Here is a 144,179-nt window from a genome sequence, read left to right as displayed (position 1 = left end):
GAATTCCAAAAACCACACAGCTTCAGCCATCTACATCTCTGCCAATCGATTCTAATTTTACTTAAAGACGGCAAGTTCTTTAGCTATGTAATTGCATAAGTTTACCAATGCATATATTAAGGGTTTGTGAGTCCCTTGCATCATTCTTGCCCATACATTTTTTAGACAATCTTCGTAATCGATATTCACAAATTGCATCAATAGTTTTGTTCTGATGGTATTAAAGTGAGGACAGAATAAAATTAAATGTTTCATTGTTTCATTTGTTTCTGTACATAATGGAAACCGACAATTATTAGAGAGACTTTTGGTCTCTTTCTCCTTCCACAAGGCAGTTCTTTCTTTGGTATGGTACAGATTAAATGTGTACCATAAATATGCTGTTCTTGTTCGGTTACATGGGAAAAGGGTAATATGATCAAATCTAGGAATGCGTTTCTTGATAAATGCATAATATTCTTTGTGCAATTTGTATTTAGAAATTTGGTCTATAGTGACGCACCACTCTGCTTCAAATAGTTTTTTTTTTTCGCATAACCTGGGCAAAAGTATACGTCATCAACTGTAATGTTGATTTTGTTCAGGATGGACCGCATTCTAGATTGGTAAACAACAAAAGAAGCACAGTTGGCCACATCTAAAGTTTTTTTCATATCAATGTACAACAAATTCTTTTTTGGAAAATATATTTTTGCATAATTGGTAACCAATCTCCATTTCCAACAACTAGATAGAGCCACCAAACCTAACTTGTGACGCAATATGGCATTAAGTAGAGACATTGACAAATGCATGGCAGCCTTCAGTAACGTGCCTTGTAATTGATCTAACATCACACTCGCATCACTCAAGCATACATCCAGCGCATGCAGAATTACACTCTCAATGGTAAGAGTTAGAAAATCAATGAGAGGAGTGTGCAATATTTTGCAAATATCATTTTCAGTTGCAATAGCAATGGTCTACTCTTGGATTTTATTAGATTTGACCATGCCTTAATTGAGTTCTCTTCCGACAGGTGATATCCCAAATAGATAGTATTTGTAATAGACGGAATCGTTGTTTCCAAGATTTTCCATTGGTATCTTCTCTGTTTTTGGTTCAGGCCGAATTTCATTATGGCCGCTTTTGCAGGATTCGGTGTCAAGTTGTGTTCCAGCGCGAAGGCTTAGAAGAGTTGCAGTTTCTTTTGTAATCCTGCCGTCGTTGGATCTAAGATTATAATACCATCGGCAAATGCAATCCATTTTAAGTGGATGGCGCCCACCTTCACCGAGAATACATTTTCTCCGTGCCAATTTTTATTGAGATCCGAAAGATATAAATTGAAGAAAGTTGCTGCCAGGTTACATCCTTGTTTTAAGCCCAGGAATGTGCGAATGGGCTTCGTAATACTTCCTTCCAATGTTATTTTTATTTTATAGGAGGTATTGGAGTGGAGTTTGATGAACCAGTACAGTAATTCCTTTGGGATACCCATGTCGCATAATTTTCTCCACAGCAAATTACGTACCACAGTATCAAATGCTGATGTCATATCGACCAAGGCGATGTAAACAGGGTTTGTTTTCTTTCTTGCTCCTGCAATCACATGGGCCATGATTGTGCCATTCAGTGTGGTACTCATCCCTTTCCAAAAGCCGGTTTGATATTTAGAATATAGATCTTGTTTTTCAATGTGTTTTTCTAGATCGTGTAGCAACAAAATTGCAAAGATCTTTGCCTCGGTGTCTATCAGGGAGATTGGACAATAATTCTGTGGAAGAGCAGGGTCCCCCTTTTTAAATATTGGTACAATATTTGATGTTACCGAAGATGGCGGGATAGTACCCGACTTGATGATATATTGAAATTTAGTTTTTAGTAGGAGAGCCCAAAGGTCAGGATCTGTTTTGTATAGGCATGGTGGATAGCCATCGGGGCCTGCAGCCTTCGAATAGGTGAGTCTGAAGATGGCCCACTTATAGTCATCAGTTGACCAGTGTAACCGGCCAATATCGTTATAATTGAGAGTTGTAGGTGGGACATCGTTGAATTTCTATGGAAGTTGAAATTTCGTGCTAATGTACACTTGCCATACTTGTTCGGAAATGCAATTTGGCATGGCTGACATAGTTATCTTTTTGTTACTTTTTAGTGTACGCCATATCATGCGCGTATCGTGAGAGGTTATGGCTCTTATTAGAGCACAATTCTCCTCATTATATTTTGCAATCTTTGCCTGTTTAAGGTCATGTTTGTATGCACCTAATATCCGATTCCTTTGTAACTGGTGATTTTGTGCAGTTTGCTTCTTTGTTCTCAGCTGCCTCAGTGCTTTATTTTTTTCCTGCTTCAGTATTTTGCAGTTAGGATTGTATGGATTCAGATGTTGATTCTGTGTTTGGTTTTTACTCAAATACTCCAAGGGAATTTTCATTGCTTCAGAGAGAAGGTCCGGCATCTCTGTTAGCGGTTTTCCATGGATAGCGGATTTTACTACTTCGATTTGTTTTGTTACATGATTAACAAATCGTTTGCATATGCCCTGACTCCATCTAATAGATGTTAAAGGTCGGTCGATTTCGACCAGAGCAAGTGATGGATCAATTTTCAGCATCTGGTGTTTTCATTTCAAATTAATATAGATTTGAGCATGGTCACCATAGACAATTTCATTTATGATAGAGTAGAAGATGTCATTAGAAGATTGTGAGTGGTGAATATGAAGTCGATCGTTGATTTTTTTGACCCTCGTGCCCATGTACCCCTAGAATTGCCAGGTGCAATTTCGACCAGAACCATATCCCAGTCCTCTAAAAGATCTCTCCATTTTTTTCCTCTGTTCTTTGACAATATATTGGCCATTCTGCCTTCTCTGAAGACGGGCTTGCTGCAGTCCGAGTTCAAGTCCCCGCCTTGTATAATTTCTGCTGCTTGATATTTTTTAGTCAACGTTTCAAAGCAATTGTCTAACTCGTCAAGTGCTATTTCAATCAATAAGTTCACTGGGTTCCAATATATGGTAATTACAATTACCAAAGGATATTTGGCGATATTTGTTTTCAAAAAGATCCCCATTAAGCTGGTAGATTCCCATGCAGCCTTTGAATTAAACTTTGGTGAATTGTCCACTGCGATTGCAAGACCTCCCGAGGGGCGGCCTTGATTATTTCTGCGGGCAGGAGAACAAAATAAGGTGTATCCAGAGAGGATCAACTGATCTTGTTTCATCGATTCTTGCAGTAAAATAATGGCTGGTCGATCATTGTTTGACAGGGATTCATGCCATTTCATAAGGTTGAAATATCCACATGAATTCCATGACAGTACTTTTAATTGATCGTTGCAAAATGGCTATGGTATTGTCAGCGAATTCTTGCTTTTAAAAATTGAATTCAACATTGGTTCCAGCCATGGTACGCTTTTTGCGCTGGCTGCAATCTTTAGTAGTTCCTGTATTGCAATATCTGCGCCACCTAATGGATTCAATGCACATCCTTTAAACTCTCTGGACTCTATTATCGATGGAATTGAGTATGCCACAAATTCTTTCGTATCCCCCTCAAATTCAAAGGTGCTTAGCGTGAGTCCTTCATCTTTTATTGCGTCTCTACTGAACCACAGAAATGTCATGACTGCTTCAGAGCTAAGGTAGCATATCGTGCAATAGTTATTTTCTATTGCTAATGAGAATCTGAGAATGTCCTCCGATTTGAGCATCCTTAATTGCGGTATACGCATGAGTAGTGTGAGAAGAAACGTACGATTAATACGGTGGTTTCCTAGCGATGCTTGGGAACCTTCCAAACCTATAACGTATGATTTTTTTATTTTGAACTAAGTTCTCCTTGGTTGAGACCGGTTCCCCAGCAATTCCATCAGCTGGTGGTGCTTTCGTAGATTCCCTTTCTTGAACATTCCCATGGGAGATGGAAGAACCTTTAAAATCATTGCAGCATTAATCGCTCCATCATATAACGCTTTCCGCAAAAGTTCAAGTGTTTCATGTTGTATAGTTGGAGATTCGATTTTGGTTTGAGCCATTACAATGGCCTCAAATGGTGCTGGTGAATGCGTTGATGTCTTGATGTTTTCTAGGAGAGGCAGTGAGGTTATTGGATCCTTAACACATTTACTCAATGCGGGACCATGGATTGATATACGCATTTCTTCAACATCAGATTTGGGGGGAATGATGTTGTTACTTGTTGTTGTCAGTTTCCTGTCGCTATAAAGCGTCGAGGGTACATAGGCAAGATTTCTTATTTTTCCACCACCATTCACTATAATTGAGCTGTTATGGTCAACAGACTCATTAGTCTTCTGAATGTCATTTTTTTCCTTTGGTGCATTAAGACACAGTTCACCGTAGGATTTCCTGCTGCTTATGTTTGTTATGGAGCTTTGCTCAGAGATATTAGCTGCCATATCCATTCTAGTGGTACAGCTTCTGCCACTAATAGGAAAGTAATTGTCAAGATAAATTTTCTGTTTATTCTGTAGTGATATTGCTTGTATGTTGAGAGTCTGGCTTTTTGGGTATTCTTGTTGGATCTCAATGGGCTTTCCCAGGATTTTTAAAGTTGGATTCACATCAAGATTTGCTGTGTTGATTGTAGCTAGATCCGTATTTGGGTGCATTTTAATTTTTATTGACGACTTGTCTTTAGATTCAGTGTTAAGTGAAGGTGTTGTTAACAGCTTCTCTTTAGATTCAGTGTTAGGTGGAGGTGTTTTAGCAGCTTTACTTTATATTTAATGCTAGGTGGAAGTCATTTTGGCAACTTCTCTTTCAGTTCGATATTAGATGGAGGTATTAGGGCCTCCTGACTCTCCTTGGTAAGTTGATGTAGGTCTATATGGTCATCATCCGTTATTTCTATTACTTCATTACTATTCCGTCCATCAATGCGCAATTCTTGCGTATTTGTGGATACTACATTGGTTTTCATTACTTTTTTTGAAGGACGTCCTTCCGCCTTTTTGCATATCTCTTTACGGCTCTGAGATGTAGTTTTTTTGCACGCCGTGACGTGAAGAAGGGGTTCACCTCATTGGGAGGGAATTCTTTTTCCTTTTCACCTTGGTTCATCTTGTCTAGTTCTTTCAATAGGACTGTTGGGCTATCTGGATGTTCGTTGGTTTGAACTAATTTTTCAAATTGGTGGATGATGGTTGCGTTTATCTACTTTATTAATCGTTCCAACTCTTTCAGTTCCTTTTTGCAGACACCTGTCTTGGATGGAAGTGAAGTTTTAGGTAAGATATGCTTAGATGGCTGTGGTTCTTCTATACAGCATTGTGACTGTTTGTGTTTGAGAACTGGGGGAATTGTTGATTGCTGGATCAGAGTCGATTCATCTTTAAGGGATTTTAAAGTTTCAGCAGCCATGATAAAGCCTTCTATTCTATCCATCTTCAAACAAGTGTATTGTAACGTTGCCTTTATTTCCCTAAGTTCGAGATGGGTTAAGTCATGTCCTTTGTCAAGGAGATCTAGTATCTTAATTATCACCGGAAATGTTCCAGGAGGTGGCTGATCAATCTCTTCCTCAGTACTAGAACCCGCAAGGAATTCGGTCTGAGAAGCCTTAATATGGGCATCATCCGATTCCGGCGAGTATGACAAAAGAGGGGGCGGAATTTCTTCTTCGATGTTTACAGTTTGTTCTGTATTTGTAGCAAAGTTGCTCTGCAAATTTTTCCAAGCATGCGATGTAAACAGCATTTGCCTTTTCGTAGAGCCGAATACCAGGGGCGTTAACATTCTAATGGTACGGCTCACTTGTTCATCCAAAGCAGCCATTTTCTTCATTGTGATGTCGTGGTCTCAGGTATGTTCTGTTGGTGACTCAGAGCAACTGCAGAAATCTTCTACTGTACTTCGTAGTTCTTGTGAGTTAGACTCTAATGTTAGACTCTAATGCATCGGGCATAGTGGTGGTGCTAGAAGGATCAGTTACATGTACCATGGCTGCATGCAAAACTGTCCTTATGGGATCACTGATTTGGTTGGAATCAATAGTTTGGTTGGAAGGGCCTGAGACGGGTTCCTCTAGCACTACCAACTCAATATATGATGTGCGCCCATGACAAATCAGCGAGTCGATACTTGTTGTAGACAATGGAATTGATACAATCTCATTACATCGCCCTCTGCGCAGGCCGCTTGCCATCACGTTTAAGTTTGAGATCCTGTCTCAAAAAGAGGTAGAAGTATTGGATCGTGTTGGGGAACTTAATTACAGCACAGTATTGACAGAGCAATCACGAGCGGGGGGGCAGCAGCAAAATTAAAAGCAAAATAGGTACTTGATATAGTTGCTAATAATTACCTATCCGCAATAATGCCCCATTCATTGGTTAAAGCTCTTCTGTAGAGTAAGGGGCATGAGAAAGGGAATATAGGGATTAATTCGATTTTGGTCTGCCGGGCACGGCCAGCAAGCCAGCAAACAGCGCTACTTAGAGCGCGTAGTTGATGCGCACGTACTTGATGCGCGCGCTCGCAGAAGCACGCGCAGCTCTCTAGATAAGGGATTCTGGGATTTGTGGGCGGGGTCACCTAAAATAAAAGGTAAATAACATAAATATAAGAGATATATATGCTATATATGACAATATATATCTTGTAGGGATGTGCAGCATAAATACTGTTGCAGTATGGTAAATAGAGTCCAGAGTAAATGCAAAGAAACAATGTCCCACAACGTCCTCTAGCAGGGGCAGCCCTTCTTGCCAGCAAACAGCGCTACTTAGAGTGCTTACTATATGCGCGCACGCAGATGCATGCGCAGCTCTCTAGATAAGGGATTCTGGGAGTTGTGGGCGGGGTCACCGTTGCAGTATGGTAAATAGAGTCCACAGTAAATGCAAAGAAACAATGTCCCACGGCGTCCTCTAGCGGGGGCAGCCCTTCTTGCCAGCATATGCCATTGCATATTCTGTTACCGTTTTGCATATTCTGAAAACCTCCCTGATTATTCTGCCAATTCCCTTGATTACCTTGCCAACCTCTTCCTCGATATCCCCTTCCTTGTCGAGCATATCCACTATTTGTCTGATCAAACTGTCTTTGGTTATTTACTTGTGGCATGTTCACTGTCTGCTGCGAATTTGATCCGCCTACGCTAGTTAACATTGCCCCTTCAATGGCGTACTTGGATAGTTGTTTCGGAACCAATTTTGCTTCCTCATCTTTTCGCGTATCGTCTTTTTTGCGATTCTTTTCCTGCGGGAGTCTGCAGTAATGTGCCATGGTTAACTTGATTTCCGACCACGGTTTGGCTTCTATACCCACTAATTCCTTGAGTTGCTTCTGTACTTGCTCTGGCAGCCCTTGGCATAATATATGATAAAATACAGGTATAGATTTCCCACAAGCCTCACGAGTCTCAAGCGTCCAGGCGTCTTGGAAATTTTGAATATAAACTAACGGATCATCTCCTTCCTTCATCTTTTTTGTCATTATAGCCCCCATATCAGACGTATCCCGATATAGTACCCATATTGCTTTCCAAATTGCTCCTCTGCGGTTATTAAATGGCGCTCCATCATGTGGGGTGTTGACTGTAGTCACACAAGGGTAATCTGTCCGTGTCCATACGTCATCAGCTCTCTCACCAAGTATGGCGATTAAAAGACCTTTAATATCCCCTATAGCTAATGTATTCCCTCCCGTCATTTTTTTAACTCATGTATCCATTTTCCAGTGCCGGAAGTTCAATTTGGGAGTTTGCACTTTAAATTATCTCTGTCCATTTGGGGCCACGGCACATAGTGCGGCCTGGCCCTCCCTTTTCTAACAAGGGGAATTGTGACACTCCAAACTCATTCTCATCTCTCATCATTTGTCTATCTACCGCCGGGGTAATATTCCCACATCGCCGTCTACCTGGCAATGATCTTAACCTGCTTTCATAAGGCGGGCACTCCCCCCTCTGACTGTGGGGTTGCCCCTTATGTCGATCTGATTGTGTCAGTGGCTCTGGTGCCTTAGACATAGGTATTTTTAAATCTGACTACCTTACTCCCTTATCCATAGGTGAATATCCCTCTGGATCACATACATGACTTCTCTCTTCCCTCTGGAAGGTTTCCCTTTCTTTGTCTGATACTTCTCTCTATTTAATGTTAGTCTTTCCAAAGACAGCTCCTTGTGTCTCACTCTACAGCAGGCTTCCTCTGTGTCATACAACTGAGTGCTTTCAAGCCTATCTTTTTTTCCCTTCCCTTGTGATTCTTTCTGGGATTGCATTTCGTGGTATACTTTGTCGATCATTTGCCCAATACGACGCAAGTCAAACTCGTCTTCTAGATTTACTCTAGACGTACCTGGTAATGACTCGGATTCAGGAAAAAAAATCCTCTTTCTTCCCATGCTACCTGTGGATTGGGATATCTTACTTCTGTTTCCAAATACTCAAGATCGCGTGCTCTCTGTCTTCTTTTACGTTCCATGTCATCATCGACTTCTCTGCATTTTCTCGCTTCCTCTCTTACTCGGTCTTCCTCTTTCTTTTTCATATCCCTTCGTTCATATGCCCTTCGTATCCCATCATCACTTTGCCTCTGTATTCTTTTCTCTCTTATCCTTTCCTGTTCATCACCTTCTATTCTTTTTCTTCCTAGTCTTTCCTGTTCATCGGCTGTTCTTTGTCTTCTCTATTACATAAAAAATGTTCTTTCAACTCTGACGTCATCACACCTTTCAATCACATAAAACAAACAGACAAACTTGACCGGCCACATGTACTGTTCATGATCTTCTTCTTAAGACTTGTCTTGCCCTCTAAAATTGCTCCGATTGGAACTTAAACCTATCTCTTTCTGGATTGTCTTTAATCGATCCCGTCTCCTACACCATCCACTTTATGGGACTCTAGATAAGGGTTTCTGCTAGCACTCTTTAAAGTCTAGGAACAGGGCGTATTCTCTTATCGTGGCCTCACTCACGACTGTTCTTCTTTATATATTGCTCGGCCACACTCAAGTCAATATCTCGTTTCCCATATACATATGTTTTAAACTCTTACTCTTGAGTTATATTTGATCCCACCTCTCTCTGCTACTCTCCGTTATTCATTATACATGCATCCCTTTGCCGCACTCTTTGGTCTATTCACTCACTGTTCACATAGTCTTCTTCGGACCCTCTGGATCACTGCCTTCCTTACCGCCTCTTTGAGCCGCTTTTATATCCGCTTCACGTAGATGTGGGAGGGGTTTCTATCTGAAAAAAGGGGTCCCATCAAACCGTCCCTTGCACAGATTTGTCTATTCTATCGACTTCTACAGGGAGAATCACGTCCTGTCAGCCGAATGGCAAAGGTTGTGCGATATTGACGAGACTCTAAAGTTACTTATGTCGACGGCCGATGGTTATCTTATCAAACCATCCTATCTCTGCTACCAAGTGAGCTGGGTGTTCCTCAGGCAGCCCTTTAAGATGAGTAGTAATACCCTGGAGATGGATGGGGATGCAGATTTTATTCATACATCAATAATCAAGACAAAACAAATAGCTTGGAAAGGTTTGTCTGTTTTAATGTCAAGTATCTAAAACAGGGAGTACAACAAACATCAGCAATCGCTCGATACTCTGACTCTACTTACTTCATTAAAAAATTGGGCTTTTGTACCCAAAATTGGTCATCACTGACGTTTTGACCTGCGCCATTACCAACGTCATCCTACGTGGCAAACTTCAAAAACCTAACGGGAGGTGGGATTGTTCTAAGTGAATAACTAAGCATAGGTTCTATATCTGTATAGGGTAACGCAGAGAGGTAATTGGATAGATAACATCAGGTGGGGCAACTAAGCCCTCCACTCAAAATGGCCACTATTAACGTCACTAAATGTACGACGTCCCATTGGCTACACAAGCTATAGGACCCCAACTACATGGTCCCCTACAATTGGTTGGCTTCTAACCCCGGCAGTACTTTTCCACCTATGTTAGCAGCATGCAGACTGAACAACCAGGTGCGGGTGAGCTCGTCTTAGCACCAGCTTCCCACCAATTAGCATATCATCCATCATCAGCTCAATGGTCCAGTGTCAATTAGTGCTTTGAAGTTGGCCTTGAGTTTGTACTGTTCTCTGAGAATTTATAAGGAGCATGGGCACCAGCCGGCCTCCGTTCGTAGGTGTGATCATCTTGTTCGTCCAACTTCCTTCTATGACGTGACTGGACACCATGAAATTAAGCCTTTTCGTGTATTTGATTTTATTCTTCAATAGTTCTCTGACATCTTTTGTTTTTGCTTGACCTCTATGACCAGGAGCTTCTGTTCTTTCACGTTAATTGTATCCAATGTCAGCCAATTCCAGTTTGATAAGACCTTGGTTTTCTTGGCTCAGTGAACTCCTTAGCTGAACTTTTATTCAGTTTAATTCAATTGCTTTTCTTAACTACAACACTGAAATGAGGCCTTCTTGCTTTGTTCAGTACTGCTTATATGCGTAGTGGAAACACCCATCCTTTATTTATCCATATGTTTCTATAGAGGTATATGTATGTATATATTTTGGCGCTTGCCGCGGTCTAATCTATTTAAAAGCATGTGGTTAGATTCATGATTGCTTTGCTGCTTGCGTTTCATCGCATCTGTACGCGTTTAAACTAAGTATCTTCATCAGGTTTGTAGCATAAGTTTCTGCATCTTGATCCCAAGATGTCACTCATCCATGGTACGTCTTTGTGTTTTATAAATCGTCTGCCTTTCTGGTCTGGTTATCTTTCTATATGGGTGTCGATCCAACTTTGTATGACGTCGCCATTCATCTTTGCCATTTAGTTTCTCTGCTTCTTCAGGAATCTCGTTCAAATGGCCATCATATTGTCTTGTATACAGGTATGGTTTCCTCAATGGGTACTTTACCTCCCATATTCTCTTAGTTATAGGTATTCCTATGGGTACTGCGCAGAGACCACGCTCTTCTCTTTGCTGGTTTAACTGTTCAGTATATGTCACATACTTTGGTTCATATTTTTCAGGTAATGTATGCGGGCAGTTGGAGTGGGGGTACTTGGCTCCTCCTCTACAAGCCAAATTTAAGCCAGGCATACCAACCTGACATCTCTGTACTGCACTTTGTCAGTGGGAGTTCAGTGGCCATTTTCAAGATAAGCAAATGCTTTTGGGACAATTCTATTTAGAAAACATACTAAGGTCAGACAACGACAAATAGTTCTAATGCAGTTGCTCTAAACCCACTGCTTGAGTAGGAAATATACTAACCTTGCATTTTAAGATGAAAAGGGAAAGCCATGCACCAAGACTTTGGTTGACTCTGTGTGGACCTCACCAAGCAGGAATAAGTAATCTGCCCCAGCAATTTTTTCTTTTACTGGGAATCTCCTGATTAAGAGGGAAGTGTAGAAGGAAGACTTTCAAGGCTATGTACTGGCCATCCATGGTCCCAGTTACAGTGTGAACTGGACGCAAGCGCTCCTCTTGCACAATTTAGGATTTGATGAGTGTAGGGTGCTGACAAGCCTGCCTAAACTAACAATGAATTGTGGGGAGGGGCATGAGTCAGCTGCTAGTGAATCGTTGAACTCTTATGAAATGATATTGTGGAAGATGGATATACATTATGAGAAGAAGTTCATTCCAATATTGGGGAGATATTACTTTGGCATGCATGTACAGTCAAAGCGAAAGTCGAGAGAGGATTTTGTTACAGGCCTGAGCCCGAGAAAGCTCGGCAACCATTGTAACTTTGGTGATTCCTTTAATGAGTACATGATCAATTTGTCACCAATGTGAGAAGACAAAATAACGGAGAAAATTTGGAGCAAAGGGATCCCAGTTTAGATGAAGTTCTAGACATTGCTAAAAACATGGAACACATGATACAGTGTGTAAAGGAACTGGAAGCTAAATGAGTTAATGGAGAAAGATGGGAGTGGGCTGCATCAAAGCTGATGATAGGAAGGAGAGTAGGTTGCTGCTGCTTGGAGCCGCACAGAACTACGAAGCAGCATAGGCTGCTGCCACCAGGAGCTGCACAGAACTACAAAGCATTGGAGGGAAAATGGAAGGGGATGTGGGCAGAAGGCAGAGGTGGAGGTTGAGAGATGAAGAGGTGTTTTCAATGTAGTTGCACCTTTCACTTTGCTAACTCAGGGAATTGTCCTGGGATGATGGCAGAGTGTAGGAAGTGCAGAAAAAGAGGGATCTATGCAAGGTGATGTGAGAACATTTCCAGAGGGGTTGTCAGGGAAATTTCCCAGTGTGAATAGGAGAGTGAAGCATCCTGATGTGTTGACGATGCTGAAGGTGTGAGCTTCTCTGTGAGTCAAGTGGGCGTGAAGACCAAGAAGAGGGAGGGAAGCCACATGCTGAAGTATGAGTAAATGGAGAAGGAATACCCATGCTAATAGATTAGTGGACTGGGAGAAATTGATGACCCATTTAACTGGAAGAATCAAGAAATTGATTAAGACCGAAGTGTGGGCTAATGTATATGGGGGTGTTAGAATACAAATTGTTGGTGAATTCAAAGTGAATTTTGAGTCTAAAGGATGAAAGACCATGGCCAATGTGTTTGTATCAAAGTGTGGTGGGTGCTTGCTTGGTTGATATGAACAACGTGAGATGGGTATCATTTTGGACCAAAGTGTACATAGGTTGGTGTCAGTAGTAGAAGAACGTGCTAACCTAGCTATGTAAGACCAGTTTGATGATGTGTTTGATGAGAGGTTTGGTTGTTTCTAAGACTATCAGCATCACATTCGACTCAAGCAGGTGGTGGTATCCGTAATGGGAAAGGCCAGGCATGTTCTTATTTGTCTGAGGGAGAAAGTAACCATTGAACTTCGCAAAACTCAAAGAGTAAGGGGTTAAAGAGCAGATTAAGCCATTGGAGTGATTTCACCAATAGTGGTAGCGAGGAAGACCAATGGGCAGGTAAGGCTCTGAGTAGGTTTGGGGTGTCACAACAGAAATGTGATAGTGGACAGATTTCCTTTGTCTAACATTGGGGAGATGGTGAGTTTGGTAGGTGGGGCCAAACTCCTCACTACACTTGATTTGCCTTCGGCCTATCATGAGATCAAGCCCCCTCCAGGGAGTTGGCGATGAACATAACACCCCAAGGGACCTACTGCTTTGTGTAGGATGTATTTTGGTCTAGTTTCGGCAGTGGTGTTCTTTCAAAGAGTAATACATGTTCAAGGAAGAGAAAGGAGTGTTCTGCTTTCAAGATGAAATCCTAGTGGTTGACTAGACTTTGAAGGAGCATGATGGGAGGTTGAGAAGAGTACTTAATATCATCGGGAATTTAGGTCTGACCTTGAGGAGGCAAAAGTGCAAGTCGAGGTAGTCATCCATCGCATATCTGGGTTACAATTTGAGTGGCAAGGGAGTGGAACAGAGGAAGAAGCTAGTATCGACTATTCAGAATTTGAGGAGACCAAAGGATAGTCGGGGTGTTCGGTCTTTTCTTGGATTAGTGGAATAGTAAGCTAAGTTTGAGCCCCACTTTGCGGTAAGTTGTAAGGAGATTTGCCAAATGTGTCAAAAGGGTATAGACTTTCAATAGACCGACATGTCAGGAGGAGTTTGATGATGTAAACGTTGTGATAGAAAGTGCACCTGCTTTGGCTAGTTTTGACACATACTGTTCTATTTGGGTAATGCCAGATGTCAGTGACACTGGTTTGGGGGCAATTCTGCTCCAGAAATAGCACGGTGTGGACCACAAAGTTGCTTTTGCGTCAAGGGCCCTAAGACAGGTGAAGTGCAGGAACTATGTAATAGAGAAGGAGGCGCTCATTGTGGTGTCGGCTGTGAGACCGTTCTGTGTGTTTTTGTGGTGAATGGAGCTTAAAGTGAATCCTGACCACAAGCCTCTTGTTGGAGTATTTATGATGAAAGCATTGCTTCGATGGGGTGACGCGGCCACCATGAAGTAGGTTGAATCTTTTTGGTAGAGCATGTGCCAGGGAGAGAGAATGTTGTTGCAGATGTATTATCAAGAGTGGAGAGTACTGATAAAAACACCTGGGAAAGGGAGGAAGGGGAAGGGGAAGAGGATAAGGAAGGGGTGGTTTTTCAGGTATGTGGGCAGGCTCTCAGTAGAGATGACTGTGACAGAGCTGTAGCAGAAGACAATTGTTTAAAGGAGCTAACCAGGAGGGAGCAGAATGGATATCGGGCTCAAAGTGATGATGATGCTTTGAAGCAATACCACAAGGTACATGAGGAATTGAGGATGGGTATTTGTTCAAGGGAGGGAAATTGATTCCTCCATGGGGATGAGGAGAAAGATTTTGGAGTTGCCACACGAAGGGCATTTGGGGACGACAAAGTATAACGGCAGGTTGAGTGGTTATTACTGGTGGCCCAAGGTCGATATGAACGTAGAAGAGATAGTGACAGCATATGTGTTGTGTAGTGAATTGGAAATGTACCAGAGGAACCACACAACCTCTCTAACCACTGTATCTGCCTTCCTTGCCTGTGGAATATGCTGCATTAGATCTTCTGGGTCCACTTGATGGGATGAATGGTAGGAGGAGGTAAGTTTGGGTTTTGTTGGATCTGTATTCCAAGTGGGTGGAGGTGAAGGTGGTAGATGTGGCAGATTTCTGAGCGGTAGCAGATTTCCCCGATTATCTCTTTCAGAGAGAAGGTTTTCGAGTGAATTTACTCAAGGGCAATTGGGTACAGTTTATATCGAGGTTGAATGAAGCATTTTTTCAAGGGGTAGGTGTGTCACATCACAAAACCTTGTTATACCATCCCGAGATGAATGATGCTTTAGAGTGGTTTAATCGCACACTCATGCAGGCAGTGCAGATGGCCAAGAGTGCGGTGGAAATTGGGAGGAAGCTGTGGTGAGGAGAGTGTGTGCTTATTGATTAGCTCCTCCTTTCACTACAGGGTTAATCCCATTTGAAGTGCTTTGGAGGAGGAACCCCTAAACCACTGTGCTTCCCCATGGTTGGGGCAAGCACAAATTGTTGAGTGGGATGAAGAGGAACTCAAAGGGAGAGTTCATGATAAATCTGAATACATGAAGAAGAGGTACGATGTTCTCAAGAGTAACCAGAGAGAGGAGTTCAGAGTGTGAGATGATACCCTCAGAAGGAAGTGATTGTTTTTGATGATGCCGTTGTAACAGAAGATGGGAAGCTGTGGAACAAAGAAAGGTTGGCAAAGAGATGAGGGAAGGGGGAGTTGCTTGTGAATATTATGTACATGGGTGGGCGTGTGTTTGCGTGTGATGTGAAGGGGAGATGTGTGTTATTTAGGAGACTTCATGGATACGGGTGTGTGTGTGTGTGTGTGTGTGATGTTGATGTCTTTGTATGCATGATTGGGCTGTCCAGAGCATCCACTCACTAGGAATATTGGGGTTTGCTTGTTCTAGAAGTGGACCGGGTACTGGGGAGAAGCAGTTACTGAGGAAGGGGGAGGAAAGAGGGGTGCTCAGGGGGGCCATTAACCCATTTGTATCTATGTTTCATTAACTACAGTAAACATGCATAACTTGCCGCTTGTGCCTGTCTTTGTTCACAGAGAGTGACGCACTTTAATACAAGTGTTTACATAAGACTGTAACTCACGGTTTACTGGCGTGCACCATCTTCAAATACAATGTCTTACCTCTAAATTTTGAAACCCAGAATCACCACATAAGTTACCACCAACTAGATGTAGTGTGTCTTCTTTAATTGATATAGCTTAATTCCTTTGCTGATTTCAGACTAATCATCCCACCATAATGTAGTGGCATATTTACTTTCAGAAAACAGCCCCCCCTATTAAAGTAGCCACTTTCTGGACCTCAGGTTGAACTGACTTCCGGTTTTATGGCTAGTTTATCTCTGACTAGTGTAGAACCTCATTTTTGGATTTTCAGAATGTAATCCCACACTCTTGTTTAATGTGTAAGCGTGTCTGGGATTGCTGATGGTACTCTTGTTCAGAGGAAAATTGCCTAGCATTTCAGTGCTGGATTGCCCTTGTGGGTGGGACCAGACTGATATGCAAATGGTTTTATTTTCTCTGTGAGGGTGCAGCGAGCTAAAACGTGGTTGTAGACCCTCCTGAGGAGAGGAAATTTGATAGAACAGGGTATTTGACCCATGTTTGTTCTCATTTAGTGGGGTCCCACACCATTGTTTAGAAAATGAATATAGATTGCTTGCAATTAATCAAAACCCACAATTTTTACATGGTAAACTTTAACTCTTTGAATGATTACAGACAGTAAATCATATTTTCATAATGTAACTAATGCATTATCTAGTATTGGTGGTAAGAGGGACATTCTTTTATTTATTTATTGGATATTTATAATGCACCTATACAGCAAAGGTGTTTCAAGGCACAGCAAGACAGGGGGCGGGGGATAGCAGGAATGAAATAAAAACGATTCTACTAGGTCTTGTGTCATTCGGATCATGCATTTGCAGTAACAAGAAATGTAGAGGAGAGGGGAGGTGGTGGGGAAGTGCCAGGCAAAGCGGAATGCGCTAATGCTAAGGAAATGCAGGTAGGAGTGGAGAGCACGCAAGTGCTGGGGGGAGGACAAAGAGGGGAAGATGCTCCCTGGGCTAGGTGAGTGCTAAGAGGAGGTCAGGTGAACAAGTGCTAGGGGAACACAGAGAGGGCAGGGAATGAAAGTCCACATGCTAAGTGCAAGGAAAGGGCTAGATGAGATCAATAGGGGTGCAGGCCCCGGTCTGGCTAGTGCAGGGGGAGGGAGCCCGGTAGGGCAAGTGCAGGTAGGGGGGGAAAATCATGGGAGACCAAAATGCTGGGGGAGACTGGGTAGGGGGTCCTGGGCCCTGTATGAATCATAAGAAACCAGGCAGCTAGTCAAATGCGGCAGAGGGGAACATTAGCCAGGGAGGGGGAGAGGGAAGGAAGAAGAAAAAAGGAGGGTCTTGAGAACATTCCGGAACTCAATGAGATCCGGCTCAAGTCTTAGAGGGGCACTGAGGCCATTCTAGAGGGAGGCTCCTATAGAAGAGAGGGATCTACCCCCCACTCTCTGCTTGGAAAAGCGTCTGATCTGCAGAGACTTGGAGCTAGAAGACCGAAGGGGTCTCGCAGGGAGGTATTTAGGGAGAGAGAGTTGGATGTAGCGTGGTTCCAGGCCCCGGAAAGCCTTGTGGATGATGGAGAGGGTCTTAAACTTGATCCATGCAACAACCAGGAGCCAGTGGAGAGATTTTAGGGCTGGAGAGATGCAGTCGCTGGGCTTGAGGCCAATGATAAGTCTTGCAGTCCTATTCTGGATTAGTTGAAGGGGGCGAAGGGAGGATTTAGGCAGATTGAGGCAGAGGCTGTTGCTGTAGTCCAGCCTACCGAGGACCAGAGATCTGGAGACATTCAGTTTCATTGAGTTTCAGGGAGAAGGTGATGAAAGTAGATGAAAGAGAGGATGCCTCTGAGGAGGTGCAGCTGAAAGTGGGCCTTCTTCCATTGTAGCACCAGTATTGGGTTATTTATTACTAAGAAAAAATAAATGTATGCTGGTGCTGAGGATATTAGCTGGTGAGATTGTTATTCTAAATGTTCAGCTCCTTTTCAACAAAAGAACACAATTGACCAGAAGAAAGGATTACTTGAGGTCAGTGCTCCCACATTTTTATTATTTTATTAATTTCCTTAAATCTGGACTATATTTCATTATAGACTTGCCTTACATTTTAGGAAAACATAAACATTCTCTCCTGATAGTCGACTAGAGACTAGAAACGTGTTGAGCACTTCTGGTGACTCACTCGGATATTGTTGTAGGTGAATAAACATTGGTCATGATTTGCATTTTGGTCTAAATTTGTTTATGGTGATATATTTTGTTGCAAAGTTATAATGGTACTTTCTCTAAATGTAATAATGTTTATTGATACACAATATTTGTAATCTTATGATTGAAAGTTGATGTATAAACATTCTGAACTTGAAATAAAGATTGTTTTGACTGTGAAATATACACATAGCAACAAAGATATATAAAATCAACTGGGATTGATTGATGAGTGCATCATTGTTCATTCAAGGTGGTACCATTTTTAAGAGTTTACATGAATAGGCCCATAATGAATGTTTACTTAATGTTTACGTATGTCTGGAATATGTTGTAAATATACATTTCCATTGCATTTCTGTCAATTTTTTTATTTTCATTCATTGGATCGGAGCTATATTACAGCAGGCAAGCTCTTTTTTGTTATATGGGAGATATAGGGGTAGGATGTTTTGCAGGTCACAGTAATTGCAGTTTTTAAAAATGTTTAAATGTAAACCGCAGCACCAGCTCCACGACATCACCACTGGAAAAGCGTGCTGGGCCTAGAGACCCAGGCTACTCCTCACTGATGACGCCCAATGAGGCGGAAACATGTCTGGGGATGCTGTGGTCTCCTGCAGAAGGGATGTTACCTAGCAGTTCGGATTTGACTGCCCCTTTTGGGGTGGGACCAAGCCTGATTTCCATGGTACTTCCCCTCATGTCGTGGCCTGGCAATGCTGAAAAACGGTGGTCTGGAGGGTTGACCAGAGCTGTGCCAGTGGTTATGAATTATTTGAAACATCCCCCCTATCACCTTTCTGTTTGGCTTATTTGGTAAATAACCCACATTTCGTTTTTCTGAATGGGAGACAGGGGGGACATGTTGGAAGATGTGTTGCAGGTCACACTAATTTCAGGGTTTTTTGTTATAAAATGTAAACCGCACCTTCACAACATCACCCCTAAAAAAGCCTGCTGAGCCTAGAGACGTTGGCTACTCCTCACTTCTGATGCCGATTGAGGTTCGAACATGTCTGGGGATGCTTGTTGTCTCGTGCAGAAGGGATGTGACCCAGAAGTAGCTGGACTGCCCATTTTGGGGCAGGACCAAGCATGATTTACATATGGTCTTTCCCCTTCTGTAGTGGCCAGGCAGGCTGAGAAACGATGATCTGGAGGGTTGCTCTTAGCTGTTCCTGTGGTCATGAATAATTTGAAACCATCCAGCCATCACCTTTCTGCTTTGCTTATTTGGTAAGTAGCCCACAGTTTTTTTTTTTGTTAGAAGGGAAATAGAGGGGAAGGATGTGTTGCAGGTCACAGTAATTGCAGTTTTATTGTATTTTAAAATGTAAACAACAGCAGCTGCTCCATGACATCAACCCTAGAAAAGACACATTTTCTTAGTTTCTTTGGTCCTTTACATCGTTCTTAATTCCAGCCTCCTCCAGCTTCTAAGCATTGGAACAGGGACTTGAACCCATATTGCACTGCATTCTCTTGTTCCCAAAACAAGTTCATTGCCCCTGAGCTATCCTTCCAAATATATAATTATTTTTGTTTGAGGAAGCAGTAGATGGTTTACTTCAAAGGCGGAAGGCAACTTCATGTACTTGATTTATCTCACCTTGCGTCTATCTACAGTGTGCCTGTGATGCAGGTCTAGCAGATCTGGGTCATGTCACATAGTGCCCAGGCAAAATTGGTGGCAGAAGCCACGGTGACACACCTTTCTCATCACAAGCCCAGTGGCTCACTGGATGTGCAAAGGAGACCATGAGAAACACTGATGGGATTTGCGTTCATGCTGTGCTGTGCTGTGACTGAGTACTGTAGCCTGCTCTTACCCATTCCCAGCTAGCTAGACCTAGCCCCCATACCCTGAACCCAACCATTCAGGCATGCTTCACTAATGGACTGCGAACCTGTTAGTGATGGCAGCTTCATGTTTTTTTCCTCCATCCCTGTTATTTCTAACGAGGTCTAGAATCCATGTGAAAAAATCTGTGTCACATTTAGCTGCATTTACAACCACCTTTTTCAGGTGCAACACAGATATCTGCTCTTGGCACTGCCTCTTTGTCCTGTGGGACAGGGGTCACAAGGTCTGGGGGTTTCAGAGGGGGAGCCAGGGGTATCAGCTGCTACCCCTGGCAACCCTCAAATGACGTCCCTGACTTTTTCTAAAATTGACCCTGTTCAAACAAAATAGCTGACATTTTGTGCTTCACTACTGAAGATGCACCCCACATATTAAATGTATTTTTTTTTTTTAATTATTTTTATTTGGTTTATTCAAACCTTTAAAATAACAACACATTGCAATCTTCCAGTCTCTCCTTTCAATTCCTAGTTTCCTTCATCAATCTGAAACATTTTAATTTCACACACACAAACCAGGTTCCTACTCCGTAACACTTTTCTTAATTACGTAAACCCAGTTTCTCATTCCCCATGTCTAAATTACTTTTCAGCAATCGAAGGAAATTTACTAGAGCAAATAGAACTGCTCTGTTGTTCCCCTCAAACAGTGCCTTCCACCAATCCTCTGTATTCATGAATTGATGCTCGTTGATCAGTTTTCCAAATTGTCTTTCTCTTTGGTGTTCAAAAGCAAGACAACTCATGACTAAATGTTTGATGAATTCATTGCTCTTTTTACAGAATCTGCATACTGGATCAATGTTAGCATACTTTGTCCATGTAGCCAAACGTTCTTTTGTTAAGAACAAATTCATTCTGAATCGCATATACAGAGCTCTTGAGTATTGATCTGGTAAGCAGGTTAGATATGCGTGTCGCTGACCGTAGGCTTTTGCTTCTCCCGGTACCTCGCACATTAGAATTGAATTTGCTCTTAAGTCACAGGTTGATATCCAGTCAGTTCTCCAGATTTTCGTTTTAGCCATGTCTGGATTCTCTATTAGCAGTGAGAAATTAATGCCATACTCCTCTAGTAGAGCCTTGCAGAGGACGTTCCAGTCGAACAAAGTAGTAGTGATTCTGTCTTTATCAGACTTGTGTAGCAATTCAAATTGCGGCACCAGAGTTTTAACCATCATTTTTCTATATGTACTTAGGAGGTTCCATGTAACTCTTGCTTTGATTGATATGAGCCCTAGCTCATACCGTAGACATGTTGTTGATGTACCCTTTGGAAGCTGCAAAACACGGGACCAAAAAATGTTTTCTAGGGATTTCCACAAGTCCTCTGCGCAACCAAATGCGTTTTCTCCGCCGTATATAAGTGCAGGTACCGCTTTTTGCTCATAAAATAAAATGACAGGTTTTAACGAAAATTTGCCAAATTTCTTATTAATTAATTGCACTTGACACGCCAGCTGCCGACACTTGCTTTTTGCAACAATAGACCACGGCTCGTCTCTTCTACTGGCGCTAATTTTCATGCCCAGGTAGGTCGAGCTCTTTACGATTTGTAGGTCCTCATTTGCAATTCGCCAGCAAAATTTTCCTTTTTTACCTTTGTTTCCCTGTAACTTTTCCAAAATCAGAATTTCACTTTTTTCTTTGTTGATTTTAAGGCCGTTTTCTGTTGTATAATGCTCAAGACAATTGAGTTTTCGCTGGAGCCCAATCGGCGTCGAGTCCACCAAGATGAGATCATCAGCATAGACCAAGTATTCTATTGAGGTTCCATAAAGTTTTGGAGGAAAGGTAGCTACACCGTTGAACGCTTGCTTTATATCTGAGATAAAGAGATTGAAGATAATTGCTGCCAATGGGCAGCCTTGCTTCACGCCCTTATATGTAGCAATATCAGCAGACAACGTGCCTTTCTCATCCAAACGAATCTTAATAGAAGTGCCTGTGTGTAACTCGCGGATTGCATCCACTAGACACGAAGGACAGTTCCACCTCTTGAGTTTTTCCCACATCAGTTCCCTGTTTATGCTGTCAAACGCCTGTGACAGGTCTATTAGTGCCGTGTATATCTTTGTGTTTGACTTCAATGCATCCATTTTTAGCAGATTTAGCAGTAGCAAATTCAACCCACATCCTACTCCTTTTACAAAGCCCGCTTGTCTGGGATCTACGTGTTTTGAGGCTATGGCCCATTTGAGGAGTTTTTGTTGTAGAAGGCTGGCATAGACTTTCCCCAAAACATCAAGTAGCGCTATAGGCCTATAATTTCGAGGATTAGTTTGGTCCCCTTTTTTAAAAATAGGTACCACCACTGCGTTTTTCCATGACTTTGGGGTCGAACAGTTCTTAATAACCCTTTCGAACAGCGTTACACAGAAGTCTGTCCATAGTTCTGGATTTTTCTTGAGTGTGAAATTGCTTAAGCCATCTGGCCCGGGTGCTCTAGAGTCGTGCACGTTTTTAATTACATTAAGTATGTCAAGACGCTGAAACACCATATCCCATTTCTTTAGCGCCGTATATACCCAAACTGTGGAAGATGGATCTTTAGCATATAGATTCAAGTAGAATTCGATCCACTTTTCTTCCGAGACTGCGTTGGCTTGTAGTGCATGTTGAGGAGCCAAGCTGTTGTTTATCAATCTCCAGTACTCAGCCGATTTTTTACCAGACATTTTCTGTAACCTAAGTTCGGAGTCATTTTGCATCAGAATTGCGGCATGCGATTTGTGCCAGTTCCGATATCTTTGTTTAATCATTCGTTTACACTCCTTTTTAGTTAAACTGCTTGTATTTTTTATGGCCCTTAGTTCTTGTCGCATGGCTCTTTTTCGTTGCATAACAGCCATATCAAATTTGTGTTTTGCTCGAAACCCCTTGCGATATGTGTTGCGTTTCTGTTCTTCGTAGTCGCACAGGAGGTCTCGATATTCAAGTGCTTTTGAGCCATGTTGGAAATTGTGTGTAATGGCAATAACTTCTGTATCCAACAAATTTAAACGAATCCTATTGGAACCAGCAGTAACCGCAAAGCCCCAACTTTCCTTAGTACACGGAATAGACAGTTCAAATATGAATTGAACCATATCGTGGTCACTATGCTTCGTTCTGATGACTTCCATTTTTTTTGTCCGTTTGTGGATGTTTTCAGAAACGAATATATAGTCAAGTACTGAGGCCTGATCAAATCTTCTCCAAGTAGGACATGCAGGAATGTCCCCAATAGTATGGCCGTTGAGCATTGATAGACCACGAAACTCCATTTCTAGGCACCACTGCGCTGCTATTCCTTCATGTTTATGCGCCTTCTTATCTTTTAGCTCAGTTCTATCTCCGTTTTGGGCGCAGATAATGTTTAGATCCCCACATACAATTAGGTCCAGTGGCAGCTCCTTTGTTAAGGGATCATCGATCAATGCTGTAATTTGATCAATAAAAAGTGAGTCGTCCTTGGCCAGATGATTCCAATATACGTTAATGATAAACAGACAAGGTGCCTTACATCCATTTTGGTGTGTAGTGATGGTGACAACCTGGATAAAAAGGGATGGATTAAAAGAATTCACAAACTGGAGGCCGGATGCTTATTTTGTGGCCACAAGCAGGCCAGCCATCGGTCTGCCTTTTGCCTGTTTTATGGCTGGATTAAATGCCACCTCAAAGCCTTCCAGCAACGGAGTTTGCGATAGCCAAGTTTCTTGTAAGCATATTATGTCCAATCCACTGGCCCACAATGTTTCAAAGAGGTGCAAAAAACCACGGGTATTCCATGAGCCCAGGGTGCATCCTTTAGGGTTCTCTGGTTCCTGGCGTTACTTCTCTGATTGATTATTTATGGTTGCAGCCAACCATGTCCAGTCGTCATCTCTGTTGCCTGAAGATTCCTGATTCTTTGTGTCAACCCCTGTGCGCTGAGGGCTTGTCATTCCGTTAATCGTTATTCTTATCGGATCCTTTATGTGGGATACCTGATGCAAACCCAACGGCGACTTGCCAGTTTTGGTTTCACCCTGGTTTGTTTCTATTTCTTCAATCAGAGGATGGTTTGTCGCCGCAACTGTTTGCAAATCTGTCTTCTCTTCAGACGAGCCAAACTGTCTGTCTTCTTTGATTTTGGCTATGTCAAACCCCAGCGATATTAATACGGGGCCGGCGTCCAACAGGGCTTCCACTATGAGTTTAGACTGTAGGTGTAAAATCACAGCATCATTTTTCTTCTCATCAAAGAATCCAAAGATTTTTAGATCCGCGGATTCGATTGCTCTTAGACTTGGAATTAAATGGCACAGCCATAACACATTATGTCGATTTAGAATTAAATCGTCAGATGTTTCAATTCGTTCCAAGAGGAGTCGGTGTACCACTTGTGTTGAGTGTGCTTGTGAGTTCCTTCCCTTGTTGTTGACTTTTGGAGTATACACATTTTTGTAACTCTGCCTCACTGTTTGCGTCTTTAGATCAATTCCTGTCTTAAGGCATGAAGTTTGTCTGTTTCTGTGCGGTATCGGGTGACCATTATTCACAGAGAGGATTTCTCTGTTTTGATCTTGCGCGTTAACAGTATCATGCAACACCTCCCGATCAACTTGTGGATTTGGCACCCGGCCTTCGATTTGCGACTTGGCAGCAATTAATCTTCGTTTGGCCTCTAGTGTCGTAAATATAGGTTCCAAATGATCCTTCGCATTTTGTAGCGAGGATAGTGGTTGGAGAAGTTTGCACTTTCTATATGGAAAAGTCGAGGAGGTCGCTGTAATTTGATCCTGTGTTACGGCCAGTGTCACCGTATCACATACTTTTATGTCATCCTGGACCGCCGGCACAATGAGTCCCTCTAGAGCAATTACAGGTTGCATCATAATAGGTGCTTCGAGCACACTCGAGGGGTGTGGCGCGGCAGGCTCCTTCTCTACCAATTCTTCATCATTATATGTTGAAAGGTTTATTAGGAGTTCGGTGCCATCGCTGCTGCTAATTATAGATTCTTCTAAGATGATTGGGCCAGCTGGTACTACGTGTACTCCTTCCTTTATTCCAGCGTTTTCAGCCCCATGTAAGGGCCCGTTAACCGTTACGTTGACTGTTTTAAGATGACGCAGGAATTTTCTTGAGTCAGCATTGCGTTTGGCTTTCCTTTGCGGCTGATTTTTACTTTTTTTAATCAAGCCGCTCTTAGGCTGTGCACTGCTTGCAGTGGTCTTTTGGGTGTCCATTGGGCCTTTGAAGATGTTATATAGTTCGGGCATGGCAATAGCCACCCCATTAAGGGGCGTAGCTGGCGTTTGAGTGCTTGTTGCTTCCCTAATGGCTGGTAGTGTTGAGGTCGATGGCACTTGTGGATTTAAAAGAGCCAAATTCGAGGCCAATTGGGACTCCTTAATAGCGTTTGCGAAACCACTGCTGACCTTGTTTAGTTCTTTTAAAGGGACGTTCACAGGTTGGCAGTCAACTGCAAGTGTGCTATTCGCAGCAACCACAGATACTGATACACCGCCAGGATTCTTCAGTGTTTGTAATGAGCATACCTCGCTGTCAACAGGGCTCTGACGGTTCAGTGCGTTTTCCATTTGTAACGGTGAGCTTAAGGTAGCATCTTGTGCTGGACCGCTAGGGTGCTTTTGAGTGTTCCGTGTAGCATTAACACAGTCTTGTTCAGTGAGGCGTTCCACATTTGTTGGATTAGCTGTTTTAGGTAACAGGCCATTTGCTGGACAACGGGTCACGTCCATTTGCTGGTCGTACTTTTTTTTCTGCTGTTGAAAAATCCCCAATGCCTCTTTAGCGACTTCGGCCAACAATCTTTTGTCCAAATTTGCGTTTTTGGCATGGTCAACAAGGGTTTCTATGGCCCAGTCGGTTTTTCGATGGATTTCATGGAGCACTTCTTTACAGTGGAAGTTTTTGTTTTCCATGCTAAGCAACTTATTGTTTATTGTAGCAACCACTGATGAAAGCTCTTTTACGTTCTCATTAAGATTTTCATACATTTTGATAAATGGAGCAATTGATAATGTCATGGATGAAATTATAGTTGCTTCTAAGTCTTTGGCATGGTAAGCAGTATCCCTCTCTTCTAACACGTTACTAATAATTCGTGGATGTACCCTATCACGATTCACAGGTCTTCTAATCTTTGGGTATGGGCGTACCATTATCGATGAGTCAGTAGAGTCATCATCTGTTGAAGAAACGGTAGCGGCTAAGGGTTTAGTGGGTTCTAGCTGTATTGTGTTAGTTGTTAAGGGCGGTGACGAAAGGTTTAGTGGAATAGTTGACATTTTCAGTTTTTTATTCTGTGAACAGCTGACGCTAGGCGATATGCTCTCAATTAGCCTCCTATGTTTCAATAAGGAGCTTTCTTCTCGTGATTGAGTTATGGGCTGTGGTAACGTTGGTGCTTCATCAACACACGGAGCAATGTTTTCACACTCTGACATGGACACTCCACAATTCGCTAAATTTTTAGAGGCTCTTTCCGCATTAAGGCGTGTGAGGGCGTTTAAGTGTTTGTTAACTACCTCCAAAGAGTTTCTTCTTTCCGATCCAGGTTTCAGGTCAATGAAGGGGGTAGGGCAATCTTGAATAGTTGACTCTTGATTTTGGTCTTGGCTAACCACCCTTCCCACCCGTGGTGGTGTCACACTCTTTATTAACACAACCTCTTCCCCACTTGACTCTGAGCCATTCTTACCCTTGAATACGTCATCGCTGGTATCCTCTGCCGGATGGTTGGTATTGCCAATGAAGGATGCTTTATCTACAGCACTGTAGAACCTAGGCCGTGGGGACATTGGATTTCCAGTGGGGTTGGGCGATTGATTAGTAGACAAGTTCAAGTGTGAAGTCGCGCCATCCATGGATATCTGATGCTTGGCCCTGTCACCAGCAAATACATTGTGTTCACATGGCAGTTTGTCAACATCGTCCGTCAAGACAACTAAAGTTGTCACCGTAGTTGCTTCAGCAGGGGAGCTCGTCTGCTCCATAAGCCTTGGATGGGTCCCTCCACCTACCACGTCCACAGCGGTGGGCCCCCCTGCCCCGGCAACATGATATCTAAGGTAGGATCCTTCTCTATTTACATCTTCAACAAGGGTAGCCCCACCACTGCCGCTCATGTCATTTATTGAATGCCGCTCCTCAGGCAGCCAAATTTCCTGTTCCTGTACGTCCACTGATAACACGGTAGAGGGCAGTGTCTGAGGGCAAATCTCCCGATCCATGACTCGAGCAAGGCAATTAGGTGGTTTCAGCATCGCACTGTGCAAATTACCACTTATTTGTTCCATATGAAGTGAACCTCTAGATAGTGTAGGCGGTGGTACTATAGTATTTTGTGATAGTACCTCAGCTGGGTGGATGACAGTGCTTATAAGCTCAGCAGGCCGCTCCATATTTAACCCTGCTGCACTAGCAGCCTTCTGCTGTTCATTTATGTACTGCGGCGGCTCCATGGTCGACATAGATTCTAATTTGCACTGGGCACGAGTTTCTCGCATTGTGGGAGCCCACTTAAAGTTTACTGTAATGCTCCTTAAGAGCGAATGTTAGCCGTTAAAAGAATAGTTTCTATATTGTCAGTAATGGATTAGACCACATCCACGGCAAGGACATACACACCAGCTCCCGCTTCCACTTACCAGCGTATATATAGAGGTGTGTGACCATATTGTCCGAGTCGGACGTGGCGCGATGTAGCTTCTCACCGCAACCAGCGGGAACCAGCGAGTCCAAGCCTTTTCTCCTCTCAAGATACCTCTAGCCGCACAAAGATAATGGAACTTACTGGCATCCGGCAGCCGCACACGCCGAACAGCCTAACAGCACCAGCCCTTCTGCCACCAGGGCTTACGCTGCGAGGGTGGTTGGGCCGGCAATTAGTACCCTGCTGTGGTCACGTGATCAGTCACGTGAGCGGGATGAGCCCCGCCTCCTCCAGGAAGCAAGGAGCAGCAAGAGCTCCTGCTCGCAGTGCTGCTGGCCACAGAAAACAAAGGCTTTTCTTGTCAATACATTCGCTGCACAAGGCACACCTTCAGCGTCCACAACTACACGCCACTCGGGCGGTTGGGCCGGCAATTATTACCCGGCTGTGGTCACGTGATCAGTCACCAGGAAGCAGGGAGCAGCAAGAGCTCCTGCTCGCAGTGCTGCTGGCCACAGAAAACAAAGGCTTTTCTTGTCAATACGTTCGCTGCACAAGGCACACCTTCAGCGTCCACAACTACACGCCACTCGGGCGGTTGGGCCGGCAATTAGTACCCGGCTGTGGTCACGTGATCAGTCACGTGAGCGGGATGAGCCCCGCCTCCTCCAGGAAGCAGGGAGCAGCAAGAGCTCCTGCTCGCAGTGCTGCTGGCCACAGAAAACAAAGGCTTTTCTTGTCAATACGTTCGCTGCACAAGGCACACCTTCAGCGTCCACTACTATTAAATGTAATAAAAACTAAGGGAGCAAGATCTATCTTTGAAGAAACAGCCGGAGCAGGTTATCAAAACAACTGGAATAATTACTTAAAGGGGAAAACAATTATAAATATCCTGCCTCTACTTTAGCACAATATCATGAAGCCAAAGAATTCAAAAATTTCTCAGAATTTCATTAAAACTATATATAACATTTTGCAAACATATTCCAGATTTTGGGAAACTTTGGCATCAAATTCTAAACAACAATTCTCTTGCTTTTTTACATTGACAACAGAAACATTAGCGAACTCTTTAAACAATCTGCATGAGGAGACTAACATTTTGAAAAGATATTTGGCAAACACATGATGAAAAAATATTAGAAAATAATAATTCTAAACTAGATTCATACAAAAACAAAACAACTTGGAAGTATCTCAGAGATACATTAACTCACTTGAGGTAATCTCCATGACAACAGCTGTAATCCCTCGTAACTTTAAAGAGAAAAAATGGACCGTTGTGGCACACCCTAGTAAAAGGGATATCGATTAATCACGAGGATTTGGTTAAGGAGAGTGATAAGAAGGAAAGTAAGTGATTTTGAGGTGCAGAGGAGAGAGGAACAACCTTGACACCTAGGCTGTATAGAACAATGGGAGAAACAACTAAGTTCCCAACTTGGGAACTCACGTCCCCTGCACACTTTCTAATATCTGGTAAACCAGACCAGTAATTGATTTTTGATTTAGACTGTATTACATGCATTGTTTTTTCTGGGGATTTCAGAATAGCTAGATTTGTAAAAAATACAATTATTCAAAAAATAGGCTTACAATCAAATGCAGTCACAAGGTTCAATCTTCCTTTTATTCACAATGTTGAAGCTGTGGAGGGCCCAACGCGTTTCGAGTGGTTCAACACTCTTCATCAGGGGCAGATCAAAATTCTAGAAAAAGATATGTACAGTCCTATTTATATAGATAATTTGGCATCGTGTTTGCAATCAACAGTTTACCATAAAAGACATTATAGTCATTATGAAGTAGATTCTAGCGGATAAGGCATATCTTAGTCCAACTGGTACTTGCACGTCTGATAAAATTTATAGGCACCCATTGCCCAATAAAGAAAATGTCACAACCATTCAATAATCTTTGAACTTGGTGAGAATTAAGTTCCACTACGAGATATTTTTCGGTGCATAATCTAGTACCCATTAACCCAATTAGGGCAAAAAAGGAACGTTGTATCTATTGCATTACTTATCAGAGCGTAGAACAGTCAATTTCGTGGACTAACCTTGTGTTTATTATATATGATAAAACGGATGTCTGTAACTGTATTCTCCGATGGAACCGGGAATACAAGCTGCACGCTATAAGACCTAGGGCCTATCTGAAAGACAGGGATAAATAAATAGTAAACATCGTGTCATCCACGCTCTAAATAACAACACCCAAAAGGGTGAAAAGGTGACTTACAAATGTCAGCAAAGTTGAAAGGATTTGCCGAATGTTTTTCGTCAGGTTGATGTATTCAAACGGGTCATAATGTCCTGAAAAACCCATCTATGGAGGCACCCCGACTTGCATGATAGCAGGGCTGTGGCCAGATTCTAAAGAGAAAGATAAAGAAGAACGTATTCACCAAATCAATATGGATAATAGTAAGTGTAGGGTAGCCTGGCTGCTGCCTATAAGTAAAAACTTCCGAGCTTACCTTCAGCTAAAAGCGCGACAGAATGGTAACAGGAAGCCCGAAGTACGTCCTGTATCATCCTCATCGCCATTTTGAAATTTATGACAAATAAGTCAGTGACGTCATTATGCGCAAGCGCGTGCAACGTCACTAACATAGTCCTAACAGGATCAGCCGTGTCTGTAAATGTATATTATAATGTCTAAACGACATGGTCTAAAAGAGGTAATGATAATGCCTATTAATGTTATAGGCTATGTTTCCATAAATGGTTTGCGGGAAGATCGCTGGGTCTGTTTACATTCTGACGGTATCACGTATGCGCATGTGTGAGGTCACATGTCAACAAAGGCGAACATATCAAGGTACAAAGCCTTAATGTCCAATGTCGCTTCCATATGTAAAAAATAGCAGCTGACCCGTTCAACAGGCAGCTGTCAGACAGTGTTTTAACATAATAACCCGATGTATGCAGGTACATTATATACCGAAATGTTTGTGAGCATTTCCTTGAACTAATTGAAAGTGCCGTAGTCACGATTGCATGGAGTAGTAATTAACGGATTGAAAAAATGTCTTTAGGCTACAGTATCATGCTAAGAAGGCTTAGAGAACACACCACGAGTAATGTACATTATTGTGACTGGTTAAAAGAAGGTCTTTCATGGTTAGCAAAAAATGTCTATTTCTAGATCCTAAATATATGACGAAATAGACAAAAGTCTACGTCCCCAGAGTGTGAATAAGGGGTAAGGCTGCGTATAGACAACCAATAACTTTAAGGGAGCAGTTCATTAGATAGACAGTGTTAGAATGGAAAGTTCTCAGAGGAGGATTATCAATTAAGAATGCACTCTGACTTAGTCTGGAGTTGTTCAGGCAACAGTGGGTTATTAATATACAGAAAGTCCAAGATTGTGAAGGTTGACAATAAATACATACAAGTCACTCACTATCTTATCGCTGTTTTTAACATTATAACAATTTCTATATCTAGCCGTAGTCTAGTATTAGTTTGTTAATTTTAGTGACAACTGCAGGAGTATTCATAGTGTAGAACACAATTAATTCTCATTAGTTTTTGTTCATAACATGTTTTGCTGCCCATCATGGGTTCACATTCTTAGTAGTTCCAGTGATATTTATCATTGGAATTATGTCCAGGAAGGAACACAAAACAAAGGGAGAGACAACGTGTTATCTGAGGAAAGAAAGTAAAGACAGTGTGACTCGTGGTTTGATGGTTAAAGTTTTAGATAAAATGACCCAAGTAGTAATCCTCATTCAAGCCAAGAGGGGACATTGCATCTAATTTATGTATCCAGTAGAGTTCTTTGTGGGCAAGAATTTTTGGTAGATCACCGCCCCTTGGGAGGGGGTGGACTACATCCAATATTGTGAATCGCATCTGTGAGATGTTATGGTTGTTGTCCCGAAAGTGTCTGAATACAGGAGATTTAAGGTTTTTGGTTCTTATCTGCGATTTGTGCTCCGTCCACCTTTCCTTTACTCTTCTACTTGTTTTTCCCACATAGTATTTCCCACAAGGGCACCTGATAGTGTAGATTACATTTTTAGAGTCACAGGTGGCGTAGTTTCTAAGGGGGATCTTCTTTCCGTTGTTTGGATGCTTGATGTGGTTCCCTTTTATGATATTGGAACAATGTTGACAATTAAGGCAAGGGAAAGTGCCATTCTTTAGTCTCGTTAGTGTTCTTTGGGTCGATTTTCTTGGTCTCTCTGCTTTTATCAGGGTATCTCTAAAATTCCTCCCTCTTTTGCACGCCAGCATCGGGGGAGATGGGAAGAGGCGGTTGAGATTTGGATCTGGTTTAATAAGATCCCAGTTCTTAGTGATGATCTTTTTAACTTGAAAGCTCTGTGCCGAATACTTCAGTGTATAGATGAGATTAGATTTTGTCTGTGTTGGTTGTTTAGTTAATAGAGTATCACGAGGGTGGCTTTTCACTTTACTCATATGTGAGGTTTCCTTCCACAGACACAGAACTTTCAAAGACCAAACCTCCTTTTGTGTCCTGCCCTTGGAGGTCGGGTTGTGAGCATGGTGAGGAGGGATGACAGTTGTTCGAACAGGGATTAACTCAAGTAATCAAGGCAGACATTGTTCCCATCTGCTCATCCCTCATTACCTTCCTTGTATCCGGGGACATACTCAAGACTACAAGAATGGCAGGTCGCTAAAAAACTATAATCACCAGAAGGAGTCCATATAATGCATCACCTTTAATGTAAAGACAACCCCTTGACATTTCCCCTTAGCCTATGTGCACAGAACCCACTCTTGTCTCCTCAGACTTTCTCACCTGGAGATAATACTGGTCCATTAAATCCGATGGTGATGCCCATGTGGTTGCCCTTCAAAGGTTATACAGTTGAAAAGCCATGGCCCCTGCCCATGATGCCAGTGCCAATCTGGTCAATCTCCTCTGAATAATAGGGAGCAGAGGGATAACACTTAATTCATAAGCCCTTACAGTGAATGATCCAATCCACTTGCTAAAAGCGGGCACCGCATGCTTCACCCCTTTCCTATTTTCCGCAAAGGTCACAAAAAGGTTGTCACAGGACCTGAATGACTGTCTCTTCCAGATAAATCATAACTGCTCTATGCACTTCTAGCAGGCTAAGCATCTGATCCCCCCCCCCTTTTGATCTTTCGGGGAGATCCTAAGGCGGACAACACAACATCTTAACCTAAGTGAAATGATGAGCAGTTTTTGGGTATAAACCGTGGCACTGGCCTTGAGCCTAATGCATATGGAAGTACCCTGAGATATGGTGCTCTGCAGGACATGGTCCCAATGACCGTCAGGCTTTTAATAGATGATATGGACACCAAGAATACTGGCACACTAGCTACCTTGTCAAGGGCTACCTCCTCCAATGGCTCAAAACTTCCCCCCACCAAAGACGAAAGTAGCATAGGCAAATCCCAGGGTGGAACTACCTTCTTCCGATGTGAATTAGGATGAATGAACCCCTTCTGAAGTTTCCTGATCAGCCTGTCTGCATTGCTTTTCACAGCTCCTTTCGGTGCAGTGCCGATGTTGACCTCAGCTTCTGTTCTGCCCAGTGGAAAATTCCTTCTGCTTGAAGAGATGGGGATTTTGACCGGCTTACCTTCTGTCGGTTCCCACAGTATTGTCCTTCTGGACCAGGGCTATCTTTCCTTGCAGAAGTGCAAAGAATTGATGCAGAACCTTCGAAATTGTCATTTATTCATTCCCTCCAAATGAAAGAGCCATCCTTTTGCTGCGCTAAGCTTCCACTTCTCCCTAAGTTGGCCGCCCACCCCACATGGCTGGCATCACTGTCACTACTACCAGGTGGACGAAATGGCTGAAATTCACTCTAAAGAGAAATTGGCAAATTGTGGGCAAGGTTCGCCTGCTTTGCTGATTTAGCCCAGATTTTTGGTGTTTTCCAGCCCGTCGATATGTGTTTTATGCACAATTTCAGCTCATTAGGGGGCTGCAAAATGTTTTGGCCTCGATTGTCTAACATTTGAAAGAAACGTCGGGCAAAAAGTGAAATTCCCCTAAAAGCAGCGAATTGAGGGAGGGGTGTAAATCTGCCCTGCCAGCGATGACGAATTGTAGGTGAATTTTGCCAATTTAATTTCTCTGAAGGTAATCTTACCCACCCTATTCACTACTGCAGGCAGAAGAGGGCACATCGAGAGTCCCTTCCAGAGGTTCTCTGGAGCAATCCACTAAGTTAACATTGACCTGACCTCCGCTGTGACTTGAATCGCTTTCTTGCACTGTCCTGAGTGCCGTCCCCAGTGCTCCAGCACATGCTTGGCCCCTTTACCTTTTAAGAGGTATTGAGCCCAGGGAACCAAACATACTGAGGCAGCCATCAGCCCCTGGACTTTCACCTATTCCTGTGCTGGGCCGTGCCCTGCACCAGAAACCTTCGCTTTTGCCACCCTTGTCAGTAGACATGCAACTTCTTTACATTGAACATGATCCCCAGTCACTCCACAAACTGACAGATGCTCCTGGTCTGGTTTACTTACCTGTCGATGACTGGCTCCATAGCAGTTAGTCATCCTGGTCTGAATGGCTATGCACCCTTTACCTGTGAAGGGACGCCACTACTGGAGACACCAATTTGATAGAGACTTGGTTCCAATTTTATAACAAATGGTGGCCCTGCATACAGGAAATGCCACTGTGCTAAGGCATACCAGAGAAAGGCAAGATTGATGCATGGTGGTATGTGCCTGTAAATCCAGGCCCATCATGTAGGGACCTGGCCACAGAAGGGGCATGGCACATTGAAATTATTCAATTTCAAGTAGATATCTGGTACCCACCAATTGAGCCTTTTGAGGTTGAGGACTAAACTCTAGCCTACCCGACCCTTTGGGCACCATGAACACATAAGAGTAAACCCTTCATCTGAATTTGCATTGGTTCTAGGACCCTCTTCTCGATCAATTACTAGATAATCTGAAACATCTCAGCCCGTAGCTGAGGCTTCCTGGGCATTTGTCATCACAGCAATTGTCTTTGTTGGAGGAGATGAAAACAACATTTTGTAGCCTCTTACAACAACCCTTGTTGCACAAGGGTTCTAAATCAGTGACCTCCAGGTGTCTTCAAAAAAGTGCAGTGTCCCACCTACTGGAAAGTGCTCCTGAGTACCTTGGGCCATATAGTCAGGGTCATTGAGACTTCCGAGTTGGAGACGCATGGGGAGCCGTAGGTTTTCCAATTGAAAACCCTAGTTTTGCTTTCGGATACCCTCTGGATATTCACATGATTCTGCTATGCCTATAGTCTTGGAAAACGGTTATTTTTCTTTTCTTGCGGCTTTCCTTGTAGTGGATGTGAATATGAACGGTCCTCGTACAACCTTTTGACTATTGAGTCGAGTTTGGGGTAATAGAATCCCCAGGAAGGGTATGTGCAGCACCACACTCTTCTGCCCAACACCTGCCTTCCAATCTTTACAGTAAATATGGCATCTGCTTATATGATAGCACTTCCTGTCAGGGCAGCTGCCAATATGTAATACACGAGTGTCCAAAACCATCTGCATCTGCTGTTCCGAATTCCACAGCTCTTCCCTACAGTCTTCTTCTTCCATCTTGGCATACATTGCCTGGATGTCTTTTACCATTAACGACCATTGACCTGGTAGATGCCTGTCCTCTGGCCTGTGCTAGAGCCAGCGTATCCCCTTTTCTGGGCTGAGCCTACATTTTGATCCTGAAGAAATAGGTGGTGTTGGTTACCAAGTGTCACTGCGCCAATCAATTTGTCCATGTTAGTTATATTTTTCTTCCAAAAACTAGGCACTGTCAGCATCAGGTGGGGGAAAGACCGTAAACACCTGCCAGTCGGAAAATGTGTACAAGAAATGAAAGGGTGATCCCTGACACTTGTGCGCTCAATGCCTGTGATCAGTCATTGAAAAAATGATTTTGTTTTTTGTTAGTTTTACTAGAAGTGCTTATTTAATCAAGTAACTTGGTATTAAAAGATTTAATCATAATTATCAGATGTGTACTTGTGCAATCATAATCAGCCATTCAATACAATGCAGTAAGAAACAGCCAACAATAACCTCTTGGTGCACGTGCCTGTTGTTTCCCCAAACAATACCTTCCTCTGGGCTAGGTACAAAATATCTGGCTCTAGCCAAGTTAATCCCTGACATTCGGTTGTGGTATCTTTTGGTTGCTTACAGTTTCACTATAACATACAGTAAACATTTTTACATTCAATGATTAGAAATTTAGATTATAGAACAAGCCAAGAGTTTTTGGTTTTATATTGAATGTTTCATCCTGCCAATAAGAGTTCCAGAGCTAGAGCTCAGCGCTGTGCCACTCGTACTGTAAGGAACTCAAGGTGGCACCAGTAAAGACAGAAACAAGTGATCACAGTTCAAGGGTGTTTATTAAACTGTATGCAGGTTGGAAAAACGCCTAATCTAAACCTAAATCTAAGATGGGAGCAAGCTCCGACCATCAAATGAAAATAAGGCAGTGCTTGTGGCGTCTTGTTAAAATAAATGGCCTAGACCAAAAATAAAACTATGGACAATTCCTTACAACTAAATATAGAAAGAATGTAGGATAGGGTTTGCAAGAAAGAAAGAAGTGTTCATAAATAATAAATCAGGATGCAAGTTGCCAGGGGTCTCCCTTCCCCACTTTTTAGCACGGGATAAGGTGGGACTTCTGAGCACAGCACACTTCTCGAGCTTTCCCCAGCATGAGATGACAGTTCCGGTTTCAACTTCTCAGAAGGCTCGACGGCTAAGTCTCTTTAACAGCAAAGTCTCTTGCCTTCGAGGGTCAGTAAAATAACAAACAAATGAAAGTTTTTTTCAACTTGTATTTGGGATGATGATTCTTCACCCTTAGGACCCCCTCTTCCAGACGCAGACCCCTCTTGATTCTCAGCCTCACTCCGCTGGGTTCACTATGGCTTTTCTTGTATACGCAAATCTTAATGTCTTTTAAACAGTTCTCTGTGGATATCCCTCGGCTGCGTTCACTTTTGTCAACACACTGTTTCTTGAGAATTTAGACTTTGCCCCTCTTTACTGGCATCCCTCCGCCGGTTCACTCCTGCCACTTTACAAATTCCTTTCCTGTCAACTATTGTGGGATTTCCTTCCCTAAATTAACAAAGACTTCAGGGTGAGAGGTCACATAGTTCCAACATTATAGCAAATATAACAGTCACTTCTTACTGCATTATTCTTCACAAAATGTATTTAATGACATCTGGATAATGTTGGTGGGGATAGAGCACCCAGAGATGTTTAGAAAAAACAATACATATAGGTATGATCCAGTAAGACAGGCTGGATCTCAATGCAATAACAACAACAGATAACTGCTACTATTGGTTGATCATTTCAATTGTGCAGTCACAAGAATAAACATAAACCCACATCAATGGACATATATACAAAAAGCACATTAACAATGCTTTAAATGTGCACTGTTTAAATGGTGATATCGTCGACACAAAGGTGTTTCCGCCTTGAGGAGCTGTATAGTGCAGCTTTATGGGCAGGCCTTCATCAGGACGTGTGATGGAATGGATGGTAGTCCCGGGGTCTCTATCTATGAACAACAAATGGGAAGGGGTAAGTGGAACAATGACCTCAAATAAAATGATAATTCACAAAGCTCCCATAGGATGCTTCATCAAAAACAGGAGACTCCATGGTAGAGGAGCCTAGATTTTACCGAAAACTTATCCAGTGTAAGGGTAAGTAAGATAAACCATCATGGGTATAGATATCTTTGGGGCATTCAATGCGTCATTGAGGGAACAAATGTTTACCTGTAACGACATATAAAGATCTGTAAGAGTTCTATACAGATCGTGGTATCATATATGAGTGAAGGGAAAATGGGTAAAATCTTACATCAAATGGTAAGATGTGTCTTCTTGGTTCAAAATGGTGGAGACACCCACTGTAAATCGTGGTTCCTATCCCAGATTGTCCAAACGTGACAGTATCTGTGTATGAAAAATGCGCATGAGTAAAGAGAACTTATATGCGAGCAAAATATAGGTCTGCAGATATAGTGAGGGCAAAGTACTGTGTTGGGCCCTGTTTCGTGGCCTGGAATCAGAGCACATGGGATTTGGCTTGCATTCGTACCTTAATGTGTTCGTATGATAGAATAATGCAATAAGAAGTGACTGTTATATTTGCTATAATGTTGGAATTATGTGACCTCTCACCTTGAAGTCTTTGTTAATTTAAGTATACCCACCTGGGTTTTTCAGGGCTCTGCCAGGTGCCCTAATCTTCAATCTAGGATTTCCTTCCCTTGCTTTCTCTTAACAGTTTTGTGCGTCAAAGACTTTCGGTTGCATGGGGATTTTGCTAGACCTCCTGTATGACCACTTTGACCTGCTTTGGTGGCTCTTATGGCATACTGGTATCTGCAGTTTCAGCAAACACAGGATAGACCACAGTCTCTCGAGTGAGCACCCACGTGGTGCTGAATCCCTCTGCGGCTGGTCTCCCCTTTATTCTTAACAGTTCTTTGAATTTTCCTAAGTTGCTACTTTGCGGCTTTCATTCAACACAGTTTGGTTTCTTATCGATTCTCCCCTTGACTCATCGGTTGTGATGAACCGCTTTGTTTCTCTTCTGAATCAAGGTTGGTACCATGGAGACAAGCATCTCTCCATGGCTGGGTTATCAGTGTGGGAGGGTCTCATGTACTTTTGACATCTGCTGCAACACACGCTGGCTATTGTTCTCGGTCTTACGAATCCTTCTGCAGAGGGTTCACGGGCCATGGTCGGAAAGGGCAAGGTTGCTTCTCTCCTTGTCACCCCCTTGGTATGCGCCATCTTTCTCCTCCTCTTGAACTGCCGTGCTGAGTTAGCTCTCACTGTTGTGCAGTCTGCCTTGCTCATTCTGTGCTGTCTTGCTCCACCTTTTATCCTCGTGGCGAAAGGAAAGGGCAGTCAGGTGTGTGTGATTCTGGTCAATTGCCTGACTTTGCCTGACCCTTGTATTGGGACATGTGAGGTAAACGTCTCGGCTATTAGTCCATTCACTTTTGTGTTTTGCGAAAGTGTTTGTGTCGGAAAAGGAGGAGGTGGTGTTTTTGAATGTCCTACGTAGTAGGCTGTGGAAAAGGTGTTGAAAGAAGGGGGATACTGCATCTCACCTGTCGGTCTCCCACTCCCTGAGGACCCCCCATCCAGGTTATCCTCCCCCACTGGTCCATCCCCAGGAACTGGATCGGGATGACATATCCCCGGGGACTAGCCAGGGAGACACCTTCTGGTTTCTCACAGTACCCTGTGTGGGATAAGATTGAGTGTATTCCTATATACACTAACATGATTCATTTATGGTATCTCCTAGGGAGTCATCTGGGTAGCTGTAAGCAAGGTACTCCTGTTCCCTCCCAGGCCCTCTGTACTGCCCTGTCTTCTCACTTTACTACTAAAACTCAGGACATCCTGTCCTCGCTCTCCCCTTCCACTCCCTCTACCTCTCTCAGCCCCCTCTGGCTGCCTCTCTCTCTCCTCTGACTTTCTCCTCTTTCTCTCTGATAACACCTGATGGTGTTTTGAGACAAGTACGATCTATGAAAGTTTGATCCAAACAAATATATGTGATCACTGCACTGCCCGTAACTGCACGATGAAAATGTCAATGCCAATTATGGTGCAGCACAGTGATCAATAGATCACTTTGCCTGCATCACCTGACCTGCATTACCTTTCCTGACCCACCTACCACCACACACCACTTACCCTTATGGCGGCACACTTCTGTGTGGGCTGCCTACACCCTGCTATCCCTGTGGCGTCAGTTCCTCCCACTAACGTGTGTCAGAGCTGGTGCCGCAGGGTGCATTTCTTTTTTTTTCACTTTCTTGTGCCTGCAACCCCTGACTCCCGTTACTGTGCTCAAGGAGTGTGCCCGAAACCCCTGCTCTGCTTGGGCACAGTAGTGGGAGTCAGTATTTTGTGCACCTCCAAAGTCGCAGTGACTGCGGGGCCGAACAGAAAAAGCTGACATTTCGGTACGTTTCCATCCAAACAGGTGCTCCGCTGCTACTCTAGAACCATCAAGGACCACATTGACCCCCTCGCTCCAGACTTGGTTGATTTTTGCAATCACCCCTTCACCACTGGAGCTTTCCCCTCTGTCCTCAAGCACTCCCTTGTGCACCCCCTCCTAAAAAAGCTTTCTGCCGATCCTACCTGTCTGGCTAACTATCGCCTGATCGCCCTCACTCCTTTCCTGGGAAAACATCTGGAAAGACCTGGTCATCTCCCAGCTTACTCTTCACACTGAAACTGTTGGCTGATTCCATGATCATCAGAGGAGCCAAAGGCATGGAAACTGCTCTCCTGAATACCCATGAAAATGTGCTCTCCAATCTCGACTCCAGCATCCCTTCTGTTCTCATCCTCCTTGAACTTTTCTCTGCTTTCGACACAGTCAATCACAGCATACTGATCAATCGTCTCTGTGAGATTCAGGGCAGGCCCAGGAGTGGCTGACCTCTTTCCTCCTGGACCGACCCCCCCAGGTCCAACTTGGGTCCTTTCTCTCCATCTCTCTACATGTGGTGTTTCCCACGGCTCCAACCTCTCACCATGGTTCTTCAATCTCCACATGGCCCCTTTGGTTCGCCTGATCTGTAACTTCTGCTCTAACTTGCAGTGTTATGCGGATGACATACAGCTCTCTTTCAGGCTCCCTACAACATCCTGCCCTCTGTTGCGCATTCCTGACTGTCCATGATTCACGAGTGGTACGCCTCTAATGATCTCTGCCTTATTGCCAGTAGGACAGAGATCCTTCTTATTGGGACCCCTGTTCCCGCTTTCCCTCTCTCACTCTGGCCACCTTCCCTGGGCCTCTGAAATGTTATTGGCCCTATGGGTAGGGCATGTATTTTTGAGCATATATTTATCAATCAGAATTCTTTTTCCAATGCATGTTATCTTCGATTTTTGGATATTTACTCATGCGAAACCCACGGGTCAGAAACCGCCATCTTGTGACAATCATATCTGTTGATCCATCACCCAAGTTCAAGTGACCTCACTGCAGTAAATCAGGTCTCCACCCCTCAAGTTGACTTTGACATGTCAAACCGATATGCTCCACCTCTTCTCATGATGTTGGGGCACAGCGTAGCCAAACGTACTGTGAGGGGTCAGAAATGTGAGACTGACAACTTTGTGAAGATTTTTCAAAAGATGCCATTTTATTAACTCAAAATGTTGGATAAACGCCTCACTATCCCTACCATGACGAGGATTCCCTTGCCTAAAATAAATAAAAGGAAACACTCTAACAAAAGATATCTGTCTCGCACACTTATACATACAACAACTCAACAAGGTAATGTGTGGCAATTTTTATATAACAGATATAATAGTTATGTTCACAACCAGATAAATGTCTCTCCTTATAATCTGGGTAAATTCACCTTCCCCAGTTTCCAGCAGGATTATTTTCAACAGTTCCAAAAGGATAAGGACATCCTGTCTTGTGGCAAAGTTCCACTTCAATATTTTTTGTTTCAATTTGACAACAAAAGTTCCAACATGAATTCCACCAAGGGATCAACAAGGTTTTTTCTCTTTCCACTTGTGACAAATGGCTCAAAATACCTTCTTAAACCAAAAATACTTCTATAGTTCATTAGCATCAAAGAAATGTCCTTATGTCGGGATCATTCTGCAACAGCTCACAAACACTTGTTTTAGCAATGTTAGATGATTCTGCAACAATTCACACAACACTTGGTATTAATTTGTAAGGATGAAACAGCTCACAAGAACATTTTAATGATTCTGCCACTGCTTCTTCAAGACTTTTAACCACACCACAGTACTTCAACCCCTTCCACCTGGTCCACTCACCTGCCAGGCCTACTACTCCAACATTCTCAGCCCGTGTGTACTCTCCTGCCAGGACAGAATAAGAACACTAACAAAAAGTACTTCTGTGGTAAAGGCTAGCTTCAAACTATGTCTTTTGCTCTACAACATCAAATGTAAGTATTTCTTCCGGGGGGGGAGGGGGCAAGAAATACATTGGTGCTGGTTGTTACACACTGGCGATTGCCATATGCAATGCGGCTTGCCCCACTCCTCCTGAATGCCTTCTATCAGAAGGGCAGCCCGCCTGCCACTGTTATTTTCCTACTTTCGCATTCACCAACTTCAGACAATAATTCTTTCCCACTTTTATACTTCTTTGGCTTTGGCAATGTGGGTTTAAGCCAATTCTTCTTATGGACTTGTTTACATATGGCCAATATATTTTACAAACACTTGAGTTCTTAATTGCCCTCTCTTGACTTTGGCCATATTGTTTCTCTATTTCTTGCCTTTTTATGATTCTCTATTGGCTTTGGAATTGGTTGTTTGTCTTGGTTTCATGAGTTATTGCCCCCTCTTGGTACTGGTCTTTGATTTGCTCCACATAGACATAGTCACACCCTTCTGGTCTGATTGTTAGATTTTTATTCTGCCACTTGCTTTGCTTTGTCATCTTGGTTTGTAAAAGGACAATCATTCAGCTTTATGTCAGTTCTTTTCCCACTTCACTTTAATTATATTCATGTTGTGCTTAAGGCACCTGGACTGAACCAGTAGGTGGTTATGGAATGCTCCGGGGTTACAATCTACTTGTGAACTCACTTGGTCTGCTGTGTGCATCCGCTCGCCTCGCTGCCACCAGGTCCTCTGCTTTTGCTTCTCTGCATGGCTCAGCAACTTCTTCTTGGCATTCCGCGGCCTGAGCCTATCAGTAAAGGAGATCTCCTTGCTCCTACAGCTCTCAGGTGCTCGCGTGCCACCGAAGCCCGTCTGACAACTGGAAAGACTTTTAAATTGAGCGGTTCTCGCTGCGTGATCTCTGCAGCTGAGGTCCTAAACTGTTACTCCCAACGCTTCCCAGAGCACAACCTCTGCAATTAAGGGCTTGAGCTCCAGAGACCCTCCCCAAACAGCATCCATTCGGTACACGATGGTGGTCCCAGCATCTCTGCTCTTCTGTAACCTATGCTTCTGCTGCCACATGGACATGTCACAACTACTCTACCTTCTGCTACTACTCTTCTTCTCTATGGCCTGCACCTGAGGGGGCCCTTTATGCCTCCCAGTCTCCCATAGGTGTGAGTCATTAACACTAATAGGCTGCAACTTGCAGTCTCATACCTCTGCAGTCCCCACTTACTTTGGGTATTGTGGGACTTGGAGTACACAAAGTCAAAATCAGTTTTCCTCATGGAAATATTGCTACCAAGTTCCTTTCTCTCCTCACCTATATTCCTTAAAGGAGTATTACAAGGATTAAATAAAGGATTTGGCTTTATAGAGGAATGAGAGTTTCTACAGTCTAAATTGGTAACATTTAAAGACTCATCTCTTTTATTCCCCGGGGAGACGTAGGAGCTTTCTTGCCTATTCATGTCAGTGATTTTAAAGGGAGTTTTCTTACTGCAAATACATAACTGGTTATGATGATTTTTACCCACATTCAGATAGTCATCTTGGAAAAATAACAGCTCTTTCTGACATCAAGCCATTACATATTCTGGTATCAATGATATTTCCTTCCATGGGGAAGACAATTACTGCGTCTCATCCAATGGTGTCCTCCTGTTCCCTTAGGGCCCCAGGTGATCCTCCCAGCTAATACCACCCCCAGGGTCAGGATCAGGAAGCGCCTGCCTTTCACTAGCCACCTGAGATAAGAGTTTAGGTAGGGTCTTTGCGAGGACTCCATAAGATTCATCACAGTACCCTGTCAACAATGTCATCACGTTACTTAATGCAAAACCTGGGAGACACACAGACACACACAGACACACACAGACACACAAACACACACACACAGAAACACACTAAACATTTACTCTCTATTCACAAAAAGAAGAAAACAACTTACACTTTTCAATAAATACTCATAGTCAGGAATTTACCAATTTGTTATATTTCTTAATTCAATGGAAAAAGTGTAATACATCCAATGAAACATTCAAACTGTTGGTGCACACAATCAGAGGAGGAACACAAGGGTTACTACAAGCCATAGTTTACATTTGAAGGTCAACTGTCACATTCCATGCAATCTTTCTGATTCTGCTCATCGATGGCCAGTACTTGAATTGTAAAAGTCAAAGTTCCGTGAAGTGAAATATAATTAAATTGTGTTGCATTATCTGTTTTCTATTGCAGCACATGGCGTTCCAATAAGGAGAAAACCTTTTTTTGTTACACATCGAGAAGAAAACATTGATATCTCAATGTCTTAATTAAGGAAATGCTGGCATGTTTGTTTGGATGATGGGCACCGCAAATGCGCATACTTGGCGGGTTGATCATCCCAGAAGATACTAATCATTGATCCGTTTGTGATGGGGAAGTTCCAATTCTGTTGAAGAACTCATCGACGGACAGATGATTGCCCTACGCACATCTTGATGATGTAACTACATAAATTAGATACATGGAAAATATATTTTAGCACCCATTGGCAAAAATAAGTAACACAGTTCACTACCTTTCAATATAAAATCACTGTTCTGTATGCGTTCAACTTCATTTTTAAAAATTGGCTTGTTTTTGTATCAACTTGAATATCAATGTGGCACATCGTATCTCGTCAAGCACACATTTCCATAACTATTATTGTAATACCATCAGTTTTGCTTCCATGATTTGTAGACTTTCCATTTTAGCAATGTGAAATGAAACTTGTCCTCGTTTAACAGCTCTTTCGTCCGTTCAGTTTCTTTCCATTGCATCTTATCTTTTCTTTGATGTTACTTGCTATATTTTATCCTTGTCATTTTTACTGCAAGGTATTCAGGGACAAATTACAAAGCGACTCTGTATTGTGTACTCACATTTTCAAGGTCAAGTTAGGTTTCGTTTTCAGTTTTAGTGCAGAATAGAAAAATATTATGTTCTTGGTACAAAAGTAAGCTCTACACCAAAAATATGTTTACTCTTCAAAATCACATAGTATTTTGTTTCAACATTTCTATAAATGAATACATTCTTGATCAATCCAAGCTTAATTATGATTATTTTATCAAACAAGACTACATGCCCACGCGGGAGTGTTCTGGTTTTACATCTGGTCAGCTACTTTTACAATCCAAACTTATCAGGACTTATTTTATTTATATATTTATTTATTGTTTGCTTGTTAGGCGCTTATACAATATGAAAATACTTTTTCAAAGCGCTCACAGGGCAGGGAAGGAGCGTGGCTGGATAATACATTACAACACAAATATTTAAGACCAGAGTGGGGAGGGACAAACCTACTATGTCTTGTGAGTATTCAGAACGTGCAAGTGCAGAAAAGATGGGGGATTCATGGGGGAAGTGCTGGGGAGTCCAAGCTTGTGGGTGAGCCATAAACAAAGTGCTAGGAATGTTGAGTGCCACATGGCCTGGGCCACGGAAGGAGTAAGTGCGAGCCTCCAGAGCGGAGGGTGTGAAACGCAAGTGCTCTGGAGAGATAGGAGCTGGGAAGAATTGGTGTGGGAGGTCAAGGCCCCAAGGATGCTTAAGGGCCAAGGACACCAATTCAGCAACTTTGGGATTAGCAGAGGTTAGAAGGAGGGAAGAAGGAGGAAAAGAGGAAAGTCTTAAGGAGCTTCTGGAATTTGAGAAGATCCTGGTCAAGGCGTAGGGGGAGGGGCAGGCTATTCCAAAGGAGGGAGCCCGCAGAGGAAAGTGAGTGACCCCTGCCCTCTGTTTAGCAAAATGCTTTACCCACAAAGAGTTGGTGCCACAGGAACAAAGTGGTTTAGACAGAGAATATTTAGTGAGATAAAGTTGAAGAGAGTGTGGTCCCCGGACCTAGACAGCCTTGTTGATGATGCAGAGGGATTTGAATTTAATCTGTGCAGCAACCGGGAGCCAGTGAAGACTTTTTAGTGCAGGGGAGATGCGGTCCCTGGGCTTAAGGCCAAGGATAAGTCTCACTGCCATATTCTGGATAAGCTGGAGGGGTCACAGCGTGGAAGAAGGAAGATTCAGGAGGAGGCTGCTAGAGTAGTCAAGTCTAGAGATAACCACGGCTTCAGTCACATTGTGCCTCTGAGGGAAAGTGAGAAAGTGTAAAATTACTTTGAGAAGGAAGAGCTGATAGACTTCTTGGCAATGTCCTGATTGTGAGGGAGGAAGGAGAGAGAGGAGTCGAAGATGACGCCAAGGTTTCTGGCTTCAGTTGAGGGCACAGGCAGAGAGCCCAAGGAGGAAGGCCAAAGTGAGGGGAATAAGAATGGAGCAGGGGTCCCAATGGGAAGGATCTCAGTTTTACAGGCATTGAGGCAGAGATCATTGACGGCACACCAGGACTGGATGGCAGATAGGCAGTCAGGGATGATGGAGGGTGCAAGAGGGTCAGCATGGAGTCCGAAGAAGAGCTGTGTGTCGTCTGCATAACACTGGAAGTTGGAGGAGAAAGAGGAGATGTGGCATGCAAGGAGAGCAGGGTAGATGTTAAAAGGCCAGGGGGAGAGTATAGATCCCTGGGGGATATCACAGGTGGAGATGGAAGTAGGAGAGGAGAAAAGGACAAGGATGACTTGGTAAGAGTGGTTAGTGAGGAAAGAGGACAACCAATCCAGTGCCTGTTCTGAGATACCGATTCTATTGTGGAGGCTTTGTATGAGGATGGAATGGTAAACTGTGTCAAATGCCGAGAAGGATGGTTTATAGTCACTTCTTCGATAGTCATAGTGTCTAAATACAACAGTTTAGACACAAAAGCATCGGAAAAAAAATTCAAATGGGTCCCCCCCCAAACCCCTGTTTTTTTTGGGAAAAAACTCTAATTTTAATATATGAAGCAAAAAAAAACATTTACATTAAAAAAATGCATTCAACATTTTTTTCGATGCTTTTGTTTCGAAATTATTGTATTTTGAAACTATTTTTTTGAAACTTTGACAGGACACCAGAAGGATAAGGCCAGCTGGGGAGTTGGAGTCCAGGGATGCAAGCAGTTCTTCACGGGTGTTCAGAAGCGAAGTTTCTGTGACTCTGGATGCTCAGAACCCAGATTGATGGTCATGGAGGCCACCAACAAGTTCAGTGTGAGAGTTGAGTTGGGGCAAGGCCAACTTCTCAAGCAACTTCCCAAGGAAGGGGGTGATGGAGATAGGGTGATAGCTGGCAGGTCAGGCAGGGTCAGAGGATGTTTTTTTCAGGAGTGGGTACACAAGGGAGTGCTTAAGGGGAGGGAAAGATCCAGGTACAAAAGAGTGACTGCAGAAATAAGCAAGAGCAGGGGCAAGAGAGCCAATGCTATCCTTGATGGTCCTGGATGAGCAAGGGGAGACCGGTTTAGAAGAGACCTTCATGGAGCGGACAACTCTGGTAACTTCTTCAGTCATGATGGGAGAGAAGGAGGAGGGAGGGGTGTGTAGTGTGGTAGGGGTGGGATGGGTTGTGTGGGAGTTTTAGAAAGGGTGGTTAGAATGTCCTGAGTTTTGGTGGCAAAGTGTGAGGCCAGTGCATTGCAGAGGGCCTGGGAAGGAGAAGGGGGAGGGGCGGAGACTGCAGAGGGGTAGGCTAGTTCGCTGCAGATTTTGAAAAGTTCATTCCAGTTATTGTATGCACCGGAGACCTGTGCCTGAATATGGTCTCTTTTCTTTGCACAGATGGCGAGTCTGTATCGCCTTTGGAGCAGGCAGCAGATCAGTTTGTCAGAGGATGAGCCCGAGGTTAGCCACTTCTGTTCTGTTGCCCTGCACTTTCATTTCAGGGCTTCAAGTTCAGTGTTGTACCAAGTGTTAGGCTTTGAGGCAGGTTTCAGACGGATCCTCACAACTGGGGCAAGAATGTCAAGAGTGTTGGTGATAGAAAGATGGAGGTTGCTGAGGGCAGAGTCATAGGTAGAGTCAGAGGTGGGGGGATGAGGGTAGGTGTAGGTGGAGGCGAAGACAGCTGCAGTCACTTGTTTCATCGGGTGGATGTTGGTGAACAAGGTTGGAGGGACTTTTGGGGGGACGGCCAGGGGGCCAATGGGACTCAGATGGGAGGAGAGAGTGGTCTGACCAGGAGAGTGGGGTGACTAGTGGGGGTGAGAGAGAGGTCAGTGTTTATGAGGGCATCAAATCAAGAGTGTGTCCAGCTGTCTGGGTTGGCACAGAGGGGAGAATGGAGAGGGAAAGTGAGGTGCAGAGGTCAGTGAATAGAGTGGATGTGCAGAGCCAGGGGAGTCCAGTTGAATGTTGAAATCACCCAGGAGGAGTAGGTTAGAGGTGGATGAAAGTTAAGAAGAGCAGAAGTCAGCCCATTTAGAGAGGAATGGGGAGGTGCACCTGGAGGCCGGTAGCTGGTAGCAATTGTCAGGGTGGAGGTGGAAGAGGTGACCAACTTGCAACCGAGGCTTTCAAAAGAGGAATAGGGCTGGGTAGGTACCTCCGGGCCGGTTGGTTCTTGGCTCGCAGAGGATCTTGTAGCCATCAGGGAAGAGAGTGTCAAAACTTGTGACAGAGCTGGCCGTGAACCATGTCTCGTGAGAGCGAGGGCATCAAGGTCAAGTTCTTCCAGGCGGTGGCAAATGTGGAGTGTTTGACAGCAGAGCGAGAGTTGGTTGCTACATTTGAAAGACTTCCGGGTTGGGGTACAGGCTTGAGGTACACCCAGCGGAAGTGGTAGAGGGGCTCGACAGTGGGCAGAGTAGGTAGCCAGAGGTGGCATAGTAGAGAGCAGGAGGAAGATGCCAGAGAGGCGGCAGAAGAATAAGTTAGCAGAGGAGCCAGAGAGGTGCTAGTATTAGTAGCGGGAGAAGGAAGGAAGGTGATAAGATGCGGAAGACGCCTATCGAAAAGGAGTACATTGGGCCAAGTGGAAGGAGGCCAAAAGAGGACCTCCCACCAAGTGCCACCATTAATGGGAGAGGAAGAGATAGGAGAGAGAGCCGAGACCATATGAGGGGTCCATAGGTCTGGTGAGGGAATGACAAATACGATGTTGTGAGAATCTGCCTGGAGGAAGAACTGATGTAGGTATCAGCGATAGGGAGGCCTGGGTTGGAAACCAGGATGTCCTTCTTAATTCCAGACTTAGTGAGAAGGATAGGATAGGATAGGAGATAGAGTAGCAGTTACAGAAGATGGGAGAAATGGAAAGCACCATAGAGTGTGCGAGGAGGAGTAGGAGGAGGGAGCGAAAGAGAGAAGGAGAGACGCACAGCCCAGCGCCACACAACGCAGGATGCGCAGAGGGTCACACGGTAGGGAACACACAGGAGGAGCAGACAGGTGGCACACAGCAGTAAAGCGGTCCCCTCAGCGGGGTGGGGACCTAGAGAGTGGGAGAGCCTAGTGGGACACAGTTCACAGTACAACAGTAACACCATGGATGGGACCTAGAGAGAGAGAGAGAGCCTAGTGGGACACAGCTCACAGTACAACAGTAACCCCATGGATGGGACCTAGAGAGTGAGAGAGAGCCTAGTGGGACACAGTTCACAGTACAACAGTAACCCCATGGATGGGACCTAGAGAGTGAGAGAGAGCCTAGTGGGACACAGTTCACAGTGCAACAGTAACCACAATTGAGGGGACCTAGAGAAGGGACCCAAAACACAAAGTACGGCTAACCACTAGAGGGGAGACCCTAAGATTGCGCAGAGACAGAGTACATTATGTCAGACGGTTAGGTGGAAGTACGCGCACAGGCTGGGTAGTTTAGTAGGGAGCAGTAGTGGCTACTCCCACTTCCCACACCTTTCTTACCATGATTGTAACACTCTAATCTGATAGTCCAGAATGAGATATAAAACTCCACTAACCTGGTCGGAAAGCCGGAACCGGGACAGCAGCGGCGGAATTGAAAAGCCTCCCTGAGAGTCCTGAGACCCCCACTCTGCTGGAAGGGAAGAAAGAAACTTCAACAGGAAGAGGCAGGACCCCCAGGGAAACCCTCAAGGGGGAAAAAACCCTAGGTGTGTTGTCGGAGATCCTTGCAGACAGGTGGTTTATCCAAGGCGCAGACCTCCCGATTTGATGGCTGTATCACAGGTTCTAACGGGAGAAAACAACAGGTGAATATAGGAGGACAGCGGAATGATAGAATCGATTGGGAGAAGAGAGGGGTTTCTTACGGATGGATTTGGAGGAATCTAGTTGTAGCTGAGAGGTGGTGGGTTCTCGGAGTGAAAGGTAGAGATGGTTGGAAGGAAGCGCTGGAAGGGCACACTATAAGGTAAGAGAGAAAAAGGAATGGTAGATACCATGCAAGATTGAATACACTAGAATAGGGAGAGCCTAGAGTTCGAACTTACGGAGCGTCCTGAAATACAGAAGCGACGCGCGAAGGCGAAAGCCTTCGGTTCTGATATAGCGTCACATGACATGTCGTAATAGTCAGCTGGTTGCGTGGAAGAATCATGTGACCTGTCCTTGACGTGCACTGATGACGTGGAACCACAGTACCGCTAGAACTGGTGGTATTGACAGAAATAGATCGCGCATCTGCACAACAAAGCGCGGAACTGCACATTTTCCACCTATGTAAGTGTACAAAGCAGCGATGACGAAAAGGTGTAACAGTATGCCCTCTCTTCCTGGGGGGCGATCCGGGCTTCCCCGGGTGTAAACGAAAGAAACGTTGAATCAAAAGGGGAGAGTGAACACCAGAAGCAGGTTCCCACGTTCTTTCAGCCGGAGAATACCCCTTCCAGTCAATAAGAAATTGTAGTTGACCCCTGCGGTAGCGGGAGTCACATATACCGGCCACCTCATATTCTGTCCCGGTATCAGTGATCACCGGAGGTGGAATGGTCTTTGTGGAGCGTTGGAAACGATCAGCTACAGTTGGTTTCACTTGAGATAGATGAAAAACAGGATGAATGCGAAACCAGGCCGCCGGGAGAGCCAGTCGAACTGCTGCCGAGCCTACTTTAGATACCAACTTGAAAGGACCAAAGAACCTAGGAGATAATTTAGAAGGGACTAAGTGTTTCGGAAGAAACCGAGAGGCCAACCAAACCTTGTCCCCTACTTGTAGTTCTGGAAATTTGCGTCGATGTTGGTCTGCATACCGCTTGGCTCGATCCTGAGCTTCTTGAAGGGCCAACCGAGCCTTCTTTTGGCCAGACTGGATGATGTCTATCAAACAGTCCACCCCTGGTAATTTAGAGGGGGAGGGAGTAATGGTAGGGACAAAAGAAGGGTGAAACCCGTATGAACAGAAGAAGGGGCTAGTCTTAAGGGCAGTGTGCTTGGCATTGTTGTAAGCAAATTCTGCGATAGACAACAGTTCAGACCAATTATCCTGAGCTGCTGAGACGTAACAGCGGAGGTATCCTTCTAGAGTTTGGTTAAGACGCTCCGTCTGCCCGTTGGTCTGGGGATGGTAACCCGAACTGAGTGCCCTCTTAATGCCTAGGAAGTGACAGACTCCTTTCCAATATTGAGAAGTGTATTGTGGCCCTCTGTCAGAGACTATGACTTCAGGTAGGCCGTGTCTAGAAAACACTTCAGAAATGAAGATCCTAGCCATTTGGGCTGCCCCTGGCAATTTGACTAAGGGAATGAATTGGGCCATCTTGGTCAAGTAGTCAATGGTGACCATTATTGTCGTATAACCTGAGGAAGGGGGAAGATCCACTATAAAATCAGTGGAGATGATTTGCCAAGGTTTCTCGGGAATCGGCATGCGGGAAAGTAAGCCAAAGGGAGGAGCTCGTGAAGCCTTAGACTGGATACATGTTGTACAGGAATTTACATAATCTTGAACATCGACCTGAAGGTTTGGCCACCAGAAATAACGTTGTATCAAATCCAGAGTAGTCTGTATTCCCCGGTGACCTGCAGCTCGGGAGTCATGGCACATCCGAAGAACCTCAGATTGAAGAACACTAGAAGGAATTAGGACCTGTGTTGCGTGGAAATACAATCCTTGATCCTTTGTAAGATGGTGGGTATACAGAAGATTCTCACATTCAGATTGATTCTTAATGGTATCCAGCTTTAGTAGTTGAAGAAAGTCGGAAATGACTGCCACAAATCTTGCTTGAGGAAACATCTTCTCTGAGCTGAATTGCGAAACCTGTGGTTTCTTTCGAGATAAGGCATCGGCTCTGAGATTCTGGCTTCCTGGGAGAAAGGTGAATTCGATTCGGTAAGGCAGAAAGAAATACGCCCACCGTGCTTGTCTACTATTGGTGGTTTGAGCCTGCTGTAGTACTTTCAAGTTCTGATGGTCTGTACGGACCACAATGGTATGGGGAGATCCTAGTAGAAGATGTCTCCATTCTTCGAAAGCCTTCTTTATGGCCAATAACTCTTTTTCAAGAACAGAGTAGTGTAGTTCTGAGGAGGTAAACGTCTTTGACAGATAGGCCACCGGTCTCTCCTCCCCCGAATCAGTTGTTTGTAGAAGGACAGCTCCTAGAGCGTGATGAGAAGCGTCTGTCTCAAGGATGAATTGGCGGGATTGATCCGGGTTGAGTAAGACCCTGGCGGAGATGAATAAACCCTTTAAGGTCTCAAAGGCTTGTTGGGCAGAAGGATTCCAAGAGAAGACGATCCCCTTCTTGAGTAGTCGAGTAATGGGTAGAATCGTCTCAGAATAACAAGGAATGAACTTCCGATAGAAATTTGCGAATCCGAGAAATCGCTGAACCTCCTTGACGGTGGAAGGAGCTGGCCAATCTAGCACGGCAGAAACCTTTCTGGGATCCATAGAGATCCCATTTGCAGAGATGACAAATCCAAGATAGGTTATCTGAGCTTGATGGAACTCACACTTCTCTGCCTTACAATACAAATGGTTCGTCTGCAAACGACTCAGAACTAGATTAACATGTTGGATGTGGTCTTCAAGAGTGTCTGAGAATATCAAAATGTCATCGAGGTAAATGACGACACAATGAAGCAGCAAATCGGCGAAAAGGTGATCCATAAACCGTTGAAACACAGCCGGCGCATTAACCAGGCCAAAGGGCATTACTTGGTACTGGAAGTGTCCAAAAGGGGTTCGAAAGGCCGTTTTCCATTCGTCATTCGGAGCGATTCTGATGAGATGATAGGCTCCCCTGAGATCTAATTTAGTGTAGAGAGTAGCTCCACGGACGGCTTCAAGAATGTCTTTAATCAATGGCATGGGATACTTGTCAGGAATAGTGATCTTATTGAGCCCTCTATAATCTATGCACGGTCTCAATTCTTCTGTATCTTTCTTTGGAATAAAAAATAAAGAAGCTCCAGCGGGAGATTTAGATTCGGTAATGAGACCGTTCTGAATATTAGCATGGAGATACTCTCGAAGGGCACTCTTCTCCCGTTGGGACAAAACATACATTCGTCCAAACGGAACCGGTTGATCTGGAAGCAGGTCTATATGACAATCATCCCTTCGATGAGGCGGAAGTGTTGGAAACTGGGGAGTTGAGAACACCCTGAGAAAGTGTTGATGACATTTGGGAATCATACTCAAATGACCGATGGAAGGCAATTCGGTGGTAGGAGGAGACTCTGATGGAATATATAGGCCTACCGAATTGCGTGAAAGACAATGTGTGACACAGTACTCCGAGCCCAAAAAAAGTGTTCCTGCCTTCCAATTTATGTAGGGGTTGTGTAATCGCAACCAAGGCAGACCAAGAATAATGGGGAAGTGAGCCGCTCTGATTAAATCGAACACCAATGACTCTTTATGAGAGGCGATCAAACAAGTTAGCTGTTTGGTCTGTTCTCGTATAGGTCCCGAGCTTAATGGACTACCATCGACTCCTAAGATAGGTGTAGAAAAGGGTTTAGGAGTTCTGCCTATCCCGTTCTTAGCTGCCCATTTATCATCAATGAAGTTTCCAGCGGCTCCGCAGTCGAGCAGAGCTGGTATGTCCATCAAGTTACGGTCAGGCAACAAGATGGTCAATGAAAGTACAACCATGGAGGGGTTATTAGCCAATGGTTCAAAAGTGGACTCTTCTTCTATCGGGGAACCCTGAAGTTGTACTCCTACCGTGGTTCCCCTTACGGTAGGGGCTTGGCGTTTCCCGACGGCAAAGGTCTGGATCTGCGAGGAGGGACAACAGGACAATCTCGTAACAAATGGGAAGAAGACCCACAATACATACACAGGTTCAAGGCCTTCCGTCGTTCTCTCTCTATGGCTGAAATAGGACCTCTAACAGATCCTATCTGCATGGGTTCCTCAGAAGGAGTGGTCTTATGTTGTAGGGCCAAGATATCAGGGTTGAGACGAGGACCTTTCCCTTTCTTCCTTTCGATAGAACGCTCTTGAAGGCGGTAGTCTATTTGCATAGTCAAAGATATCATCTCCGCCAGATTCGCGGGCCGTGGGATCTTGGACACCTCATCCTTCAAATCCTCCGCAAGTCCTCGTCGAAAGAGAGTGAGTAGTCCGTCATCAGGCCAACCGGTTTCTGAAGATAACTGTTTAAATCGAGTAATATAGGACATAAGGTCCTTCTGACCTTGCCTGAGATCAAGAAGCCTTTCCTGCGTGGCTACCGAAATCTCTTGTCGACCAAACATGGACCTGAGACTGTTGGAGAACGCTGGATAGGAATCCAATACAGCGTTTCCGGAAGTGACTAACGGAGTAGCCCAAGCAAGGGCAGGACCCGTTAGGTGTGAAATGAGAAATCCTACCTTGTCCTTATCCGTGGGAAAGAATCGAGATTTGAACGTAAACTGAATGATGCAACTATCAAGAAATTCTTTCAACTTATGTGGGTCACCATCATACTTGCCCAAGGAGAGAGTAACGGGAGGGGTTTCAGAAAAGGCCCGAGTCAACTGTTGTTTTAATTGTGCATTGTCCTGTTTAAGACTCTGCATTTCAATAGACATAGACTGCATAGCAGCCATTAGCTGCTGCATTTGTTGTTCCATCCCTGCACCGCCGCTCCGACCAAGATAGAGAGTTTCTTTATAGGGCGTCGCTTACTGTAACACTCTAATCTGATAGTCCAGAATGAGATATAAAACTCCACTAACCTGGTCGGAAAGCCGGAACCGGGACAGCAGCGGCGGAATTGAAAAGCCTCCCTGAGAGTCCTGAGACCCCCACTCTGCTGGAAGGGAAGAAAGAAACTTCAACAGGAAGAGGCAGGACCCCCAGGGAAACCCTCAAGGGGGAAAAAACCCTAGGTGTGTTGTCGGAGATCCTTGCAGACAGGTGGTTTATCCAAGGCGCAGACCTCCCGATTTGATGGCTGTATCACAGGTTCTAACGGGAGAAAACAACAGGTGAATATAGGAGGACAGCGGAATGATAGAATCGATTGGGAGAAGAGAGGGGTTTCTTACGGATGGATTTGGAGGAATCTAGTTGTAGCTGAGAGGTGGTGGGTTCTCGGAGTGAAAGGTAGAGATGGTTGGAAGGAAGCGCTGGAAGGGCACACTATAAGGTAAGAGAGAAAAAGGAATGGTAGATACCATGCAAGATTGAATACACTAGAATAGGGAGAGCCTAGAGTTCGAACTTACGGAGCGTCCTGAAATACAGAAGCGACGCGCGAAGGCGAAAGCCTTCGGTTCTGATATAGCGTCACATGACATGTCGTAATAGTCAGCTGGTTGCGTGGAAGAATCATGTGACCTGTCCTTGACGTGCACTGATGACGTGGAACCACAGTACCGCTAGAACTGGTGGTATTGACAGAAATAGATCGCGCATCTGCACAACAAAGCGCGGAACTGCACATTTTCCACCTATGTAAGTGTACAAAGCAGCGATGACGAAAAGGTGTAACAATGATGGTCAACGGGTGCACAGCAAACTCGCACTCTACGCGGCACCCCTTCGTCGCCAAACAGCCGCGTTGCACAACACTGCACCCTTAGCCTACGCAGGCTTTGCCTCGGAGGGACCAGTCCTCGCTGCTTAAAGGATACGCTTCTTCATCAGCGGTATTCTTCCCTCAACCGAAGCAAAGCGCCTGCGTGCGACTGTAAGGATGTATATATTGTCAGATTGATGATTTGTGCAATTTGCAAGAATTCTCCATAATACAGTACTTGTGCAGTTCTTGAAAAGTAAAATATTTATATTTGCACCACCTAGAGTTCAGAAGGCATGTGTTTAAGTGCCTAACGTTTGTAGCGGTTGAAATACCGACTTTACTGCTTAACGAAAGTATGTTATCCTGGGCAGATCATTTAATCTCACTGGGCTACATTTTTTTACAAAGTGTAAATTGCATGCAGGGTTCCCCAGCACTAGCACTTGCATGCGGTTATTAGTGTAAAATGAGGCATAATTGCATTATATGTCACTCTTGCCCTCGCTTTTTCACTCAATGTCGCAAAAGTTCAAATGCCCTCTGGATAACGCTGATTGGTTTTGCAGGCGGGAAATGGAGGAAACATGCTTCCCCTCGCCTCTCCCACTTGCAAACATGTCCCGGATCAGTAAAGTGAGGCATAAAAGGCGTACGCCCTGTGTTTATGCATCGCTTTACCACTCCAGGACATAGAAAATGAGCCCAATGTGCCTTATCAGGGCTGGCGTTGGGAGTCCCTATAAATGATTAAGTTCATGCTATTCATAAAATGTTTCTGTTACAATGGGGCAGACAAGTGTCCTCCTGCTCCTCTGTTATGGTTCCCTCGTGCTGTCTCTTAGAATTGGTTTATTGTAGCACTGACCCCGCCACAGTTACCTGAGGAGTAATCATATATATACATATATATGAATTATACTCACCAGCTCCTCAGGCCACCAGAGATTCTAATGAAGGGGATGGACTGCAGGAGGAAGTACATTCATTTCCTCCCCTGCTACTGTCAGTCACCAGAGTACCTTGGGCCAGGCTGAGCTCTTCCCCACAGTCGAATGAATACAAACATGTGCTATGCCCTGTAGATATGTTGTTATTGGGTATTGTATAGCACAATTTCTGCCAGTTTGAGGTCTTTCAGTGCTTCAGGATCTGCAAGAGGTGGGGTGTGGGACAAATGTAGGTGTAGAAGGAGCAGGGTAAGGTTGGTTTGTTGTAATGCTAATGTGCACAAATTTGTATAGGTAGGCCTCAGTGTGGCTTGTGTTAGATTTTTTTTCAAGTTGTCTGAAGCAGTTGTTAGTGTATGCTCCAGGTTACGCAAAATGTTTATTTGGTTGTCAATGTTGGCTTAATTCATGTTTTTGCAAGGTACGCTATGCTAGGGCACAAAAACAGGGTCCACACTTTGCAGTCAGTTGCTGCAACCCTCCCTTCTAATGGCCCACTGACACCACAAAGACACTTCAACAATAGGGCCATTTAGATGTATATGGGTGTATGGTACAATGCAGCTGGACATGCACGGACTAACAACAGGAAATCCTTAGGCATTGCCTTGATGGGAGTTCTTTTTCTTCTTCTTAAAGGGGAAACAAAGGGCCTGTCAGAGGAGCAGCGGCGGAGCTCGGGGGAAAGAGGGTAGTCACCCATCCAAGCTCCTTCCATGTGTCCTAGTGTTCTCCATACCACCTGCTTAGCTAGTGACTTGCTTTGATATTGAAGTTTGCAATTGCATGCAGGGCAGTCCCGAGCGCTTTTGCCCACTACAATGCATGCAAACCAAGCATGGTCAGTGAAGCTTTGTGACATGCTCCTTACCTTTGCTGATCTCCAGATCCTTTTCTTTCATTGGGGCTGGAGCCTTCAGGACGTTGGGGCTGAATTGCCAAATCTCTACTAGTTTTATCTCCTTTAGTTTTATCAATTTACTTTCTGTAAATGCCCAGTAGCATCTGTACCCGCAACCCTATTTGGACATGACGTAGATAAATTTTTTTAAAAAATAACCTCCACCCCTGTGTTCCCATTTTGCAGCTTCTGCTGCCTGTCTCACAGGTTTGTATTGGCTGGTGCCTCAACCGGAGTTAAGAGGGAAAATGTCTCGCCCCACTCAAAAGGTACATTTTCTTTTTTTTAAAAGGGGAAAAACTGTTTGTGTGTTTGCATGTAGTGGTTGCAATGTGTGTGTGTGTGCAAGAGAGTTTTAATGAGTGTGTGTGTATGTCTGTTTGAACACGTGTGTTGAGCCGGCGGTTCACCGGCACCAAGAATGTGAGGGACCCACACCTTGAATAGGATTTACAGTGGCATACTGGAGTATACTCTAGGTACCACCATCATTCAAGTGTTTTACAGAGGTAATACTGGCAAATATTTTGGCAAAGGCAGCATGAAAAATGTTTTACAGGGTTGTGCTGGCATTATTTATTTATTACATTTATATAGCGCACAGCAGCTCATGGGCATCGAGGCGCTGTTACTTGTGGGGAGCTTAGTTACAGGGTATGTACAGCTGGGAAATCCATTTATACATACGTTTGTACATTGATACATTGGAATACAAAATCGATGTATAAGTACATTTGCATTCAAATAGACATCGGCATTATGAAGATGTGCTTCACAGTAGCAGTGCTAGCACATATTGTGGACTGATCAGCATCATGAGTGTTTTACAATGGCAATATTGGCATATAGTTGGTCACAGGCAACATGGGGAAGTGTTTTACAAGGCAAAGGTGGCATAGATCATAGATATAGGCACAAAAAACACTTGCATCACCGCGGCAATGTCATCATATATTCTGAACCTGGCATCATGAAATGTCATACAATGTTCCTGTGTACTGATTGCCACCTGATATTAATTTCTTAGATTTCTTTCACACAACCAATTGTGAATTGTATGGCTTTTTACCCAGTTTTTAATAAAATGATGGTGTAAAATTCACCATTTCAATTCATTATTTAGAAATGAATTGGAGAACTCCCCTCTAGCCCTCAGACATTGCCTCAGGCTCCCTCGCTACACTTGGGCATTCACACACATTCATGAAACATATTGACTCTCCTCCAATGACAAGATCTACATCCATCACTAACCTTGTATCATTTATAATGGAAGTGCCTCATCAGTATCCCCATTCCCCCAGCACCAAAAGCTGCCTCCATTACTGGGGAGGGCAGCACTTCTCAACAAGTAAGGATTGAAACAAGGATCAATGTGCGTGGGGATAATGACTGCTGCTGCCCATGTTCATTGTAAGGAAACTAGCCTATAAAGGAAAACTCCATTTGAAAACAATAATGGGCCCTGAAACAGATGCGCTTGAAATAAAATAGTAGCAGCTGCAGCAATATAACCTTCCAAGTTCCACTTTCTTCATCTCCTCTTTACTTGTGTTTCATTCTCCTCTCTTGTTTTTCCAATAGTTTAGTTTTTTTTTAATTATTTTTGGAGCACAAAATGTGCTCACATTTGGTTTTAAAGACAATCCCCACATTAACATAAAATGCATGACTTATTTTCCATCGGGGTACTTCTACAAAACCATGATACATATGAGGCACAAACCTTGATCATACAAAAGTCACCAAAGAGGAACCACAGATAACCATTGTTTCTCAATGATCAAATGTATTGAAGAGTCTGCCAGAGTCTCCTGTGTTTAATTAACACTCCCCTACTATAAGTGCCAACTGCAATATCCAGACTGTCTGAAAGTGGGGTCCACTAGGCAGCTATGTACCCCTTTTACCGAATATACCTCCTTTTGGGGTCATTAAATACCTGTAAACATTTCCGGGAGTGTGCACAAGTAAGGTTAAGGGAATGGGTTTTACAAATGTTAGATACAACCTCACACATTCAAGAGGCACTGATGGTTTTCCAATTGTGAGAAATGCAGCATGTGCTTTCCTGTTTCATCACTCACTCGCTCACTCACTCACTCCATCTCTTTGTCACTCTCCCCTCTATGTGCATCTAATACTTATCAGTATGACATTGTTTTGCAGTGGCAATGCTAGCATATATTCGTTGGACAGAAGTTAGCATTCTCTTTGGGCCCACCTGACTTAAAAGGGGGGCAGCATTGGCATATATTGTTAGGGCTACTTCCCTCACATGGAACCTCTCTATGACACTGAGACTACTACTACCTGTGGTTCTAACCACCAGACCTAAAGGCACTAAATGTAAATGAAGACAGATTTAGGAATTGCTGTCTTCTTGCTCGTATGATGGACAAAATCTGTTTTTGAAATTGTATTTGGTGTAAGCCTTAAAATCATGTGTGGGAGTCGAGCCCCACCACCAGCTCTGCCATAAAGAGTTGTAGGACATGTCCCCGATTTCATGAGCCCCCTCCCCCCCAACCTTGGTGTTGCACCTTTTCATATTGCTGAGAGCCGCCAGTGACTGGATATGCATGGTAAGGGCAACACGGCCACTTTTATCCAAGGTCCATTGCCAAGAGCCTGATTTTTAAAAAAAAAATTAAGGTTTGTGTTTCCGAAGTTGACATAGTTCTGTATACGTTTTTCCTCTGTCAGTCCATGACGGTTCAGAAGACTGTAGAGACACTGCTCACATTTTGTACACGTTTAACAAATAATGTACTTGCCCATTTAAAAGCTGTGATGATTTATTTATGCAAGTGCATTTGACTGCATTTCTCTCAATTCAGTTGCTCCGCCATTTTCTTTGTTTGTCAGGGACCCGACGCTAGCAGCACGGATGACAACCAGACTAGACTGACAAATAGCGACAAGGCCGCGTGCAACCGTCTGGCTTGCGTCACCTTGCGTATTCTGCCTGACGTTCTCAGGAGACGGTACGAGTGCAAGGCACAGCGTGGTATTTCTGGGAGCAGTGGAGCGGGTTACGGTGATATCTTATGACGGAGAGCGTTGACTGCAGAGTGGGCCCCAGAGTTTTCTGTGCCAAGTATGGTTAGAGGCACGGTGCTCTTAATTGGATTGGAGCGTAATCCCGAGGAGAAAAGCAGAGAGTGACACCGGATAGTAGGAGCTGGATGTGTGTTTGTTCATTAAAAGGGAATACAATCCTATTAAGGCCTTCCTTTCTTCTCTCATGTCTCTACCCTAGTCAAAATAAAATGCATTTCCTAAGCATTAACGGAGCAGGCAAACTGCTTCCAAAATTCCGTATTTAGGCACTTATTTTGGCCATGCACAGGCATATCCAGTGTACGGGAAATGTATGTTAATTAAACGGTGAGCATTTTATGCTTAAAGAAATACTGAACAGCTTGCAGAAGAGAAAGGCGTATACATCACTGCTTGGGGACTGCTATTTCAACACCCCAACTGCTTGATTAGTGTTTGAGAAATGCTCTTTATCTAGGGTAGGTCTGCAATCATCGCCTGTCTATATGGACCCGAGTCCTGACACGCTCTATTAAAGATTTCCTCTTGTGGGGCACTTCTATAACCAATACAGATAATTTGCGTTCATTTTACCATGCTGTTGTAGTCCAATCAGAAGCACACCAGACGTGGCTTACCATTATAAAGTGAAATATTGATGTGACGTACATTTATGGAAGGGTGCACATTTCTTGAAAGGCCAGCTGGACTAAAGCAAGTGCCTCCGCGAAATTGGCGCTGAATGAAAAAAAAGGGGTAACCTGATAAATGTTCCTGAGTTTAAACAACAGCGCAGATGGGATAGCTACTGTGCACGTTTTGCCAATGGGGGCTCCTGGAGGAGGGGAGCAAGTGGACAGGGGACCTCGGCGCACAATGGGTAATGCAATGGGCGATGAAGAACCAATCCAAAAGATCTATAGCAAATTAAAGTCATTCACGATGAAAAGAGGTGATGGGAGAATGAATGTGCACACGAGAATGACTGCTAATGCAAGGCAATGATTACTGACACCTGGGATGCCGGTCAGAGCTTAGTTTTCATAAAAATGAATTGGCATAATGCAATGTAAGGTGAATGCAAATAATGTATAGTTTGTAAGAATAATATTCATAGCAAGGCAGAATAATAGCAGCTTCCTCTGACATCGGTGCGGTGACAGGAGAGTAGTATTTTCACAGTTCTATGAGGAATCAGGTTGAATGCAGACAGTGCACAAGAATCGGGGAGTATTCTGTATACAGAAGCAACTGAAAATGTCCAAATGAAATACTGTACAATTTCACACAGAAGATAATTCTAAAGACAGGATGCTGTATTTGATCAAAACGGTCACTAGGTGTCACTGTTGACTCTAAACTGCTTCATACAAGTCCAAGGGAAACACAGCTAATGCGTTTATCTATTGTAGCATAGTTATGCTGGGAATCTGATTAACTCCATACACATTTTCCAAAACGAATAGGGAGCGAGGAAACCAGTGCCCAAAAACCTCTTATTATTCACCTGCAACTTGAAAATCGATTATCTGCCGTTGGGCCTTGTTTGAACTATCTTTACTTTTTTACACTCTTTTTTTTAGAGGCATGTGTGGTTTATCTGAACACTACATAAGAGGGAAGTATTGGGTGGGTTAAGAGCTAAGGCAACCTTAGCCAGGTGTTAAATTAAGGGGTGTAAGGCTGGTGGGAGCTGCACTCTTCCTCAGGTCGTTCCACAAGGAGCGGGGAAGGAACTTACCTGGGGCTCCAGCAACCAGGAGACCCCTTCTTTTTTTGCGCTTAGGAAATGCCAGCTGGCAATGTGGGATGAGGGACAGCCATGGCAACCTTCCTTCTCCTTCTAGTCAATGGGGCTGGTGGGCTTCGGTTTACAGGTCCTGCTGCAGACCTTCTCCCTCGCTCCTCTCTGGTTCTCAGGCATTGGAACTGTAACAGCTCTCCTACAGCCTGGTGCGGGCTGTGGCACTACGTTGCCCAAACAGCAACCAAGTCTTGGTGCAGGATAGGACGTGCCAAAAATCCCAACGCAAAGGCTCAACTGGATGCAGGAGCAGGCTTCCTGGAGACAGTCTAGAAAGCAAAGAGTGATGCAGCACCAGCTTCCCAGGCATGGGGCAAGATAGCTGTGCGCAACCAGATTGTTCAGCTTTTCAAGGGTTTAGGAACATGACATGGAGAGCTGCAGAGGAGGCATCAGAAGGATGTACCAAGTGCCAAACCCAGGGTAAGGGTACAATAACTGCACATGTGCCAAAATACAGATGCCCATTGTTAAATATAGAAGTCCTGGTAAACATAACTCTGAATATCGGCCACAAGAAAAACCTGTAGCGACGAATATTGCATCTCAGGGGAAAAATCCAAATCTAAAAGTTGCCAACATTAATGATGAAAAGAATGAAAATCAATGAATCCTTGATGAAATAACAGAAACGATGGATATTGGCAATGGCTTTCCAAAGCCTTTTAGGCACACTTCTCAAAAAAGAGTTGGTAGCAATAGTTTGATCTGTTCCAGGAAGAGCGGGGGCCACAGTCACCTGGCTGCTGAGGGTGGCCTACTGGCTAACATACATCTCTATAGTATTGTGGCCCTGCAAGAGACATGGATGACCTCTGAGTGTGAAATGGATGGTCGCAGCACTCACCAGATTATGGCTATAAAACGACCCACAGGGAGACGTAAGCGAGGACTCTTAGTGGCAGTGCGGCACCTATGGGAGACAATTGCGATCAACAAGCATGGTACAGGCTGTAACTATTAGATGTCAATTGTCAGCGCATCCAAATTTAATATTTATAAACATCTATGACCCACCGAACCTTGTGGTACATACTCAGAACATGAGGACAGTTGAAGACATTTTTTCCCAAAATTCCCATCATAACTGTGGGTGATTTCAATGCTAAAATACCAGGAAAAGTGGAAGATTTGCCTGATCAGAGAGTATCTGTTCCTTGTGAGCCGGGGGAGTGTAACAAGCAAGGTAAAGTGTGTCCAGAAGTGTTATACTCTTATAATATAATCATGCTGAATGGCCACGGTAATGGAGATGCCCTTAAAGCACATACGCGAGTTAGTGGGCAGAGCTCATCTACACTGGACTACATATTTGTGAATGAAGCTGCTCTTGGTCTAGTGGAGGACATGGCAGTGTTAATACGGGAAGACAGCAATCATATGCCGGTGTGTGTGCAACTCACTGCAAAGAGATGCGATGAGTAGTTTGAACAAAATGGGAACATCTTTATAAATAATGGCTCTAACAGAATACAATAGATTCCTAATAAGTTAGAAAAAGCTCAGAGTGTGTGTGAGAGAGCCCTGCCTGTATTCTATGAGAGATGGGTAAATAGAAATGTGGGCAAAGTTGAACTCCTCATAACTGATTTTGAGTCAATGATCTCTAGCATCAAAGAGGTCACACTAAAGAAAGGAAAGTATAAGAGCACCAGTGAGCGATGGCACTATAACAGCGATCATCGACATAGATATGACCACAGAATACAGGCTGCAAAAAAGAAATTAAGAAAAGATAATGCTGAGACACTACAGTCGGGAGGGAATAAAAAGCTAGCATCTGAGATTTCGACATCCATTAAATTACGGAAATCAAAATATCAAGGGTGGTTGAGAGCGCATCATGCAAAGGAAAAGAATGAAGTGTGGATGCAGCTAGCCCATCATGCCAGACCTAACAATAATATGGGTATATGGTCTGTCATGATGGGCACAACAAAGAAACACCTTCCAGTTAATAGTGTGTCAGAAGAGGCTTGGGCAATGCATATCGCAAATACGCTGGGATCTGTTACACCGATAGATGAACCTCATATAAGCAGAGATGCTAAATGGATCAGTAAATCTTCCATTGTTGAAATAAGTATGATGATTGCGAAACTACCCTTGCCTCGGGCCTCAGGACTGGGCGGAACATGCGATGGGCTAGTAAGTATGTCTCCACCTTTGTGGGCACAAGCCCCACACACGCTTGCTTTGGGAACTGGATAACTTGGGCCGATCCCTAGATCATGGAAGGCGAGCACCATCCTCACTGTCAACAAAAAGGGTTGTTGGAAAAACCCCATGCTGGCCATGCTGGATATACCAGGTAAAATATTTGCACGAGTGCTTCTCAAACAGCTTAGTCAATGGATAACCAATAATACGATTCTTCCACCCAACCAGACAGGCTTTAGATGTAAAGCAATTACCACTCATAATCTTCTCACCATGGTTACCACCATTGAATATGCATGGATGCAGCACCAACTCCCTATTTATGGCGCCTTCATAGATTTTAGTGCAGCGTTTGACACGGTCATGAGGAATAGACTTTGGAACAAACTAATCTTATGGAATATTCCTCTGGCCTGTTAACCATGATCAAACAACTACATGTGGACACCAGTGTGAGGGTGAGACTAGATGGAGATGGGAGGGTTACAAGTTTGATGGCCACCTCGCAGGGGTGAAGTAGGGATGCATTTTGGCATCAACCCTGTTTAACCTTTACCTCGCTGATCTGGCTAAGAGTCTACAACCTCCAGTAGCATGTCCAGTGAAGCTTGGCGCACTAAAGGTTGGGTGGATAGGATATGCAGATGACTTGCTCCTACTCGATTATACACAGAGAGGTCTACAAGGTATGCTTGATGCGCTTGGTGAGTATGCCCAACAAAATGGGCAACATATAACATTGAAAAAAACAAAATAGTAGCATTTAGAGGACATCACAATAGCACAACCAAGCTCAATGTCCAATGGAAACTGGATGGTAGGGCCGTTGAGGATCGTGGATTGTTACAAATACCTTGGTGTACTGATCGATGAACTCAAATGGACAGCTCAATGGGAGGAAAACAAAGTAAAATGTATGAAAATCACTGACAAAGAGTGTGTTCATTAGCAGGCAGGGTGGCTGTTCGATTAAGACCATCTACTCCTGTATACAGTCAAAATTAGTACTGTGCTTGCTGTATGGAGTTGAAATTTGGGGAGCCTCCCTGATAAAAGAGGTGGACAAATTTGGAAATAAGATCTTACGAATATTGCTTAGAATGCCAAAATCACTACCTGTTGAATATATCATGCTGGAATTTAACAGTAAACCAATGTCGACGGTGATAGATAGTAAATATGCTCTCGGCTATGACAAGTTGTTAAAGTTGGACAATGGTGCAATAATGGTTGAGGCATTTTTGGCATACAGAGCAACATAGGCGTATGAGCGATTTGGCACTATCAGCAATATGCTTTCTATATATAAGACTTGGCTGCGCCGATATGTACAACAGACCGCAATATTATCATATAAGGGGTTTGTAAATTGGGTTAAGGCAAAAACCTGTGAGTTTAGCAGAGAAGCCGACTTTTGTCTCCTTGGCAACTAAAAGCAATAGAGGTCCTTTTTCTAAACTATTGGATGGAACGCAGGGTAGCACCAGAATATCTTGAAGCCTTCCCTAATAGTGAAATCTTCAGAAAGTATTTAATATTTAAATTCAACAGAACTAAGTTGTTAGAAATAGAAGAAGCTAAAAGAGGAATACCGCGGTCAGAGCGTTTGTGTCGAATGTGTGGGGAAATGACTATTGACTCAGCAGAGTGATAATGTGCTATTGTCTGAGTTTGAATAATATGAGGACACAACATATGAAAGCCTATTGTAGTAAGATTCATTTTGTGATGTTAATCTATTGTGGACACTGTTGATGGAAGGTTACAACGTTAATCTGATTTACCATATGATAAAATGTTATGGTCTAGTGATGCATATTTTAGGGGAACTGTCTGTAGAGATTTTTCAACGTTTTATAATGAAGTGAAATAATGAATGTGTTGAGGCATGTAGATATTTTAAACGTGGTTTTAATGTTGCAAAGGATTTTACTATTGTTGGATAAGAACATAAGGTGTGATTTGGTTTTTGTTCTCTTGTTGTATATACAAAGCCTAACATTGGCTATAATTAAACATCCACACATGACAGGTGTACCTCTAGGACAGTATCAAGTCGGTGGTGGGGAGGGGGGTGGTTACAGGGGCACCCGCTTTCTCTTCCAGGTTCCAGGAAGTCTGAAAAACAACTCAATGTAAAGTATGGGAAGCAGCAGGTGGCAGGAAGAATGGTTTGCAACATGAGGGTCCCATTTGAGGTGACAAGCAAGAAAATGCAGGGCAAAGCTGGCGGACAGGAAGATTAGGCGTCTCTGAGGGGTTTCACAGTTCTGGGCTGAGGAAAGTTGCAGCTCTACTGAATCATTGTCAATTGAAAGACATTTCTGTTGATTCAAAGACATGGCTGTCCATACCATTCAATATATATTTAAAGTACACTATTGTGCATCATTCTTCTAATGCGAAAATAAAACTGCTATTACTGTTCACAAAAATGATTCCTTTGTCACCTGCTCTTTGGGCGTGCCTTGCCTGACTGCAGTTTCAGACTTTCTGTACTGGCACACCATGCTATCCTCATCCTGTCATGGTTCTGGGGCCCACAGAACACTGCGTCTGTGTAGCAGACAAACCGTTCGCACTACCTGTATTTTGCAGGGGGTTCTAAATTAGCACCATCAGGGAGTATGTTTTCTCTGCACATCGAACACACCTTAGAATCAGGGTGTCCATCTAGTGCAAAGAAAATAAAATGTATGCAAAAATATGGGTGCAGCGCACACTTTATTTACTATAGCAGTTTGCTCAATATAGCATGCATTTCTCCCTGTAGAACAAACACCAGGAACGTTAATCAGTGTTATGTTATTTTTTCTAATTGCACTTTACATCCATTTGAATGGTCTTTCGGCACTCTGGAGAAATGAAAGAGAGGAGCACTGGGCTTGGTTAGGAGGGAGAGAGGGGAAATGCAACGTGTGTGGGTGCATGCTGTTTGGAAGTACCCAGGTACCGCATATGGTGTTAAACATTAGTTGTATAGTGCCTCCGTTATATTTATATTGGTCTAAGCCTAGCTGCGCTACATGGAAAACCACGTTGCAAAGTTTAGATTTTGGGTTAACTTCGCTGCCATTTTAAGATTCATCTGCCATTTTGATTTCTACTCGTGTGTTCTTCGTTCTAAAATGGTGGACTATGTTTTCAACTTGAAACCGAGCTTCCCGACCTTTGAGTTCTGTTAATGTTTAGACTGTCTGAGAGCCGACTCTTTAAACTAGGCAATAAGGCCTTGCACTGCATATTAACTGTTGTTTAAGTGTTGTCTGTGCTCACAAGATTCATCCTTGAATACACATTGGGGACAATGTAGGACAAACACGAAGCGTAGACACAGGCTGAACGCAATTGAAAAGGGATATTGAATGATGCTTACTGCGAGATTTGAGAACATACATCACCATTGTGCCTCCATGGAAATGCAAACCTATGTAATCCTTTGTATAATATTGTATGATCCGTATGTGAACTTGGCACGAACTCTAGACCACGAATTATTAACGTGAAGAGAGGCTGGACAATATTTCTCAAAATTGTATAAAAGCACAAATGTTTAGATGTCCAGCACTCTCTCACCTCTCTGTCGGGCTGGTACACATTGCGGGTGTTGGGAGCCAGATAGCTATCTATGTTGCTTTGTAAACTGTACAGTAATAAAAGATCTGTGAATCTTTTTAGCCCGTGATTGGTGTATTTCCTTTGTGGTACTCAACCTTGATATTTCCTTGTTCTTTCAGATGGCGCCCGAATAGGAACCCTCAAGATTGATGCCATCTTGTTGAAGAGTTGACACGACTATGGGACCGGGATCGGACGGTGAGAAAGGGGGCCCCTTCTTGGATGAGACGTGACACCTCAACAGTACTGCACAACCCGAACCCTGGACGGTGAGCTTGCGGTCCGAGACGGCATCTTGACGAGGTCCATATATGTAGGCGGGCAGTTTTGCTAAAATCACCAATCACCAGTGTCCTTTGTTGTCCTTTGTAATCCGATCGGACCTCCCTTAGTCCCTTGAATGAGATGAGTCATGCCCCGATTCCTAAGTATCCTAATATTTGGTTGTAGTATTGTCCTCGCGAACGCAATCGTTGCCAGGTAACACCAGTAATCTGATATGCCTGGGAAATAGTCTGCCTGTTTCAGGGCGTTATTCCGCAGAGACAGAGAATCTTTGGAATTTGGCCGTCCGGCACCACAGGAGGGGTCGCCGGCATGTACTATGTATAAGTACGGCATTGGTAGTATAGTATTCATTGATATTTGGTACAGACAAACTAGACATGCTTCCGAACCTCAGTGGCCAATCAATGGTTGCTTTGAGATTTCCCATATAGAGTATTTAGAATCTATATTGTTAAAGAAAAAAGCTAGACCTGCAGCATTTGTTGTAATACAAAATTGGAAAAAAAGAAGCTATGCAGCAACTTAAAAGTAAAGCGAAACATACACGTCGGCATATGTTAAACGCCGAAAAGACATTATTATATGATCAACAAAAAAAGTCAGAGTCTGTTAGAAACATGGATAGGGCTTCTCAACTTGGTATACAGAAAATATATCCGTCTAAAGATTTTCATGTATCAGATGAACTAATTGATAAACCTTTAAATGAACGTAGGCCTGGTGCCACTGCACCACCTCCTTATGTACCTATTCCTGCTGTCTTACCTCTTCCTGCTGTCGTTCCTCCTCCCATAGCTATTCCTACTCCTCCTATTGCTCCTCCGCTACCAGCTATTGCTCCGTTTCCTGTTGTTGTTCCTCCACCTGTACCTCCACCTTTACCGACTGTTGCGGTTCCAATAGATTTGTCTTTGGCACCAGTAATAGTGTCTTCACAGCCTGTTGTACATGATTTATCTACACTTTCTCTTCCAAGTGGTTCTGCTCTGCTTGTAGTTGATAGAGGAGCGAGTGTCAAATCAAAAATTGTAACTCGAAATACAGTTTCCAAAGAGTGAAAGAGAGACTTGAATGCATGGGCTAGACAATGTATAGAGAAAGGTGAACGATCTGATGTCCTAGCTACACTCTCTAATCTAGAAAGTCTTCCCGAGCAAAATGTCTTTAATGAAGGGATGGGAATACATTTGACTGTAATGTGGAATAGACTGAAGGACACAGATGTCCCACAAGGGTTGAGGGATTTGAATGTTTTAGCTTATTCAAGAGATACTGCAGAGGAAGTATATGAGCACGTCGAGAGGGTATTTGAGTTTAGAAGGGAGTTAGAAAGGTTGCAGAATGATGAAATAGATGGTGATAGTTTGGATGCTTTTTATGTACAGAAACGGTTCCTTCCTCTTTGTAAGTCGATGAGTGTAGAAATGCGAATTTGCACAAGAGATGCACTTAGATGGATTTCAGTATGTCGATATGTCGATATCTCCCGTAGAAGTATATGGCACGTATAGTCAGTATACTCCAGAAACGCAGAGGAAAGTGATACAGGCAATGGTAGAATACCTGCAGGATGAATGTGTAAAGAGAAAGATTTGTTGTCCCGCAGAATTATTGAATATCTTTAAGAGAGCTTTTGCGTCTGATACTGCTTCCACCACTTTAGCGCTCGAGTTAGCTCTGTTGCTTAGTAAGCATTCAGAGTTGCCTACTTCTCAGTTGCCTATGAGAGAGGTTCCTCCGACATTTGTTCCTAAAGTCGAGGTCCCGGCTAATGCTGCGACGGGTGTAGTTGCCTATGATATTGATGCACATTATTTATCACAGTTTGTTCACGTCCCGTTCTCAAAACAGGAAGTGAATACTATTAGACAGTCCATTCCAGACATTAGGAACAATCTGACAGGGTTTTAAAAAGAAATAGAATCTGTCTTGCAATCGTCAGTTTTTACTCTGGGTGATATAGATTTGTTGTTTCCCGTGCTCCTACCTGCTGATTTATGGAAACAGATTAGGACTGTAGATGATGCAGCGGGGTTAGGTGACACATGGGATAGCTTGGTTAGGCAAGATAGAGAAAGGAAAGCTTGTGAAAGACCACCACAGGTGATACTGACTTTGCCAGATAGAATAGCAAAATTGAAGACCTTAATTCCTGAGAGAAGGATTGTGTGGGACAAACTCACTGCTTGTACTCAGGGAAAATCTGAAGGTGCAGTATTCTCAGATTTTAGTGGACAGGATTTAAGCACTGAGTCAGGTAAAAGATTATTTGTGGATAACTGTGTGAATGGATTGTTGCCTGATATCCAGTCACAAATTATGACTTTCGAGAGTGCTTGGCAAGCTAAATCACATTCCGAAGTAATGCATATGGCTCAGTATTATGAGAATAGAGTCAATAATGAGAAAGAAAGGATTGAAAAGAAAAAAGGAGATATGAAAACTAAGGTATTGTTGCAACAGATAGTTAGAGGGCCTAGAGGGGGTAGTACACAGTTTCGAGGACAGTTTGTTCCGCAAGGTAATGTGCCGTTGGGTCCTGTACACGCGAACCAATGTGCTTATTGCAGACAAGAGGGTCATTGGCGAGCACAATGCCCAATCCTCCAGCAAAGGTCGAATGACACATATGGTGTCATGGGTAGACGATCCAGAGGCCGCCCTGGGGCAGGGGGTCCTGGTAGAAGCCAGTTTGCTCAAAATTCCTAGTCTTTTTCGCAAGATAATCAGCAACCTAGTGTGGATAGCAGAAATATTTTTGATAATCCTTCTACTGCTTATCTCTCTGAAGATCTTGCCTTTGATGATATATTGGGCCTCATCATGAGTTGGGCGGTAACGCCGGCGCTATTAGCGCTGGTGCTAATAGCCCTACCGCCAAACCCTCCAGCGCTATTAGTGCCGGATCACGGGTTTGGCTGAAGGGTTATTGCCCATTCCCCATTGGGCCCATTCGGGAATTACTCATTCCCCATTGGGCCCAATGGGAAAAATTCGCACTATTACCGCCAGCGGATTTTCCGCCGGTGGTAATAGTGCTGAAAATCGGCAATTTTGCCACGGATTTCCCCCCAGCTGAAATCCGCCAAGGCCATGATCTGGCGGACCCTTAAATGCGGCGGTAATAGTGCTACTGCCGCATTTAAGGGTTACCACCAGACTCGTGATGGGGCCCATTGTTCCGTTAGGACAGCCCGAAGCATGGTCTGGAACCAACGCCTATTCCCATTAATCAGAGAGGTCTCTACGTTGAGATGATGGTGGGGAATAGGAAGCATCTATTTTTGATAGACACAGGAGCACAGAAGTGTTCCATTGATCATTCACAGGTTTCAGACATTCCACTGTCAGGGCAGACTAACGTTTCTGTAGGGTTTTCTGGTACGGCAGTGGTTAGTTCGGTTTCTTTGCCGGTACCGATTTCACTGTGTCCATTTGCGGATCACTGTCCGTTTCTTTTGACAACAAACTGTGGAGAGAATTTGCTGGGGTTGAATCTGTTGAAGGAATTAAATGCGGTAATTCATTGTTCTTCAGATGGAGTGCGTTTGACGATTTCACCACAGCAATTTTCTGCCTCACAGTTTCTGACTAGACCATTGCTGCCGGAATTTAGTGATGATCCGGAGTGTTTATGGGCGATTGATGACAATGATGTTGGTATTTTGCAAATTGAGCCCGTTAAAATCGTTTTGAAACCAGGAGTTAAGTTGCCACAAATTCCACAATCTAAGATTTCAGTTGATGGTGAGCAAGCTTTGAAATGTATAGTTTCTGATTTTGTACATCGCGGGGTAATTGAATAAATTGCAGGAAGTTTGTGCAATAGTCCGATTTTACCTGTGTATAAGAAAGAATATAATGCAAATCCTTTCTGTTTCATTATCGATTTACGTGCTATCAATAAGATTGCTGCTCCACAATTTCCAATTGTGCCTGATGTAACGAGGATACTAACGATGATTCCAGCTTCTGCTACTCATTTCAGTGTTGTGGATCTTAAGAATGACTTCTTTAGCATTCCCATACACGACGATAGTAGATATTTGTTCGCGTTCACCCTAAGGGGACGCTCGTTTACATTCACCCGTGCACCACAAGGGTACACGGAGAGCCCGAGCATTTATAGTAGGGCTTTGAAAGGGCAGCTCGATACACTTGAGTTGCCTACTACTTGTACATTACTGCAATATGTCGATGATCTTCTTTTAGCTGCAGACTCAGAAAGTGCTTGCAAGGAAGGCACTGTGTTTTTGCTTATTCATCTGGCAAAACACGGGCATAAAGCTTCACTGAAAAGGTTTCAATATTGTTGACAAAAGGTCGCCTATTCAGGCTATCTCCTGCCAAAGGAGGGAAGAAGATTGACACCTGAACAAATTAAAATAATTTCTAGCATGTCTGTCCCAAATACGCAGAAGAAAGTCAGAGCCTTGAGGAATGGCTTCTTACTGTAGACAGTGGATCCCTAATTTTTCGCTAGTGATCAAACCAATGTTGGCATTGAGAAAGAAGGGCATTTCTTTGCCACTACCATGGAACTTGAACACCAGAAAGCTTTTGATCTGCTCAAGACTGCACTGTGTTCAGCACCAGTTTTGGGCACACCAAATTATGAAAAGGCCTTCAAGTTGTATGTGCATGAACGTGATGGATGTGCTTTGGCTGTGTTAATGCAGGAACATGGGGAGAAGAATAGGCCGTGCGGTTACTTTTCCTCCACCCTTGATCCTGTTGCATGCGCTTTGCCGAGATGTTTGAGAGCTGTCGCTTCTGCTGCTGCGTCTGTAAAGCAGAGCGAGGGTAAGGTCCTAGGGCATGCTTTAACCTTGTTGGTACCTCACTCTGAAGACGTTCTATTAAATAGAACGCAAACACAACACCTTACTTCCACACGAGTAACAAGATATGAATTGATCTTGTTTGCGCCGCATATCCAAATTAAAAGGTGTTGCGTATTGGGGTAGTTTTGGTCGACCCTCTGTGCCTTTTGAAGTAATTCACTTCGACTTCATTGAGATGGAGCACTGTAATAATTTCAAGTATGTCCTGGTAGTCATTTGTGCTTTTAGTAAATCGGCTGAAGCCTTCCCTGTGAAAGATGCCACAGCAATGACAACAGCGAAAACCATGCTTAAGGAATATTTTCCTAGGTTTGGTTTGCCAAGGGTTATCTGGTCAGATAATGGTGCACATTTTATCGCTGCTGTTATTCTGCAAGTATGCACGGGGTAACAGATCAATAAACGGTTCCGTTTGGCTAGACATGCTCAAAGTGCTGGACTTGTAGAAAGCCACAATGGTATTTTAAAGAACAAGATTGCTAAGGTCTGTGCCGGCAGCAATTCGAAATGGCCGGACGCCTTACCGATAGCACTCCTGTCGATGCGGACAACCCCACAGACTAGGACTGGGCTCTCCCCGTTCAAAATAGTTATGGGGAGGCCAGCCAACATTTGGAACCTCCCCAAGCCTAGGTATCTAAAAGATGTAGAGCATTTACTTCTCTCTGAATACTGTGATCGGTTAGCTCCAAATTTGTATTTGATTTATCAACAGGTGCGAGAAGCCCTCCCAGTTAAATATGAGGGGCCAGGTCACAGAATTCGACCCGGTGACTGGGTGCTCACAAAGTCATTTGAGAGAGCATCCAGTTTCGCACCGTGCTGTAGAGGGCCTTTCCAGGTCCTATTGGCCACACAGACTGCCATACGAGTAGCTGGGAAATGACATTGTATCCACGCTATGCATGTCAAGAGGATACCTTTCCCCTTGCGACATGACGGAGAAGATAAGAAGAAACCTACTTGCTCTGTTCCCAATGATCAATCAGTCTTGTACAGCATTGAGGGTGTTTTGGAGACACTTCCCGAGCCCGTGGGGTCTGGGGAGACTGCTGCGTTGTCTCTGAACTCTTCTTCGGATCCTTCTGCACCTTTGCATGATTCTGTTGTTATTTCACCACTTCCATCAGGAAGCAACAACATACTGTTCGCAGATCGCACAGTACCAGGAGTCTCAAGGTACAGTCTGCATCCACGTCACTAGATTTGCTGCACAGCACGGCGCTGCCCACGGGAAACGATTGTTGAGCTTGCCCTTTACCACTTTTGCGCTGAAGTATAAGCAAGTGGCTGAGGACTGGGAAAACTATCTTCAATCAAGAAACCACGTGAACAGGAGATCACCAGCAAATGGACTATGGTGTTTTCGCAGGAACTTTTTGGGAAAGAGCTTTGAGGAACAATGCCTGTCGTTATCTCTACTAGTGCGGAGCAACCAATCGATTGTGTGGCCAACAAAGACATTGGAAAGTCAAATACATGGTCCTTGAGGACATATTGTTTTCTCGTAATTGTGTTAACCAGTCTTGCAGTAGTAATTGCTCTTGGGTTCTGGTATATCGAAGGAGTGCGTCCACTCGAAACGTTTTTGCCTACTGAGAATGTTCCCACTATGTCTACACCTTTCGTGCACCTGCACACGCTATCTCCTAGGGACTCGCAACACAGACAGAGCTATCACAACAACACACTTCTGTTAATAATGAATGCAACTCATGCGATTCTGCATATAATGAATTGTTGGATCTGTTCGCATTTGCCATAGCATGGGGAAAAAAGGGTTGGGCTGGTATATTCATCCTCTGCCTTTAACTACTGCATGTTATGCCTCTCTAAGGGCACTATGCTTTGGTCGTTGGAATAATAGCATCTCGGGGAACTTTGATGGGACTAATTTGAACGAGTTTGAAAGGCGAGTCCTGACGCCTTTGGGATGCTCACTTTTTGCAAATAGGAGCAAGCTTAATGTTGCTTCTATTAGGCCTTCTGATAGACTATCTAGACCTTTCCAATCATTGATCTCTTTCAAGATGGCTCCCGTAGACCTTTGTATGTAGGCGATCCTGTTTATTTCGTTTGCGATAATGAAGCTTATCCATGGCTACCTAGGGATTGGCAGGGAACTTGTTATTTGGGTATCTTGCTACCAGGGGTATAAGTAGCTAGTGCCACTGAGATCTCTAGGGCTCGTCCAAGGTGGGACGAGAACGGTGATACTCCTTCACAAGTCATGGGTGATGTAGCAAAATCCTTTGTACCATTTTGGGGACAGGACATGAATTCTGAAAACATTAGGAGACTGGCAAGAGTACTGGAGAGAACCATCAACCGGACCACTGACCTACTCTATAACATGACTCTAGAACAAAATGCAATCAGATTAGTGGCTGTACAGAACCGGATGGTGTTAGACGTCATCCTGGCTGAGCGTGGTTGAGTATGCAAATTGGTGGGGTCCGCTTGTTGTGTTTTTGTACCTGATTCCTCCTCGAGCATATTCAAGGCAATACAAAATCTGCACATCCTGTGCTCAGAAGTGCATGTTCCTGAGGGGAACTGGGATCTTAGTACTTGGTTCTGGGACTTCTTACGGTCTTCGGGATGGAAGCACCTCTCAGTCTTAATGGTAATCCTTGGCATTCTGTTGTTCTGTTGTTGTTGCATATAATGTCTTCCTGCCATATGTTCGATGTTAGGAGGATGTTGTGCGCCAACTGTAAGAACATTAGTACCGAAAATGCACACACCTGAAAAGATGACTAATGTATTTGTGATGAAGGATATTACTGTTAAAGATCTAATGGCAATTGATATATCTGATGAATGTGATTCAGGATGTACGGACATTGAGACGTGGAGTTACGAGTAAAGCGACTATTTTTAGTAAAGCTCTTGGCTTAGGCCAAAAGGAGGGTTTGTTAAACAGTAATTGTATGGTGCCTCCTTTATATTTATATTGGCCTGAGCCTAGTCGCGCTACATGGAAAACCGCGTTACAAAGTTCCGATTTTGGGTTGACTTTGCCGCCATTTTACGATTCATCCGCCATTTTGATTTCTACTCGTGTGTTCTTTGTTCTAAAATGGTGGACTATGTTTTCAACTTGCAACCGAGCTTCCCAACCTTTGAGTTCTGTTAATGTTTAGACTGCCCGAGAGCCGACTGTTTAGACTAGGCAATAAGGCCTTGCACTGCATATGAACTGTTGTTTAAGTATTGTCTGCGCTCACAAGACTCATCCTTGAATACACATTGGGGACAATGTAGAACAAACCCTGAGCGTAGACAAAGGCCGAACGCAATTGTAAAGGGATAGTGATTAATGCTTACTGCGGGATTTGAGAACATAAATCACCATTCTGCCTCCATGGAAATGCAAGCCTATGTAATCCATTGTATAATCCGTATGTGAACTAGGCACGAACTCTAGACCACGAATTATTAACGTGAAGAGAGGCTGGACAGTCTTACTCAAAATTGTATAAAAGCACGAATGTTTAGATGTCCAGCACTCTCTCACCTCTCTCTGTCGAGATGGTACACATTGCGAGGTGTTGGGAGCCAGATAGCTATCTGTGTTGCTTTGTAAACTGTACAGTAATGAAAGATCTGTGAATCTTTTTAGCCCGTGATTGGTGTATTTCCTTTGTGGTACTCAGCCTCGATATTTCCTTGTTCTTTCAGTGGGCGTGGTTATTGTTGAGAGCACTTGAGGTTCCTCTAGCCACAGAGGAACTTCTTGTGCTCATTGTGCGAGGATGCATTTGGTCAGGACTATTATATAACAGTTGGCTGGAGAGGTGTAGTGCTCTGATGTTTCACGTGTGTTGAGAGGAGTGCTCAGTTACCATGTTTGGACAGCTTAGTTAGTATGCATATTATGTGTTGGAAAGTAGAATTTGAACACACTAGTAAGTGGGCAGTGAGTGGAGACTCTCACAGGTATTTAAGCATTCATCAGGTTGTAGCCATGTTGAGTCCCTGCTAGTGATGCACCACACTTAGGCTATTTATGGTCCTTGGACTCTGTAGGCACTCACTGGTCTGGGTCAGGCAGGACTGTTTCTCCCCCTCCTATCCTATGGGTCCCCTGGGCTCAGCTGTCCTGTCTGGAGCAACACTGGTAGGCATCCTACCCACTTGGGTTTGTATGGGTAGAATATTCTCTCCCTTACCTGTGAACTCACCCTAGCGGCTTGCAGTAGTGTTAATGGCCTTCTAACCACAACCCTATTTGGCAACCAACTATATCTCTTTGGTGTTGCTGTCCCTGGAGAATCAGCACATTGCTTGTTCTGTCATATTTAGGGGACATGGTTTCACTGGCTCAGTAACCGCCAAGGGATATAGCACTCCTGACTCACTCAGCATCCTTAAGGGGATATAGCACCACTGAGTCACTCAGCATCCTCAATGGATATAGTGCCCTGACTCACTTCCGCAACCTGACTTCTACTTTTTTTCTTGTCTCTACCAGCCTGTATAAGCAAGTCTTCAACAGCTCCAGTCTGTGATCTATGTGAGGCTTTGACCTGTGGACATGAGTAGTGCTGGGACTCAAGCTACACATCTGGACTTGCAGACCTCCTTCATGATAGGCAACCTACGTTTCATCACTTCATTAAATGGACATGTTTATTTGCCTGAGAGTCCTGCCCTGGCTATGGAATCTTGGAGAGCTATGTGTAACTTGTGCTCCTGATCTTTCTTTCTAGGATAAGGAGGACTAGGTGAGTTCTAGGGGGTCGCATCATAGAATGGGTGGCATCCCGTGACCACCCATCATTCCCCAATTTCCCTTTGCTGCTGGGGCTATTGTGATTTTGTCACCACCTTAGAGTAGACTGGAATACCTGGCAGTAGACCGCATGTCTTGGTCCTAAAAGACAGTGGAAAAATATGGGCAAAGACAAGCAGGAAGCAAACAGAAGTTAGTACCAATTCATAGTAGAGTGAAGTCACTCTAGAAGCAAATCACAGTAGGCAAAAATCATGGTGGGAAGCCTTGGCACACAATCACAGGGTGGAACATAGGTGCAAAATCAGAGTGGGGCAAAATCAGAGTGGCACACCTATTTGCAAAATTACGATGGGACATCTAGAAGCAGAATTACAGTAAGGCAAAATTACTGTTGGACACCTCGAAGCAAAATCACAGCAGGCACAATTGCAGTGGGACAACTAGGAGCAAAATCACAGCAGGCAACATTACAGTGGGACACTGTAAGGAACTCATAGTGGCAACAGTAAATACAGACACAAGTGATAACCATTCAAGGGTGTTTGTTAAACTGTATAGATAGGTTGGAAAACACCTAATCTCAACCAAAATCTCAGATGGGAACAAGCGTCGACCATCAAATGAAAAATAAGGCAGTCACAGTGGCGTTGTGTCAAAATAAAAATGGCCTGTACTAAGAAACCTATTGCCAAACCTTACAACTAATACAAAAAATGGTGTGAGATAGTTTTCACAATAATATGTTAGGATGCGGAAGCTTGGGTCTCCATTCCCCACGTTTCCCAGCACGAGTCGACAGTTCTGTTTCAGCTTATCAGGAGCCTCGATGGCCAAGTCTCTTTTCTATGGAAAGTCTCTTGCCTTTGAGGGCCTGACGTATTCAAATAACAAAACAAAAGTTCCTTCAACAAAGTGAAAGTTTGTTTCCTTGTTTTACTCAGGGTGAGCATTCTTCAACCCTGGGTCCCCCTCTTCTGGGTGCCGACCCTTGTTCCTCGTGGTGTTGGGTGATAGTTTTCCACCCCCTGCATCTCCTTCTTCTGGGCTTGGATCCTAAAACAGTTCCTATCGATTTCAAGGCCTTCGGTGGTTGTTTCTCCTGGCTCTGAGAGCCTGATAGGCTTACAAAAACAACTAACAAACACAAAGGTTTATTCTACGTATTTCCTGGGTGATGGCTTCACCCCTTGGTCCTCCTCTTCCCGGCGCAGCAGCCTCCCTCCACCGGGTTCACTATGGCTTTCCCAGCATTCAGCAATCTTAAATGTCTTTATAAACAGTTCACCGTGGGCATCCCTCTACCGGGTTAATGTTTGTCAACACACTGCTTCTTGGGACTTTAGACTTTGCCCCTCTCTGGGTCCCCACTCTTCTGGGCGCTGACCCCTCTCAAATCTTTCAATGCTGGTGGGATTCACTTCCCTTGCTTTCTCAATGCAGGATTCACTTCCCTTGCTTTCTCAATGCGGGATTCACTTCCCTTGCTTTTCTTAACAGCTTGTCGGTCAAAGACTTTCGACTGTACAGGGATTTTACTTGACCTCCTGTAGGACCACTTTGGCCTATCTTGGCGGCTCTCCTGCAGCCTTCTGGTATCTTTAGTTTCACTCAGATGTGGATCGACCAGAGATTCTCAGAGCAGAACCCACATGGTGCCGATCCCCTTCTGCAGCTGGTCTCCCCTTTACAATTTTACAGTTCTTTGAACTCATCTAGCTCTGCCACTTTGTGACTTTCAATCACCACAGTCCGGTTCTTATCGGTTCTTCCTTCGACTAACCGGCTGTGATGAACCGCTGGGGTTTCTTCGTAACGAGTCCAGGCAGGTACTACGGAAGCAGGAGTCTCCCTCTCTCCGGCTTAGCAACGTTGATACGCTCTGTGTACCATTGACATCTGTGGGCTATGGTCCTTGGTGTTACGATTCCTTTTGCAGAGGTTTGACAGTCCTTGATCGGAAAGAGCAAGGTCACTTCTCTCCTTGCCACTGTCTCAGTATTTGCTGTCTTTTGCCTCCTCTTGAATCGCGGTGCTGAGTTAGCTCTCACGTCGTGCGGTCTGCCTTGCTCGTACTGTGCTCTCTTGCTTCACCTTTTATCCCTGTGAGGAAGGGTGTGATGTTGATCAATTGCCTGACTTTATCTGAATTTTGTATTGGGACATGTCAGGTAAATGGAGTTAGTCCATTCTCTTGCGTGTTGTACAAAAGTGTTTGTGTCAGAAAAGGGGAAGGGGGAAAGTGGTTTTGAATGTCCTACATGGTGGGATTGGGAAAAGGTGTTGAAAGACGGGGGCTAACGCATCTCACTCATCAGTGTCCCACTCACTCCCTGAGGACCCCCCATCCAGGTGATCCTCCCTCACTGTTCCACCCCTAGAAACTGGATCCAATCGTGATGGCTGTGGCCTGGCCACCTAGATGACAGATCCCTGGGGTTTAGCCAGGGAGGCACCTTTAGGTTTCTCATAGACACCTAGGAGCAAAAATCACAACAGGCACAATTACAGTGGGACACGTAGGAGCAAACTTACAATGGGGTGCCTGGGAGCAAAATTACAATGGAGCAACATTACAATTTGAGACCTAGCAGCAAAATGACAGAGAGATGCACATAGCCTGGGAGCTAAATAGCAGCAAGGCACAATTACAGTGGGACCCCTCAGAGTAGAATTACTGTTTGGTCCCTGAGAGCATAACTACAGTGGACACCTAAGAGCACAGTCTCAGTGGGGCAACATAATAATGGTACACTGGAGGGAGAAATTACAGTTCAACACCTAGAAGAAAAATCACAGTGAGACAAAATTATAATTTGACACCTGCAACCAAAATTACTGAGAGGTGCACATAGTTTGCCTTCGATATTCATGGAGCCCTGAATAGAGGATGTGGACTGCATGTTTGTCTCATTTCAAAGCTGAGCTGCAGAGCTTTCAGCACATGTGAAATTGCAACATGGGCAGAGGGAGATAAAATGACATGCAATAGCAGAAGGCCCACAGGGCTGGGCGACCTGGCACTCCAAGCTTGGCTTCCCTATAAGCTATCTGTTCTGGGAGACCTCACACTGGCAGAGGCACACAGCAGGTCGCTATCTCATTTCCTAGTGCAACATAGACAGGGAGGCAGGTAGGGAAGCAACACAGCATGCCGCTATCTCATTTCCTCGTGCAGCATAGGCAGGGAGGCAGGCAGGGAAGCAACACAGCATGCCGCTATCTCATTTCCTCGTGCAACATAGAAGCAACACAGCATGCCACTATCTAATTTCCTCGTGCAGCATAGGCAGGGAGGCAGGCAGGGAAGCAACACAGCATGCCACCATCTCATTTCCTCGTGCAACATAGAAGCAACACAGCATGCCACTATCTCATTTCGTCGTGCAACATAGGCAGGGAAGCAAGCAGGGAAGCAGAACAGCATGCCACTATCTAATTTCCTCGTGCAGCATAGGCAGGGAGGCATGCAGGGAAGCAACACAGCATGCCGCTATCTCATTTCCTCGTGCAACATAGGCAGGGAGGCACGAGGCAGGCAGGGAAGCAACACAGCATGATGCTATCTCATTTCCTCGTGCAGCATGGGCAGGGAGGCAGGCAGGGAAGCAACACAGCATGCCGCTATCTCATTTCCTCGTGCAGCATGGGCAGGGAGGCAGGCAGGGAAGCAACACATCATGCCGCTATCTCATTTCCTCGTGCAGCATAGGCAGAGAGGCAGGCAGGGAAGCAACACAGCATGCCGCTATCTCATTTCCTCGTGCAGCATAGGCAGGGAGGCAGGCAGGGAGGCAACACAGCATGCCGCTATCTCATTTCCTCGTGCAGCATAGGCAGGGAGGCAGGCAGGGAAGCAACACAGCATGCCGCTATCTCATTTCCTCGTGCAGCATAGGCAGGGAGGCAGGCAGGGAAGCCACATAGCATGCCGCTATCTCATTTCCTCGTGTAGCATAGGCAGGGAGGCAGGCAGGGAAGCAACACAGCATGCCGCTATCTCATTTCCTCGTGCAGCATAGGCAGGGAGGCAGGCAGGGAAGCAACACATCATGCCGCTATCTCATTCCCTCGTGCAGCATAGGCAGGGAGGCAGGCAGGGAAGCAACACAGCATGCCGCTATCTCATTTCCTCGTGCAGCATAGGCAGGGAGGCAGGCAGGGAAGCAACACAGCATGCCGCTATCTCATTTCCTCGTGCAGCATAGGCGGTAGGCAGGCAGGGAAGCAACACAGCATGCCGCTATCTAATTTCCTCGTGCAGCATAGGCAGGGAGGCATGCAGGGAAGCAACACAGCATGCCGCTATCTCTGGCCACATGCTGGCCTTTCCGCACCACGCTATTGCCACGCAATGATGCCAAGACAAATGCTATTGGAAATAGAAGACATTGGGATACAGGGGACAACCATTAATATATTATTTTGTGTGTGCCTCTGCTGCATAACGCAGCCAATCTCGAGAAACACTAGATTGCATATCAGTCTTCGTGAGGCTTCCCATTGTCACAGGCTTGTAGTCTGTCTTCACTTTCCACGATTGACTCGACACAAAGTCCTGAAGGCAACCCTGTTGTAATTGCAAGCTCTGTATGCTTGTGTTTTCTCTTGTTGACCAACTCATCTGTCAGAGGGAGAAACAAGGGCCTTCCAGAACAAGCACCTACATGCGAGGGTAGGATGACTATCCTAGAGAATGTCAAATGCTGGAGAGGATGTCTACACTTCTGGAAAAAGGGTACATTTTACAGGCAGAAATCTGGACAAAGCATCACATTTACGGACACAAACCAAGAGGACATGTAATCGTATTACAGAAGGAAAAAAAAAGACAAACACCTGTAGTTTGATTAAATATATATCTATGTCTTTTTCAAATGAAACATAAAACATGCAAGTGCGGCCAGGAAGTCCCTATCACAAGGTACAATTTCAATGGAAGGAGTCATTTGGAAGAAGGGAATCATTGATGCAAACAATTTAAATCTTTATATACACTCGTTGAATTGGTATAAGTATTTGTAAATGTACGAATAGTTTCTGGAAAACAGATTTCTTGAACGTAGGCGTGTCCAGAGACCATGAAAATAGCAGTGGTGCGTGGTATAAATCACAATAACATAACATAATAAAATAAATAATTTGGCACTTCTATAGCGCTACGAACCCTCAGGTATCCGAGTGCTGCTTATTATTACCCACGGTGTGTGGTGCTCATTTATCGACCTCGGAAGGATGAAAGGCTGAGTTTGGCCCCGCACGGATGTCACAGTGAGCGCTCTACTCACTGTGCCACTTGACCGGCTAAGTAACATAAAGTAAATAACATAGCATAACATAGAGAAGAAGCATTGATGTAGAAGGAAGTATTGCAATGATATGATATGATGTGGCATTTATAACGCACCTGTACACAAGTGTTTCTAGGCGCGACAAGACAAGGAGAGAGAAACAAGGGAGGACAAAAACGAACTTAATAGGCCTTGTGTCATTCAGATTGCGCAAGTGCAGGGAAGAGGGAAGGGGAGAAGTACCAGGGGAGAGGGGGATGACGGGGGAAGTGCAGTTAACTCACAAGTGCAGAGAGAAGGGACTGTATGGCTGCAGATACAGACCCTTAAGTGCTGAGGAGCCCAGAGGCAGTCCAAAGATAACTGGACATGCCGTAGCCTGGGCCCGAGTTCAGAGGGTGACCAGGTGACCAGTGCACGGAGCAGTCAGGTGCATCAGTAGGGGAGAGGAAGAGAGAAAACGGAAGCGAAAAGGAAGGTCTTGAGTTGGTTGCGGAACCGGAGGTGGTTCTGCTCAAGTTTGAGAGAGGCATGGAGGCTGTTCCAGAGAGAGGCCCCAGCCGAGGAGATAGATCTGCCCCAAACTCTCTGCTTGGAGAAGCGTCTGACCCTCAGAGAGTTGGAGGTGGATGAGCGGAGAGCTCGAGAAGGAAGATGTGTTGGAAGAGAACGTTGGAGGTAGAGCGGTCCCATGCCCCAGAAAGCCTTGTGGATAATGTAGATGGTCTTGAATTTGATCCTTGCAGCCACAGGGAGCCAGTGAACAGATTTCACAGCTGGAGAGCTACTATCCTGGGCTTGAGGCCAAGGATAAGTCTTGTAGTCCTGTTCTGTATAAATTATAATAACAGTCGAAGAGTAGAGACAGGAAGATTTTGAAAGAGGCTGTTGCAATGGTCCAGCCTAGAGAGGACCCGAGCTATGGAGACAGTGAGCTTCTGGGGGAAAGTGAGAAAAGGAAGAATACCTTTGAGGAGGTTCAGCTGATAATTTGATTTCTTAGAGATGCCAGAGATGTGAGGAAAGAAGGAGAGGGTGGAGTCAAAGATGACACCAAGGTCCTTAGCCTCACAGTGTACACCACTGGTTGAAAGGGGGATTTTCAGAACAACACATCCTATTGAGGACAACCCAGGGGAGTCATGCAAATAAATAAGTCACAGCACATCCACCAAGGAGATAAAAGGACAACACCCACAAACGAAGAATGGCAAATAGAACAGCCTTCTCTTGGGGAGATAAAGTGCTACACCCACAAGTGAAGACTGGCAAAGACAAAGAGATCAAGAGGATAATGACCAACGCTTCCCTTAGGCAGATGCAAATAATGTGGAATATAGAAATAAATAATGTGCATTTACATTTACAATGGATGTTCCCACATCAAAAAAGACATCAATGGCTAATTGCTTCATGGTGACTCTTGGAGAAATTCCAACTGCTAGATGATGAATGAGCCACTGAAACTGACTCCATTCATTGTCTCAGACACAGAAGTGGTCAATACTGCTAATGCAGTACTTTCTGTCAATGAGGATTGACTTGTTTGTGTTTTATATAATAGACACATTCCCTAGAAAATTGCACCTCCAACTGATGCAGGTCCTTCCGCTTCTGAAATGGGAGTGTGATAATCTGGCCCCCTTTTCATAAGGTTGTATACAAATTGTTTGTTTTACAATTGTTCGAATTACAATTGACCTTTTCACAATTGACTGAATTGTGAAGGTTAATTGTAACATATATGCGGGGGGAAACCCCCCGTAAGCCCCCACCCAATGCAACCCCCCCAAAACCCTATATATATATATATATATATATATATATATATATATATATATATATATATATATATATATATATTGTGAGTGTGTGAGGAACTTTTTCGTTGATATCAACTAATGCCACTGCGACCTATTTCTTATGTCTGGTTAGACTGTCGCATTGGTGTGTCCCAAGACGGAGACATAGAGTTCCTCTACTCCGTTTGTTATAATTGCAGGAGAAGTGACTTGAGGCACACCTTATTACTGCGCCAAAATAAATAAGTACCAAACGATAGTCCAATGCTGGTGTATTTATTTACAGTTGCCCTTTAAGCACGCTTAAAGGGCAACTGTAAATAAATACAAGAAATGCACGATAGTCCAATGCTGGTGTATTTATTTACAGTTGCCCTTTAAGCACGCTTAAAGGGCAACTGTAAATAAATACACCAGCATTGGACTATCGTTTGGTACTTATTTATTTTGGCGCAGTAATAAGGTGTGCCTCAAGTCACTTCTCCTGCATATATATATATATATATATATATATATATATATATATATGGTCAATTGTGAAAAGGTCAATTGGGACCCTTTAAAATCGGTCAATTGGTAATTCAAACAATTGTAAACAAACAATTTGGGTAACACCTTTCATAAAGCTCCATGCCAAATGCATACTGCATACATGTGCCCTTTCTTTACAGTCACCTACCAATTGCAGAACCTGCTCCTCAGATGCAACTGGCAGGTCCAAAGGCCACATGTGCATTTCTTGGCAGCTGCTGTGACCCAAAGTAACTGCAGACAGAGGCTGCAATTTAATGTCTGCACCTGTGATCCAAAATATAATGTTGCCTTCTCCATCTGGAAGCAAATACGCCATATTTGGTTATGCTATGGAGACAGATAAGAGCAAACAATGATTAAAGCCACACCAATCTGATATCATAGAAGTGTCAGCTCTGTGAGCCCAGACCAACTATGTAAGGGCAATGTCTGTGTTCGTGGTAGGCTGGCTGGCTGCACTGTTCCCAGTTAGACAATGGATAAGATGCTCTCATCTTTTGATCCCCAGGGAGGAATGGTAACACCTCCCCTTAGACATAGGAGCTCACACCTGGTGATCTCCTGGGAACCCTGCTTCAAATGGGAACTCACACAACAAAATCCAGCTCACACCAGAGTGCTGCACACCAAGGAGCTTTTGAAGATGCAGCATGGAAAGGGGTGGAATTAGGGTAGCCACAGAGAATGGGTTCCACTATCGTACTTGTCTGTGGGGCTACCCTCCATTTCCTATGGAGCAAGGCATTCTGGGTATGATGCAGGAAGGCATGGGTCACTTGTTGCAGCAAATGGGATTGAACCCCTTACTGCATGCTTGCTTCTATCCAATTACCGATTACGTTTTTCTTTATAAGGAAATGGTCTTTCATGCCTTCCTTGATTCTTCTTTGAACTATCAAGCAATGAAGGATACATGTTTGGACCGCTACTGGGAGTGCAGCTCATTCCAAAGAATTCTGCCATAGAGGTAAAACAAAGGTGGAGGAGAGCTCTGTCCCTTAACCATCCTCAGGTTACAGTGGGGGTGACTACTTTTGCACAATTTGCACAAAGGCATCACTGGTGGCTGCATTGGAACTAGGACCCTGTTCCCTGAAGCTGAAGTATCCCCTGTAGGTACACATTGAAGCTCCATGGAGTGGGAGCGCAACCAAAGGGCATACTTTGTCCCTGGAGACCCTGGATTGGGCCTCCCAGCAATCCAGAAGTCAAGGAGCAACTGTGGTCCCCAATTGCCACATTGATCTGCTTGTGAGCTACGCCAATCAGGACATCAGCTTACTGTCCCAGGCTTCTTTTTTGCCACATGCCATTGCAGCGTGGATCACACTACGTGTTGGATGCAGTCAACCAACTCCACAAACCTGTGCTCAAACACCACTTCACAAAACTCCCAGAACCTTGGTTCAATGATGTTGAGCCTCAAAGACAAGAATACGATACTGTGAAGAGGATCTGTCTCTTGATTTTTAAGCACCCGTTTCTGCCTTTTTCTTGAAAGGCATATCTGTTTAACAGTGACATTGCTGCACTTGCTTTCCTGATATCCCCTGCTCAAGTACCCAGAGTGATATTTCATACCAGTTCTGCATTCTCTGTGCTCTCTCCAGAGTGGTGGGGTTTTGTTAAGTGTTTTTAGTTGGTTGTTTGCAAAGTTATATATATTTTTATAGAACCTTGATTGGACTTTTATTTTGGAGTCAGCCACAATAACTGTTTAGATTAATAATATTACCACTACACAACCTTCCTGATAGTAGAGCCTGCCATCAGCTGAGTTAGTACAAAAGGTGAAGAAGGTATACCTGTCGGGCATGTCTGTTTTACGTTTATGATTGGAATTACTGCTGGTTTAGTAGTAGTGAGGGACTCGCGGTTTAGCCACTATTCATCGCTGTACTTCTGTGCGGCAGTAGTGATTTCGTCACACACACCAGTAGTGAAATCTCAATAATAGTGGAAAATATTTCGAATTTCTTTTGTTAGACACACCTCTTCAAACAGCAAAACATCCCTTCTCTTAGGGAGATAATAAGGACGATACCCCTCAAGTGAATAATGGCAAAAACATGCACCTTCAAGAGGATAATGACCAACCCTTCACTTAGTGATATGAAAACAACACCCCCCACCAAGTGAAGATTGAAAACGACTCAGAGCAGTCCTTATTTCAGTGAGATAAAAAGGACAACATCCCTCACGGGTAGATTGGCAAAAACATGGACCAATCCTTCTCTCATGGAGATTAAAAGGCCAACACCTCCAAGGGAAGATTGGCAAAGACATGTGACAATATGAAAGAGGAGGGAGTGAGCACCACTTTTCAATTTCAATTCAATATACTCAACAAAACAGTATTTGGTGCACATTGGTATATCACCTCTGCACTAAAATGAATATAAAATCTAGCAGGACTGAGGAAATTATCCTCAATGCTGACTGCACCTTAACAGTTAATACTGTGGTTGCATCATCTTCAACTATCAGTAGGCAGACAGTGTTGACCGATGCATTTTGGACCAACAGGGTCCTTCATCAGGGCGGTGTCTGTGAACAAAATAAAATGTATATAAGTAATAATTATCCCTACACATTTTAATATGCTTATCATTATTTTAAAAATGACCTGGGCCAACCCTTTTCTTAAGGAGATGAAAAGAATAACCCCACCCAGCTGAAGATTGTAACCCCATTCCCCTTTTCTTATGGAGATGAAAGGGGACACCCTCCCAAGTAAAGACTGACAAAGACTTAGACCCAACATTCTCTCAGGGAGATAAAAAGAACAACACCCCCAAATGAAGAGTGTAAAAGTCTTGGACTTTGAAGACACCACCACATTAGAGATGTATTCTCTCAAAACGTAATATATCCACCCGATTGCTGAAGTAGTTTCAGCTGCATGGTCAAAAATCGAGAAAAGAGTTTGTCGCCCTGGTAGTGAAATCAAAATCTCACTAAAAGTGGATATAATTTAGCATATCATTTGTTAGAGGTACCACTCCAAACAACAAAACATCCCTTCCCCTAGGGAGATAAAAAAGGAACGTAACCCCCTCCACCGAGTGTAAGAATGGCAAAGACATGCACTTTCAAGAGGCTAAAGCCCACCCCTTACCTTAGGGAGATACAACAGAAAATTGCTAATATGGAAGCTCTTTGCCGATTAAGTACAGGCATGTTTATGATATGATATGGCATTTATAACGCATATTTAAACAAGTGTTTCTCAGCACAAAATGTTTACTTTAACAGTTAGCACTTTCGCATAAAAAAAGTCAATGGCAGTTTCTCCTTGATGGCTGAGAAGGTGCTGTCTTTACATAACCTGCTCCACTGTGGCGTCCTTGCTCAAGAAATGTAGAAATAGTGGATATCATTGCCCAGTATGTTGCTTTTTTGTGGTCCATTCCTGATTTGTGTGTAAGAATGTCTCCCCTCTGGTACTGCTTTCCTCGACACTGACCAATATCAGGATGTTTTGACTCTCCTTCTCACCTGTACTTTAAACAGTGCTTAATCTGTAAGAAAAAAAGTGCCAGGGCCCAAATATGTTCTTGCAAGGGGGATGGGCAGTTCCCTTGTACTGTTGACACCAACACCACCCACTGCTGCTCATACAGTGCCACACGGCTGCTCCACTCAGTGTCAACATATTTGGGATGAGACTTCCAACTCCCACTGGTTCATTGAGGGCGAAATCAACATAAAATATTCGTTATGTCTTAAAATAAAAGTTTAGATGTTTCTTTAAAACACATCATAGTTATCAATTGAATTTAATCTCATCAGTGTCAAGTGGTAACCATCTAAACACAGGAAAAAAGAGCAAAATGCGTTCCTCCTATGCTAAATTCATGGACGAACGTAGGCAAAATCATTTTTGAACAGATGAGTTGCCTGCAAACACTGCAGCAAAATCGTCTTGCATAGGCTGGCACTCAGGACTGGCTCTACTGTTTGATATGGGTCTTTTCACTGACTGTGCCCCTGTGTTGGGGCTGTTGGCTGGCGACTGTCCTGTTATTGTCAACCGTGCCTGCTTGTTATTACACTAGAGAATGTTCAGAAATGTCCTGCAGGCTGAGTGTAGCATTGTGTGGACATGGCCAGCATCGGTACCCAGGATTCTCACTTTGCATCTCATTGTTTTTCATTGAAATGGATAAATAGTCCTGCCCTGCCAACCTGGGACATAAGGTTTGTGAATAACAATGAGCCAGCCCAGGATGCAGAGACTGTGGCCAGTGCACACAGTCGACTCTGCCTGAGGAGATGTGATGCTTTTTAGCATTACACTCTTTCCTCACCTCTGCTGCTGTGACCTACGGTAAAGATAAAACTATACTTTTATTTGTACTAGACCATCATTGCTTTAAAAAAATAAAAGGCCACATTATTGGTCTTCTAACTAATTTACAGGAATGAAAACTGAAAGAAAATGAAATTGAGAGAACAAAAAATTGCGAGAACAGAATTGAAAGGACTACTTTTCTGATGGGAAAATAGCTCAGACTAATCAAGACTAGTTGGGTAACAAGATGGCGTGAATGAATCCCCTTTGCTTCACAGTCTACAATCATTACTGGAGTTCTTAGTGCATACCCAAAGCCGACCTCTCAGTTGGATTAAAGGATTCTCAAGGTGAAAATTAAAAAGTGGCCTCTTTAAAGGAGCACTAGCCCATGGGAGGCAAAACTCTCAAAACCCTAACCACCAACTCTTAGCGGTAAACAAGAATAAACACCCTGCCACACCCAGCTAACTGTTGTAGCCTATTTTGACTGTGCACACAATTTATTGCCAATGTGCACCACAAATAATGAGAAAAATGCCATAGTATACTAAAGAGTTGGCAATACATGTGTTGGATTGCAGCAGCTGTGCCAATTTCCTACCTGGTGGTGTTACAAAATAGAAAAAAGGTAAGATGCGCAGCACATGCTGTGTTCCTTTCGCTACTTCCTGGTGCTGTCCTTGCTCAAGAAATGTAGAAACAGTGGCTTGCTTGCCCTTCCCTGTGGCATTCCTTTATGCTGCGGTCCTGATTCTGGTCTGCAAATCTCTCCTTCACCTATCGGAAGGTCTCTCCTGCACAGAATACACCTTGCCTGACCACTGACGAATACTTGGATGCTTTGACTCGCATTCTCGCTTATTCTTTACAGATCTGTTGGCCTGTTTCCTCCTTGGTGACTCTGGGTGGGGCTGCTCCTAGAAGACGTTGAAGCCCCTGAAACGGAATCGTCATCATGAACTGTCTCAAACTAGTTTAAACCAGAGACGTTGGTTACATAAATGACACTGCATAGTATGATTTAAGCAGCAGCTGTAGCTTGCAGTGAGCATCTGAGTAATGCCATGTTATGTACTATTAACCAGAGCTGCAATTTACCTTCTGAGGCCGACACACACACAAAAAGCAAACAATTGCGTAAAATGCCAGGATTATGCAGGGGAGACTGATTGTGTAAGCAGTCCACGTAAACCACAAGCATACTGGCTTATCCTCAAGCCTTAACCTCGAAAAAGCTTTTAACTGAAGCCACAATCTTTTTTAACAGTCTATGACAGCATTTTACGTAATTTGCACAGTTCTCTCTATACGTGCTCTTGAATAGTAAGATGGTAGGTAAAAAAAAGACGTGTTCCACATATGGCATCACCCTATCGCTGGAATTTTACCTAAGGCTAAACACATTAAACGATATAAACATTTGGACCTGCGCAATTTATGTGCCCCCTCTCATGTTAGTCTGCCCAGGAAGCGTTTGGGGGGTGACCGGGGGGGACATGAGGATCCACTCTCAAGGCGATGTGGCAGTGAGGGGGAAGTGCTGCAAAGTGTATGCGAAGACTCCCGAGATGGTCTATGAAGCTGCTTTAGTTGTCACCATAGGCCGGGTTTCCAAAGCAAGGCAGAGCTTACTAGGCAGTGACTTACAAGACTCCATATGGTGCTGAAGCACTTACCTGTAAGATGAAGTACCAATCTTGTCTTTCGTGGTGCTTCTGCACAGGAAAAAGCAGCTGGCATTTGGTAAAACAAAATTACAGAAGACATGGCTGGGTACTTGCAAATTTCACTTGCTGATTCCCTCCTCTTTCCAACCTGGTGATCACACTCCCCTTTCACCCCACAAATCCCCGCCCTCTGCTTCTCCACCTCCGACTTCAACTAAATCTTTACATTCCTAGACATCAAAGCAATGCCATATACCTACACATAGTCGGCCTATACACAGTTGGGAGACCATTATTAACATAGGAAATAAATGGGAGCCAGACACCCACACATTTGTAGTATCCATCTGATGGCAAAGCTGTAATGTTTGTCCCCTCTGGCATTTTCCAATTCTGCTGTATTGTCAACTTCGCTGCAAGCAAGAAATGGGAGCGCACGGCAGCACCACTTCACCCCAAAGGGTATACTCTAGCCTTTGTGTCTCCCAAAATTATTAGAAGAAGGTCCAATGACAGTACGATGTCTGTGATCGGTTATATGACAGAGAACCTCTTTCTAGAAGCATGTTTCTCTCATACATGTCCACCACATGTGCAGGTACGTCCCCACCTCGTCTCAGCCTCTCCAGCATGTGTCAGGGTACCCCTGAATCATTTTGTGCAGTCCATCAGGAGGGAGATACCACCAGCAGCATGGTCTTAATTGGCATTCTTTATCAGGGGTGCAACGGGATAACAGGTGATTCCTAGCCCAGATGTGATCTCAAGATTCCTCCCCAGTATGGGTTCCCAGATCCTGCTCCTATTTCATTATGTATGGAAAGCGTTCCCCCATATCAAACCAATCCAGGAGTCTGTACAATGTAGCCACGTTCGCTTTGGACAGCCCCTCTATTTAAATGAGTCCTAGGGCAGACAAGGGTCGCTCTTCCCCTCACGGCAGATTTAGAGGCCCAATGGCATAGCTGCGCATATCTAAATCTCTCCCTCTTATCAAGGCTAAACGTCTTTTGGCAGTCCGCCAAAGTCTGCAGAGCTCCAGCCGAGTACAGCTGCCTCAATTCCTGCAGCCCGCCTCTTCCCCATCTTTCAAATCCCTTCCTCTTAACTCTAGGCATGAAGTTCGGGTTTCCCCAAACAGGGGATAAAGGGCCGGATCCCTGGTCCACCCCATCTCCCAATGGCCTTATTCTATCATGCAAGAGAGACCTGGGGTGACGGTAGTAGAGGCAATCTCGTGGATACAGTTTAGCATTAGTAAAGGGGAGTTGGGCCAGGGGAATTGGAGATATGTCTTGCTCTATGCAAGCCCATAGAGGGAGAGATGACGCTATGCCCCATGGAAAACACACGTCAGAGTTGAATGGCAAGGAAATAGCTATAAATATCTGGAACACCCATACCTCCCAACCTCACATTCGTAGCAAGCACTTTCTTTGAGAGTTGAGCTCTTCTCCCTTTCCATATAAAAGAAACTATTTTATTCTGGAGAATATGGGGGCGTCAGGAAGTGGTATAACAATTTGGGTACCAAGCTCATTTTTATCGCTGCGACTCAGCCTAACCAAGAGATGGCCTGAGAATTCCAATGTTCCAAAGAGCTAGTGACTTCAGAGAACAGGGGAAGATAGTTAAGCCGATAAATGTTATCCACTGCCAATGGGATCCTAACCCCCAGATAGTCCATTGCCTTGTACGACCATTGAATCGGGCAGAGGGTCACCAGGAATCGTTCCAAATCTTGAGAGAGCGATATGTTGAATTCAGGGTCCGGCCATAAATGACTCTGACACTCCAGTGAACTGTTAACTTATTTACTTAAGTTCAGGTACATCAAATACAGTTCTCAGAGTCGGGTAAGTAAAAGGAGACATAGGAAACCCACCGGCATCCTCTCTCAGGGCTTACATCCTTGCCACTGAGAAACCTGGAACACACTCTTAGATAAACATTCTAAGCCCTGCATTCCATCTCAAGATTCTAGTCACTTGCTCCAGATGCATGCAAAGTTAATCACAACACATCTTCCCACATAAGGACAACAACAACAGCAGTAAAATATGAGTGACAAGAGCAATATTTTATCAAATAAATTAGTCCAGTAAAGTCCCACCTGAAAAACAAAAGATTAAAGAAAATATTTCACAGTAACCAAAAATAACTCCAAAAAGTTTAGTTCTTGTCACCACTTTAGTAATATATTAACATTAATGTCCATATGTGGAATAAAATTAAAAGTCCACCAGTGGAGAGAACATATTAATCTACCTACATGGAACAGCTAATGATGAACACTGTTATCAATTTAATAACTCTAATGAAGAAATAATCAACACTCATAACACTAATATCTCATCTCACTCCCTTCACACCACATCCACTGAAGCTACACCTCATACACTTAGACCTAAAAATCCATGCACAGACCACTCCCTACTCTTGCTACATCACCAGCAAGTAGTTTACATTTGCATTGCCATATATATCACATTGTTCTAGCTGAATTTTAAACCACACGGTTCTTGCAAAAGCTAAACACTATAATGTTGACCTTGCACCTGAGTCAACAACCACCATTCCCCACACACATACCATATAGGCCAATTGAGCATTGAACATGGTAACCAATTAAAAGAAACACCCCACCAATGTCCAGAATTCAAGCCTACAGGGCCCATACTGATAATGTGCCTGTGAGAAAATGTAGGGTTACAGAACCAGTTCCCAAAAACACGTGTTTTGGCACTCATCCAACATCACACATGTGTCAAAGCAAAAACTAAATAGTGCACCAACTTTTAAGCTTTAAAGTCCACCCGTGGAGAGAACATATTGATCTACCTACATGGAACAGCTAAATATTTTTATTTTTTTTGCGTTAAACTCACAAACATCCATTTCGCTAAATGCATCCCTGATAAAGGCCATGACTTATAACTGTGGCCAGCTTGCACTCCATTCTCAAAACTTACTGCTACGGCCTCTTGCACTCATGCTCAAAATTTTGATACTATAGACCTCTCATGACAGCTAATTCCTATCTTAATCTAACGTTACTAAAATGCCAATTGCATGCTGCCAAAACGTTTTATCTCCACGTGAAATCGGCACTTTTAAAGTTTAAAGTCACCTGTGGAAGAAAACTTGTTAGACACAACATTCCTACCAGCAATCATTGGCAATCGTTGTACTGAATACACTGAACCCAGCAACCGCCACGTGGCTGGCCAATACTACCAAACCTCAAAACAGGAAGCCAGCCACCAACCAATGTCAACCCCAAAATCAACCAACATCAAACCCACAACACTGCACCAGAAATCCACTTGCATGAACTTGCATAAAGATTATAGCACCTAGCCTAACTCACCCACTGAGAATAAGTTCTAGTCACATTGCCGCAACTGATAACACAGCAAACTAGACACCATTACCTCACACAACTCGACCTCACTACATGAGAGAACACCAACTGTACCCTTTCACACACCCACTGAGATTAAGTCTCAGTCACATTGACACCACTGGTACCACACAACTTTGACACCAATTTGTCATTTGACTACCATGAAGAGAGCACATAAATTGCACCCTTTGATCCAACACAATGCTATGCTATCCACTCAGACTTGCACACTGAAACCCACACACAATTCTACTCCACAACACCTGGAACAACAGATTTACTATAAACATGGTTAACAGTAGAACAAAAACGCCAGATAAGAGTCCATAGTTTAAACTTGCAGGGTTGATCTCGGAGTGTACCTGTGGAAATAAATGTTAGGTTAGGATACATAGTCATGCATATCTACTTGGAACATTGGATCATGCACAATAAACAACAAACCAGCCAGACTCACACAAATGTCCACACACGTCTTACCACATATGCCAAATACAAAAGCACCACATAACCAGGAACTACTTAGTTCACCACAAAACTGTGTACTACCACAGCCGGCTACTCGGGGACCACGTCCCACCAAATTTGTGTCACAGCACAACTAACTAAGGACCACTAGTCCCCAACCTTAGACAGTACAGTCAGCCCCCGCAAAACCCACAAGTATGAGTCCTGCACCATGCTCTACACCACACACATATCAAAATGACGACTTGAGCATTACAAATGGTTTAGAATAACAATAAACATCACATCACAATGCCATACTTTAAGCCTGCAGAGTCTTAATGGTAAGATCCTGTGGAGAAATGCATGATTAAGTTACTCAAACACATGTATTGAACTTCTTTAACGAATTTCACCCATATGGCAATAGCATGACTCACCAAACTTGAAGTGTGGCCCAACCACAATGAACACTAGAACCTTCCACCAGATGGTTATAAACCATACATCACCCTCCTGGTCGGTTCCTTGAGGTTTCCAAAACAGACATCGAACCCCCAATTAAGAAAACATTCATTAATAGGCCTCATCATCACAGATATGCATTATTGGATGTTAACTCCAAACATCAATAGTGCAACAACATTTCCATCAAAATTAGATTGTGGACCCCCTTTCCATGAAACGTATCCCTTGGCATCTGCAGCAAAAATCTTCAGGAACGGAGATCACCACCCCAACTGTCATTCTTGTGGAAATGCAGTACCAATACGGAACACAAGTCACTGACTTAAACTTTCCCCAATACCTTCGCTGGCTTCCTCCGCATTGCTAGCCACAACCACTAGTGCTCCACGGCATTCCTCTCTTCCGGCTCCTTTTTGTCCTAACAAAATAGCATCATCTGGCCTATCAAGGCTCTTCGCCTCGGCACGTATCATCAAAGAACAGAACCTAATCACATGCAGATGCCACGTCATGACGACTCGACACGTAACCTGGGTTCCTTTTTCTTTTCCTTTACAGATCCTCACTTCAATGTTCCAAAGAAGCAAACACTGATACTAGTGTTGCCTTCGCTCCGCTGCAGTCATTGCCATCACCCCCTGTATTCTGAATGACGTCATCATTCAGGCTGAGACACCCATGAGAGCGGAGCTTCCAGCTCCAACAAACTTTTCTGGAACACGCCCAACTCATAGGTGTGGACTTCTGCCAGCCCCTCCTGTAATCCAGCCACATAACAGAGGTACTTCCATTCCACCTTTCTCCCATCAACCGCTGCAATGTTCATCTACGTGACTCCCTGACACAGCACTTTCTCATTTAAACTTTAACCAAAGTCACTTCAATTTTCAGCTCCTCACAGTGCCTGTAGCACTACACTGAGCTCCAGTCCACTGCAGCTCCTCACAGCTCCCTGTAGCGCTTCCTTGAGACTCCAGCCTCTGCCATTCCTAACCAATGGACCTCTTGACTTTCCACTGGCACTTTTAAGCAGCTCCCTTGGACCTCCTGTCCAATTACTTTTACTCTGCAACGCCGCTTGACAGCCTCTTGCAGCACCTCACTGCACACTGCAGCACATCACATTGGGGCTCACTTGCCCTTACTAAAGCGCCTGTTCACTACAGCAAAGCGCTAACCCTTCAGCAAAGCGCCTCTTCACACCTCTTCACATCTGCAGCACTTCTTCACATTTGCAGCACCTCACTGTGCCATACAGCGCCTTGCTGCCTCTGCAGCACCCCTTATGCAGCGACTCTTCACTGCATCTTGCAGCGCCTCACTGCCCTTGCAGCATCAGGTCACTGCCTCAATCAGTACCTGTTCACTGCCTCATGGAGCACCTCACTGCCTCTGCAGTGCCTCTTCACTGCCTGTTGCAGCGCCTAACTGCCCTTGCAGCACCTCTTCACTGCCTCATGCAGCACTCCTTCACTGCCCTCGCAGCACCTCTTCACTGCCTCATGCAGCACCTCACTGCCTCTGCAGCACCTCTTCACTGCCTGTTGCAGTGCCTCACTGCCCTCACAGCACCTCTTCACTGCACCTCACTGTGCCATACAGTGCCTTGCTGCCTCTGTAGCACCCCTTGTGCAGCGACTCTTCACTGCGTCTTGCAGCACCTCACTGCCCTTGCAGCATCACGTCACTGCCTCAATCAGTACCTGTTCACTGCCTCATGTAGCACCTCACTGCCTCTGCAGTGCCTCTTCACTGTCTGTTGCAGCGCCTCACTGCCCTTGCAGCACCACTTCACTGCCTCAAGCAGCGCTCCTTCACTGCCTCATGCAGCACTCCTTCACTGCCCCACGCAGCGCCTCACTGCCTCAAGCAGCACCTGTTCACTGCCTCATGCAGCACCTCACTGCCTCTGCAGCACCTCTTCACTGTCTGTTGCAGCGCCTCACTGCCCTTGCAGCACCACTTCACTGCCTCAAGCAGCGCTCCTTCACTGCCTCATGCAGTACTCCTTCACTGCCCCACGCAGCGCCTCACTGCCTCAAGCAGCACCTGTTCACTGCCTCATGCAGCACCTCACTGCCTCTGCAGCACCTCTTCACTGTCTGTTGCAGCGCCTCACTGCCCTTGCAGCACCACTTCACTGCCTCAAGCAGCGCTCCTTCACTGCCTCATGCAGTACCTCACTGCCTCTGCAGCATTTCTTCACTGCCTGTTGCAGTGCCTCACTGCCTCTGCAGCACCTCATTTCACATAAAAGCGCTCCACTGCCTCTGCAGCACCTCTCGACAGCCATGGCTGCTCTGATTCCAATGCCTTCACAGCGCCTCTGTCTGGGCCTTTCTTGCGCCTCTGCCTCTGTAGCACCTCTGTCTGGGCCACGCTTGCCATCACTGCACCTGCAGCGCCTCACAGCCATCCAGTGCTCTTACCTGAGAAAGGATCACTTCTCTTAGGGGGGGCGGTGGGTGTCTCCCTTTGGTGCTGTCCCCCCAGCACAGCCAGCTTCATCCTCGTTGCCATTGTTGAATTCAGGGTCTGCCCATAAATGACTCTGACACTCCAGTGAACTGTTAACCTACTTAAGTTCAGGTACATCAAATACAGTTCTCAGAGTCAGGTAAGTTAAGTAAAAGGGGTAATAGGACACCCACCGGCAACCTCTCTCAGGGCTTACATCCTTGCAACTGAGAAGCCTGGAACACACTCATAGATAAACATTCTAAGCCCTGCATTCCAACTCAAGATTCTAGTCACTTGCTCCAGATGCATGCAAAGTTAATCACAACACGATATCTCCAGACCCTGTGACTTTGAATAGTTAACCACAAATCCTGAGACAAACCTCATCAGCTCCTGTAACTAGGACATCGTCTGGATATAGAGAAAGCTTGTATTCCTCATTCTTATGCGGAATACCCCTTATGCCTACATTCTCCCTGACCCATTAGGCAAATGGATCCATGGACAGTGCAACCAGCAGAGTCGAGATTGGACAGCCCGGCCTTGTACCCCTTGCAATCCGAATATGTTGGATTGCACTCCCATTAACTAGAATCTTGGTGGTGGGGGCATCATAGTTAGTTAGGAGGAAGCTCCTAAAGACAGGTTCAACTCCAGGGTATGTAGAAAGGTTCATTAGTACCCGGCGAGGGCGCAATCAGAATGAAACAATCATTCTGATTGGCCCTCGCCAGGGCATTACCCGGCCGGGAATCCCTCAGCTGGGATTCCACAGCCATTGTGACCGATGGGGGGCGTGGCAGCCCTCAGCCAATGAGGAGACTCGAAGCACGGCCATCCCCGCTCCGAGCCTCCCCACGGCCGAGAGGCTGCCTTTGCCCCCTGCCGGGGACTCAGTTAAGGCTTTTTTTGTTTTGTTTTCCCTTTCGTCCCTTCTCCCTGCCCTCCCCACCCCACTTACCTTCTGCCTCCTTTGTCCCCGGTGGGGGACGAGGGCAGCCTCCAGCTGTGTGGAGGCTCGGAGCGGGGCCATCCCCGCTCCGCGCCTTCACACAGCTGGAGGCTTCCATCGTTCCCCGCCGGGGACGCAGGTAAGTTTTTTTTTTTTTTTTTTTCTCCCTTCCTCCCTCCCAACCCCACTTACCTTCTTCGCCTTTTTTTTAGCGAGCGGACGTGCTGGGAACACTTTCCAGTGCGTCCGCTCCCGATGGCTGTCATGCAAAGGGAAAACGGACTCCGTGTTCCTTTCCCGGCGGCCATTTTGTTGGTTGTTTAAAAAACAAATCTACCCCGAAACATTTCAGGACAGAAAAAAATGTTTTTAATGCCCTGGTCACACAAATCTTGCGGGCCGGGGTACTAAAAGCAATATGACCCTCACGGCGGTGGCATTACCGACTCAGGTAATGCCTCGGGGCCTGTAGCTATGGGCCCTGGGGCATTACCTGAGTCGGTAATGCCCCCACCGCTCGTGTCTAAAGCCTTATGGGCATCAAGGGAGACCACTCCAACTTTAGTCCTACTCACTGGCCTATGTCTATTAAATCCAATACCCTGCTTATATTATCATGCACACTTCTATGTTGGATGAAGCATGTCTGGTCCCAGTGGATCAGGCCAGGGAGCACCCCCATCAGTCACTCTGCCAGAAAATTTTAATAGATCTAGGCATCTATGTTCATGGTCGCAATTGGCCGAAATAATTCTGAAGCGCTGGGGACCTCGTTAGGCTTTAAGGCAAGGACCATTGAGGATTGTTGCATCGATGGGGTAATCCTGCCCAGCAAATAGAATGTATTAAACAGCGTGGCGAGATGGGGGATCAGGAGAGACTGAAATCTTTTATAAAACTGGGAAGTGAAGCCGTCCGGGCCCAGTGTTTTGTCTTCGAGCGTTTTGATAGCTCACTGTATAGGCCGTTCTATGCCATTCTATGCCCTGGCTAACGACAAGGACCAGCCTGAGGGGCACTGCCAAAGCCAAATAATCACTTCGAGTCAGAGCGTCAGTAGGCAGTGCTGCCGTAATGTGAGCGTGATAATGGTGCACCAGCTCAGTTTTACTAGCGTCGTTGTAACATAGAATTCCCTCCTCATCATTGAGGGTCAGGATGTTGTTACGTGACCTGAGCCTAGCTAATTTATATACCAAAAGCTTGTTGGCTTTATTCCCCTTAGTGTAGTAATACTGTTTTGTTTTTAGCATCGTTTGTGCCGTCATTTCCACCAGAAGTGGATCTAGCTTGGCCCTAGGCTCCTTTAGCTTGCACAGCCATAGCCTTTAGTGTCCAGTAGCCTTATGTTATTTTCCCCCCAAGAAAACCTTTCTCTCCAAAGCGGCTCTGTGTCCTGCTCTAGCCATCGTACAGGCCAGCATGCAGCTTATAAACTCCCCCCGGATGACAGATTTCAAGGCATCCCAGACTAGGTCAGTAGACATTTCCCCACCTGCATTTGTTTCAGAATAATTTGCACTAGCCTGCACTATCTCCTGGGACAGCATTCTGCCTTCTAATTTTGGGTCCTATAATCTCCGTGGGCGACGAGCCAGAGGTTTCCAGCCTGTTATTGAGAGTCGTACCAGCATGGGGGCGTGATCAGTGAGCGCTCTCGGGCCAGTGATGACTTGGGAATGTAGGAACCCAGAGAGGATGTCACCAATATTGCCTGCTAGAGAAGCTCCTATATACATGGGAGGAGTGTGTATAATACCTGTAGGAGCCATTCCCGATCCCCATGGAGGTATCTTTGTAAAGAGTACAATAAGAGTGTACCAGACTCTCCACCTTGGAATGATAACCTTCTACCAGAAAACAAATGGCTAGTCTACATTTTGATCATGTGTTTTGCTTAGTAACAATGTGTGACATTATTTAGACTACAATGTACACTGGAATTGATCATTACACATAAACATTGTAGTTTACAATTTTAGTACATTTAAAATATGTCCATTGTTTCCTAATAACTCCTCTTGCAATAGAACCCCTGCCCCTCAACCCAACATATCTTTTTTTCCTCTGGTTGTGCAGCTGCCAGCAAGACAGACAAAACATGAGTACAGAAAGAGTGCACAGATAGTGTGGTGAGAGAGAGAGAGAGAAAGAGTGGGGAAAAGAGCTATGCATTAGCATGTGCAGCACTGGGTACAGCTAGCCGTTTTACTAACACAGTTAAGGTTTCTGACTTACATAGTTTTTATTTAGTGTTTGTAAGAAAGTCGTTTTGTATGTTTCAGTACTTTTTTTCTCGGCTGGTACCCTTATGTTGCTGTGTTTTAGTGTAATTTCTGCAATGAATGTAGATAGGTATTTTTAGTTGACTACATTTTAATAGTATGTGTTTTTTAGCCCATTCTCAGTTGGTTCACCTTTTTCAAGCATTATCAGTTGGTTCACTTTAATCACTATTCTACCTCGGGTCACCTGTTTCACACAGGGAATATTATATTTGCAGTTACAAGTACTAATCACAGTAGTGATTCATTTAAACACTAAAATGCAGTTGTTATGCTACTTTAGTTCATGTTGATGATTAAGAAGTTCGTGTTCTGTTGATTTTTGCTAACATTGTTTAGTAGTATTGTAGGTATGTAATACAGTTTGAATTGTTTTAAATACAGTTTTGCAGTGATTTCTCATTTCTACTTACTGGAATAATGGTCTTCTATGGGTTGTTTTAGCCTTTGTTTGGTGTAGTTGTGTCCTGCTTCCCTTTTTCTGTGGTGACACTCGAATTAAAGAACAACGGTGTGATTTTACAGTTGCATTTAATGCTGTGCTGACATAATATTTGTAAATGGGCAACTTCCCCGATACCTTTGCAGCACTATGAGTCCGGTGGTGGAACAGTGGGGCAGAATCTTACCCGTGGTTTGTTCTTCTGGTTTGCCAGAGGCCTTTTTATTACTAATGTGTTGAAGATGGAATTTTGATAAATACATGTATGTTATTTAAACTTTTACCTTAAAACTGAAGGCAAGGTGAATAAGGAGGTGTTGCATTCCAAGAGGAGGAACTATAAAAACATAATGAGGCTGAGGAAAGAGGAATGTCATAAATCCAAATGAGACAAACTTAAGGAAGCAGTCATTAAAAATGACAGTAAGGCTTTTTGGTCCTTGGTTTCTGATCAAAAGGAAACAAATGATAACAACTTTCCTTGCATGATCACTGCAGAAGAATGGTTTTCCCAATTTCCTGGCCTATACAAAGAGGAGGTCCCTCTTGAAGATCCTCTTAGAGTGGGATTGGTTGGGTCAGGTTTGGTCTCCATACATTATTATTACCTTGACAGCAGTATAGAGTACACTAATAAGTATGCAGGGCCAGAAGGCCCCTGGACCAGATACAATTTTGATTGATCTCTGGAAGGACCAACCAGATATTTCTGCTCCAATATTACTAAAGCAATTTCAAGCAGTGGTCCGCCTTAACAGGGTTACCGAATCATAGTGCTGTGCTGAGATAGTGCCTATATATAGAAAAGGTGGGAGAGGAAATCCGGGTAATTATAGGCCTATCTCAATACTTGACATACTTGACGCCACAGAGAAACTATTTGCCAAAGTGGACCTACAACAACTGCAGGACTGGGTAACCACCAATAGCCTTATTTCTGATCTCCAGGCTGGTTTTCAGCAAGGGCTGAGCATAGTTGACCAATGCTTTTGCTTGTCTATCATCTTGCAGAAATATACGGTGCTAATAAGAATGCAGGTTTATGCTGTATTTATAGATTTACAGGATACACAGGGCTCAGTTATGGCAGGTTTTGTTGAGGCGTGGGTTGCCTGTCCAATTGGTGTCCTCTGATCACCCAGCTCTATTCTAATAATTCGGCGGTGGTAAGGTGGGGGTTGGCAGGAGAGACCACCAATCAGTTCCCAGTTAACAGAGGTGAGCGGCATGGCTGTGTTCTTGCCCCGCTTCTGTTCTGTGTGTACATTAATGAAATTATTCTGGATCTGGTGGCAGATTGTCCTGGGGAAAGTTTGACCCACTGAAACCTGGCACTGATGTTTACCCGGCACTATTCTTTTGCTGATGACTCGGTCTTGCTGGCTACACCTCCTATGGGGATCAGGCATGGTCTGGAGCATTTCGTTCTTGGGTGCTCCCAGCTCGGCCTGACCCTCAATAGGAGCAAGACCAAGGTGATGGTGTTTAGCCAAAGGAGGTCAAAGCCCCTGGCACTTCGTATGGAGGTTGACGGGACTGTCCTGGAACAAGTTAGTCATTATGACTACTTGGGAGTGTGATTTACTGATGCAGAAACATGGGCAGCCCAGTCTGGTAGGTCCCAGACCATCCTAGAAAGAAATAGTGGTGGTATAAGGAAATTCTTTCTTCTCATGGAGAGCAAGCTGCTTCCCCTGCCATAAATATTCAATCCAGACTATACCCACAGTATTCCATGGAGCGGAGTTATGGGGTCATAGTAACTGTTCAAACATGGGTGTAGCAGAGATTATGTTCCTGAAAAAGCTCCTTAGATTACCTAGCAGCTTCCCAAGTGCCCCACTACCAATGGAATGTGGCCTAGAAACCATTATCAGTTTCTTTGGAAACCGATGTTTTACTGGATCTGGCTTTGGGGGTCCCCAGAGTTTGGAAAGTACCAAGAAGCCTATTCTGACCTATTGAACCATCCTGGGAGACGCTCCTTGCAATGGTCGACCCACGTAAGGCATTAACTTGACTTGGCAGGTTTTGCTGATGTTTGGCGGAAACTGCAAAACCGGCCCCGCAATTTGAAACGAGAAGTCACGATGTTTGCCAAACGGGATACCCAGGAACGTTTTATAAGCTCTTGTTTAATTCTGAAGGTCTGTTTATGGCCGATGCACACTAAGACATCTGTTTATGGCCGATGCACACTAGAAGTTTCTATGCATTATACATTTGACGTTTGGTGACTGAAGGTGTGGCATTTGTTGATTTTAATTCTCACTGCCACAGACACGGCATCTGTCTATTGGTATTTTGATATATGGTAATCAGGAATTTCATTGCAATAGAGACTGGGCATCTGAGTATCAGAACGTCTGACATCTGTCTATGAGAATGTTTACTTCTATAGATGTATTAATGCGATCTATGTGGCATTATACATTTTTTCCAAATTTTAGGTTACAATTTACCATGGATATATAGGTATATTCAATGTTTTTGTTTACTGCTTTTTATGTCTTGATTCGGTTTCCCTAGTAACCCATATTAGTTTAGGGATTACTGTATTTTGTATTCTTTTTTGTTTATGCTAACTATATAATTTCCTGTTGCAAGCAAATCCTTTGTTATATGTGCAAGTGTGTATAAGAGAACCACCCCTTTTTTTCATTACAATCAATTATATTCACTGTGCAGTCCCTCTCTGTGTGTTTCTTTCTGGACATTACTATGTGCTATACACTTTGGGATGTGTTCCGCTAGTAATCAAAAAGGGTTCCCCAAAATACAAACTTTCTTTTTAGAACACTATCTATATGGGAAAAACTCTTGCTTAGCAGTACTTCCTTCTCTTGGTTCATAAATCTGAAGGTAGGACTGGATTACCTTTCCTCAACACCTGTCTATGGGGGGGTAGCGATTCCTGGGCCTACTAACCCCAGCCTATGTGCATACTCTCTTCCTGCAATTTAGGACTGATACCCTTGAAGTTTCGACCTTCACTCGCAACTGGAAAGGTGGCAGTTCCGAAATATGCCTGTTGTGTAGTTTGGACCTTGAGTCTGTTAGCCACTTTTTGCTATTTTGCAAGTGCTTTAGCGACTTGGAAAAAATGTACCTGATTCCATTATTTAGGAAAGCATGTGTTGAAAATATTGCTGAAGCTGTCACTTTATGCCGATCTACTGAAGTGGTGAATGATATATATTTTGTAGCCAAATGTATTTGTCGTGCCTGGCTCCGTAGAAAGTTTTTACTACTTAAGTGATCAATTGTCTTTTGTGTTTATACATTTTAGGGGATTTTTATTGGTGCGAATTGTATGAATTGTATATTTTATCATGTAGATGAACTGTATATTTTTGTATGAAACGTATGTATTTATTAATGATGTACTAGAGTGATGTGTGCTAAAGGTAAATTTACTGAACAAAGCAATTACTACTACTACTAGTTATTAAACATGTGTGTTTACAATTCGGCTGTTTTCTTATTTTTTTCTCTGTTGGTGGTTTACTGTATGCATGAACAGTGCTGTTATGTTTCTGGTCCTTTTTTTGAGACCACATGAAGTTGTGATGCATGAATTATTAGGTATTTTTTGAGTATTCACTTTCCCTTGTTTGACATTTATAAAGATTGCAAAATACATTTTCATGTGCATTATGTTTCTTAAGGGAAGCTGGTGTGATAATAAGCACCAGTATTGTGAGGTTTCAGATCATTTGCTTGTGGAGAATGAACCTATGTTGTATGTGTGTTCTGTGTTTTTCGCATTATGTTTAGATTACCAATGACTCTTTAGAAAGTAGTGCATGCTCCAAATTAACTTGTGTTACCAAATAGTGTGTTTGATTGAGATTCTGTTGGTGTTGTATAAACATTTTACATAAGTGTGTTTCTCAGCGTTTTTGTTATGTTTACATGATTCCTGTTAACTCGTTGAATGGTAATACATGCTTCAAATTACAATTGGTTACACAATATTGTGTTTGGGAGGTGTGTGAGCGACTGCTAGTGTAGTCGCTATGAAGATTAGGTAACAAGTTTTGTGAGGTTTTGGTTGCTCTTTGATGCACTTTTAAAGTGCAACATATATGTGTTAATAACTGTTTTACATGAGGTGTAAGATTGAATGGATGATTTTTTAGGTTTTTGTATCATGCGCGTTGTTTTTTAATGAGTGGTTTGTTTGTGAGGTGGTGCATGTATGATGTTGTATGCCTGTATATTTGTGACAGTGTGCATGTTGGAGTGCAGTAAGTGTAATGTGATCTATAGGTGTTATGTTCATAATTTGTAGTTGCAAGTGTGCATTTGTTTGGTAAGTTAGTACTTTTCAAACTTTTATGAAGGTACACATATGCAAACCTATAGAGTATGGTCTTTTGTATTAGTGCTTTTTTATGTGTGGATTGTTTGTAATGGGGTGCATGAATGATGATTTTTGCCAATTGTTTTGTCGGCCTGTATATCGCTTATGGCATACACGCATGCATGCCTGGGGCTGCCAAACTTTTCACAATCTTTTAGCAGATACATGGACTAACCTGTTTCGATGTCAGTAGCGCAATGCCACCATTGGAAGACTTTCTTTGAAATAAACAGAGTAAACAGTAGGTTTTATTGCAAGATTTGAGTGCGTTGGTGGTACAAGTGTGTGTGTGTACACATATGTATACGTGTTTAATTGTTATGGATGGAAGATCTACATCCGCTGAAGGTGGTTACTTCACTCGTTGGGTTCTGGCGAACATTGAGGCCATACGATTTGAGTGTAGCTGCTGCTATGTAACTTGGGATGGGTGCACAGGGACATTGTTAAGGACTGGTGTGTATGTTTGTTTGCTATGATTTGCTAATGCAGTGTTTTACAATTATTTATTTTCTGCAAATCATTCTTTTGCATGTGGTAGAAGAAATTATTTGACATATGCAGATAGGATGGGTGTGTGATGTATGTTGTTCGATGGTTTCTAATTTGTTTCACCATGTGAGTAATATTGCTACGTTTACTTGTCCATTTTTCTCATAACATGTCGATTGTTGGGGGCGCCTGGATCCACTACTGCAGTGTTTTGTGTTGAACATGGGGAAAATCATGTGACAAGAACAGGGTAGCACTGAATAGTTTAATATAAGGACCTTTTTGCTGTTTTGTGATTCTAAACATGATGGTATCACTGATGTTCTCAACCTCCATTTACGTGGAAATTATCTAAGGTACACCACAGGTACTGGCCATACCCGACATGAAGTGTTTGTTTTGGCCATGTTTATCGTGCTACATTATAGCAATAATACGCAATCTGGCTAGCCGTATTGGGTGGTAACGGCCCGGAGCCCAAGTTATAGCTTCGGGTCGGGTATTATTGCTATTAGCACCCTGAGTATGAATCTGGACACCCGGGGTGCTGACAGCATTGGATTTTGTTTGAATGAACGGGCCACCTCGTGGTGTCCCATTCTTTCAAACAAAATGCTTACATAAGATGGCCGCCATGGATCAGGAAGACGGGTCTCCATACGGAGCCTGTCTTTAATTTCATTGGCAGCCAGCAGTCACGTGGAACGGCAGCAGTGGCAGGGTGCCACCCCCGAACGAATCAGGTAAGTGGTGCTGCGGGGTTGGTAAGGGCCTGGAGACCTGAGAGAAGGGGAGGGTTTGTTAGGGGTATAGTGGGGCGGCAGGGAAAGCAGCCATCTGGCTGCGCCGAACAGGGGTGAGATTATGGGATTCAGCCTGCGATCTGAGCGACCTGATTGGTTTCCTGCCCCACCCCGGGTGCTAATGTGTTTTATTGTATCACCACCCATAAATCATTGGTGAGAAGAACTGATGTACACGCAAAATTGCCAAAACTCACAGGAATGTAAAAAAATGCATGTGCGCCTTTATGTCAGATGATGGGATGTCTCTGATCTGCCACTTTAACATCTGCAGCAATGTTTTTGTGAAGACCGTTGTAGTAACTAGTGGATAGCGCGTGACCATTGAGAATTTGCTGTCTACCAGAACATTGTGTTTGTCTGTTTTGATCAAATGAATGTGTTGTTTTTGTCTTTTAAGAACACCACAATTTCCTTATACTTTGGTATCCGTTGGGGTGGATGTGTGTGTGTGTGAGAGGAGGCGTGGTGTGGGGGTGTACGGTCTGAGTGTGTGGGGACTGTGGATGATTTGGCGGCTGTGCATGATTTCTGTTGATGTGTTGGGCTACGTTTGGTGCAGGGGCTACGGATGATGTCTGCGGTTACTGGTCCCTGCACTTGATTTTGTGCATTGCGCGGCATAATCAGCATTTCAATGTATCTCTCTGACTCTTCTGCACATTTACTGAGCTATATTTCCGATTTATTTTTAAAAGTGCATATCTAGCATTTGCTAATGATATTTTAGGCATTTTTTGGAATTCACCAGTTTAGAGAATGGAATAAGTGTATGCCACAAATCGCCAAAAGTGGGCAGCCCACGAGAGTAATTTTTGTAACTGAGCAATTGTTTGCGGCATGAGAACTTTCCTGAAACTTCACCAAATTTGGCATGAGTGTTCAGATTGAGTCAGAAAAGTTGAATGCCAGTTTAGGTGAACTTTATGAATGAGAATAAAGGATTTTCTTTTAATTTCCCTATGGAAAGTGTGTTGTCACCCTAACTACCACGACTCTACAAAATAGCAGTATAGACACACACACACCCACAAATCAAACTTCAAACAGCATAACACCAGTAGTAATGTGCTGTTTTCACCCGTCCAGGGGACTGAACATGTTGAGAGGTATGGACGGTTAGGAGAAGCGGTCATGGAACCACTTGAGATATCCCAGCCTTGCTGTAATCAGGCCGTCCTGTCTCAGATTTCTAAACTGAAGGCTTGGTGTCCTGGTATAAATTCTAGTTCGCTATTTGCAAAATGATTTCTACACATTGCCCACCTGTGGGTTTGTGTTTTAAACAAAACATCAAAGGAGTGATGGGCCCTAAACAAAATGATGTGCCCACTTAAAGCTCTGCAGGAGTTCCATTCGCCCACTGACAGGCTCATGTATTTTAAATGGGGCATCAGAAAAATGTGCATGACCTGGCCATTGCAAGCTATGAGCTGTCAAACGTGGCTGGGATGTGTAACCTGGTGCGAAATACCACCAACGACCGAACTCTGGTATTCACACTGCACATGTTTCACATCACCCCTCTCTTTCATTCTTTCTCCATTTGCACATTCTTGTCCTCTTTGGCCTAAAGAGAGGCTCTTTTTGCCTTCCACTCCAGCCGTAACTTGATGCCTAAGAGCTGCCCTCGCCGAACCTCGTGCGGCACCACTCTTCTTTGTTACCGCTCTGTGGCATCCTGGATATTTGCATTTGAATTATGCGAATGAACCTTCTTGCACCTTCGAAGCACTGTTCACGCATCCGGGCTCTAGCATTGAAGGAGAAGGCTTTGCCTTTCTGAGGGAAGTGCTAGAGGGGCAGCTGGCATAGCAGACCGCCGCTCTGGCCCCTCTTTCTGTGGACTTGCCTCCTCTTATTGAGGGGCGGAAGTGAGTGCCCCCTACCGTCCGGCCGGAAACAGCCTGGCCTTTCGGGCACTTAAATAGCCTGGGCTGAGAAGGCCAGGTCTCTCTTCCAGCCCAGGCACCAGCATAAGCAGCGTATTAGTTTTGATGGAGTTTTTTCAGAGGTTCTGTAGGCGTACTATACTTGGAAGGCCAGTCTCCCAGTGATTTTGACGAGGCACGAGTGGGGTAGATGGCTAGGAGCAGGAGGTGCCTGCCTTTGCCACGTGGCCATGGGTCCTTGCCATTTCCTCCAGGTTACGGCACCAGCAGATGGTGCACGGTGCTGGCGTGTTCCAGCTCTCAAATTGGGTAGGTAGCGGGTGCTGTGGAGTTTAAGCTTTGCGTGTTGCCTGGGTGAGTTGTGGATGCAGAATCCATCAGTGCTTTTGCGGGCTGTATTTTGAGAAAGGGGAGTGCATGTATTACTGAGGTGTTTCGAGATAAGTAAAGACCTCAGTCCATGCAGGAAGTCTTGGTTTTATAGTATTTTCCATTGAGCTTTACTGTAGTTTAATGAGTACCACTTACGGCCGACATTTGTAGTGCCATATTCATAGCATTTTGGCTGCAGCTGTCCGTGTGTATTGAAGTCATTCCCCATTAGGTGTACCCTTGGGGTTTTGCAATGGACTGAGTAGCGCTTGCACGGTGCGGGTGCCTGTCATACCTGCCTAACCTCTGGGTTTTCCCCAGAGACTCTGGGTTTTTTGCCATTTCTCCGGGGTCTCCGGGGAAGACCCTGGAGTCTCTAGGTTTTCGGGTCCAGTCCTCCATCCAATTGGCTACCGGCAGCAGTCTTTTGCAGCCAATCGGATGGAGGATTGGACAGGACCCGAAAAACGGCGCGAATGCAGTATTACTGCGTTTATTTTGCTTACACTTTCATTCTTTTCAGCCCGTTTGCCTTATGTTTTAGTTGCCATAAATTGAAGGGTGACTAATACATAAAGCAAACTGGCCAGAAAGAATGAAAGCTGAAGCAACAAAAAAATATGCGGAATACTGCTTTCAGTCCGGTGTCATTAATGACACAGGATTGAAAGCCGTATTCAGTGCTTTTCCAACTTGCATTCTTTTTGGCCAGTTTGCCACGGCTCAAGTCGAGGGTAGACGTGGGTGGACAGAGTCCACCCACTTTTTTCAGTGGGTGGACTCGGTCCCCCCAGATACAATGAGAAACATTGAAGGCACTGGCTTTTTCTCCATTTTTGGAATGTGCGCCACTGAGCGTTGTCCTTAAAAGGGATTCGAGCGTTTTCCCGTTACATTATCACACGTGCCTATTGGAACAGCAGCGAATTGCGAGTATTTCACCCGGACACTGGAAGTAATATTTGGAGCACGCTTTGGCGTGGGATTGATATTAAAACCTTGTTGTAACATACCGTCTCTTGATCGGTCTGTTTCTTACATCTGGTCTTCGCACTCTATATTTCTCTAGCTCGCCAATGTGTAAGAACAGTATGAACACTTGGCATTCGCTTTATTTCAAGGGCTTTCAGATGCAGCAATATTAATGATGCAGCTGTGTGATATGCAAATAGTGTTTGTGGGTTGAATCACATATAGCACCTAGAGAATTAATAACTGGTACATGCCCTGAGGAGGACCCGATAGCAGGTCAAAACACATGTTGGCATTACTTATGATTGTCTTTGGTATGAGACACTCATATGATAATTGGGTATCTTCCATGATTGCTTTGGTATAATCCATCAGATAATTTTGCATCTTTGTTTTTGGCAACAAGTTACTTGTATGAAAATTGGGCCTTTTCTAGGATCACTTTGGTATTATATATCAATATCAGAATTTGAGGAAGCTACTGTCTAGAATGTGAAAAATCAATTGTATAGGAACATTGTGGTGTTCTTGGTATATTGTGCCAATACAAGAGCAGGGTAGTATCACTTTTGAGTCAGTGTGGAACAAAGTGCCTAATGGTGATTATCGTATTATATGTTTAAAATCTCCACTCAGTACAATAAATGTTGACACTGTTCTTCACCAAATCTTTTCCGTTTCCACAAAATTTGTTCACAAATTTATGTGAGCGGTTTTTGAGTGCGGCTTGGGGAATCCTTTTATCAAGTACTCTCGAGCAAGTGGGTAGGGGGACCCACTTTTCCCTATAAACGCTGCTAAAATCCTCATCCAATACAAGTTCAATCTCATCTCTTGGGCCCTAGCGCAAAACCAAATAGGTACCCCACTTTGCCTTTCTTAGGTGCTTCTAATGACAGCTACAACAACCGAGTTTACCTTTTTGACAGGTGGGCGGAGCTGTGTGCAAATGGGCGGAGTATTTTTTGACTGTGGGCGGGGCATACATCTCAGGGTTTTTGATTTTCAAATGTAGGCAGGTATGGTGTATGTGCCTCAGTGAATGTGAATGTCCTTCCTGCTATAGTTTCACTTTGTTATATTCCCAGGGCGATCGCCGTACCACGCGGGTGTAATATGGAACTTTATTTATATGCTTGGGGGCAGTCGCCGTGCCACGGCTGCAAATTTGTATCCCGCGCTCATGGCAGTGGCAGCACTTTTTCCCACAAAAGTTTTGCGCAATGGATACCTGCAATGGGGACATTTTTATTTGTTACAGCGCTCATTTGTGTACCGCGCACATCGCAGCGGTAGCGTTCTGCCAAAATTTGTGGTGGCCCAACGGCTTCCAACCCCTCCAACTCCATTTTAAAGGATGTTGTGCTGGTGGAGTAGTGGAGGAAATTTGGATTTAAAAACAAAGGTTTCGGCAATTTTTGTGTGCAGCGATGAGATTATTGAAATGCACAGTTTAAAGGGGCTTCTATTCTTTGTTTCGACGGTCACTGTGCCCCCGACACCCAGAGAAGTACAGCACAGAGAAGCCAAGTTTGGGTACGAAGACGTGGATCAGCCTCGAGCCTTGGCTGGTTTTGTGGGATTGGGTTGGATTTATATTTGTATTGCACTTTCTGCTGTAATTGCGGTTTATTTTGTTGTGAGTGGCCAGCCGGCACCACTCATAATGTAGGACGGTCCTTTGTAGTACGGTCCTCCTCTGAGAATCACGGCAGCACTTTGTCAGGGGGTAATTTCATTTGTTTATTGTGCATTTGTGAGGAGGGTATACGGCAGGTATATTGTGGTGATTACGTTCTTTTCAGTTTCAGTGGCTTTAACAGTTTAACGATGCATGATTGCATTTGGAAACTGAAAATGGAACCATGCATCATTTAGAAAGGCTAAGTGCTGAATAATGGGGGTGAACTGCAGTGCCACCATAGTGTTACGCTCACCTGGCTCCCACAGGGGCGTCGATCGGACCCGGACAGCTGACACCTCCTTCAACGTGAAGGGTAGTGCAGAGATGACAGACTGGACTGGACCGCCTAACCTCGTCTGCTTGACCCATAGAAGTATTCTCCTGCAAGTGGAGAAAGGGATTTAGCCACCCGTGGATTCTAGTAATGGCACCCCACTGTTCTCCCCACTAATTACCACCGATTCACTTTCAGTAAGCTCACCTTATGTTTGTAAATGATGAGCTCTCCATCCTGCGTGGAATGCAGGGACGCGTAGATACCAGTTACTTCACTGGTTTGAAGGTGTTGGAAGAGTTTCGGATGAATATTGACTCTGAGGTTCCAGCCGAGAACCCGTAAGTATAAAGTTCAAAGAGTTCAATATGTCCGATGTTCACTCTTGTACATTCCTTTCTTGTGTTGCAGCTGGGTCCAAGGGAAGATTGTCTTGTGGCAGCTGATGGTGTTCAGGTAAGAGTCTGTATTACCCAACATTGTCCGGCAAAAGATGCGTTCGTTTAAAAAGACGCGTGTAGAATAATGTCCTTTTCAAGTTCGAAGACGTGATGGATCTGGAATTCAGGTAAGGATTGAAATAATATCTGTTTTCTAACCTTTCCTTCTTCTTTCTTCTATTGCTAGGAGCTCTGGATTCGAGACAGGCGTGGCTGAAGACTGGATGCTGACTGCAGGCACGGTGAGCATTACGCTGCTGGATGCAGAATAACGCGAAGCATGTGCTGCTGTTCGGGCCTGGTTTAAATAGCCTCCAAAGTAGTTCCAGGTAAGAAGTCCCTAGAACCACACCCGAGTAAAAAATAGTCCCTGTAGTAAAATAGTCCCATCCAGGCCTCACGTTGGCTTGGATTCATTTGCAGCATGGTCTGCATGAGGTAAGTGAAGACTATGAGCCTGGCGCCTATGGCGCCAGGACTGATTTCTATTATGAGCCTGGTGCCTAAGGTGCCAGGACTCAACCCAGACAGCCCCCAGCCGGGGCTGCTGGGGTTTTATTAAATATCTTGATGCCTGCTCCCGGGGCAGATGGGCTTGATCCGGATGCCCGGGGGTAGGCATCATGACAGCACTCTCCCCCCCCCCCAAGGCCCCTCCTAATGTTGCTCTTCCCCTTGGTCCTGGTTTGTCTGGGAAGTTCTGATGGAATTTCTTCACCAACCGAGGTGCATGAACGTAGTCACTCGCTCCCATGACCTTTCTTGTGGTCCGTAACCCTTCCAGTCGATTAAATAAAAAAGTCTTGATTTAACCATCTTAGAGTCCAGAATATTCTTTACCTCGAATTCAGGTTCTCCATCTATTAGGATGGGATCAGGTGGTTTGGTTAATCTTGTCCCAGGTTGAACTGGTTTTAGAAGTGAAACATGAAAGACAGGATGAATCTGCATATTAGAGGGTAATTCCAATTTGACGGCCACCGGGTTGATAATGGCCTTAATGGTATAAGGTCCCAAATATCTAGGTTTGAAAGTTCGAGTTCCCTTTAGAGGTATGTGTTTTGTAGCCAGCCAAACTTGATCTCCAATCTGGTATTGTGGAGTTTCACTTCTATGTCGATCAGCATTTTTCTTGTATTTCTCCTTTGCTTGTTTTAAGTTTTCTATTGCTTCCTTAAAAGCTTGTGTAATAGTAGAGTGCAGATGAGTCACTGCAGGCATTTCTAAGTGTTGAGGCGGATCGAGTTCTGAGGTTCGAGGATGATGTCCATATAAGGTATAAAAGGGGCTTTGTCTGGTTCCTGAATGTACGGAGTTTTTGTATGCTTATTCGGAAATCCATAAAATATCTTTCCAATTGCTTTCGGTTTGGTGTAGCATACAACGTAGGTATTGTTCAAGAGTCTGGTTGGTCCTCACCGTCTGACCATCAGTTTGGGGGTGGTGACTGGTTGATAGCCTTACGTCGATTTGCGCCAATTGACAGCATTTCTTCCAAAATTGCGAAATGAATTGACTACCTCGGTCAGAGACCAATACGGAAGGAAATCCATGGATTCGAACAATGTTTTCGAGAAATTCCTTGGCCAAAATCGAAGCGGAAGGTAATCCTTTTAAAGGAATAAAGTGGGCCATTTTGGAAAAAAGATCCACAATAACTAGAATGGTGTTAAATCCATTACACGGAGGTAGATTTGTAATGAAGCCTAAAGACAAGGTGTGCCATGGTGTAGGTGGAATATCCAAAGGTTGTAAAAGGCCAGCTGGTTTTTTCTTCTGACTTTTGTTTTAGGCGCAGATACAAGACATCACAAATGACTTTAAGTACTTTCGCCAGGTGGGCCACCAGAATTGCCTTTTAATTTTAGCTTCAGTTTTTGCGATACCTGGGTGTCCTTCCATAAGGGCGTCATGATAATTGGAGATGACTAGTTCTTGTAGTTCCTTGTGTGGTAGAAATAGACGTCCTTGATAGTAAGGCCGGTCATTGATGACAGAATAATCTTGGCCTTTCTTTACCCAGTCCTGCAGGGCTGCTGGATCGAAAAGTTGTTGGATTTTTAAGTGAATGTCTTCTAGAGTCTGTAGAGTAGTTATGCCAAGAATTCTTTGTTCTGAAATTATAGGCACCGGTTCCGGGTTCGAATATACTTCTCCCATCCCTATTTGGGATAGGGCATCTGCCTTGCCATTTTTACAACCTGGTCGATAAGTGATCACGAAATCGAATTCGGCAACGAATAATGCCCACCGAAGTTGACGCGATGATTGGGCCTTGGCTGTTTTCAAATACTGCAGATTCCTGTGATCGGTCATTACAGTGATGGTATGCCTGGCACCGAGAAGATAATGCCGCCAAGCCTTGAAGGCGGACTTGATGGCTAATAACTCCTTATCAGTAACCGCATAGTTTAATTCGGGTGCTGAGGACTTTCTTGACCAGAATGTTACTGGATGAAGTTGACCGGTTTCGGGGTCCTTCTGGGACAGGACAGCTCCCATGGCTAATCGGTTTCAACTATATATGGAAGCTCAGAGCGTGGATGCTTTAAGACAGGTGCAGACGTGAATTTCGATTTTAGCTCTTGGAAGGCTCTTTCAGCCTCTTCAGTCCACAAAAAACGTTTGTTTTTTCGCAAAAGTGCTGTGATGGGGTGTACAATATGTGAGAATTCAGGAATAAATCTGCGATAGAAATTAGCAAATCCAAGCATGCTTTGTACCCCTTTAACTGAACTGGGTGATGACCACTTGAGGATTGCGTCCACCTTTCGAGAGTCCATTCAAACTCCTTTTGGAGTCAGGATAAATCCCAGGAATTCAACTTCTGTAGAATGAAAAACACATTTCTCCAATTTTGCGTATAACTTGTGCTGGCGTAGTTTCTCAAGGACTGCACGAACGTGCTTCACATGGTCTGATTCTGAGGAGGAGTAAACTAGAATATTGTCTATTTATACGACAACACAGACGTCAATGAGTTCACGAAGGACATCGTTCATAAAATACTGGAAGGCTGCTGGTGCATTGCACAACCCGAAGGGCATCACCTGGTATTCGAATAACCCATACTTGGTGCGAAAGGCAGTCTTCCATTCATCGCCTTTCTTTACACGTACCAGATGATATGCCCCTCGGAGGTCTAACTTAGTGTAGATACAAGCATCCTTTACTTGGTCTAGTAATTCGGGGATCAGAGGCAATGGGTATCGTTTTTCTACCGTAATCTGATTTAATGTGCGGTAGTCTATGCACGTTCTAAGGTCACCTTCCTTTTTAGGCACGAAGAATAGAGCTGAGGATGCAGGAGATTTGGATGGACGAATGAAGCCATTAGCAAGGTATTGGTCCAGATATTGTCGTAAGTGAAGATTTTCGGGTTCCGTAAGGGCGTAGATTCTACTGCATGGAGGTTATGCACCGGGTACTAGGTCGATTTGACAATCGTATGATCTGAGAGGTGGTAAGGTATTTACCTGTTCTTTTTGAAAAACATCCTGAAATTCTTGATATTCCTGAGGTAACTGCACAACTGGATTAGTAACGGTGGCCAGGCTTTTGTTCAAGGTTTTTTTCGGGCAACATGTGTGTGCACAATCTGCGAAGGTCACTCTCTTCTCTCGCCAATCAATACAAGGATTATGTGTTTCCAACCATGGCATTCCCAGAATTATTTGAAATTGCGGGGCCTTGATTAAATCAAACACAATAGTTTCTCGATGCCCATCTTGACCCAACAGTGTCAACTCAGTAGTGGAATGAGTTACAGGCCCAGAGGCAATTTCAGTTCCATCGACTGTGGTGATGACATCCAAAGCGATCTTTTTGCAAAGGGGTAGATTCATCCTTGAGGCCAATTCGTGGTCCATGTAGTTCCCAACGGGCCCGCTATCAATTTATGCCCTTACTGCGTGCATACGTGATGGCTGCCTTGGATCAATTAGGACCATTGGTATAATTATGTGGGAGGTCTGAGTGTCCTTCTTTAAGCTCGGCAAGCGGACCTCTACGCTTGTCGGGTGTGGTCGTTTCCCGAATCAGGCTCTATGTGACTTTTGTCAGCAACTCCTACTACGTTCTTGGGTGGTTTTATAGGGCAATCCCGTTGAAATGTCCTGTGGTTCCACAGTACAGACACAATGCATCTGCCGTCTCTTTTCTCTTTCCTTTTGAGTTAAGGGTCCTTTAACCCCCCCCGATCTGCATAGGTTCTGATGCATCTGTTCCTTTGGGGGTAACATTGGGTTTAACCCATACCCGACTCTCGATCAGCCTTTCTATTCTGAAGTCGGTGGTCTAACTGGACCACTAAATCTATATATTCTGCGCAATCCTGAGGTGGGTTCACAACTTGAGCAAAAACATCTTTGAGTTCTCCCTGAAGCCCACGATGAAATAATGTATTTCGTTTCTCCTCAGGCCATCCGGTTTCCACCACCAACCTATTGAAGGTTGCGATATAGGTTAGCAGATCCTGATTACCTGATAAAAGTTTGTTATCCAGGGCCTGTCTCTGTGAATGTCTGGCAAACAGTCTTTCCATGCTTCTTTGAAAACCCTGAAAATACCGAAGAAGAGGGTCATCCTGGTTGACTAGTGGAATTGACCAGTCAGCTGCGCTGCCACTAAGATATGATAGTACAAAGGCTACTTTGGCTTGGTCATTTGCAAAAGCTCCAGGTCTGCATAAAAAGTGCAAGCAGCATTGATTCATAAACACTGCAAACCTTTTTGGGTCCCCAGCAAAGCATTCGGGTGGAGCTAAAGGAATAGCCCCTGGTAGGATTACTTGCACAGGATTGCTCGAAGAAACAGGAGCTGGGTTTCCCTCGAGTCCAGGTAGGGGTGTTTACCCAGCTTGATTTTGCAGCAGTTGTCTAGAAGATAATCTGTGCGTTCCTTTGACACAATCAGTTCTCTCCTGAGGGAATTAGTCTCTTGGCGCGCAGAGTGCACTTCCACCCTAAGTTCTCCTAATAATTGGGCTAGTTGGTCTGTTTCGGAGGTTTCCATAACGCCCGGGTGGGGATTTGTAGATAGGCTTCGCGTTCTGTTACGCTCACCTGGCTCCCACAGGGGCGTCGATCGGACCCGGACAGCTGCCACCTCCTCCAACGTGAAGCGTAGTGCAGAGATGACAGACTGGACTGGACCGCCTAACCTCGTCTGCTTGACCCATAGAAGTATTCTCCGGCAAGTGGAGAAAGGGATTTAGCCACCCATGGATTCTAGTAATGGCACCCCACTGTTCTCCCCACTAATTACCACCGATTCACTTTCAGTAAGCTCACCTTATGTTTGTAAATGATGAGCTCTCCATCCTGCGTGGAATGCAGGGGTGCGTAGATACCAGTTACTTCACTGGTTTGAAGGCGTTGGAAGAGTTCCGGATGAATATTGACTCTGAGGTTCCAGCTGAGAACCCGTAAGTATAAAGTTCAAAGAGTTCAATATGTCCGATGTTCACTCTTGTACATTCCTTTCTTGTGTTGCAGCTGGGTCCAAGGGAAGATTGTCTTGTTGCAGCTGATGGTGTTCAGGTAAGAGTCTGTATTACCCAACACTGTCCGGCAAAAGATGTGTGTGTTTAAATTGCTGGTTTCTCTCTCCTTACAGGTGCGGCGTAAGAAGTTGCGGTTTGTTACAGAATAATGCCTCTGGTTGTTAATCAGGTAAGTCTATGGTGGAGAGGTTGTATTTGTTGGCTTTTTCGGCTCACCTTATGTTTCTTTTGTCCCCTAGATGGTGGAATTTGGCGGAGAAAATGATGGAGGCTGCGCCGGATCGAAAAATGCTGTGAGGACTGGTGAGTATGGCGCGGCGCTGCAGCTGGCGATGCGACGCGTGTAGAATGATGTCCTTTTCAAGTTCGAAGACGTGATGGATCCGGAATTCAGGTAAGGATTGAAATAATATCTGTTTTCTAACCTTTCCTTCTTCTTTCTTCTATTGCTAGGAGCTCTGGATTCGAGACGGGTGTGGCATAAGACTGGATGCTGACTGCAGGCACGGTGAGCGTTACACTGCTGGATGCAGAATAACGCGAAGCATGTGCTGCTGTTCGGGCGTGGTTTAAATAGCCTCCAAAGTAGTTCCAGGTAAGAAGTCGCTAGAACCACAACCGAGTAAAAAATAGTCCCTGTAGTAAAATAGTCCCATCCAGGCCTCACATTGGCTTGGATTCATTTGCAGCCTGGTCTGCATGAGGTAAGTGAAGACTGATTTCTATATGAGCCTGGCGCCTTAGGCCTTAGGCGCCAGGACTAAACCCAGACAGCCCCCAGCCAGGGCCGCTGGGGTTTTATTAAATATCTGGATGCCTGCTCCCAGGGCTGATGGGCTTGATCCAGATGCCCGGGGGTAGGCATCATGACACATAGTTGAGGGGCACAAACACCTTTGTCCCTGTTAAATTACCCCCAGCATTGTTTAACAATTTGCAATATAATATAATCGGCATTTATACTTCACCCGTGCTGTACCGTTGCGTCGCGCCCACAACCGTAGTGGTCTCCTGGCTCTGAGTCTTGTCTGTAAATCCTCCTATCATCCCTCTAACTCTTAAGCCTGATTACATTAATCATACTCTTTGCTATTATAACCATTATAAATGGAATTGTATTTTAATACTTATTGGGCATCATTACAATTTTGCTGGTAAAAAGCAGGTAATACCCATGTGCAGGCATTACTGTTTCCGGCAGGGCGACCACCGGAAATACCAGAACATTATGAGACCTTGGGCGCATGCACACCACCCACCCGAAAACGGTTATAATGGCATGATGGTATTATCGGCCCCCACAGCAATCTGCCAGTATCACTGGCAGATATGTCAGGTAACACCAAGACGGGCCCCCAAACTGCCAGAATTACCGCCACCGGAGTTACTGCCGCTGGAAATACCAGCAACCGAAATGGTGCCACCGACAGAACGGGAAGCTGTCCGGTGGGCAACTTGAAAAATACAATCCACTCTCAATCTCCCATTTCCTGTTGCCATGCAGTGTGAGAGGAGGTCCAAAACAAGTTGCAGGCAAAGAAGGCTTGTGCCCCTGATGTCAGCATCAGGAAACTCAAGTTCTCTGAGGCAGAACTGACAGCATTGATGGACCCAGTTGTCCAGCACGCTGATGAGCTGTTTGGAGCACCGCAAAACAAGCCAACAGCAGAAGACCGCCATATGGTGGGTGGCAGTGGACAGGATGACAGCTATGGGGACTGTGTCCCTCACAACCAGGGACTGCCACAAGCACTGGGATGACCTGCGTTTCAGGGTGCACGAGGGACAGTGGCACCCTTCACCTTTATGACCTAGGAGGAAAGGTGCAGCTCAATCCTGCACTTCAAGGGTGTTGGGACGACAGAGGCAGGATCCGGGACCCAAGATGATGGTGGTAAATACAAAAATCCCCATGTAAATGGTATTTCTGCATCCAAATACGTGCATACCCAGGCAGAGAGTCCAACACATGTCAGGCACAGAAAATGGCCCAATCAAAGGCACACGCAAGGGAATGCGGGTAGAAGTAGCCATGCACATGCACTGTTGCTAATATGTACAGTCCCACACGTGTGCCAAGGGAGGGCAGGATATGAATCATTGGCCCACAACACAGACAGCAAAAGGCCACCTTGGCAGACCAACATGCAACGTGCACTGCCACCATCCACATATAGATGCACACATCGGAGCCAACAGACCTGAGAAGCCTCATGCCAAGAGCAGGGCACACACAATATGCTATGAATGTAATGCAAGCCTGCAGTCATGACAACCATAATACTAACAGCATGCTCATCTCTTATGAACAGGCACACAGTCCTCTGACAGTGACCCCCAGGACTGTTTTCAGGTCGAGCAGCTGCAGGCAGACCTAAAAAGGCAAGCAGGCCCAGGCAGCAAGACAGAACTGTCATGTCGCAGCCACCATCAGCTCCACCACCAGCACCATTATCCCCAACACCACCACCATCAGCCCCACCGCCAGCACCATTGCTACTCACCACTGCATGTCGCACAGCTGCAACCACCACATCTGTGGTATGTGGCCCCACTGTCCCTCCTGTGCCCACCACTCCACCACAGGCCATCGTGGTGGGGTTGCCGCAGCAGAGGACAACAACGACACAACATACCCTTTAGACTGTTACAGCTCCCCCACGACTCCATAGCCCCCCACCATTACCACTGCCTAGCCTTCATAGCATTGATGCACGCCTGCGTCCAATAGAGACCCAGAAGGGAGAACTCCCTGCAATAGCGCAGGAACAGCTAGAGGAGATGAGACTGATGAGACTCATGAGGGAGTGTATGCAGGCCTCCAGCCGCAGGAATGCCAAGTCCTGAGGCTGTTCCACCGCAGCCCTCCTCACCACACAAAGAGTGACGGAGGTGGAATGAGATCACCTCCTCCGTGGTAGAGGTCATGAGACATACCGTCCTACTCTGCCTGGACAACACACAGGCCAAGGGGTCAGACCCACCCACGGCTCCCAGAAGGGCAGCCCAATGCACCGGTCACAGATACTACATCCACACAGGAGTCTGCCAAGAGCCCCATGGCCAAGAGGGCCCGCAAGTGACAATAAGACTGATTGGGTGCTCCACTGGGTGTGTTTGTGGATGGGTCTGTTAAATACATTCAATGACTGGACTTTCCATTTTTTCAAAGTGTTTACTGTGATTTTAATTGGTTATTTATAACGCACTTAATACCCGGAGGTTTCTAAACGCAAACCCGGGGATCGAACCTCTGTTCCTCCACGTCGTCTTGCTTCCAAGGCGAGCATGTTGCCCCTGAGCTATCCCCCCGGTCCAATGCAGATATTGTTGCGCCTGATGCAGATATTGTGCAACATTGCACATGCCAATATAATCTGTCCCCCCTTCTCTGGCCTGTTCATGAGCGTACACCCAGACCTGTTCGGGTACCTGAATCGGGCCTTCAGGAGGCCAAAGGTCCACTCAATCACCACCCTGGTCTTCACATGCACCCAGTTGTACGCCACTTCCTGTGACATCGGGTATTCCTCAGAGGGGTCACCAGCCACGGAAGCAGTGGGTATCCAGAGTCACTGACAGGTAGGAGAGACACAGGTGTGAGTTCTGTAGATTGGTAATGGCATTTCCCATTATGTTGGCATTGCAATGGTCAGTCTGTGCATGAATGTCCCATTTTACATTGTGCTACACTGTTTCACATTCCAGTCCTTGCAAGCATATTGCACTGCTCAGGGTGTTGTCCCAGGACATTCATTTGGCGACCCTAGGTGGCCATGTCTGATAATACACTGCCATTGCATTGGGAAGGGGGCGTTGTTGGTGTTGCATCCTGTTAGGTAGAATCATATGTAGTACCCTTTGGGAACTCCACACACAATTAAGACTACAAGTGACAGTACAAATTCACCTTTGGTACAAGCCTGTACTACACAGTAAAGTGGTAGCGATGGCTGAGCAGCCAGACTTATCTCAAGAGTAAAGTAAGCAGTATCTGAAGTTACACAAAGGACAGCAATTACTATGGTTTAAAAAAACACTGACTCAAGGTTTCTGAGTAAAAGAATATACATTTATTTACACATCATTTGTAAAACAGTTCACTAAAGTGAAGCAGCAGAAAATAACAATCTTATATACTGCACAACACCCAATGAATTCTGGACAAGTTAAGCTCAAAATGAAGTGAGAGCAAAATGGCACTCCAGTAATTTAAAAGGGAGGGAAAGACAAGGTTATACAAAATTAAGCATCACCAACAAGTAAGTAGGTAGGGCAATCTAGAAAAGGCTTGCTACAATGAGGATTCAAATCAATAGGCCTGGGCCAATGTTAATGGTTTAGAGTCTTTGCAGAGGATCACACAGTTCAGAGTAGTTTGCGGTTAAGTCTTTGCCAAGAGTTAGGAACGAAGTTGGTCGGAAGAAAAATTACTTAAAAGAGTAGAGAAGGACAAGCCCTCGGATTGGTGAAAGATTTTAAACACTATCACTGCGGTCGGACGGAACGAACAACCAGGTTTGCACAGTACCTTTAGAGCAGAAGAATGCTGTAGCTGATGCAGAAGTTCCTGGAAGATCCTGCAGGCTCACGGTTCCTGAAGTGACTGTCGGACTGACACGAAGAAGGAAGACTGGAGGGTCCTGCACTGCCCAGCGAAGAAACCAGCAGCAGAGCAAAGCAACAAATAAAAGGTGCGCTCCTTAAAACCCAAACAGGGTCCGGTCCTCCTGGCTATCCGGTTCACTGCAGCTGTGCACAGCAAATTCGACCAGGGGAGGGCGGCCTTGCTTGGTGTTTGGCGGACTGGTTGGTCCCACCAGCTCAAGGGAAGAAGATTCCTTGCAGATCTTCTCTGTCATCGAAGTTTGGAGATTCTGACATGCAGCAGGGTTTCACCGGGAGGTTCAGTCGTGTTAGTGGTCATCTTCCTTCAGCTTCTCTTCAGTTCTCTCGATCCAGTGGTGACTCTGCCTTCCAAGTCCCTGAGACCTGCTTTTTTTGCAGTTTTCCCCCATTCACACAGCCTGGCTGTCAATCACACAGCAGGGTGGCTGTCCTGGCGGGACAGTCACCACAGCCAATCATACAGAATGCGACATGGGTCTCCAAGGAGACCCTGTGCAGGGAGTCTCAAACCCCTCCCTCACATCCTGTCCCCCTCAGACATTCAGGCGCCTAAGGAGGGCTTCTGTGCAGAAGCCCGCCAAAGGACGGTGAACAAAGGAACTAAACCTGGTTTGGCATGCAGAGTAAAACACGAGAAAGACCTTTACAAAAAGAAATGGTGAATAAACCCAGCCGGAACCGAAATAAAATTAAAGGTTTCCAGAGGATTAAAGTTCAAGGCTACTAACTTAGCCTAAAATAGTACCAAGGCTATTTTCATAGACCGCGGTAGGGAAAAAATGGTAGATACCACTGCCACCAGCTGAATCTTAATGAAAGGGGAACTAAATAATGTTCCATGAGAAACAGACAAAAGGGGATAACTATTAACCCTTTCCAGTACTCTATGGAAGATAGTTTGTACTGGGTCTGTGAATTTAAAAAGACTAATAAAGTCAATGGCAACTTTACATGTTCTGGGAGACAGTAGTCAGTCCCACAAAATGGAGTTCAGAGTGGGAAGTCTGAAAAAGACAACCCTGTGTCACTGCACTAAAGGTGCTGTGTAACACATAGTAAAAAGATGATGCCTGTGGAGTAGGTGAGACTCCACAGTCTATGAACACAAAAATGTACAACACATAGCAAAAACCACATGTAAGAGTGGGGAAAAAAGGCTCACACTCTTACCAGGTGAAAAAAATAAATCCAGCAAAGCTGCTGAGGGACTCCGTAGGTAAGGGAAATTAGCCATTCTGGAGAATTCTCCCTAACACATCCTGGTACCTGCAGTGCATTGTGTGTGGATGTCCTGTTGGGGTTGCAATGGCCTGCTCAGTGACTACTACATCTCAAGTCATGTACTACTCCTGTGTATTGTGGCCTGTCAATTTACGGGTGCGCTGTTGGGTCCTGCATATGCAATGCGCATTGCAGACATGCATTCGTAACATTGTTACACTGCCTATTGCTTGTCACTCAACTGCAAGGTAGATGAGATTATACATGTACTCGCCCAACATCCAAGGCCTTTGTCCTCTGTGATGCGCCATGTATGCTGGGAGGGTGCGGTTCCACAGGATCATAGCATTGAGGGTTGATCCTGGGAACCGGGCACAGCAGTGCAAGATGGTCAGGTTGGCTTCACAGGTCACCTGGACATTGAGGGAATGGAACTGCTTCCAGTTTCTGTAGACCTCCGTTGAGGCATGGGGGGGGGCACCAGGTCCACATGCATGCAATCCAATGCTGCCACCACATTGGGCATGTCCGCAATGTCATAGAACTGGGCCTTGGTGGCGTTGAGCTGTGCCAGGGTGGTGGGGAGGGTAATGTGTTGGCCCAAATGGCTCAGGAGGGCCTCCTGCACCAGCACTCTGGAGAATGCAGGTTGCGATATGCCATGCAGCTGGCTCACAGAGTGCTGGAACGTGCCAGAGGCCAGAAAATGCAGGACCGACGCCAGCTTTACCAGCGGTGGTATGGTTGTCCTGATGCCGATCCTGCTTCCTATGTCCCCCTTGATGTGGGTGAGGAGTTCTCTGTTGTTCTCCCTGTCAAGGTGGTACAGGCTGAGGATTTGTGTGTCTGTGAAGGTCCATGGTGTGGCCTTTGTGTGTGGGATCACTGCACACCTCCTCCCCAGCCTCCTCTTCGCCACCTGCATCCCTATCTGCATCCTCCTCCTCAACCTGGCCTCCAACCTCAGAAGCTGTAACTCAGCATGTAGCCCCTCCAGGTCCATGTTAACAGCAATGAGTGGCAGCAAGGTTGTGTTGGTAAGTGTTTTTGGTGAAGGTGTAGCCCTTTACCTCTCTTCCTCTGTGCATTGGGTGCACCAGGGTGGATTGGGTGCAGCTGTGGCCTGTTTGACATCACCTGTGTCAATTTACCAGCTGCTCTGAGGTGTTGGTAATACCGGATAATTAGTGCCAGTATTACGGGCAAATCTGTACTCTCACTTTGCTGGTATCATTGTTGTGCCGGTAAAACTGAGACCAGGGTCTTGGACAGCCGGTATTCCATTGCCGGTATTACCGGCGATGGTAATTCCAGAAGGTTCAGTATCCGGCGCCGGCATTATCGGCAAAAGTGTTTTCAGCTACTTGTAATTTGCTGGTACGTTAAAAGTGCTGGTAAAAAGAATTACTGGCACTTCGAAGGTTTACTGGCAAACTTGTAATGAGGCCCATTGTATTTTGTTAGTGCATTTGAACTGCGATTGTTTTAACGTATTATGTATGTTACTTTTGTAAAGCACTGCGACGCACTTGTGGCCTTGTTCGCGCTATATAAAAATGTTTAATAAGTGCATGAAGAGAAGAGGATGCAGATGCAGATGATATTAACCTTTTTATGTAACCAGAAATATCTGTAAACAGATTCTGGTGGGTTAATACAAAAATCTTGACCGTAATACCATATTTCAGTGGAGTTCAATGCATGCTCTGCAGTGCCGGACTCCTATGCATTCTCTTATGAGAATTGGTACCAATCCATTCCACTTGACTTTACAGAGACTGAAGAGGGAGCAGGCGGTGCTGAGTCATCCAAGAATACAGGCTATTACCATAATCAAGTTTGGCTGTAAAAATTGGTTGGTGTTGGGGCTTTAAGCATGGTACGAAATGGAGGAGGGGTTCTGGAAAGAAGGCGTGGCTACATTGTTCTGGCTGTGGCATATTGGCTGGGCTGGTCACTTAGGCCAGGGGCACCTTCCCCAAATAAACAATACAAGGCAGTGCAAACATATTCTTTGGCCGGCTAGCTTGTATCAGGTTGTCTTGTTTGCATTCTGTAAATAAAACGTCCTTTGGTTTAGTTTCTAAATAAACAGCTGACTGTAAATCAATCCTGTTCTGATTCTGGATGTAAGCAATTCAATCCGTGAGTAAATCACCTTCATTCTGTAAATACATTACCCAGGCCTCGTGTGCGTAATAGCTCGTAAGTGCTCATTTAGTTTTTTACAGCCCACCTGCTATCCGCCTATCCTGTGATAATCTGTAACTATTCACCCCCTGTACGGCAGAGTTAGTTGTGTGCACATATTACACCCAAGGAGGCTCCACTCAAACTAAAGGCTCTGTCACTTTAAATATGCTTTTGCAGGCCAAAAGCAGTCTCAAGGTGTTACCTTATTACTTACATCTTCAGTGGGCCCTAGAATCACACAGGCGAGCAACCAGGAGAACAGGGAGGAGGGGTAAATAGCACCAATGTTGATTACTTGGTACTTTGCATAAAATCAAAGAGCATTTTGGGAACATAAGAACAAGCACCATTTTTTATATATGACATATCAGTGCCAGTCATTGAAACCTGCAACTCTTCTGAGCACACAATGCACACTGGCCTTTCTACTTGTTTCATTTAAGCCAATACACTACCAGTAAAACGATGGCAAGCTATACACATTTGGAGAGAGTTGCATTTTGGGAGTCAGGCGCTGGCTGTCCTGCCTTATCAGGCAGACAGCTTCCATGTATGTATTTCTTTCATGGCATGCCCTACAGCACACTTATGGCGTTGTTACCACTAAAAACTAAATTATTGCCGGGTGCTACTCATGGGGGTTTGATGTAGCCCTGATTCACTGACAGTTTTTGGAGACTGCTGGGAATCTGCTGCAACTATCCCTGACCCCCTTAAAGCACAGTCGGGTGGTCCTGAGAGAGAAAAGGAGTGGTCCAATGTAACAACCGATGGTGGCACAGTGCCAAGCTGACAAATGAGTTGGGATGGGCTACCATAATTATTTCTGAGCAGAAGACTTGCACAGGTTTTCAGACTTGCAATTGTATGCAGATTGTGTAATTCTTAAAAATTCACAGCAATCCCTTTTCTTGGTACTGCAGGGAGTTCAAGGGGCTTGAAGCTGTATTTGGCTTCTCTATAAACTACAACAACTCAGACAACCTTGAGGTCTGAATCTCAGGAAATAATGCACATACTGGTACAAGATAGGTCTTCCAATGAGATCATTTTGTGGTTGAGTACAGACATGGCCAATATCCCAGATATGCTTTACCAATAAAACACCCCTGATCTTTGGGCAAAACAAATAAAAGATCTCTGAAATCAGAGACTGTTGGCCTGCATTAAAAATACATCTTGTTCCAGTGGTTCTCTGGTTCTAGGCACTCCCTATGTCCATTTCCTGCAAGCGAATGGAACCAGAGGGACATGTTTTTTAATGCCACTGGAATAAGTTTGAGGTAAAATACTCTTATGAGCTTCCATAATTGAGGAGTGTGTGTACTTTGATGGTGCACAGTTGGCTCCAGACTGCGAGCAATGTGCTAGTATTTCTGAGAAAAGGTGGCTTGAGGGTATTCTCCCTGATAAGAGTCCATAGGAAGTGCAATTTCTACCCAAGAAGCGCTCCCTAGTGCAGGTGGAGTACCAGTGAGCCTCTGGGATCACACTACTAAAGAACGGAGATTTCAACCATTACCTGGCCCCTTTACTCCAGTCCTTCATGATCTGGAGCAGCCACACGAAAGAGGCGTGTCACCCTCTTTGAGCAGTGCAAGGCCAAAGTTCATCTACTGGAAACAGAACGATGACACTATGCACAAGTATGCCACTGGATAGTCATTGATGATATCAAAACGAGGGTATGCCACACACTAGCTAGCCTTGAAAGAGGATTAATGGCGGGAGGGGAAGAACACAATCACATGCCTGTATACATCAATAGATAAGAACACAGTGTATGAAGAAGTGGAAGGAAGAATTAGGGGCAGAGGTGTATGAAGGTTCCTGGCAGCACATATCGACAGGAGCCTTCCAGGTGCACTACCATCAAAGAAAATATGCACACATGCATTGCCCAGTGGCATGTTTGCTTCCGGGGATCTCCTTAGAGGGCTCCTCCATTTCAAATAGTTCATGGTAAGTAGCTGTAGGTGATTTTGAGCTTTGGAGATGTACAAGTACTTCCACTGAATTAGTGCAAGCAACTGAGAGTGGAATGGGAGCGCAAACCAACATATAATAGTTCAGCGGGTAGGACTCCTAAGAATATTTTTAACTAATGCGTTGAATTGGCACACATTTGAGAAACAAATGGTTAAAAGTCATGCAATTTACAATAAGTTCTGGAGGGTAACACATCAAAAAGCTAATAGCTGGATGCCAGGTCTCCACCAGTATCCAGGAGCATTGTATAGTATTTTCATGATGTATGTGCCACAATAAATTCCAGAATTGCCACTGTAAACGTAAACACTTTGTTGGTAGTGCGCGTTTCTGTGCTATTATGGCCACTGTAAACCACATGTTCGATGATATATGCCAGCAATGCCCTGTAAAACAAGGGCATACTGCCTGTGCCCACACATATGTCAGTATTGCAACTGTAGAAGACGCTTATGACGTTGCCCAAATAATGTGCCATCCCTGCCAGTGTAAAGCATATGTTCATGATGCAAATGCTACCAGCTTAGTACTGTGAGACACTTTTTTCACACTGCCTGAGCCTAAATATACACCAATATCACCACTGTAAAATAATTTTTATCATAGGTCCACAATATCTGCCTATACTGCCACTGTAAAGAACATGTTTATGATGCCTCCATTCTCAATATATGCAAGCATGGCCCTGTGAAAAACGTGTTCATGCTGCCTGGGCCAAATGTACACAATATTCCATCAATGTCACATTAAAGCACATGTTTATGATGTTTATGATGTTCGTGTCTACAATATATATGCTGTCATGACCTCGTAAAAGACATTTTACTACTGCCGGGCTCAAATGGATGCCATTATTGCCACTGCAAAACATGTTCTTGAAGGTACACACAAATTATGTCAGCATGGTGACTGCAAAGTACATGTTCATGATGACTTGCTCCACAATTTACTCCTGCACACCACTAAAAAAAACAGGTTCATGCTCCTGGCACAGTCTCGCTCCACTTCCAGTGACACACATTAATTCATGCATGATACTTGAACACACAACCACTCACTAAGTGACTGACACACACACACATGAAAATTCACTCACTTCCATTCATGTATATTCATTCCAACTCCCCTGTGCACATCCATTGCATAACATTCAAATAACGTATACATAATGTACAAACGTTACAGAAAATGTACCTTTCCACACAGTGTTATTGTCTTCTCTCTTCTCTGTGGTGGAGGGATCCAGTGGGTCCAGAAAGGCTTTTAAAGCAGCAGACTGAGGAACACCTGTGGGTTGCTGTAGTAAGAGACCATGGTTGGCAAGCAACCTACCACTGTGGGCTAGAACCTACCAATGTGAGCTAAGTGGCACTGTGGGGTGCCACTAAGCTCACATCCCTCATCAGCAAGCATTAGAACTTTTGTTACAATGATCACTTGCCACTCAGCTAAGTGGGGGCAGGTGTGGGAGAACTGGGCGTGGTAAATCTACCCAAGTGGTGCAGCGTTCTTCCTGGCCCTACCCGGTTCTACACTGCTATGTACCCGTAAGGACCTAGTTAGCTATTTCCAATACGTTTCCTGTTAGGCTGGACACAGTGTGGTCTCCAGGCCGCTCTGCTATTTATACCTTAGAGGCCAAATTTACTGGAAGGAAATCATCTATTAAAACAATGAGGACATTTTGGGCATCTTTTGTACATGGACTCGTTGGTGCTACCCATGAGGGACGACGGCTTTTGGATCCTTTGTAGTGTTTGGATTTGGTTTGTTGGTAGTCCTGTGTTAATCTTGTTGTGGTAGTACAGTCATGCCATAAATGATTACCTGCTCAGCTTTTGTTTTGTGGCATGCAGTATGTATGGGTGCAGGGGTATTTTGAAAGGATCCCGGCCATCTTAAGTACTAGGTTTGCCAGTTTGAATTGTTTTCTCAGGAGGATTGGCTTCGGAAGCTCTGCTTCATCCAGATTAATCTGTCCTCTATGAAGGTTGAAATATTGAGCCATCTCACGCATCCATTAAGGCAGGGGTCCATCTAAGTGGCATCTGTTTAAATCAGTAGCTCAAGGTTGTTCAGTTTGATGGTAAGGTCAGGTAGGGTGAATGTTCATTTTAAACAGAGGTGAGGATAAGGAGGAGCACCGCGTGACCTCATATCTTCTTGGCCCGTGGGGCACAGGAAGGTGTGTAAAGTAGATCTGGTGACTCAGACTTGGTAAAGATAAGCTTGATCCAATTCAGGGAAGATCCTGACAATTCATCGAGTGTCCCAGCATGATCTTGTGGTCTTCTATGTCCTGTGCCGCACGAGGATGGCGAGGATCAAAACTGGGAGGAGATCCAGGTGAAGGTGGGGTTAGGTCTTCTTTGGTGTCTCCCTTTGGTTGTCTGACATTGAATTGGTGGTCTCTCAGTAGTTTGTGTGTCTGTGTCTATTCCTGCAGCCATTTTGTGATCTTGCTTTCCAGCATCTTCATCAGTTTTGAAATGTGGCAGTGGTTGGCAAGTTCCTTGGTATCTGCCTTATGTGTCTTACACAGTGGGTGTATTATTAGGTATGCCATTTTGCTCGTGTCTGTGCCATGTGGGATAGAATCACTTGCCGCTCAGTGATGTCTGGAGCAAGTGTTTTGGTTATCACATTTAGCAATCTTGCTGAGTAGTGTCCTTCTGACAAATTGAAGGATTGAAACCTTGAATCGTCTGGATCATTTCCCAGACTCGCCCAAGGCTCACTGCTTAGAGTTTGGACATCTCAAAGTGCACTTTAAGGAGGGGGAGGCATGCTTGCTTATCATAACACATTTGTTTTGTTATTACATTTATTCAGGGGGTTTTATATTCGCGACATGAAGATTAAAAGGTCATCGATGAGTTTTTGAGAGGGACATCTTGTGTATTTTATAATCTTGGGGTATGCTTTGCGAATATCGGTGCCAGTGCAGCGATTTTTGCTGCCCCATGCAAAAACCTAATTTTGCTGCCAGAATCTTGGATTCTTTGATCGCATGCCCTATACTCAATGTGCCCTGGCGTCTTTGAATATGGGACATGCAACTCACACTCTCCAACATCCTTCAAATCTTTTTTAATAACATGTTAAGATTACAAAAGACACGCACACACAGACGCTGCATGCTTCATTCAGAAATGTAAAATACAGCACCAAGCTTGCAAACACACTGTAGCTATCCTCCTCGTGTCAGGAGGATAGCCCAGGGGCAACGCGCTCGCCTTGGAATCAAGACAACGTGGAGCAACACAGGTTCGATCCCCGGGTTCGTGCTTAGAAACCTCTTGGTATTAAGCACGTTATAAATAACCAATTACAATTGCAATAAGTGGAATTAGTGCAAGCTTCCATCTTTAACTTGCACGGCCAAGCGCAAGAGCAAGCATACCTCAAAAACCATACAGCAGAGGCAAGGCAGCTGGAAGTTTAATCACAAAAAGTACAGCATGAGCATGGCCAGTACATGTTTCATGAAAAAGAGGTACTGCATGGCCAGGACCGGTGCAAGCTTCCCTCGCAGAGAATGAGCAAGGCCAGTGCAAGCTTCAAAAAGTGGTAAAGGAAAAAATAGGCTGGCCCAGTGCAAGCTTCCCATAGTACAATAATTAACTGCGTCTTAAAAATTGATTGTGACATAACGTTTCATAAAAAGTGTTTTGTAAACAAATGGTTACTTATACATCATGATTGGGCTGCTGCAAGCTTCCTCCATAAATGGTGATATGTGCAGTATGAGCAGGGCACATATACGCTTTCCTGACAGACACAATGGGTCAGTAGAGTAACTTTTCTGAAATTGTTTGGGGGGGACATTATGTGTTGGATATCGTGGGAACATTGGGGAAACACACACACACTCGCTCCTCATACGCCCAAGGAGCTACGCCGGAGACATGTGGATGGTTAGGGTCCCCGGCGTGAACTGTCGCACGGGCCGTGTTTATTAACACTGCGCCTGGGTGAGCCACATTCTGGCTCATGCATGCGCCCAACAGCATATTACTACGCAACATCCCTCCTTTTCCCCCCGAAACAGAAAACATGAAGAAACATAGAATTAACAGTGCTCAAATACAACTTAAACTGTTAGTGTATCACTGATCACGAAGCAGAGTCCGTAAGGAAGTCTTATAACCTCTGCGGCGGCCTGCGCCCCGCCCGGCTCGGGTACCTGCGTGCTTCATCCTGAGGTACATCGGGCGTCCCTTGAGTCTCGGGCGGTTCATCGTGTCTCAGTGTTGACTCGGCATTCTGCTCCGGGTCAGGTGTGACTGTCTCCTCCGAGCTCGCAGTTCCGATGCGCTTGAAGAAGGACACGTTCCTGATGACAGTCCCTCGTGCATTGGCGGCGGTGACCATAGACCCTTTGACGTGCGTCACCCCAAGTGGCTGCGTCTCATATGGTTTTGACAACTTTCCTTCCGGCCTTCTGTTTCGCACTAGTACGGTGTCACCCACGGCAATGTCTTTCTCTGGGAGCCTCCTCCTGGTGGTCTCTCTTTCATTCTGAGTGGCACTCTCCGCTTGCACCTGCTCGTTATTGATCTCTCCCGGATGTCGACCTTCGATTTCTGGTAACAATCCTCTTGGCACCCGTTTGAAGAGCGCCTCTGCCGGGGCGACCCCAGTGGATGCGGGGTCGAGCGGTACTCTCGGAGAAATTCGAACAGGTTGCGTCTTAGATCTTCCCCTCCATTCATTGATATGCGAAACACCTTGTTGAGTGTTCGCATAAATCGCTCTACCTCCCCATTTGCTCTTGGCCAGAGGGGTGTGACCTTACGATGTTTTATCCCTCTTTCTTCACAGTAGGTTGCAAACTGCTGCCCGTTGAACGGGGCACCGTTGTCCGAGCACAACTCACTTGGAAACCCATGCGTGGCAAACATTTTCTCCAACGCCATGATGGTGTGTTCACTGGATGTGGACTCGACCAGCTCAACTTCGGGATATCGTGACCACTGATCGGTCACCACCAGAAAGTACATTCCCCGGCCTGTGGACCACAAATCGGCATGTACCGTCCCCCATGGCTGGTCGCTCCTTACCATTGCTTGGATCGGCGGCCCTCTTTCCACCGGACTCGCAGCTTGGCAGGGAATGCAGTTCTTCACAAACTCCTCCACTCTGCTTTCCAGCTCCGGGAACCAGACCTTTAATCTCAGACGAGCTTTCATCTTGGCCATCCCCCGGTGGCCATTATGGGCGAGATGTAGGACTTTGTCAACTAATGTTCTCGGGATCACAATCTGGTGACCCCTCAGCAGGAGGCCGTCATCTGCCACCGTCAACTCGTGCCGCGCCTTCCAGAGGGCTTGCAGGTCCTTTTGAGCCCCTATGATCCTCCTGGAGTTGTCTTGCAGGACCTCTCGCCACTCCCCACTCGCTATCGCCTGTCTGATTTTGGTGAACGTTTCGTCCCTGTTGGATTCCTCTGCAATTACCTGGCAGGCCAGGGCAATGGGCAGCGCAGATTCGACAGCCAGGTGTACGGCCTCTACGCAGTCGGCCACTTCAATGGAGTCTCGGAGCCTTCCCGAGCTCGGGTGACGGGACAAATATTCTGCCGGGTCAAGTGTTCCTGGCCGATACAGTAGTTTGACCCCATACTCAATTAGCAAGAGCATCCATCGTTCAATGCGAGGTGGTGGTTTGGACGAGGTCCCTGATAGAATTGGGATTAGGGGCTTGTGATCCGTCACCACGACAACTGGTTTCCCCAGAATGTAAATTCGGAAATGTTTGCACCCCCACAGTATGGCCAAGGCCTCCCGCTCGATATGAGAGTATCTCCTCTCCGTCTCGGTGAGGGCTTTGCTGGCATAAGCGATGGGCCTCGTGGTTCCTTGATTGTCCGCCTGCATAAGAACTGCTCCCAGGCCCACGGGGCTGGCGTTGACCACAATTTCAGACTCCCGGTCCGAGTTGAAATAAGCCATGGTCTCTTGGCCTGATAGGGCGCTCTTAATGACATTGAACGCCCGCTGCTCTTTTCCACTCCAGTTCCATGCGACGTCATTCCTGGTGAGTGCTCTTAAGGGCTCTGATAGCGAGGCTAGGTCACGGATGAAGCAACCGCAATAGTTCACCATCCCCAGGAAGCTTCTAATCTCCGCTGGAGATGTCGGTGGAGCGGCTTCACGGATGTCCTTCACTTTCTCTGGATCAGGGGAGATCCCTCCAGCATGGAAAACAAAACCAAAGAACTCCAACCTGTCTTTCAGAAACTCACACTTTTCTTTGTGTAGTGTTAGACCTAGAGTGCGCAGCCTTTCCAGGGTGTTCTCTAGGCGCTTCAGATGTTCTGCCTCCGATCGGGCAAAGACCAGGATGTCGTCCGACATGTTGATCACTCCCTTGAGTCCTGACAGAGCTCCCCTGATGGCATTTTGGAAGACTTCTGCCGCGGACGAGACTCCGAAACTGAGCCGCTTGTATTGATATAACCCCTCATGAGTCGTGAAGGTCGTAATGTTTCTGGACTCGGGGTGTAACTCTAACTGGTGATATCCAGATCGTAGGTCCAGTTTTGAGAATACTTTCGCTCCCTCGAGTTCCCCAACGATATCATCTAAGGTGGGCGTGATGTGGCGTTCCCCCTTCATGGCTACATTGGGTAGCCTCATGTCCACGCAGATGCGCACCGCGCCTGGCTGTTTAGGCTTCAGGGCCACTACAATTGGGGAGACCCAAGGGGTGGGGCCTTCCACCCTTTCGATGATGTCTCGGTCAATCAGGGACTGCAACTCTTTCTCCACCTGTGCTCTCAGATGGAACGGGATACGGCGGTGTTTGAGAGCTGTTGGTCTCACTGACCCGTCTATGTGGAGGCGTATTGGATCAGCTTTCAGTTTTCCTATCCCATTGAAGATTGTCTCGAACCGTTGTAGTAGGTTTTCCAGGTCGGCGCAGTACACCGCAAATGAGAAGTGGACAATGTTTAGCGCTTCAGCGGCGGCGCAACTTAGGAGTGAGTGTGGGCTCACACTTGTGATGAAGAATCTTGCTTTGATTCTGGTCTGTCCATGAGTCACTGATGCTACGAATACCCCCTGGATGGGGAGCGGAGTGTGCCCACCAAAAGCATATATGCATGCCGTGGACTCTGCCAACCCTGGTGGGCCAGGCAACGCGTTGTAATGTTCAGTCGCTAGCACACAGACGGACGCTCCAGTGTCTATCAGGACCGGCGTGGGTGTTTCCCCAATGTTCACTGTGCACGTGGGCTGGTGCCGTTTCCCTGGGCCTTTGGCGATACTGGATATGAAGAAGATTTCGTCCTCCTCTTCCTCTTCTTCTGCGATGTTCAAATCTTGCATGCCCTGTTCAATGGACGACAGACCCGTATCCCACTAGAGGTGCCTCGGCCAACTATCTCCAGACCTCTGGTGTCGTTGCCCTGCACACTCTCGCATAGTGTCCCGGAGTGCCACATCTGCCGCAGGTTCTTGATTTGGCGGGGCACTCGCCTACATGTGGCAGGTCATATCCGCAGTATTGGCATGATGGAGCATTGCTGTGACCTGTGGGTGGGTCTCCACCTCTTGGCGCCCATCTTGCCTTCCCTGGTGCAAAGCGACCGACTGCAAAAGCTTCTTCCTCCTACTTTACATGAGTAGCTGCGTCCATCTTTGCCCCCCTGGCATCAGCCAGTTCATACGCTCTCCCCATGTCTAGGATTTGTTGCAGGGTTAGCCCAGGTTCTCTCAAAACCTGCCTCCGCAGTTTTCCAGAGCTGCACCCTTGCAGCAACTGGTTACGAACCATCTCTTCTTCGTTACCCCATCTACAGGAGCTTGATAGGTGTCGGAGTCGCGCACAGAACTTGTCCAATGATTCATCTTCTCGCTGCTTCTCCGCGCACATGACAAACCTGTCAAAGTCTACGTTTGCCATGGGAAGGAAGTAATCCCTGAGTGCTTGTTTCACTGCAACGTAGGTGGCCACAGGGATGGTCAGCGAGTCATAGATCTTGTGTACCTCCACCCCTGCCGAGTATACCATGATGGCGATCTTCTCTGCATCTTCCGTGACCCCTGCGGCCGTGAAAAACATTTCTAGCCGTTTACCCACAGGAGCCATTTTGGACCCAGCTTAGATGGAGGGCCTGTGGTATCAAATTCAGGCATGGGGCTTAGCGTGCTGTTCATCCTGCGTGGGATGGGGGCAATTGCACCATCTAGGTCATCTTCTTCCCCCATCTTGGTGAATAGCACTCACAGGTACTTGCTGGACACCTTCTGTGGCTGCTGGGCTGGTGTGCTGAGTCCCCTTGCGATGTGGTGCTCTTCCTGCACCCTTCTCTCCTCCTGGTCACCTGTGCCACAGCCCTGTAAATGTAAGGGCTGTGGAATTTCCAAAAATTGCTGCTGGGCAAAGCAAAAGTGCAAGTGGCGCACGAGCACCCTCACGGGCCGCTACCACTGCCTTTCACGTGTTGACCAAGATGGCCGCCGGCCATACGCGTGGACTCGTGTGGACGCGAGTCAACATTCTTCTCCTAGAACGTTGCTGGAGCGGAGGATGGCTCCCGCGCCGTCCTCGTCGCCAGTGTTGGATATCGTGGGGGCGTTGGGGGGCCCCACGCAGTCACACACACACTCGCTCCTCATACGTCGAAGGAGCTACGCCGGAGACATGTGGATGGTTAGGGTCCCCGGCGTGAACTGCCGCACGGGCCGTGTTTATTAACACTGCGCATGCGTGAGCCTCGTTCTGGCTCACGCATGCGCCCAACAGCGTATTACTACGCAACATTATGTATGAAGAAAAGGTGCCCCAGCCAAATGAATGGGGACAAAATGGTGTGCCATGAAAGTTGGGGGGGACAAACACCCCTTTACCCCCTATAATTACGCCCATGCAACGGGTGCAACATGAAGAGGTGCCAGTGCAGGCTTCCTTTGCAAATAACAGATACGGGATTGGCACTGGCTTACATTGCCAAGCACCCTGCGTTCACACGCCCCCTTCCTCCAGTAGCTCTTACTTGTGATCTTGCATCTTCTGGGATAAGAGGTGTGCCCAGGTTTTGCAAAGCGCAGGCATCACTGTTCCTGCGTGTGCTCTTGGCAATCCCTCTCCGCTGGTCTTATATATTATCCAGAGGTGGTGGGGGGAATGGGGTGAGGTGAATGGGGATGGAGCAGTTCATGTATACATACGAAACTGCTCACTCCCTGAAAGAAGCAGTGGGATAGCTGCCATTTCCAGTGCAGAAAGACCTCCCACTCTTACCTGCGCAATCCGCCTGCTAGCCAATCACAGTCCATCCTGGGTGAGTGGGTAGGCTGTAGAGGCAGAAAAGCTCAGATGAAACATGGGTGGTCCTTTAGAGCAGGAGTACACTACAGGGAAAGTTCTGTTAGCACCCTCGTTACTCAATGTCGCATCATAGGCCAATCGATTGTTTCAGGATGGCTTTGAAGCAATATTACTTTTTAATCAACAAATTGTTTCCTTTGATAACCTTCTACATGTTCATATAGCGTAATGGATTTTGAAATAAGTTTCATTTGGAGCTTAATGCTAGTTTAATTTGGGAGAGCATTTAAACATCATATAATGTACATTACAACTTTGACAGGTTGAGCAGTGTGCATTTACCCCCAACTTCCACAAATTCTAACCTACTATGCATATATTGGCTGTGAAATCTATACAGTATGCAGTTTTCTAGTTAACTAGGTAGCTTTTCGTAGTGGAGGGATGGAGGCATGGCTACTACGCACTTATTGGAAGACAGGTGTAGGCGGGCACACCATTATACTTTTAGTTGCTTTACTTGACCTGCAGTTTACCTGCCTCCAACCCCCGCTTACCTGGGCTCAAGATCACCTTGGTGCACCTCTCTTGGAATTTGACATGGGATGCAAAGGCAAAGGCTAGGATGGTATTCCCCAAATCCCCTGCGGGAAAAAAACACTGGTTATAATAACTTTCCACACAAAAGGAAAATCAGTCAACAAAATGCTGGTGTATGGTCTTTTTAGTTCTTCTTTTGATCAGTCATACCTTTCTTCCAGTATACCACCTAGTTTAGAAGTTTTATTTAAAAGGGGGAAGCAAAAGACACAATGTATGCCATAAAGAGATCTAAGCAACTGCATAACTAATACAAATGAAGGATCCAAAATTTAAAAACTAGTCCTCTTGAAAATATTAAACAGTTCCTTAAAAATATGTTTTTAAGTGCTTAACATGTATACTAAAGAGTCTATACGGTACACTGCAACTATTGTGACAAATCTAGCGAACTTGTCATTGGTTCTCCAAGGGAAATCCCTCCTCATGTGGCCAGTGAAAGGTAGAAGCTAGTACCCAGTTACATTCTCCCCATTTTTATATGGCCTATTGTCCTGTGGATGAAGAACCTCCACTAATTGTTGACCGCCAATCTTATATGTGTTCTTCTCACTTAAACAACAATAAAACAAACAGTACTGATACTTTTTTACCCCCACCCCTTTTCACAACACTGCGACGAGGAAGAGGAATTGAGTAATGAAGATTACCAAGAGCAGCACACTGACACCACAGTCTAGTCGTTGGTTGGAAGTTACTAACAGGTGCCAGGACATTCAAACGCAGAACACCTGAGCAACATGAGAGATCCGGGCATCCCAATGCTGTTTAGGACGTGGGAGGAAGCAAGGCAGTACGAAACAAAGAAACGGGAGAAGACGGCGTCCAGAGAGGTTGAGCTGAGAAGTGTTCACTGCATTGCCAGGAGGAGCAGCAATAACCACCGAGTGAAGGAGGAGGCGGGACGAACACAGAGAGGCCGACGAGGCATGCTCCTGTACAGCAGACCGACCACAAAGAAACCGGAGAGTCGCAAGGGATACCGAAGGTGACAAAGACAACCGGTAAGCCCAGAGAAGGAGAATAGGTTACAATGGCGCTTCAGGCAGAATGCTGTGTATCATTAGCAACGAACAGAAGCCCTTACAGGGGAAGTGGGGCATTAATTTTACCTGGAGAAGGGCCGATGACACAAAAAATAGGAACTATAATTACTTGGATACAAGAACGAGCAAATGCAAGTAGAGCGAGGAAACCTGGCATTTGCATGCACATATTAAAATGATTAAAAAAGCCCTGGCAGGAGAGTAAACCAGGCACTCAGTGAGTCTGGGACTCAGATCCAAGTCAAACAGCAAAAAAGCCCTGGCAGGAGAGTAAACCAGGCACTCAGTAAGTCTGGGACTCAGACCCAAGTCAAACAGCAGAAATCCCTGGCAGGAGAGTAACCAGACACTTCAGCTAGTCAGGGGCTCATACTCAAGCCAAGCAGCAAAAGCCCTGGCAGTAGAGTAAACCAGGCACACAGCGAGTCTTGGACTTGCACCCAAGTAAACAAAGAAAAAACCCTGGCAGGAGAGTAAACCAGGAACTGGAGAATCGGGGCAGAGAACCTCCTGCCTTTTATTATATTGTGTTAAACTGAAAGAACATGGGTTAGAGATTCCCCCACCTTGTTTTTCTGTGAACCATAAGAGCCATATCCCTTTTTCTGTAACAGGATATCAGAGCCAAAGAGAGAACTGTGAAATATATCTATAAGTGACATTGTGAATATTTATGGAAACGGAGAACGCGCAAGGGATGAACAATCCTCCTTGGGGATAATATGCAAATAACATTGTGACTAACCAGAAAGACTCTAGGGGAAGGGAAGAACCCTTCTCTGCTGGAACCTTGCTTTCACTTTTGTCATCACCTTCAAGTCTTTTAATTCAGAACTCTGAGAAGAAGCTGTTGGTGTACAGCTCAAAGACACTCCCCTGTCCCGTTATATTGAGTTTTGTGTGTGAGGGTCAGTTTAGGATTTTGGACACAGGAAGGAGAAATCTTTGAATTTAGACACCTTGAAGCATGTGTGGGGGCTACAAAGCACTTTTTTGGCTGGGCTGCTTCTGTCAGCTGCAGCCTAGCAATCATCTGCAGCGTGGGGTGGGGGGAGTCCGTTTATTCGTTATGACGGGTCTGCATATGGCAGATGCTGCCTGGCCATCATTGCAGCAGTGGGGGCCCCACAGACCTTACTCAGCCCGGGCGGCGTCTTGAAATGATGGCTAGCCAGGAAGTGGCGGTAACGTTGGGCCTGCCCCACCCGGGGACCACCAGTAATTATGGAGCCTGGGGCCCACCAGTGACAGTATATGCACCGAGTAGGTGGTTGTGACTTGTAACAGGTGCTGAGCCGGGACACTCTTCAACCCTTCAATCCAAGGCTTGAGAAAGAACGTTATTGCAGCGCTCAGCTCGCGCCAACATCATTGTGGGAGATACTTTACTCCAATATTTTTTTTTCTTTTTCTTGAAAGTAAGCTCGTGCCGCAGAGCCTCCTTTTTTTTCATATTTCTTTTTTCTTTGTCTTCCGCAGGGGGATTTCATTTTCATCACTAACTTTCTAAGAAAGGCTGGTCCATGATTATAAATGTAGATTCACACGAATATTTATTTAAAAGGATTGCAACAAGAAAATACCATGGGTGTCAAAAGTATCCATCTATAAAGTAGTATTAAAATTGCATGAATAAATGTACTACGATTTGAGAGCAAACACTACAGCAAATTGTGTGTTATGCACTCCAGAGGCGCCCCTGTCCAGCATAGCTTGAAAGGCTATGATCTATATTAGTCTGCCTTTTCATGCTAACGAAACGCTTAAGAACACTTGTGCTCTCCACGTGCATTGCAGGAGTCTGTGGGCATAGGCACTTGGCTCCCCATTGCTGTGCCTGCATGAGACTTCTAACCTCCTCTGACCCCCTTCTTACCTGTGATGCTGCAGCTGTAGCTGGCAAATGCTCTGCCGCCAGACGTTCTGTGTCCAGGAAGTTGCTGGGTCTCCGACCTATACGAACTGAGGGACCTGCTCCCGACCGTGTTGTTTTATGAAGATTTCATCCTGCCATGGCTACGTGTTTCGCCTTCCCAGGCAGACGTGTGGTGCTGCAGCCTAAAACCAAACGTCAAGAAGAAGTAGCACTGTTATAGCTGTAATATGGAATGAAAAGAGCGACTCCGGCACCTGTGAGAATGTGGTTTGCAGGCGACATCCTGCAGCCACTTTAGTTCTGTTAAGATGAAGTCTATTTCCAAAACTGGCGCTCTGGCACCCCCTGGTGGCTACTGCCATAGGTAGCAACATAGTTTGTCTAGTGCTTGGCTTGAATCAGCCCCGGTGAAGATCATAAGGGTTCATTCTTAAAGAGGATCGGTCTCTCCGTAGCTGGCTGGACCTTATCTTCACAAGGCTCTGCTGAGTGTCTGGACTCCGCGGACTGAAAGGTTCGCTGCTGATCTCTCTCCTTCAAACCCCATATAATGCAGACGTGTTACCAGCCTGCTCCTCTTTGATGTATTCCTGGTAGACAAGCACTCTATCAACCGGCAAAACATCTAAATAAATACGTACATATTGAGGTGTTACTAAATACGCAATATTATAATTATAGTAAGTACATATCTTACACACATTTTTATTTTTCTGAACATGGCATTATTAGTGAAGTTGGAGGGTGCTGCATTTTCTCGACAATGAGTGCCGTTCTAGGCCGTTTAGCGCTTTGGAGTCTTTGAAAAAAAGGCAACATTTTCACGGCTTTTTTACTCTTATTTTTTAATGAACGGCGTACATTCCCATTGATATTAATGACCGTACACAAGTATTCTATTGCCATGTTGCAAACTAAAGCAGCACTTTCAGGCACAGTTAGTGTATGCTAGATTGTTCCACTTCCACCTGCAATTTGTCATGATGGATTTTGAAATGGGGGAGTTTTTGGCGCTGCACACGGCCAGCGAGTGGCTGTGGGAGGCAGAGCGCCTCCCTGGGTATTTAAGGGGCTCAGGGAAGGTTTGGGAGCCAGGCGACGGTTAGGACTTGAAGATTGTCCCTCCCTCCCACCCCTTCATTTTGGGTTTTAGGCCATAGGTCTGTTTCAAGCATGGGAGAGGCTCCAGGGTACATGGGATTAAAGGGGGGGTTCTATATGCTATGCCGAGGTTTAGGGGTTTTGTGGGGGTTTTGTTAGAGGTAGGGGTGGTAGTTTTTTGTGACAGGTCGGGGCATTGTGAAGATGTGATGTAAATTTCTGTTGCTGATGTGGCAGGTCAGGCTGGCTGCAGGTCAGAGGAAGGGGGAGATTGGTGTAGAGGAGAGTATAATGGGGTTGAAGTGGTTCTGGGCGCCGGGGGCATGGCCCCTTTTGATGTGGGGGGAGGGAAGCACAATGGGGAATGACACGGGAAAGGATGGGGTGGCACTGTTTGCACAAGCAGGTCACCCGGGGGAACAGGTATTGAGCCTGGAGGGGCATGGCCCCTGGGAGAAAGCGGGACGCCTGGGAAAAGGGCAAGGAGACGGTAGGCTCCAAGGGGTAAGTAGGGAGGAAATGGCTGAGTTATTTATTTAATTGTTGGAAAAAATGAAAATGAAAAGGAGAATGTTTAATTATTTAATTGTTTGTTGAAATATTTATTTAATTTGTTAGGCCATTGGAGCCAGTTAAGCATTTTGAATTGTAAGCTTTGGCCTGTCACATTAAAGCGACCTTTTCCACTTTTAAATGAGTCTGGGTTTTTGTGCAGTAAGCCAAAATGTTCGTTGTTGCAATCCTATCAAACGGGCTCTATGGTTTTCAGCAGGACTCGTGTAATCTGCGCTCATGCTCCCTCTAGTGGAAAATCAGCGCATGGGCAACCGTGTCTCATAGCTGCAGCTGCGTTTATTGCACTTCTGTGGCCGCTCACACCGGTTACCTGGCAACGCATATGCAAATTCGCGACCCGACCCTCCTTACCCCCATACCTGTCTGATTTGATTAAAAGCTGATATGATCAGTCTTATCCGAACTTCATACAGTGTGCAGGGACCTGGATCAGAAGTAGGATCTGTGCCTCAGTGGCGAACGAAACCAAATGTGGGGGCCCCACTGCAAGACATGCTGAGTGGGGGCCCCAACCCCCAGCTCAGCAACAAATTGTGAGTCGAGGCTACACTCTGGGCCGGCCTAGATTACCACACTAGTGCTATATGCTCGAACGTGCTGTTTTAGAGTTACGCTGCACAATGCACTAACAGCAGGATATAAATGTATTTTAATGCATTATACAGCACACTTTCTGAGAAAAATTGGCTAAAAAGCTAGAGCATTTGCATTTGCTCAGTAGGGTAACGCCAATCCAAAAATCCAATACATGCAAATCACCAACAGTGCATAGGATCATTACTGATTTAAATAATTTATCATGTAAGCCAAGGTTCAAGGTACGTCGTGCTTTTGAAACCTATGTTTAGGGAGATATATAATTACTTGACACCTTCCTACTTAGAAACATCTGATCCTAAACATTAATAGCCTGATTCATGGAATTATTTGCGTGAAAAATGCAGATTTGCGCGCCTTTCTGCCCAAAAATCCCTGTTTGAATTATGGGGATTTTCGGGCAGAAAGTCGGGCAAATCTGCGTTTTTCACGCAAATAATTCCATGAATCAGGCTGAAAACCTCCTGATTCCCTTACATTGCTGATGTATGAGGATGTACACAAACTTTTATCTTAAATAATGTTTTAATGTATCATGAATTTATGCGATTAATTTATGAGTTTTATTCTTTTATAAGTGTAAAGATTAAACATTGAATTTGTGTTTTTTATTCTATTTTCTACAGTGTAAAGGTCAAACGTTGATCAAAAACACTTAATTAAAAAAAGTCATTAATTTAATGCATTGCTATTAAAAATGCCATGCCACAATGAAAACATGTCCAGCTGGCTGCGCAATGTAGATCAGTCTAGTAGACACGTAATAACATATTACAGTAGAGCACACCAGGCCACATTTAGACGTACCTAGCACACCAGGCCACATTTAGACGTACCTAGAATGGTTGCA

General features: G+C 44.8%; 1 long non-coding RNA gene across 1 annotated transcript; it reads right to left on the bottom strand.

Moving 5' to 3' along the window:
* Positions 1-43,334: 43,334 nt before the first annotated feature.
* Positions 43,335-141,271, bottom strand: LOC138515551 (uncharacterized). The gene is made up of 3 exons (XR_011282069.1): positions 141,056-141,271; positions 138,091-138,177; positions 43,335-43,731 (listed from the first exon to the last, which is right to left on the bottom strand). It is a non-coding gene; the product is annotated as an uncharacterized lncRNA (long non-coding RNA).
* Between the last annotated feature and the right edge of the window lie 2,908 nt (positions 141,272-144,179).

This window comes from Ambystoma mexicanum, chromosome 6q (assembly GCF_040938575.1).
Source record: "Ambystoma mexicanum isolate Mex_15411 chromosome 6q, UKY_AmexF1_1, whole genome shotgun sequence".
Classification (NCBI taxonomy): domain Eukaryota; kingdom Metazoa; phylum Chordata; class Amphibia; order Caudata; family Ambystomatidae; genus Ambystoma; species Ambystoma mexicanum.
The sequence above is the reverse complement of the archived record's forward strand: the minus strand, read 5'-3'. Positions and strand labels throughout refer to the sequence as shown.